Source organism: Camelus bactrianus, chromosome 5, assembly GCF_048773025.1.
Source record: "Camelus bactrianus isolate YW-2024 breed Bactrian camel chromosome 5, ASM4877302v1, whole genome shotgun sequence".
Taxonomy (NCBI): Eukaryota; Metazoa; Chordata; class Mammalia; order Artiodactyla; family Camelidae; genus Camelus; species Camelus bactrianus.
In genome coordinates this window covers 91,245,537-91,389,715 of record NC_133543.1, presented here as the reverse complement: position 1 = coordinate 91,389,715, position 144,179 = coordinate 91,245,537, and the positions used below count along the sequence as shown (strand labels likewise).

Below are 144,179 nucleotides of genomic sequence, written 5' to 3'. Positions count from 1 at the left end.
GGTCAAGAGAATTTTTGTTTTGAATCATTTTTATTTACCGATAAAGAAATAATAATTTCCTTAGAATGAGCATCTTTTGAATCACTGCAGTTTAGGCCTGTTTGGGTAGCTTCTTCTTCTTCTCCTTCTCCTTCTTCTTCTTCTTCTTTAACATTTTTATAGTACTTAGTATGCACCAGACACTGTTTGAAGCTTAACATACATTAACTCATTTTAACTCCACAATAACCACATGAAGTAGATACTATATTCCCATTTTACAGAGGAGAAAACTCAGGCACAGAAGAGTTAAGTAATTTGTTCAGGTTTGTATAGCTAGTAAGTGGCACAGGCAATCTGGCAGCAGAGTGCTTGTTCTTAACCATTAGACCGTACTGCCTCTGTGGGAGGAGAGAGAACTTACCACCATAAAGAGAGCCCATTCTTTTTTCCCCTTTGCTCTTTATTTTTTATTGAAGTGTAGTTGAAGTACAATATTACATAAATTCAGGTGTACAGTAAAGTGATTCACAATTTTTAAAGGTTATTCTCCATTTTTGAGGAGGGCTATGTGTGAACTCTCTGCATTTTCTGCTCAATTCTGCTGTGAACCCGAAACTGCTCTAAAAGAATAAAGTCTATTAAAAAAAGGTTATACTCCACTTACAGTTACTATAAAATATTGGCTATATTTCTTGTGTTGTACAACACACCCTTGTAGCTTATTTTATACATTATAGTTTGTATTTGTCAATCCCCTCCCTCTATCATGCCCCTCCCCCACTCCTCCTTCCCACTGGTAACCACTAGTTTTTCTCTATATCTGTGACTCTGCTTCTTTTTTGTTATATTCACTGGTTTGTTGTAATTTTTTAGATTTCACATGTAAGTGATATACGGTATTTGTCTTTGTCTGACTTTTTTCACTTAGCATAATGCCCTCCAAGTCCATCCCAGTTGTTGCAAATGGCAAAACTTTACTCTTTTTATGGCTGAGTAGTATTCCATTGTGTGCATATACACAAACATGCACACACATCCCTTCCTTATCCATTTATCTGTTGGTGGACACTAGATTGCTTCCATATCTTGGCAATTATAAATAATGCTGCTATGAACATTGGGGTGCATGCATCTTTTCGAATTAGTGATTTGGTTTTTTTCTGATATATACCCAGGAGTGGAATTGCTAGTCATATGGTAGTTCTATTGCATTAATTATTTTAAAGCTTTATCTTTGCAGTATATAGCAATAAGCTCTATCTCCTAAAGTAATTTCTTAATTGATATACTTTTCTTGATGAAGGCAATTTCAATTCCAGCCAACTCAATACTCCCATGGGCACTCCTGTCATGCACTGATGCAGAACACCCAGTTGTCTGCAGAATCAAGTCTAGCCCTGCTAGTATGGTCCTGAGCTTTGCTGGATAACAAGCCACTGTTGAAGCAGGCCACTCACCATGCCCTCAACACACTCTTTTTCCCTGTAGCTTCTTTAAATGTCTTTCTCTCTGCATCTGTCTCAATCCCCAATTTACTGACCATGAGTCTGGAAACTTCCCATATCCCACAGCAGAAATAACTTCTCTCTCCTCTTTATTCTCACCAGATCTTGTCCCTGGATCACAAACTTGCCTCATCCTGCCTCTCAGTTTTGCACATATGTTTAATATCCTCTATCAAATTGTTAGTTTCTGGAGGCCAAGTATCTTATCACATAGCAATAATACATTCCAGTGAAGGACCTCAATAAATGTCAAATTGAATCAACCCATCTTCTATTTTAAAATGTCAACTATTTGATCGGCTCATTTACTACTTGGTTCTGAGTGGCATTATCTGCCTATACATCTATTCTTCCAATATTACCAGTGAGATTTCGCCTTGTCCTCATATTTTATACAGTGCTTTATTTATTACAGCTGACAGATCAATAATGTGTGGTGAGATTCGTAGGTCGGGAGGAGATGCTACCTGTATCCCTATCTTTGACATAATGGAAGAGTTGGACCACTCTGTCACTACTGGCTGTGTCACTTTGGGCTGGTTACACGAACCCTCTGGGCCTCTCTCACAGGGTGTTTGAGAGGAATTTTGAGATCGGAAACTCCTGCTGTAAACAGTAATGAGTGTTAACAGGGGCTGGGGATGTGTCTGTATGTTATGTGTACAACATGTTCAGTCTGTGAGCCCTGGTCCTAAGATATAAAATAATCAGAGATGCTGGGATCCCCGCAAAATACTAGCCAAACACAGAGAGTAAATTCCAGCTTTGTTAACCAAATTCTGAGAATTGTTTATGAGCTCATCGACAGAATGCATTATCGACAAAATCAGTACCTGGACCCCTCAAAGAGGGTGCCGTGGTATCTAAGTTACCATGAGCTATGGAAGAAACGACCATAACCCCTAAATAATTACTCTGACCGGTAATGCTAACTTTGCTTGCAGTTATGAATTGGGTATGTTTCTGCTGTGGGTTTCAATTTAGCTAAATCTGAGGTGTAGATCCTCAACCAGGGGGAGGGACATTTTTGGTTATCACTGCTGGGGAGGGTCACTACTAACATCAAGTGCATGGAAGCCAGGGATGTTGTAAAGCGTCTGACAATGTACCCAACAGCACCCCCATGAAAGAATGATCCAGCTCAAAATGTCAACAGGGCTGAGGCTGAGAAGCCCTGGCATAGCCCCATGCTCCACATCTCGATTCTCCCATTCAATGGGAAGAATGCGTAATAGAATGAAATTCTGAAATCTCAAATGTTTTGCCCAAATGCATGCCACATGCAAACACATAGACCTTCAGATTTCTTTCAGTCCTCCTTGGCACAGAGGTTGCACAGGTCCTAGGAAGTGGGTGGGAGGGATAGGGACGAACATAAATGCACACAAGCCCCTCCTGTCTCTGAACTTCTCTTCTCCCCACGCCCTGTTTAAAACCTTTTCCCATATCATCATTATCTCTAATCAGGGCTTAAAGTACAAGGACCCAGTTTAAAATTGTGTCTAAAATGCACAGTACCAGGCTCTTCACAACCAAACAGTTAAAGGAGGAAAGAGAACAGGAAGAGAAGGACAGGAACGAGACTTCCTCTGCGATCATTAGGTTTGTGTAAGTTTGTAATATTCCAAGGCCAGACCAGAGTCTTCTTCTGAAGTCCCATCACCCTGCCCTCTGATCATCACAGCCTTTGTCACAAAATGATACACTTAAACAGTATCCCCCTAAATCACACTTACAAAGTTTGAAACTAAGAAATGGAAAGCTCATGGCTTTTAATGAGCTTCACGTAAAGTCCTCTCAAACCTAAGACATCAATCACACTCACTATTCACACAGATTAAAAAGGACATTTATTTTCAAATGTCACAGAAACTTAATAGTTATGACAGTTCCTCCTCTTGTCTACACATTGGTGGTTTATTGGTATCTTTCTTTCCTTCTTTCTCTTCCTTCAGCTTGATTCTTATTCGTTCATCCTCTCCACAAATACTCCCTGCGGGATCTTGCTGTCTTCTGCAGAGAATCCAGAGAGAAAGTGGGAACAGTCACATCTCCTGGGAACCCAGAGAGACATCCTCTTTCCCTTCCTTGTGGCGGCGGGAGAGGCTCTCTCTTCTCAGGGTGTGGACTAACTTGGAGAAACAAGGAAACAGGACTTTCTTATTAGGAATATCCAAACATCACTCCTCAGGTGGGCCCCAGCCCCCCCACACCTGAATCCTACTGAGCATTCCTTGAAGAAGTGCTACTTCTTGCTAACCTGCTCAGATGGGATTCTATTGGCTTTAATAAATTCAGGAAGATCCATCTCACATTATTTACAGAGTTTTCAGCTCTCTACATGTGTATGTTAAAAGTGGACCAAGGGGATGAGTGATGCCAGGGGCTAGGTTTAAGCTGGACCTTGAAATTCTGTGAACCTGTTTGACAATAACACTTCCCCCTCTCTGTCTCTGTGACCCCATGCAAAGGAGCTACCTCCATCCCCTGTGCTCAGCGTCAGGAAATCAGCAGGATCTGGCTATGAATCTGTCTTCATGCCTCCTTAAATCTCAGGAAACAATATTTCAAGGGGGACAAAGGTACTGTTCAGCTCCAAAATTTTCTCCAAATGGCGACAGGAAAATGTCATCCCTCGGCTTCCACCCCGAGAAGAATGTTGCAGGGCTACCTGGGCTTGCTAATAAAAGCGGAAAGTGTAAATGGACTGGTGATGACTGGCTTTCGCCCTTGGACGGAGAAATGAGATCACGATTTTCACGAAGGGCAAGAACCGCCGGTGCCGCCACTGCCGAGGCTGCTGCTGCTTCTCTCTGCGCGGGTCCCGCATTACATCACCGGTGAGCTCCTGCGGGGAGGGCGAGAGGAGGGTCTGCCGGAGACGCAGCCCCAGCCCAAGGAAGATAAACATAGAATAACAAGGATAGAGGGGGAGGGGGCGAGGGAAAGGGAGAAGGAAAAAGCAGGACCAGGTTTCCCACCACCACCCTGAGTGTGTGTATGAGGGAGAGCGTTGCACGGGCGCCAAGTTCTTAAGCAGCCGCACCCCAGATTCCGTCCGTTCCCGCATCGCCCCCCGCCCCCTAGCCGCCCTCAAGTCCCAATTCCAAGTCCAGCGAAAACCGATATCCAAATCGACCAGGGAAGCCGCCTTGAGAGGCCCAAGGGGGACGGCAGAGAGGCTCCCGGGGACTGGGAGGGACGGCGGTGCCCGCGCCTTCTTGGGGGAGTCGGGGGAAGGCGGTCGCTGCTGCGCCCCCGCCCGGCCCAGCCAGCGGTGCCTCCCTCGCCAGGCGACAGCCGCCAGAGGGGGGAGGCAGAAGCGCCTCCTCCCCGCCCGGAGCCGAAGCGGCGGCGCAGGGGGAGGAAGGCGCCTCACCTTGCCCCCGATGAGGGGCGGATCATGCCATGGCAGCGCCGGCGAGCGACAGCAGCAGCGGCGGCGGCAGCGGCGGCGGAGGCGAGCGGAGCCCAGCCAGCAGCCCAGGGAGCTCGACAGGAACCGGGGGCGCCGTGGCGGGAGCCCGGGGCAGCGGGGACGCGGAAGCCCGGAGCGCAGCGGTGATAGTGCCCGGCCTCCCTCCGCTCGAGGACTACGAGTGCAAAATCTGCTACAACTACTTCGACGCGGACCGGCGCGCGCCTAAGCTGCTGGCGTGTCTGCACACCTTCTGCCAGGAGTGCCTGAGCCAGCTGCAGCTCCGCGCCGCCGCCGCCGCCGCCGCCGCCGCCAACCCCGCCGCGCCTGAGCGCCCGCTGCGCCCGCCGCCCTGGCACGGCCCGCCCGGCGCCATCGCGTGCCCGGTGTGCCGCCACCGCACGCCACTGCCCGACAGCCGCGTCCACGGCCTGCCCAACAATACCAAGCTTGCCGAGGCCTTCCCGCTTGCCCGGCGCGCCTCTCAAGACCCGCTGCCCCAGGACCGCCTACCGCCGCTGCCCCCGCGCCGCCCAGTGCCCGCCGCGGCCCCGTCTCCCGCTGGGGCCCCGCCGCCGCCGCCCGCGGAGCACGCGGCCCGCGGACCACGCGCCTACGAGAGCTGCCAGAACTGCAAGCGCGCCGCGCTCACCGCCGGCTGCGTGTGCGTCGTCTTCTCCTTCCTCTCCATGGTGGTGCTGCTCTTCACCGGCCTCATCTTTGTCAACCACTACGGCGGCGGCGGGGCGCCCCCCGGAGGCGGGGCGCCCCCTGGCGCGGCCCCAGCAGCCGGTTCGCCCTCGCCTTCGCCCGTGGGTCCCATCTGTCTGTCGGTGGCCAGCATCCTGGCTCTCTTCTCGGTCGTCGTCACTTGGGTCATCTGCTGGCTCAAGTACCGGCCCGAGGGCGCGGCTGCAGGCTCGGCTGGGGGCGGCGGCGGCGGCAGTGGCCTGAGGGCGCGGGCAGCGGCGACAAGAGGCGCGCGGAGGAGCGACACGTAGCGAGGCGGCAGGCCTGGCCTCCCGCCTGCACCTCCAGCCCAGAGCGGCCTGAGAGGAGGGGCCCTCTGGCCCGATGCGCTGGAGCTTCTCCGCCCTCTTCTTGCGACCCCAGGACGCACACCCCCTCATCGCCCGGCCACTTCGTGGCTTCGGTTTTCCGACTCGGTGGCCTTCCACGCCCCCTACTCCGCGCTGGGCCAGAGGGAACCCGAGGAGGCGGGGATGCTGGTGAGGATCCCGGTCTCCACGGACTGTGCAAACTCAACTTCCGCTTCATGCACCACCCTCATTCTCTCCAGAGTGCACAGCTGTCCCTCCCTGGAGTCCGAGGATTTGCAAAGAGAGGAGGAAAGAGGAGTGGGAACCCCGCCGCCCCCCCGGAAGCTGGTTGTCTGGCTGCTGTGACTTGAGTTTCTTTTCAGGGTATAGGTGCGCGCGCGCACTTCTGCAGCAATTGTGGATGGGCGTGAATTGTCCAGAGGAAGAATTAATGAGATGTAAACATGAGAGAGAAGGTTTCTCTGCTTCTTAGAGGTCCTGGAGAGCGAGTGAGCTGGAACGCTGAGAATGATGTACATTCCGCGGGGGCACGGCGCCGGCGTGAGTGGGGCTGCTCAGACCAACCGCCCGCGTCTGTGCGAGATTGGGCAGGTGCGCAGCGCGCGTGCGCGCTGGGATCTGCCTCCCGACTCCTGGCAAAAGAGAGGTGGTGGCGCGCACAGGGCGGTGGGTCCTTTAGCTTGCGGCGGAGCAGAGTCCAAAGTCCCAGCTCCTGGAAATCTGTGGTGGCTTTATTTACATTATTGCTACCTGGAAGTCATTTCATCTTCTGTAACTGGACTCAGGGAGCTTTCAGAGCCCGTTCTCTCTTCTCCTTTCAAAACTGACTGACTGTTGCCCCCACCTGGAAGATATTGAAAACTATTCAAGCAGAATAGAAACTGTAGGCTTCCCTCCCACCCCGCCTTTTTTCTTAATTTCATTTTAAAAATTATTTATTTTCGAATATATAAATCTGGAAATCTTGTGAATTAAAATTTCCAGAAAAGTTGTTTGATAAGCAGTAATATTTCTCCGGTACCTCTAGTCCAAATACATTTCAAAATTAGGAGCAGAAAGTAAAGGCGTGTTGGTAATTGAATCAAGATTTTATGCTGTGAAGCAACTAATGACTTTCAGTTATCTGATAAAATAGAAAATAAGGCTCACAGACGAAACAAGTCAACTAACAAGTCTTTCTTCCCTTAATTACAAATACATATTACACTTATCAGAAGAATATTATTTTGAATTTAGCTGTTTAATACTGTTAGAAATCACTGAAATATTCACATCTGATCCAATTAGATGAAAAAGAATACATATCTATCCGATTTTGTTGTAACTAAAAAGATGAGCTGGGAGTGTATGTTCCATTGGGAGTGTTAGATGCTTTTTTTTAAAGAAAAAACCCTAAATATTCCAAATATATTTTATATGAAAACATTCCTTATTCCATCTTTTGAAGTTTGGAATAAGACAACGTTTTCATGCCTAAAAACCACAGAAGTTACTAAGGATATACTGTTATTCCTTGTCTATTTATGCAAGCCGTCTGCATGATATTCTGACACTGTTCTATTAACTGAACTTGAATGGAGCATTTGTATCTATCAGAGAGTGAAGTAATTTATTGGCCATTGATAAGTGGTATGGCTACAATTTAGTAATTGCAATATGGCGTGTTTTATGTTTGCACTGTCTTAATAAAAATAAGAAGCGTTTATAGAAAAATCATTTTCGTGAAACTTATGGGGAAATTGGTCAAAGTTATTTGTGTGACACTTTTCTTCCTGAAATACACATCTCCATCCAAATGTCTAATTTCACATTTTGAATGGGGCTGAGAGAGAAGTATCTCACATGTGCGAACATATTACTAGGGTGGGCATTTCATGGAATTACTTCTCTTTCAGATTAATGGGACTCCTGAAGGCCAAGTGAGATTCATTGTATTCTAAGACTTACCTATCCACTACTATAACATCCCCTACACTTAAACTCTCTTGTCAAATTTTGTTCTGAGTTTCTGTTTCTGCAAAATGTTTTCAGATTCCTAATACTAAGAATCACATTTCAGAGATTGTCTTTAATTTACTTTTACCTCCAACAAGAAACTTGTGTTATTTTTACTTCTGAATTCACTTTTATCTTTTATTCTTTGTTTACCTCCAGTGCTGAGATCCTGTTAGCATTCACAACTGTTTAGTTGTATAAGTGCATCTACACATGTGTATGTATTGTGTGTGTGTGTATATGTGCTAGTAACAGAACTTGGCTTTGTGGATGTATCCATGTGTACATGTGGGCACACACATGTGTTTATTATTTCAGTCCCTTAAATTGGCAACCTAGAAGTATGTGTAAATTTACTTGGAGGCCAGCTTGCTTCTGATAGAGTTTATGTTCCTCAGAGGAAGGTACACCAGTGACATAAACTGACTTATTGCTCATAAATGAGAAAGAGATCTTTGAATTGCCTGAGTCACAGTCCCAGCCACATTTTGCTTCTTTCGTAAGTTGCACATGTAAATTTCTTGTAACAAAAATTTTTAGTTAGAATGCTTTAAAATCAAATAGATACAATTAGTAGCTTAGTACCTGAACATGGAGCGTTTTTTTTTTTTTTCTTTCCCTCACTTTGCTTTATTGCTAATTTCTGACTTAACGTATCAGGAATTGAGTGGCAGGATGAGGTGATGGGAGACATTTGTCCCATTGCTAGTGGTTTTCTGGCATTCAGTTCTCCCTCCATTTTGCAGCTGTGATTTAATCATTCCTATATGTCTCAGAAAGTCCTAGTACACAAGAATCTAAGACAGAACATGAGTCTAGCAGAAATTGTTGAAAGATCAGTGAATTGTCTGGAGGGTTCCTGTAACGGTAGAGTATTTTTCCCCCTTCTTGTGGAAATTCTTATCTTTTTGGAAGAATGACTCAATCCTGGACACTCTCTAGCTCATGAGTATGAACAACCAGTAAAATCACTGCAAAAATCAGACCTGGTCTGGCATGCACAGCTGCTCAAGAACTCGTGGTTCCTACCGCCCAGGCTGTGCTTAGGTTCTGAGACTGCTGGTTAGAGTTAAATTTCACATGGAAGAAGCTCATCTTGTGGGTGATAGGTTAAATACTTAGCCAATGAAAGTAATATGTTTTGGTGAACAGTGTGTACATCCATAAAGAACATTGGTTTGGGTTCTAAAGACCAATAACCTCACCAACAGATGTGAGTCTGAAGACTGGCTCTCTCCTTTCTTGGAAAGACCTTGGCAAGTCTTTTAAATTCTTTGAGCCTCAGGCTCCTCATCTATAAAATGGAAACAAAAATAATCAGCCCAGCTTTCCTTTTGGGGTTGGCATAAGGATTTGTATACACAAGAGGTTATATGGATGAAAATGCTTTGGAAACAAGCCCTATATGGATCTATAGTTTTATTTTCATGAAGGTTTCCAAGGGTCTAATATCACCCCCCTAGAGAGGTTGGCCCTGACCACTCTATCCCCATCATCTATTGAAGTTTTATTTTCTTAACACTTACTACTATCTGCAGTGGTTTTATTTATTTGTTATATGCTTTATCTCAACCTCCTGAAATCAGAATGTAAAAACAAGAACAGAACCTTGTCTGGTCGCCCTCTCTATCCACAAAGCCTTAGCCAGTTCTCAACATATGGTAAGTGGCAGATAATCTGTTGAATTGGTTTAATGGGAAACTCTGGACTGAATATTAAGCGACTTGGCTCCCTTTACTCACACTGCTACTCAATAACTCCAGAAACTCTGGGGCACTTAGGTAAACAATTGCTCTCCCCAACTTCAGAAGGATTCATGAAGGGTGAAAATATATGCCAAATGCACCTTGCCAAAAAGCACCTTGAGTTTTGAGAAAATTAGTTCCATCAGAGGGAAACTGCACTATAGTCAGTGACAGGAAATACTGGAGAGACTAAAGGATATCTGGCTTCCATTTCCTGTCATTTTCTGCACTGTAAGATTTCAAGTTATGATTCCTTTTGGCTTCCTTCTTTATGAGCCCGTCTGTACTATCCCCTCCAAAGCTAGCAGCACCTACACAGGTGGGATAATTTTACATTGCAGTGGAGTTCCGCCACCACATTAAGATCAAGATCTATTAGATTTCTCATTGTTTGTTACTCCCTGTTTTATTAATTCTTCAATATTTGCCATTTGAAATAAATTGTCCTTCCTGGACTTGCTAAATTTATAATCTCAGTAGCTGAGTAATCCCCCATTATTCTGTGATCCAGATCATCCTCTTTAATTATTTAATTCTCATTAGCTAATATTTGTATTTTAAATTTATGTTATGATATAAAGGTGATTAAGTTCATGTCATGGGCATTGAACTGCATCCCTGTCAAGTATGTGATTTCCCTTTCTTTCTTTGAAATAATATGTTTTTATTGTATATGTTAGCATGTTTGTTTGAGGAATATCTAACATTCTTTATTTCTGAACTGTTTCTGAAATGAGTATTAGAAACAACTGTAGCCAGATCTTAGTTCCAAGTTAGGTGAATGAAGAAATTGTGAGAGAGTTTATCTGTCTTTTGCTAGATATCTTTTCACCATCCAGTTAAGGAAAGCTTTGTAATGTACACTATTAGTGTTGTCTATCCATAAGTGTATCCAAACTTGTGGCTTCTATTCTCTTATGCAAAACTAGAACATGCCAATGAAAGACAAGTTTGTTTCTGTGATAGATTCACTGTCATTCCTGATCATAAAAGACTTTCAGGGAAGTAAGAGTGTTCAATGTTCGATTTCCAAGAATATTCCTAGGAGCTCAGGAAGAATGTGCACACTTCCTTTAGAAAAGACCGTCTCTGCATGTAAAATTGGATTATCTTTGGTTTAGAAATACCACATCTCCATGGGGTGGAAGAGAGGAAATGCTGAAGAGGGATGAAAGAGACTAGAGAAGATGTGCAAGAAAGTTCTCCTAGCTCCTAATATCACAAACACACATCCCAAAATAAATGAGGGAGAAAGTGTTTAATCACTTACAGAATAGAACACTTTTATTTCAATATTTATTATTCCAAGAACCATGGTAATACTTGAGTGGCTCAGCTATCTCTCACCACCACGACAGAGTACCCTCCATCATATGGAAATGATTCATTGATAGGATTTATACGTCTACTGTGTGTGCATTTAAAAATAGTCTTTGGTCAAACATGAGAGGTAGGGAGCAATTGCATCTGACTTGCAGTTTTGGGAAAGGATTAACTCCAAGTGAGAAGTAGACAGTTTTTGCTTAGAAGAAAACTTGGGACTGAACTCTGCAAGTAAAAGATTTGGCTCTAGAGCCCACTTCTTATTAAATTCACACGCAGCAAACTATTTCCTGATTGGAGCCTTAGCTCAGCTCTGGCCCCAGGTTAGAATTACCTGGAGGACTTAAGGAAATAAGAAAAATGCGGAAGCACCTGTCCCACCCCCAGAGACAAGCATTTAATTGGTCTGGGAGTGGGGGTGGGGTGGGGAGGGGAGGCACACTAGTATTTTTTTAAAGGTGCCCCAGGTGATTCTACTGTGCAGCAAGATTTGAAAGCCATTATTATACTTCAGAACATTTTCATTGAAATGTGATGCTCTCCCTAGCCTCACTTTCATGAACTAAACACCGCCATGTTTCTTAGAAACTGGGAGATCGCGGAGCAGCGCTTGGATTTTTTAAGTGACCTTACTTTGGGTAACTAATCGTTGCTCTGGTCTCTGACTTTCTCTCTCTCTCTTAAACACGCACACGCGCGCGCCCACAGGAGTCACACTCCTGTTGACTTTGTATTCTAGGAGAGTTAAATAAATATTTACATCCCCGAGTGCTGTGATTTCCCCCAACGAGGCCAGGGTGGCGTCTGTACCTCCCCGCATTACCGGGCTTCTCCGTGGGCTCTCCTTCGCCCCTCAGAATAGGTGTGTACTTTCCAAATCCCGTGAGTCATCAAAATTCAGTGACAATGTGGGGATTTGAAGGCTGGTTGTGTGGATAATCAGGAAAGTCTCGAGGTTAAATGAACAAAACCTCGCCATTTGACAGCTGTGGGTGTCCTCGCCCGTGACAGCTGAGAGCGAAGCTGCTGACCGCCAGCAGGTGTGGACATGCGAGCGGATCCAGCGCAGAGTCGTGTTTAAAATATTCGCCGGGAGAGTTATTCAATTCCTTTAAAAGACCCTTCCGAGTAGCCGTTCTGCGTGCAAATCAATTCCTCACTCTCGGGTCCAGGTGTAAAGGGATTTGCCCAGAGACCCGGCGACCGGTGGGCGGCGGGAGGCGGGAGATGACCTCGGTTTCTCTCCATTTCGGAGCGGACGCCAGCGGCAGCTCCTGGCCGATCCCAAGGACTCTCCCGGAAAGAGCATGGGCGCGCGGGGCGTCGAGGCTGCCCCTGCCCACTTCGTGGGGACCTCTGGGGGCAGCCACCAAGGCAGGTTCTCCGGGCGGATCCCGGGCGGGTGCGGTGGAATCGGGGTCCTGGGGCCCGCCTGTGCCCGCATCCCCGCAGTCTCCTGGGTTGGAGAGAACTCGAGGCTGCCTGGAGCGACAGGCTGGTCCCCGCACAACTGGGCCAAGGACAACGACTCGAGCGTGTCCCCTTCGCAGCCCCCGGACCCAGGGCCCACCCCCGTCACCCCGTCACTTGCGATCCGGAAGGGCAGGAGCGGGCCGGGGAGAAATCGAAGGACGCTGTCACCAGCCCACTGGTCCTGCGCAGTGAGATCAGCTGGGAAGGCATCTTGTCAACTCAGCCACTCAGCATCCCCGCCTAGCTTGTTTTGTCTGTTTATTTGTTTTGTCTTTGTATAGAAACTGGCCTTTAGCCCTGACTGTCCGGATTTTGTGACGCCCCGATTGCAGTGTCTGAAAGGTAGTTACAATTCGACTGTGTAGCTACCATCTCTGGATGTCCGCGGGCCCCTCCCAGCGCCCGCCCCAGATCTCCGCTTTCGACATACGTTTTTAAAAATAGCAGAGCAGTCCCAAATACACAGGTTAAGAAGAAAGAAACACCGAGTGCTGTGGCTGCGGAGCGCGGAGCGGCTTGTTCGTCCTTCATTTGTCCGCTGCTTTCGGCCCCCAGCTCGAGTTCTCCGCGAATCTCAGCCTCGCGGGGCTCCGAAAACCCGCCCCCCTCGCCCGCTGGGTCCCCCCCTTTACCCCACATATTTCTAAGATGCAAAGGAGGTCCTGACAAACCCTCCCATTGTCCGGGGGCGGGTCAGCGAGACGTGGACAAGAAGGGATGGGCGCTTGGAAATACCTTGGGTGTCTTCGGGTTTCCTTTTGGAAATTCTTCGCAGTTCTCAGAGGCGGAGCTGGCATCCCTCTCCAGCCCCTCCACCACCAAGAGGTGGTCCTGAAGAAGGCTAGGTTCGCGACTCGCCTGGGCACCTAGAGGGACTTCGAGAAGCGACACGTTCCAAATACAGCGTTGATCCGCAGAAAGGCAAGATTTGGATTCTTCCTGCAAATATTCACCAGCTGCCTGCCACGTGTTCTGGCAGAATTAGAGGTGGAGGGATAAAGCTAACGTGCCTCAGGTTTTTCTGTGCGTAGAAATACAGGCCAACAAACTCCCCCTGGCAGAACGAAAAAGGGTTGTTTAATATAAGCAAAAAATTTAAAGTAGTTTTGTACCACTGGATGTGTTTTAAAGGGGAACTGAAATGGAATAAACTCCCCATTTATTTTCAATCGAGATAAGATAGTTCAGTGCCTTCCAGAGGCATTAAAAGTAAATTTCGTTGAAATTTATTTACAACCAGTACAAGGCAAACAATGAGAGGTAAAGTATGTAACCAGCTCTGAGGTGTCATTTCTTTGGGGTCTGATGCGAGTGTTGAGAAACCTGTAGGGCATTCTAACTGAACAGGCATAGCAGGCCCACATTGTCTGGGGTTTAAATCCTAGTTTTGCTGCTTCCTAGCTGTGTGACCTAGAGCAAGTTAAGTAATCTTCCTGGTCCTTTTTTTTTTTTTTTTTTTCATTTTAACTGGTAAAATCTAGTTGTTTTAAGCAGTAAGTAAATTAGTCTTTGCAAAGAGCTGAGAATTATGCCAGTACATATGAAGTCTTCAATAAATATATGCTATTATTCTTATATAATATATTACTATTATATAATTATAAATGATAATGCACCAGTATCATCATGTGCTGTCATCACCACATAGCCAATTTCCCCAGTTCTCCCCAAACAGCTTTTTCAAGATGGGGAAACCAAGCCGCTAGACCAAGGAGCACCAGGCCTTCTGAGCACTCATGCTGCCAAACCCAGGACATTGGGCATGTTTTCAGAGAAGTCTCCTGGACTGTGTAGTCTGACTCCTGGGAGGGAGGTTGGGACAGGTGATGGAGAGAGAGCTTAGCAGCCTGTGGTGGTGGGGAGAGAATGGTGGCATCAGGAAAACCTGGTCTCCCCACCTTAGCACTTAGACAACTGGTACCTTAAAAGAGTTTGTTCCAAGTGTTGATTTTATCCATCCCTTCTCCCATCACCCTGCACTTCTGTAATGCATAAGCTGACAAAGTCCAACTTCTATTTCACTTTATTTTTAACATAAATAAACGTTAAAATCTTGGGAGTAAGCTAAATGACTTATTCTTAAGTCAGTACTAAGTAAGGATGTATGGGATGTGTCTGGCACAGAGTAGAATCATAACAACTGTATTTTTCTTCCGAATGTCTTTTTCTTCCTTTCAACCCCCTGTATCCTGCTATCCCCAATCTACAAGTAGCTCCCTCATGACCACATCTTCTGGAACAATGAAATGGGGATTCAGATCACTTCTCCCAGGACAAACGTGTCCTGCAAATCAGAAAGAGTTATTCCTTGCTGTCTACTATGAACCCACCTTGACTAACATCAGTTAGGATGCTTTTTATCAGAAATGCTTAGTCATAGTGTTTTTTCAGTACTTTGCTCTTCTCTCTCCCCCTCCCTTTTTTAGTCTTAAAGCAATCCTTCTTCTAGGAGTTTTCACTTTCTTTTTTCTCTCTCTCTCTTTTTTCTGTCTCTGAAACCTTCAATATTTAAGACACTTTCCTGCTTTTTGAGTTCGGAAATCTTGTTTGATTTCTCCTGCCCAGAGTGACCTACCACTTCCATCACAGAGTTTCCAATGCCCTAGGACCTAGCTCCTGCCCTCCTGGTCCTCCTCCCCAGGGAGACCACACCATTTGCTCTTCTGAAGCTGGGGCTTCCTCTCCAATCGGAGAAATAGAGTACATGCCTCCTCCCCAGCTTGAAAAATGCGATCTTGTTCTGAGAGACCAGTGATTATTATCTCTATTACAGGAATGACTTAGAATCTCATTGTGACAGGACAGCAAGGGCTTTCTGAGAACCTCCTCAGATTGCTTTGGAGATAGAAAACTTAGGTCTGAGATGCTATAGGGATTCCCTTTCCACGAGGGCCTTCTTACCTCTGCTGCTGGTATACAATGTTTGTTTTTTTCTCCCCTGCTACGTAGCTCTAAAATCTAGTGGATTTTGCTTTATCCGTAGTTTTTCTGACAAGTAAGAGCTGCACCCTTTTGACTAAGCAGTATTTCTGCATATTATTCTGAGAAAGCCACGGCCTCCTTTCAAGCCCCCACTGCAGGGCTATGTGTTGTTGCCTCCACCTCATAGGTTGGGTCCCTTGATACCAAACCATCACAGGGAAAGATGTTTTCAAAGCCTTCATATTAATAATTTGTGAAGCCTTGTGAAGACCTTCTTTCCTGAATGGCCCTGCTGGTTTCTTTCCCATTTACCTCTCTGGGGAATGATGACTGGTTCTCTAGGGTCTTGGGTTTCTCTTAGAGGAGTCCTTCCTCTCCGCCTCCTCTCAGAGTGGTGGCAGCTGCTGGTAATCACTCACGAGGGACAAGCATACCTGCCCCCACTGCCCAGGTCATTTTTAGTCCGTTCAATACTTCCCTTGTCTGGAGGGAACTTTCTCCCATTTGGGGAATGGGAATGACAGGTCCAGATGACTGTGGGGCCTGGACACCAAGAAGTTGGACCTTCATTTTCTTTCCAATGAAAACGCAATTTGCAGGCAATGGCACTGAAGGGCAGATGCCCAAGCCCACGCTGGATTTTTGAGCCACAGACACAAGAAGGGAGGAGGCAGGGAAGTCTCAACCTCCTGACCTCCAACAGGGACATCTACCTTTCTTGTAGAGGTGGGAAGAGGGGTGACTTCAAGGAAGCCTCTCTGTTGGTGGGAAGATTCAGCCCCATTGCAACCCCTACAGTAGACTGAATAAAGTGTCTTCAGAAAGAGGACAATGGGAACATCTAGAGGAATTTTGAGCCCCAAGGGGATCCAACAGCTGCCTCTTTCCAGGTTTCCAGAGCACATCTGGAAGTTTGCCTGCCCAGGCCCTGCCCTGAGTTCACTCCATCAGCAGCAGTAACTCATTAAGATGATGTCCATCTATGCAGTTCCTTCACTCTCTCCCTTCACCCTCTTCCTTCCTTCAGCAGCCACACCCTCCTGCCCTCCCTTCTCTGCAGTAACTTACCTCTGCTGAGCCTGTCCAGACTCTCTCTGCTGAAACAGCAACACCCCCACCCTGCCCAGCGTTGCATATGCCCTTCCCCTCAAGCCCTTCGATCTTCTCCAGGGCTGTTTCATCCTTACAAGCAATCTCTTCACAGGCTGCATTTATATTCTTTTTGGTTATTTTCTGGAATGTCAGCTCTGCCAGAATGAGGACTTTATTTCCATCATTAGGGTAGACCTAGCCCTTGGAACCGCATATAGTAGAAGCTCAGTAAGTATGTGTGGAATGAATGTGGAGTTCTGTGTGCCAGCTCTGGGACTGGCTCTGAGGACACAGCGGGGAAGCAGGCCGACCATGCAGTGGGGGAGGCAGTGGTAGAGGAGGATAATCAAAATTGCCCCAGGGAAAGGCTTCAAAGACCAGGTTTGCAAGTTTTGCAGGCCCTGGGGGTAACCAATGAGTTAACCAATGAGTCTGAGCATTTAATGAGAATTTTCGGAGGGGAGAATGAATGTTGAGTGTTGGACACGGAGTGTGCCCAGCCTCTGCATGGAGGAAGCAGGAAAGAGGGCGATGCTCCAGGCGCTGTGAAAGCCAGGAGGATGGTGCTAGCTGGCCACTGCCTTCCACACCTCTTGACTCTGCCAGCGCGCCTCAGAGCAGGACAGCAGATCGGGCTTCTCTTCGGCCATCCGGTCCACAGTGCTGTAGCTCCAGGTACCGCGCTCAGGAGAGAAGCTCAGATGGCAGAGTGAGACTTTTCGCCTCCTGGGAAGGCTCGGAAAAGCCCGCCGGTCAAGAACGCTCAATGATGCAAGGGCGGGCAGACCAGTCCTTTGGGGCAGAATCGGCTGAAGCCAGGCTTGAGGTTGCAAAACCAAGGGAGACAACTAGAGGGGCATCTTGTGTCCCTCGGGGTCGGATCCTCGCCGTCCCAGCCCAGGAAGAGGGTTTGCCCAACACACACTTCAGCCGCTATGGCCTCGGAAATAATTGCCTTGTTAGGGCTTCTTCCCTGAATCGCCTTCCGCCTCCCCCACCCCCCACCCCCTTTTTTTAATCCTGCAGAATCTCTTTAAGGGGCTCAAGTGGAAGAATCTGAGACCCAATGATCCAGGTTCAAGGTGCAGAGAGGACAGAATCTGCTAGGATGGCGATAGAGAGGTGAGGTGTTAGAGGGGCTCAGGCCCAGACCAATCCTGGCCAGGATGAGAGGGGTGGTCGCACCGACACCCTGCCCCAGGACGCTTTACAGAGTGCACCCAGCGGACAGGGTGCAGCGGGGCTGCAGGGAAGGAACATGAATTGGGCGACCCCCATCTCCAGCCAGCTTTCCCTCACAGGACCTGGAGGCCTGGCGCTTTCCTGGATTTCTCTGCCAACAGCTGGAGCCCCTCAACCCCCACCCACTCCGGAGCGTTGCAAGCGTTCTCTAGCACCCTCCAGCGCCCGGGAGGAGCTGGCCTTCAGGACGGCTTCTAAGGTCTTCCCCGCCCCCCAGGGGAGCTTCTGGGAAGGGGGGAAGAGGTGCGGGGGGCCTGAGATTTCTGCTCTCCATTACTGTCGCCTAGCCCCAGAAGTAAACTGATCCTCACACCGCAGGACCGCAGCTCAGCCCGGAAATGGGATCAGCACAATTTTTGTGCGGCTTCTTCTGGGAGCATCTTAGGGAAGAGGAAGGTGGGGACCTGTGTGGGCCCGGCGGGGGACTGGAGGTGGGGAGGGCAAGGAAACAGGCCGTGAGGGGTGTTCACACGAGTCTGTGTGTGTTTGTGCGTGGGTGAACGGGCGGGTGCCCAGATGGGGGAGGTACGTGAGTAGGAAGGCATCCGGGCTCCGTTGGGTCTCCGGGAACCGTCGGGACAGCGCGCAGCAGGCTCTGGACTTGGGGAAAGGCCCGGCGTGGCTCCGAGGGCCGCGCATCCTCTGGCAGCCACTGCAGCACCAGCCCGGAAAGGTGGACGTGATGCGGGCAACGCCGGCCTCTCGGCTCCTTCTCCAACGGCGCTCTGCGAGGGGATTAGGCGCCTCCTGTACTTTCTCTTTGGGCCTGATTGATGCGAACCGCGCACCCAGGGCTGCGTAATTAATAAAGATTACGTCCGTTTTGTGGAAATGTCCCTCTTAACGCATGAAGAGGAGGGAGCAAGGGGTGATTTATTTGCATTTGGAAAATTCCCTCGGCGGCACGGGCTTTGCGGTGGAGGCGGCCCCTGGGACCCAGGGCTAATTGGCCACCACGAACTGAGTCATCCTCCTCTCGGATCCAAGTGTTCCCCATCGTCTTCCTCTGGCCTCGCTGTCTCGAGGGACTACTCTCTGGGACTGAACACCCTCCTCCCCCACCCCTGCAGTCAGTGTAGCTCTGGGTGGCTTCCCTTCCCTCAAAGCAAGTTGCAGGACCTGGCAGGCACTCCCCTCTCTTGCTCCTCCCTTGCCCCTCCCCGCTGCGTCTCCTTACCTCTCCCCCAGAGGGGACCTCCGGGAGCCGCGATCACCGACCTCTGGGCTCTGCCGGGGCTCCCATCGGTGCTTTCCGGGAGGGAGCTCCGAGAAGGAAAGACGCGCTAGCTCCGCGTTCCTAAGGCCAAGGGCGCGCTGGAAACGCTGGGAATCCATCCCCTGAGTGTGAATGTGCGTGTGTGATTGCGTGCGTGTGTCTCTGTGTGAATGCATCTAAGGACAGATGTTTGTGTATCTGCGTGGCTATGCATGGCTGCGTGTGTGGATTTCTATGTGTCTGCGTGTGTGCAAACAAGTGTGTGGAACATGTGTGACTATGTCCACTTGTGGTCTTGTGTCTGTGTCTCCAAGTATCTCAGTGGTGCGTTTTGCTAAAATACCACCCTCTCTCTAGCCTTACTGTCCACCTGCTACAGCCCAGGGAAAAAAGTGCCTTTTTGCTGAGCACTTAGAATTAAAACACTCCCGCTTTAGCCAGAGACATTTCCTCTGGGTGGAATGTTTCAAGTATTTCCTACCCAGCAGGGGCTGGGGCCGGCAGGTGGGGGACACCGAGTGGCCGCGTGGAGGGCCAGAGAGCCGGGAAATGGCTTCAAAGGTTTTGGTAACGACTCTTCGGCCTTTATTTATGCCCCTATTAATAAAATATCCATCATGTAGATATTGATCTTTATCCTTTAAACTGATACGCTAGAAATCAATTAGCCATGCAGATTACATTTCCTACATATCCAAATGTTAATCTTTCAGACTCTGGGCCAGTGACATATATTTTTGCAGCCAGATAGTATTGGATTTCGTTTATAAATGAAAAGAAGAAGAAAGGCTCTCTGAAGCTCATTCCTCTTGGGGCTACTTGTTTTAACTCTTGTCCGGGCTGGGCACTGAGGGTCTGGGGGCCAGGATGTCTCTCTTGGGGTTTTCCGGGGGAGGGAGGAGAAAGTCCAAGGTGGTGCCCGGCATGCGGGGCCACAGAGAGGATTAGGGACAGCTTTCTGTGACAGGGCTCCTGGCAGCCGGTTCAGCACTGGGTCTGCATTTCTGTCTGGCGCTGGCTCCAGCTCACACTTTGCCTGACCAGTTCCTTTCCATCACTTTCAGTGTTCGAGATGGTCAGTTTTCATCTTTTTAGAGTTTTCCCTCAGAGTTCTCCCATCTCTACACAACTGAATCAATTTTTTTCTTCCACTCCTTGCCCCCAAACCCAAGACTAGATCAAAGTTTCATCTCCAGAAAGGGAAACTTTCTCAGAAGAGAAAATAGGTGTTTTCCTGTGGAAAGGGAGATGGAGAGAAAGTTTAAGGTCTAGGAAGAAACTTAGTGCAATTCCTATCTAGAGATTGGAAGAGCTAAGACATCCTGTTTTGGTTGTGGTGAACTTCATTTCCTTCCTTCCTTCCTTCCTTCCTTCCTTCCTTCCTTCCTTCCTTCGTCCCTTCCTTCTTTCCTTCCTTCCTTTCTCCCTGCTCCTTCTCCTCTCCTTGTCTTCTCCCCCCGCCCCCCCACACATTTGAAAGGATGGAAGGGGTCAGGAGAGGATCTATTTCAAGGCAGGGGGCCCCCCTCCTCTCCTCCGTGCCAGGTAGGCTCCCAGGGGCTGCCCTGACAGGGACGGGGTTGGGGGAGGTGGCTTGCTGGGGGCAGGGTGTGTGCAATACTCTTCCTAATATGTGTCCCCGGACCCTGTCTGAGCTTCTCGGGGCTCTGGCCAAATCACACCCGATGCAGCTTGTGGTGACCCGGACTTCTCCAGCTTCTACGCCTGTTGCGTTTACCCCGCTGAGTTGGCCACTCAGTCTCCAGCTCTGGAAGCACTTTTAAAACCTGGGGACTCAGTGTCCGAGGGCTCACTCACAGTTCTGCTGCCATAGACTCCCAGGACCCCACTGTGGCTCAGCTAGAGCCCCTGGGTTTGAATATTCTCCCAGATCTTTCACCAGCCTCCCATGTCTCCCTCTGAACTCCACCTCGTAGAGAAATTTCCTGCGGGGATTTAAGGGATTCAGGCCGAAAGGTGATGGCATTTTGTGACTGTGGCTCAGGCACTGGGGCCTCGTGAAGTCAGAGAGAGACAGGGCCTGATCACAGTGAAAGGCCTGTTAGCACACCCCACTCCACCCCTTTCCCTCCACCCCACCCCCTCCACTTCTCTCCCTCCCCCACCAGCAGAACGCACAGTCCCAGCACTTCATGTCCTGATGCACCCCCAGATACCCTGGGGCAGGAGTTCCTGGAGTGGTCATTCGCCTTCTTTCTGCTCCAGGCTTCAAGGAAACCCAGCAGACCTCTTGTTTCCCTCAGCACTCACATTCACATTCGCAGCCCCGTGTCCACCCCTCTTCAGATCCCCCGCCTGGCCCGCTTACTTCCTCTCTTCCCCAAGGCCCAGGCTGCCCCCAGTGCCACTCAGTCTCCCTCTTCCCAAGACTCTTCAGTCCTTACCTCCCACCCGGGATCCCTTTACCCATGGCCCTGCGTGCTCCCACCGCATAAACACACACCAGCAGAGCAGTTACCCAATTTCTCTTCTAAACTTTAACACCTCCCTCCTCACTCTTACCGAGTTGGACAGAACATCTTTTGAAGATAAATCGACCCTGGCATTTTGCCTGCCTTATTTGCATAAAAATAATTTTTGCAGAACCAAATGAACGTTTGTAGGAGACAAGTTGCCATGAGATCCTTTCTCTCCCTCCCTCACTGTCTTTCAAAAAAATTTTTTTTACATCTCTTTTCTTTCTCTCCCTTGTTTCCTTTCCTCTTTTCCCTCCTTCTTTCTTTTCTCACAAACCATATGTCTTTATGGAGAACCCACTCACACATTCTGGAGTCACTGCCCCAGCTGCAGGGGCACCGAGGGGGCAGAACCACTGCGGCTGGCCCACACTACATTTCAGTGCGACGCCCAGATCCCCATCCAGTCCTTAAAACCTAAATCCAACCCCATTCCAACCGATTTTCCAATGGGAGAGAATTGCGGCGCCAAAGCTTTTGCGAACAACTGCAGGGGTGGGGCGGGGTGGGGTGGGAGAGGGGGCTGGTGACAGTCACTAAACCAGGTGCTACATGGGCCACAGGTTTAACCCAGCAATCACCAATTGGAATCCGTCCAAGAAACGCGAGGTCAGGACCTGGCGTTTTGATTTCGTCCTGGTGAACACAGGAAAGCCGTTCTGCAGAATTGAGGGTTTCGTCGAGTTTGCTGAATAATCAGACTGCACCCTGAGAGTGGTGCCTGGGACCCAGTGGGCAGCCAGGCACATCCCCGTGAAACGACGCCCTCCAGATAAGGCAAAAAAGATCTGGGTGGCAGGTGCCCCCACCCTCCCTCCAGTTCAGGGACAGAAAATAAGAAGAAATTACATTCCTCTTAAGGCCTGTGTCTGGCTCAATGAGGTCACCTCTCAGAGCACCAAGAAGTCCATGGACCATGAAACGCTTGTGCCTGGGGCCCACAAGTGCGTTGGAGGTTCACCTGGTCCAAGCAGACTCCACTCACTCCGGCTGGACTATGGACAAATGCATCCAAACCGGCCTAGAGGGAGAGCCCTCTAGGGAACCGGGCATCCTTCCCCCCAGGCTTGGAGGGGCAGCAGCTGTCCATTTCACCTGAAGTGTCTCTGACACTGGGGGCAGAGGGAGCAGCAGCAAGTTATTTTTTTTTTTTTTGTCTAATTATCCTGCTATTGTCCTCAAGGCTCCAGCTTTATTTTCCATGTGCACAGATAGTGCAGGTGGACACCACGTTCGTTCACAAAACTGTGGTGGAGACTCCCTTGGTTGCTTTCTAGGTAATTTGTCAGCCTGGGGAAATGACGCTGCCTTCCCAACTTGTGCTCATGGCTGCAGGCCCGGGCATCTGCCTTCCAAGCCACACTGAGAGGTCACTCTCTTGCCAGTTAGCGGAATGGGGACTCTGTGGCCCACAGGTTCCGGGCTGGGGAAGGGGCCTGCTCCGGGGAGTCTGGGACAGCGATATCTTTGGCTTCCGCAGAGACTTTGGAAAGAAGTAAAGGGGAGGCCCAAACTTCAGAGATAGGGAAAGAGTGGCTGGAGTTTAGAATCGAGGTGCGGTCTTTGAAACCAGTCTGGGAAACCGGGAACCACCCGCCCTCCGCGGACCTGTTGCTCGGGTAGTGCCTGCTCCAGGCTCTGGGCCTGCTCTGGGCTGGGCTGGCTGTGAGTGGGCGCCACCGGCCCAGGAGCCTTAGCCAACATCGCTGTCCTGCACTGCCCGTCCCTTACCCCGCCAACCCGGTCTCGGACTTCGGGGATGTCAAACTCAGGGAATTTGGACTCCAGGGAATTTGGAAGTAACCCCAGAGCCCTACAGGCCCAGCTGCCGGGAGCCTGAGGGTGCCCTCCCACCCTTCTCTGGGTCTCCAGGGTCCTCTGTCCGCTGCTAGGGTGGGGAAGGGACGGACTATTCTTCTGGCTACATTCAAATGTACTCAGAGCGCTCCCAAGGGGAGAGGCTGGGAAAGAAAGACCCCTGAGATGCAAGCTCCCACTCTCCACACCCTCTGGTCTCCGTTTGTACATTTTCATAGCAGGTGGCGATTGGCTTACAGATGCGAGTAATGGACTGGCACCCATGGGCACTCAAAATCAATTTCACCCGTTAGTACCTCCATTCAAAGGTCCTCCCGGCTCCACGATGGCCATGGACGCGCAACCCGGGAGAACGAGTCTGCCTGCCCCAAGCGCGTCCCTTCACGGATCCACAGGCTCTCGGGAGAGAGCACGCCCCGCGGGAGAGTGCCGGACCAGGGTGGGGGGGATGGCTTGGAGATGGAGCCCTCGGTTCCAAAACGAATGAGACTCAGCCTTGGACGTTCTCTAACCCCTCGCCGCCGCGGGTCCTGGGATTCCTTTTAATTGCGAGTTGAGTCTGCATTTGCCCTCTTGAAACACACTTTGAGTACCTCCCTCCTCCAACGAGGACCACTGAACTTAGTGCTCTGGCTGCTCCACTCAACCTTTGGAGACAGAAAATTTGGAAAAAGCCCAGCTCTCTGGAAAGTAGCTTAGGAAACAGAACACAGGCTTTGGTGGCCCCCAAGTGTGCAAAAAGGAAATGAGAAAGTTTTCCCTTTGACAAATTGAATCATTTAATGTCAAACCACGTTAAACAGGGCTGCATTCTAAGAAGCATCCTGCCTGTGTACTATGGATGCACATGCGGTGGGTGAGGGGATGTCCAAACTTTTTCAGGTGCTTCCAGAGGACTGTATCCATTGCTCAGAGGGTCAACCAAGCCTTTTAACTTTGGGTCCGGGCCGAAAGCTGCCTGCCTTTACCTCTTGCGAGTGAATTTTTAAAGAGCCAACTCGCAGACGGCTGAGCAGCTAGACTTCCCCCGTCCCCATTTTACTTTAGTTTTCCTTAATTAGGAGGTGGGGAGTTGGGGTTGGGGGCCTGAGTTCACGTAAAAACTGTCAGGAGTTAGTTAAGAGAAGTGGGGACAAGAAAGAGAGGTGGAGAACTCCAGCCCAGAAAAAAAAATATTCAAAAATTGTAAAAGGAAAAGGGGGAACTGGAAGCCCAGAAGTCATTGTTTCCTTTATTTCAAAGGGAAAAACCTGCCTGATTCTCATCCTTTTGATTGATTAAGGCCCTGAATACCTCGCAGCCCCGGAGTGACAGTCCCTGAATAGACCCGAGCGAATAAAGCGCAGTGCAGAGCGCGGGGCTGGCACTCGGGGGTGTAAAGGAGGCGAGTTCGCTGGCACTTACCAAGTTATAAATAAAAGGCTATGCACAATGGCACCTTCTCTAAGGACAGACAGTCTTTACAACACTCCTGGCGTCATATCCTGCTGGGGACACTTCAGCTCCTAGCCAAGACTTCGCTCCTTTTATTTTTCCAGCAGTTTAGTCTGAATACCATAATAAATTCCTGAGAACAAACGCTGCAGCGGGGCAAAACTTTAACATACAGACGCATTTCTGCCGATGCATTGGGGGGATCTATACCTCCAGATTTAGAGCTGGGGCTTCCTAGAGCGGGTTTTTTAATCAAGAAGAGGAAACCCTTTTCTTTTTCCTCCCCTCCCCAGCTTACAACTAGCCAGTCCCAGGGCCTCCAGCCATTACCTAAGCTTCACACTATTCCTGCCCCCAGACTGAGGAGACAAAAGAACTGATCAGCACACCCTGGGCTCCTCCTGGGAGGAACCCCACTGAGAAGACCCCCATAACAAGCCTAGGCCAGGGGGCATGGACCAGAGGAAGGAAGACTGAACATGTCTGGGGCTCCAGTGCCTTCTTATTGGAATTGCGCCCCCTTCAGTGGCAGTAAGCCAAGAAAAATGGGAACAGGGAAGAGCCACAGGTAGAAAAACAGAGACATAGAAACGCACAGAGAGATGGAATGAGAGGAAGAGTCGAAGACAGAAAAAGACACACGGAAATACACAGAGAGAGACAAGGAGACGGAGAAATAGAAAGTCAAGGAAAGAGACACACACGCAGAGTGACAGAGAGACTCGGACCCGTCTGCACTCCCAGGAGCTGCCATCACCCTCGGACTGTCTCTCCCAGTTTCCGTGGGTCTACCCTCCTCTCTACGGGGAAGGGGCGCCGCGCGGGTCCCTCTCTCGGGCCGGCAGAGGCCCCGGCACCGCCGGGGATGGGAAGAGAAAGTGGCCGCTGTCGCCCAATCAGCGCGTGTCTCCGCCACCCGGGACGGTCTCCCCGTCGGCCAATCGCAGCTCAGGGCTCCTGACCAAGCTTTGGGTGAAAGAACTAATAAATGCTCCCGAGCCCGGATCCCTGCACTCGGTGTCACGACGGGAGGAGACTCAGGCCGGCCGCCCTCCCGCTCCCACCCCCACTCCCCGGCTCGTCGCGGCGCTCGGAACCCCCTCCCCAGCGCCCCCAGCCGCGGGGCCGCTCACCCAGACTCGCACCAAACTTTTCCGCCTCGGGCTCAGGACCCTGGACTCTGGGCCTCCCTGCCCGCCCCTTTCCCCGGTTCCATCTCGAGCCTCTCTCTGGACTAGGAGCGAGTAGCCCCCCTCTCCTTGTCTCTCCCTCTCTCTCCAGCCTTTTTGGGGAGGGGCTCCCCAAGCTCGGGGGAGTTGCCGGGGGTCACCAGCGCAGAGCTCGTCTTTCTATTTCGCCTTCACCTGGAATATAATTTCCGAGCGAAGCTGCTCGAAGGATGACCACGTTGGCCGGAGCTGTGCCTAGGATGATGCGGCCGGGCCCGGGGCAGAACTACCCGCGCAGCGGGTTCCCGCTGGAAGGTAAGAAAAGGCCGTAGCGCCACCCGGCCCGGAGCCTCTGCAGCTTCCTCTGAGCGTCCAGGAGCCCATTCCCGGGGTACTTCCACCCAGGAGGGAGCAGTCGGGGGGAGATCCCCCAACTCGATTTTTCCTGGGCAAACGGGGCGCCGCTCTCTTTGTAACAGCTCGCAGCGCTTGGAGACCAGGCCTGCTCCGGGGCCGGTCCGCTCTCCCCTGTTGTTTTGGAAATGCCGTGGTGGGGAAGGGATCAATCGACTTCTGAGCACCAGAAAGGAACTTCTTCGCATTTTGTCCACCCAAAGGCACTTCAAAACTGTCCCAGCTGCTCCCATATTTGCCGAAGTCTTGTTAATTCCGGAAGGATTTTCCTGCCGGTGCAAAGTTGTGGTGGCACACGCCGCGCAGCATCGTGCTTGGAAATTTTAGTATTAATTGATTCATTAATTAGAGTTCCATTCATCTCCAGAGGCATCTCAAAGTTGTCATAACCCGTCGGGGGAACTGCTTTTCAGTCAACCTGAAGGTTCTGGAATCCCGGGGAGTCAGGAGGATTTGCAAGGAGACTTTCTAGATAGTTTACGAGGTTGGGGCGCCCGAGTCGGGATGCTGACGGGGAGGCTCCTGGCCTTGGCCCTCGGTCGGTCCAGAGTAGAACGTAAAACCCAGAGCACCATAGGAGGTGAGGACGCCTGCAAGCAGAGCTGACTGTCTTCTCTGTCCCCGAGGTGTAACAGGTGACACGTGCTGCCACCTGCGGCCTGCTTCCAGGAGCCTCTTTGACCTTTGGCTGGAACACTCTTAGCTCTTAGCTGGAAACCTGAAGGACTGTCAGCTCCTCCAAATCCCTTAGAAAGAAAGCCACCCCAATTAGACAGAGTTCAGTGTGAACTGGAGAAGGCCAGTGCCTCCTGGCCAGGAGGATGTTCCTTGAATTAGATATACTTTATACCAGCCTCAGGGTCTCCTTTCCCCGCAATTCTCCCCTTTCTTGGGCCCAAAGGGAGGGCAGTTTCACTGGGGAGAGTTATTTTGCCCCGGTTGCTCCCTTCACACAAGATTATGTGCCTCCAAGTTGCTTGATAATTTGAACAAAGTTGATTGGAATAGGGTCTGGCTCTGGGAGCCTGAATTGAGCAGTTTCAATGCTGAGGCTGTAACATGCCGATTGGCCAGAAGAGTATGAAATTAGTTGGGTTCATCTCCCCTCTCCCAAAATGACTTTCCGTTTGCTTCTCTTTTCGCCTTCTGCTCCCAGTGTCCACTCCCCTCGGCCAGGGCCGGGTCAACCAGCTCGGCGGTGTATTTATCAATGGCAGGCCACTACCCAACCACATCCGCCACAAGATTGTGGAGATGGCCCACCATGGCATCCGGCCCTGCGTCATCTCCCGCCAGTTGCGCGTGTCCCACGGCTGCGTCTCTAAGATCTTGTGCAGGTATCAGGAGACGGGCTCCATCCGTCCCGGTGCCATTGGTGGCAGCAAGCCCAAGGTGAGTGCACCGCCTGGCCCTGAGGCCTTTGATCTGTGGTGTCCAGAGTTAGGGAAGAGCAGCCCTGGGGCAAGGACTGCCATCTGGAGCTTTCTGAGGAGATTTTTCCTAGTCCGGGAAGGGGTGTGTGTGTGTGTGTGTGTGTGTGTGTGTGTGTGTGTGTGTGTGTGTGTGTTGGGAGGTGAAGGGAAGGGACTAGATTTCTCTCTGAGCTGGTGTTCCTTGATAAATGCTAAGGAAAAACTCCAGCCTTTTTGCAAAAGGGATAAAGCATTTGTTGTTCATGCCTTAGAATCCTGAAAGCCTCATCAAATTATTTTAACAGGCAAAAACCTAAAGCGTGCAAGCTGTGTGTGCCTACCTGTTGCTGAGTTCTTCCCCAAGGATCCTCCCAGCTCCCAGCACTGCCCTTTCCAATACTAATCCAAGGAGCCACTTTTGGTTCCCTAATGATTCCTCTGCCAACTCCTGTCCCCAGGCGCTTCCAGTCCAAAGTGTCTTCAAGCAGTCAAAAGCTAAAGTGATTTTTCTTTGTAATGAGCCACTTACTTTTTAAAAAGAAGTTTGATGCTATCCTCAAATTATTTTGCTTCTCTTTAAAAAAAGAAAGAGAGCCACACAGGCCAGAGCTGAGTGGGAGGGGGGTATATAGGGCCTGCCTTTTCTTCTGGATGTGGGGGAAATTCAGTATAATTTTCTGGTTGCCACAGGGCAAAACCAAAGGAGAGTTCTGGTAAACTGAAGACTTCCAAACACCCGCCTCTTCTCCTCCAATGCCACCCCCATTTGCAACCTCTCTAAGAATCTCTGGAAACTCCTTTTATTGGGGAAAAAAGGAGCCAGTCTTTTAAATTATCCGTATTTGTTGCCTGCTATAGTTTAAAAAAACCTAGATACTCACCTTTTGTATTTCATTTTGCTTTTCACTTTAGCTAAAATCTTGTGCTCCTTTGGAAAGGCACAAGTTGCAGACCTAACTTGATTTTTCAGCTCCTCTTTCAAGCATTTCTTTTTTAGTTTCGTTTTCTTGCTGATTTAGTGTAAGGAGTTGCCTTTCTTTATTTCCATGGATCAGATAGCACCCTCCCGCAATACGTTATGCTTCTTAATTTATCCTGATTATGAGAGCTCATTTGGGAAGGAGAGTGCCCAGTCTGCTGCGGGGTGGGATTGTTTCCTGTCTGCCCCTTTCTAAAGAAAACTGTCTCAGAGAGTTGAGGTCCTTTTGCTAACTAGAGGGACCTTCCCACGGGGCACAGGAAGGAGCGTCTGGCCAGGCCCGGAGGCGGCAAGGCTGCCACATCTGGTCCAGAGGACTGGGTACCAACGCCTGCCTGCCTGTTCTCTTAAAGCAGGTGACAACGCCTGACGTGGAGAAGAAAATTGAGGAATACAAAAGAGAGAACCCTGGCATGTTCAGCTGGGAAATTCGAGACAAATTACTCAAGGATGCAGTCTGTGATCGAAACACCGTACCCTCAGGTACTAGGCCCATTAAGGTCTTTTGAGGCTCAAGTGTTGGTCGCTATTACCCAGGCAAGTCGTTTGAGCCATAATCACCCCAGTGATCAATCTAGGCTATCTGGAGGCGACCGGCCCTTCCCAAGTCTCTTAAATATTTATGAACTAGACATTTTTGACGTTTTATGGAGGGGTGATGAGCTGCTTATCCTGGGGTTGAGAGACCGCCGCTGAGGGCTCCTCAAACAGGATTTCTGTCGAGAAGGCACGGCAGGAAACTCGAGGTGGAGGCCAAGCGTTTGTTAATATTGATGTTCCCTTTTAAAGAGAAACAAATGTTTTGGTAACCCCAACCGAAGGGAGAAGTGGGGCCGCACCAATCCAGACTTCGCCGTGTGCGCAGAAAAGGGGAGGCTTCGGCAACGGCCGGGATTCCCCCCACCCCGAGAGTCCCAGGGACCAGCCGGCGCCCCCGGCTGCCGGGGAGGGAGGCGGAGGGAAAAGAGGGGCGAGCGCAGAGCTAGTGCGAGGGCGCGCGGGTTTGTTTTTAATTAAAAGGAAACTCATTTTTTTCCCCTGCGAAAATAAGATATTTCAGAGCATGGATTTGTTTACTCCACTGGAATCTGGAAAAAATAAACTGGGGAGAGTGCATTTTCTTTTGATTTTCACAATAGGAAACGATTCTGCAGTTGAAATTTAAACCCTTTATAGCCTCAAAAAGAATAGAATGGAAGGGGACGGGTCCGCTCTGATTCTTCCTCCCTCAACGCGAACCGCGGGGCTCAATGCCCTCAGGTTGAGGGGATGTGGGCTGGCAGGAGAATTCTCTTAGTCTGGAGATCTAGAGAACCGTCTGTGGAGTCCAGAAGGGAAACGCTTCCTACCAGGGAGAGAGGACAGAGTCGGTGGTTCCTGGCCCTATCGGGGCGGTGCGAGCTTTCCAGGCTCCCGCCTCCCTGTTCCTACAAGCCGATTGTGTGATGAGGGGTGGAGGGTGTTGAGTGGGGAGGGGGTGGAAGGGCGAGGATGCCCAAAGATGCAGAAGGAGACAGAAGCCAGCTGTATAGGGCAGGCCTTCTAGGCCCCCTGCCCCCACCCCGATTCGGACTGGGGGCTCCCTCCAGCACAGTCCCGCAATCTCAGTCGTATGCGCTCCTTTCCTCCTCCCGCCCCCAGTGAGTTCCATCAGCCGCATCCTGAGGAGTAAATTCGGGAAAGGAGAAGAGGAGGAGACCGACCTGGAGAGGAAGGAGGCAGAGGAGAGCGAGAAGAAGGCGAAACACAGCATCGACGGCATCCTGAGCGAGCGAGGTAAGCTGCGGCGCGTGGGGCGGCGCCCCGGGGGGCCTGCACCCGGCGGACTACGGCGCTCGGACGCTGGGGGCCCTGAGGGCGGCGCGGCCCCGGCTCGTGTGAAGGTCTCTACCCGCTCACATCCACTGCACCCCGGTAAGAGCCTTCACGTGAAAGACCAGAGACTCACTTACAATGAACACAAAAATCTTTTCTGTTCGTTTTCTTTTTTCTATTTTATAAATCGTTGTTCCGCACCACTTGCAGCCTGTCGGACTCTAGAATTTCGAACTGCGCTCTAGGTGCGGGGCTGCCCTCTTGCCCTCAGGCATCCGGGACTGGGCGTCTCTGAGCGCTTGGGGGGCTGGGGACTGTCCGTTGAACCTCTAGAGGTTAAAGGAACTTTTGCGCCCTTAGGAAAGGCGCTGGTCTCCAAAGAGTTTCCTGCATCAGAAGAGTGAGGGGAGGGAGAGAAAAAGGGAGAGGGACGGGGGCTGGGACCCGGACCGGGAGATGGAGAGACTCAAAACTCTTTAAGGCAGTGGCGTTCCAAAGTTGCACCTCATTGATTGCCTTAGAAGTGTGTATGTGTTAAGTTGGCTGTTTTTTCCTTTGTTTTAAATTGGTTTTCAAATTCGGTAGGGTTTGAGCTGTGTGTGTCTGGGAAGTCAAACAAGTCTAAGTTCTGGGTTACAAACCGAAGGGATCTGGGTTCTAGGGCAGAACTAGCACCCTTTCTCCGCTCAGGGGTGCAGACCACTGGCTTCTTGTTGGCTTCGATCTGCCAGCCTCGAGAGAAAAATCTCTTCCGCGGAGCCGTAAGTGCAGCCTGCTTCCCTTTGACCAGATGTGGGTTATCTTCAGACTCTAGAGGTACCCCCCACTCCCACAAAAGAAAGTCAGCCTTGTGGGAGTTGAACTGGGAAAGGCTCAGGGCAGCAGGAGGGTCTCAGTAGTTTTGCGTCTCAGCACTTTTAGCCTTGGGGATGATTGCGCCCCTTTAAAGGCGCGGAGAGTCGCCGGGTGCCCCCGCCCACGCGCGGCCTTCCTGTGCCTGGACTCGGGACTTAGTTGGGCTGAGTTGACTTTAGAGTTGCTGTGGAAGGGCAGGTGGCTTTCCAGAGGGGATTGGAGCGGTCACCCACTTCAACCAGCTGGGTCTGAGCCCTCAGCCAGTGGCGTCCAAGGTAGGAGAGTGGGTCGGGAAGCTGGTCGCTTCTTTTCCCAACTCTTGGGCAGACCGCTGGTCCCCCGAGCCACAGCTTTACAAATCAATGCAAAATTTGCACACAACCTCGAAAGGACACTTAAATTTAGATGTGGCAAATCCAAACCACTGATTTTAGGTATGAACAGAAGCCTGGCCATTCTAGCACACACAGGCAATCAAGAAAAGACACCAAAACTCAAGGCAGGTTGAGCAGGGAGATACATATGCTGTTTTTTTTTTTTCTCCCTCCTTTTAAAGTAGGGGCTTCACAGGGACTCAGTTTAAGCCCCTCCTTTTGGAGAGGTGAGTTTCTGCCCTGGTCTCTGAGAAGACACCCCGGCTTTTATTCCAGGTCTAGATGCAACATGGAGGTATTGGGGAGGGATGAAGGCAAGAAACCAGCCAACCTGAAACCCAACAGGCCCCTGAAGGCAGCGGGGCAATGAGCCCAGTGGGTAAGAGAGGCTTGGGAGGGTAGGTGGAGGGGGCAAGGCTTTGCTACTTGTTGCTGGAGGCGCCTGCGCGGCAGACCGGCAGCTCCCTCGCAGCACCAGCATCCGAGGACCGGGAGACAAAACGCCCCAAATGAGCTGGTCAAACATTTGTACAACTTTTCCAGCTTTTACAAAGAAGGCCTTCTCTACACAATCTACACTTGGAGATGAACTTGGGAGACAAAGCCTGGAGAGTCCATTGAAACTCACACTTTAGCTCGGCCCAGACAAAGCTCCCGCTCCCAGCAGCTTGATGTGAACAAAGGAAGGCAACCTTTTTATAATTCAAGGAGAAAAGAAGAGAAAACAGCCCCACAAAGGGCCGAGAATAGACATTATGGGCTTGCAATGAGGGATGAATTATTCAATGAGACCCAATAGCTGCTGCGCCAGGAAGTTTTATGGACTCTCCAGCGTGGAAAAAGTGGCCATTTCACCTACAAAATGTTTCTAGTCTTTTGGGCCGTCTAGCTGGGCCCGCTGCCATTCAAGGGCAATTGCTACCATTTTTAAAATCAGAGTATTCTCCCCAGCGGGGGCTGAACCGTTGAAAACACACACTTATACACACCTCGGAGGCTGAAGTCTAATTTAATTTGGGGCTGTCAAGGAAGATGCAGCGTCAGTCTCTTCAGTGCCTCTAGCTCCATTTCCAGATGAGCCCCGGAGGGCAAGAGGGGCCCAGAGAAAGGACACAGTGGAGTGGAGTTTGAAGGGAAGTTTAGAAACCCTCTCAAAATTCCCTCTGCTGTTCGGGACTCAAACAGTCCCAGGCTGTCCCGTTTGGAAAATAGATTGAATGTCGATAAAAGGCTATGAGAGCCCAGGCGAGGTGGGAAGAGCCTGGCTGAGGAGGGACGTTTGGGTCCAGGGTCCGCCTGACCAGGGCGGCGTGCTCTCTCTCTGGAGGTTCCAAATTCCTTTCCGGCCTGCCGGATGTTGGAGAGACTGGCTTTCTCGGGTACATCTTTTTACTTGTCAGACACTAGGACACAGAGGTACCCTGAAGGAGATCGAACCGCCCTCGTTCTTGTCTCCAGCGTCTTGCCCTTTTTTCTAGATGGCCCCTTTCACCTTCCCAACTTTCCCTTGTCCCTTGCCCAATCCAAGAGCAGCGCTGCGGAGGGACCCGGCGCGCTCTGGGCCGTGCGCCCTGGCGCGCAATAGACGCTTTGCGCCCTTCTTGGGTCTGTCCTTCCAGCTCTTTTGCTCTGGTGGAAGGAGAGGGTTGGGCGGCCAGGAACCGCCCTCCCTTAACCTCCCCCCTACCCACCCTCTCTCGCCCCTAGTCAGCACCGAGAGCCGAACAGGCGCAGCCGGAGGAACTAAACCCCGGTCGCAGCATCGGGGGCTGTGGGCAAGGCCCACGCTGCGGCCACTCAATGGGCGCCTCTGTTCGTCCCCCGGCGCGGCGGAGCGGGCCCGCGGGCGCCGCCACAATGGGCCGGCCCCCACTCCTGCGCCCTGAGCCAAAGCGCCGCGCCGCCCCCTCCCCTGCGCTCCGGCCGGCTCGAAGCTTAGCTCGCCGGGCTGCAGCCGACTCAATTGCCTCCTTTATGTCCTTCTCACTTTCATCTAGACACAGCCCGCTTTCCCCCCCTTCTTCTCCTCTTTTTCCCCCCTTCCTTGCCCGAGGCTCACATTAGTGAAATTTCTGCAACCTCCCCCCATTTTTTTTTTCTTATTTTAAAGAAAGCCCTTAACACAAAAGCAGTGACTAATCAATAGAAACTGCTCCTTCATCAACTCCTCCTCCTCCTCCTCCTCCTCCTCCTCCTCCTCCTCCTCCTCCTCCTCCTCCTCCTCCACCACCACCACCACCAGCAGGGTGACGCTTTCCCTGTTTGTGAGTTTTGGAAAACATTTTTGCTTTGTGCCGTAATGGAATTAGAGGACAGATGAGGACTGTAAATGGACACGCGACTGCAAGACTCTCGCTTAAATATTTAGATGCAAAGTTACAATTACTGACTTGTTGCAGTGGCTTTGAAGTGGCAGCTCGGGAGTGCAGGGGGAGAGAGGCCAGATTGCCAAATTGATGTTTTGATTGGGGCTGGAGATACACTTTCATGGGACTCTACTCCTTTTAAGAATCACCAGTGAGCGTGGGAGGTTTGCAACAATTTCAAAGATTGAGCCAAGAGACCCCAGGCATAGGTCTGTTGGAGCTTACACTCCTTTCATATCGCTCCCTTTCTAGTTGACATTTATGGAAAACAGTACTTTTTTTTTTGTTTTGTTTTTTGGATGTGAGAAAGTAAAAGTGACAAAAGTTTTGCTCCAGTTTATAAACTTATGAGCGTTTCTAAAATTAACGAGGGCGAGATCAACTTTTCAGCAGGGCATAATTTAAAGCAATTAAAAACGCACAGACGTTTGAAAGATCCTGGAAGTATTTCATTTCCAGTGGAATCATGAAAAGAGCAGTTTATCCTTAACGGGAAGGCTACTGAAATCGAGGGGAACCGAAGGCCGTCTCTTCCCCCTCCCCCGAGTTTTGGCGCGAGGAATGGAGGAGGGGGAGAGGCAGGCGAGGGTGAGGGAGGAACTTTCACACAGATTAAAAATCATGAGCTGTAAGATCTTACGTTCGTGGCATTGGAACCTTTATTAAAGTGGACGGCCCACTCCCCAAATCCACTTGTCAGAATCACGAATTTAATTCCCAAGTCGTCTCTAGTCTTTTGGGTAAATTTCCTGTTTTCTGAAGCCCTTACAGTACTCAACAAGGAAATAGCACCCACTTTAAAATGTATTGGAAGTATCAGAACTTGGATTAAAACACAGCACTGCGTTTACAAGGATGCAGCGGCAACGATTTTCCTGATGGGAGGATTTAAAAAGAAACACCAGAGTTCGGAGCGTAGCTCTTTTCTTTTTCGCTGGCTTGTTTTGTTTGGTTGACTACTGCATGATTGCTTTCTAGCCTTATTGAAAACATGCAGATATTCTAATTAATGCTTGAAATTGTATGTTTATTTTGAAGTTTGATTTGATTGTTGATAGCACCGGAACGGAGACGTAGGGGCTTCAAGTGCGTAATAATTACTGAAGGGTCATTTAAGAGTCCCCAGGGCTGCGCAATAAAACCCATGGGGGCGGTGAGGCGGAACCAGCAAGTGCTCCTCGGTTCAGGGAGTGGAATATGTGGAAATCAATCAGGTGAACCCAGGTTCAACATTCATGAATAGATATATTTTAGGGACCAAAAAAAAAAAAAAATCCTTCCTAACCAGGAGGTTAAATGTTTAAGTTGTACATAAATAAATGGCCGATGAATATTAAAAGCCTCAACAAGAACATCATGCAAACGCTGGGAGAGTTTGGCCAGGGCTAGGGCAGAGACGATTCAGTTCGATTGGGTCCTACAACAGATAACTTATTTATGCGGGTAAATAAAGATTAAAGAACCATTAAGAATGTACATAGATAACTAACAAGACACTAAAAGGCAATTAAGCAGTCAGTTTAATGCCTTATCTCACTGGCTGCTCTGGGGTTGTTTTACAACTAGGAATTAAAATCTGAAAAGGAAGTTTTCAGCAGCTCTGGCCAAATATTGATTAAGTAGCTGTTTGTTGATACCATTGTTACGCATTAAAAGGCCAGGATCGAGGCCCCTCAGTGGCCATCTTCCATTGTGTGGGATTCTTAACCACTGAGATCAAAGCGGGATCATTTCAACTTATCTGTCTTGGAAAATCCTCCTTTTCCTCTGAAACCGCTAAGGAGGATTGACCAAATTCTCTTTAAGAAATAGGAACCGAAAGCAGTTACATGTCATAGGTTTGTAGAGGAGAGATTCATGGGGTGTTTTTAATTATCCTATGGTGATTTCTTGTTTAGAACTTAGGCGAAGTGGGTGAGTTTATCATCATATAGATCCTCATTTTGGGGAAGGTGGTGGGAGGCATGGAAGCTAAGATCGCATGTCACTAACTTTCTAAAAAATGGAAGTTTCACTGAAATTGCCTTCCAAACTAGAATGATGTAAAGGAAAGATGTCAGAGTTTTATGTAAAACTAGGTGGGGAATAATTAAATACACAGGAAACTGGGAGTTATATTGACTGCATTTCTCTACATGTGTTTCCACAATTTTTGTGTTTATAGATAGAGTCCCATGTATATTTTTAAACCTCCTATAATGTAGGACCAGATATGTGTTTGTTTGTGTGTATAGTTTGTGCATCGTTAAAGTTTATTTATAAGTCGGTCACTATAAATTATACTGGCAGTAAACTATACCCAGTTGCACACACAAAAAAGTTTATAGTTTATTCGTTCTATGGATTACACTTTCTAGAATCATCAGGATTTGAGGTAACAGCACGGTTTCCCAATTCACATTTAGCAGTGCTGTTGAATGCTAGGGAAAAAATTTCCCTGAATAATTTTATGATTTTTTGGCTGTTGATTTTTAGATGAACTATTTGACTTTTTTTTGGTTTAAGAATTCAATATATTTGGATTGATTTCTCTTTTATTATGAGAGCTGAAATTCCTGAAAAGGATCTTTGGAAATAGCATCTCTGTGCTTAATTTGCAAATTCCAACAAATCATTCTAACTGAGGTTGTGAAATTTATGCCAGATTCCGGTTTTGAATATTCAGCTGAGCATCATGGATCTGCCTGTGTGGGAGATTTTCTGAATCCCTTTCCCCAACTGTGTTTATTTCAATATTAAATAATTATGCATAGGGTTTTATTTTTATTTCACTTTGTTTTAATTATTTTTTTTTACTCTTCCTTGTTCACTATTGAACAAGATAAATCTTGACATACAGACTCAGAATCATTAGTGAGTATTTTCTAATATTTTCTATTATTGTCTCCCAATTAATTAATAATCTACCTGTGCTCAAATGTTCTTTGAAATAGTCCCAACCATTGCTATGTGGGACAGCTGCCTGAAATAGATTAAGCTGGAAGTGAATCAGCTCAGATCTATTATGGTTACTTTGTCCTTGGTCCAGATGCAGCCTTAGAGAGTTCTCTGTTGTATTTTCCATGTACATGTATATTTCATATACTTGCAGAGTTAAAGTGACTTTTTCCCCTTGGATATCAGGCTATGTGTTCATATACTGCCAGGGGGACAGCAGAGTCATGCTCCAAGTGGGGCCTGATCTCAATACCAAGGCAGAATTACTGACTCAACAACTGGCTTATGTCAATTATATTTCAATAAGGCTGGAAAACAGTAAATAAAAATGTGATATTATTAGTAAAAAAAAAAAAAAAACTAGCTGCCTTTAGCTAGGGGATTGTGGTCAGAGAAAGTGACAGGGAATTTCAGAAGTTGCTGTTCTCTTGGAAGATGCACAGCACAGTGGGAACAGAGGACAGTCCTCTGCTCTGTTGAGAAGGATTTTCTTGCCCATTCCTGCCAGTCTCAGGTAGAGAGTGTTACAGCTCAGTTTTCAGCTCTACTCTGCACTATTGGGCCAAACACTGATCTCCAATACCACTGAGGTTGTGCTCTCTAATGAACAGAATATATAGAATTTCCAGTTTGTAACTGGGACAGGTACAGTTATCAAAATGCTCATTAACATTTAAAAACCATTTATTTAAGAGAGATGAATTTGAAACGTTAGCATTGTCAAAGGGAGCTATGAAAACCATGGGAAGTAGTTGTTGAAGACACTTGAGGAATAATGGGCTTTATGAAGTCTCTTCTTTAATTATCTGTTTCCCTTCCTTCCTGATAAAAACTAAGAAGAGACTAACATAATTCCTGCCATGGAAACAGCCACTTTTCTTTAAATAAGTAATTGTATGTCAACAAAGGACAATGCGATCAAATTTAGAACTTGATTTGATGCACATATCTCCTAGAAAAAAAATCATCAGAAAGGATTTTACCTTGTACATCGAATACAGCAAAGTTTGTAGCATTTAAATTTTTGCTGCTGCATTTTAAGTTAAAAACAAACAAAGACAACAAAGAATCCCTTTTCTTTGGGTTGAAGCAGCTCGATCAAAGTAGTCTGAGTTTTTATGTCTTCCTTCTTACTGCAGTGACTAGAAAATGAATCTTCGCCAGTAAAACAAATTAGAAATCATGATAGGCCAACTAGCCATATATTTGTCTCCTTAACCTCATTTAGTGATTTTTTGACTCTTGTGGTTTTTTTTGGGGGGGGGGGGTGCAGATTTACTGCATCTACAACAGTAGATTAATATAAATTCTTGATTCTAGGAGCCAATTTCCCACTCATTGTGGATCTAATTCCATTGGATTCTATTTTAAAATAGCTGATCAAAATACTTTGTGACAAGGATGGGAGATTCTTCTTGGCTAACTAGTATAGTATTGAGGGAGAAGAAATATCACCAATTTTCAGCATTTAAAATTTTTCAGGATCATATTGAGAATTTGAATGGTATAGTTTTACGTAGATTAAATGTAAATTTTCAAAAATTTTACAATTGGATGGTAGGCATACTTGTGGAAACAACTGCAGAACTAAATGTACTTGGCTTTATGTCATTAGATGGAAACAATAAGTAAGTTAGGAGAGAATGGCTAAGAAAGGAAAGTTAATTGCTGTGTGTAACTTATCCTGCAACATGGAGTTGGTATAATTTCATAGTTAATGCTTATATGGTCACGTACAAACTTACATTTTTAACAAAAAGCCTACATTTGTAGGCTTGTGATTTTTAGAGGTACACAGATATGCTAAAAGGACAGCCACCATACCCTTATATCGTCTCCTCCTCCTCCTCCTCCTCCTCCTCCTCCTCCTTCTTCTTCTTCTTCGTATTCTTCTTCTTCTTCGTATTCTTCGTATTCTTCGTATTCTTCGTATTCTTCTTCTTATTCTTCGTATTCTTCGTATTCTTCGTATTATTATTATTTCGGCAAACCCTAATATAAGCATTACCTTACCCAGTTAGCATGCACTTAGGCATTGTCTGGGAATATTAACATCATTTTTGTTTCCTCTACAGGGTCTATTTTTTAAATCTTATTTTAAAACAATTATAGACTCATAGAGTCTACTTTCAAACATATATTTTAAAATTCTTCCAATATTTAAGTACAGTATCATGATTAGGAAAATCTTGGCCAGAGGGTGTGTATGTGTGTCTCCAAATTACCATGGTTGAGCTTAACCTGAACCAGAGAAAATTAATTGGTCCAATTCATTTTATTATTAAATAAAGCAACAGGTTCCTTCTTTCTGGATCCCTACTTGGCTAGTTTCCTGACTGAGGTTCCCTTAAGCAATTAAATGTTTCTTGCCTGACTTAAACACACCCCAAAGTCTTTTTTCATGTCTTTGCTTGCCTTATAAGAGCATTGTATCCAAGGTAAAAGTGGTCTCTTCTTGCATCCCTAATTTTGCTCTAACATTGAGACCAAGCATATTTCAGGTGTGACCCCTTGAACTTCAGTTTTGATGTCTGGTAAGATGGGGGCACCTCATACCAATTTCCCAGGGTGATATGAAAATAAAATGAGAAGAGGCAAGTTATACTTCTCTCATAGGAAAACTCAAAACCTTGGGGGAAAAAACCCTCTGAACATGCAGAAAGCGACTAGTCTCCTGGCAGATGGGCTCTGCCCAAGGGCAGATAAAAGCTTAACTCAGGCTTAGGAGCAACAATGAAGACCAACATACATACATGCACCCACGCACGCGCACATCGCCTCCCCCACCCCCTGACAAAGTACACTTTTACTGAGTCAAAAAAATTGAGTTGAGTTGATAAGAAACCCTTTAATACAATAGGCTTTATTGATTTAATAGATTTGAAAAAAATAGTAAAATTCGAAAACCATCCACTGAGATGTCAAAAGATAGTTCTTAGTCACTTTTTCTCCCAGTTCTATAAAGATTACTTTTCTCTCTTAGGCTAACTTGGTTACTTAAAACTCTTCCAAATCAAACTTTTCTTTGTTTTGTTTGTGCATTTGTTTGCACAGATTCCCTCCCTCACCCCCCGCTGGATGGACAAACAAGTTGCTTTTGGAAAACGGATCTCACACATACGTTCTTACTCCTGAAATCCTGTTGCAAGCCTTCATTTTGTAGAACTGTGTTTGTATAATGTCTCATTTCATCCCTTCTTCAGCCGGCTTCATTGTTCGTAAATGTCTTTATAGCTCCTCACGTGAGATTGTGTGCATTCTTTCTTTCTGCGTGATTCTTCTTAATCCCTCTCCTTTAAAATTTGCGTTCAGAAATATTAAGGAAACTTTGCAAAACAGCATTTGTTAAGCTGGAGGATACATTTCAGTGACCTCTCTATTCAGTTTCCCTCTATCCAGCCCCCAACGCTTGGGGCTTCTGTGTGATTGGGGTGTGATGCGAGGGAGAATAGAGTAGCCTGGCTTGTAAGACGTGTGGGGGCTGGCGGGCTCCTGCCCTGTGGTTCTCCCGCTGGAGCAGCTTGGCAGTGGAGCCGCTGGAGAGAAGGAAGGTTGTTTTCTTATCCCCGCATGCACTGGGCTGACCTGTCTCTGCAGTAGGTCAGGCTGGGGCACCGCCAGTTTACGCAGCTGTCACGGCTTAGGCGTCGCAGCAGGCAGCCCGGGTTCCTTGGCCGGCCGGCCGGCCCCCAGTGAACTGATAAAAATTTGCTGGCGAGCCCTGGGCCTTCCTTCTGGACTCTGCTGGACCCCCGAAGGCTTTGAGAGGCAAGGGGACTCCTGGATTATGGGGGCCAACTCTCAGCCTCAAAGGGGAAGTGTTCTTTTATCCCAAGGATTGCCCTCTTGTCCATCCAGACACTCAAGTGAAAAATATGTGCTTTGTCAGATTGTATTCTTAAATCATCATATTTATTTTTGGCTGGGTAAAACCTTGACTCTGTACATAATTCAAAAGATAGAAGAGAGGGAGGGTATAGCTCAGTGGCAGAGTGTGTGCCTAGCAAGCATGAGGTCCTGGGTTCAATCCCCAGTAACTCTGTTAAAAAAAAAAAATACATACAACCTAACCCCCTACCCTCACTGAAAAAAAGAGTATACGGTGCTGTATGTCAATTATATCTCAATAAAAGTGGAAGGAAAACAAAATTTTAAAGATAGAAAAGGATGTTTTCCTCCCACCCGGGTCCCTCAATATCTTGGCTATCTTTCCAGAGAGTTTGCATAAACAAGCAATTAAATTTCTCTCTCTCTCTCACTCTTAAAAATAGTCTCTCCTCCTTTGCACAAGTGGTAGTCCACTGTAGAAACTATTCTGCACCTCGCTTCCCCCACCCCCACCTTAGAATATACCTCTGCAGTCACTCCATGTCAGGATCTGAGGGTCTCCTCAGCCTGTTTGTGTAGCAGCATAGTACTCCAACCTACTGACAAATGATTGTTCATTCAACAGCATTTAGAGTGTTTCTGCCCTAACAGCACCATTTGGCACATGTGTGAGTTTATTTGTAAAATAATTCCACTGTGGGAGAGGCAAAGGGAATGGCATCTGTGATTTTGATAGCTTTGGTGGATTGGGTTCTGCATTGGGAACAAACGGTGGAGAAATGCTTAGCAAACATGGAGTGTGCGCATGTTTGCCTGTGGCCACCTGCACGAGAAAAACGAGACACTTCCTTCTACCACTGTACGTTGGTAGGGGCAAAGGTTTTGAAATTTCTGCTAAGGAAGCTCCTCTAATATTCTGGTATTTCTCTAAATGGGACATTCTCTAAATCCAAGGAGAGCTTTTTGCTTTGCCTTATTGGTTTCTCTTTTTGGTTTTTTTTTTATTTTTTTTCTTATCTACTGCTTATTTCACTTCACCTCCATCAAAAATGGTACATGAATTTAAGCATCTTTACTTATTTTTCTTTCTGTGCTGAAAAAGTGATGGCTAGCGTTAGAGCTATTCAGAGACAACTTATTCTGATTGTTTAGTTACAAAAGAGAAATTGTCTTTCAGGGTTACCAAGTTAGGTTTGAATGAGTAAGAGTGCAGATTATGAAAAATAAAACATAGTTTGTATTCCTAATTTTTGAAAAGTGCTGGCCTGATGCTCTAGGGGTTTCTTGAGTTCGGGAAAGACTAGTTTTTAATTTTATGAACTTTTAGGGGGATGTATGCATTCCCTTATAGGCACAAAAGACCTCTTATGTTTTGCACATACCTTGCCTCCCTCAAATCATTTCAACCTATTTTCCCTTAAATCTGATGCTCAGGAATTCAGTTGTTGATGCTGCTGAGTACCTGGCTTACCTAAGCTGGAAGTTCAAGTCTACAAAGTGAGCCAGAAAGAACTGTGCTCCAACTACTGAGAAAAACAACCCTCTCCAAACTCCCCTGAGAAACCTGGAGCTGTGAACAGCAACAAATATTATAAAATCAATGTTTCAAGTCATTCCTTCTTAGGACTGGGCCTTTCAGAAACAGGAGAACAAGTTTGGGGCTAAGGATTTACTTTTGAAAATCAAAATCTTCATTCAGTTTTTAAAAATAATGGAAAAACAGAAACAAGTCTTCTTTCTTGACTGTTCCCGCAGCCAGCCTCACAGCGTGTAGCGCTGTTCTACAGAGCACGAGGCAGGAAGGCGTGCTCTCCTAACGCCAGAACTTTTGTCTGTGCTTCAACAGAAACAGCTAGCTTGGTGCCTTGGGTTCTCCTTCTGCTTCTCCTCTGACTTATGGAAATCTAAAGGGATCAGTCAGGGATGTGAACAGGCTGGCATTTAGAGCATCTGCGAAGAGCTGAGAGGAATCAAAAGCGCCCCCCCCACTCACCACCTCCCAGCTCTGTGCATAATTTGGATTGAATCAGACCCATAATTTGTGACATTTGATTACTATCTGCAAAAGTATGCAGCACTCCATGTAGGAAGGAGGGGCTTGGGAGAGTTAATCCCAACGAGGAAAATTGAGATTTGTCAAGTTGCTGTGATGTCCTCAACAGAAAGCTAGACCATATAAAGCAGGTGGGTTTCAAGTCCACATCAGCAGAGCAACCAAACTTTCGATTCTCAACACACGCTCAGGCAGCCGTGCTGGTCTCCTCACACAGGTGCAGGGAGGGAGCAGGCAGAGCCATTCTCTGGGGAACTGGCTGAATATCAGGGAGCAGGGGTTTTGGTGGGAGAGCTGTCCCTTCTCTTCTGATTTTTAGACCTGCAACTTCTTAAAATAAAAAGAGACCCACGAATTCATTTGAGGGAAACACTTCAACTTTCCATTGCATGATTCCCAAGTGAATGGGATCTCAGGGTCTGGAATTGTTGGTTATATTTTGGAAATTTGGGGGAACTTCTAACATCCTCTCAGACCATTTCTAAAGGGGCCTGGGAGTTCGTTTCAGGAGGTCTCGGGAATAAATGAGGTCTCGTCACAGTGCCTCCGGGGAACCTACACTGCGCCAGGGCAGAATATGATTTAGGAAGCTATCCAGGGTGGAAACTTTCCAGGTGGTAGATTTGCTTGGCTTCTCCGCAGACGAGGCACATCCGGGGCTTGAATGCACGCAACACACATTTATCAGAGGGCAGTAGAAAGGCAGCTTCTATCGTTTCTTACTTGAAGCCAATGTCTGCTTGTGGTCACTGGCCCTGCCAAGCTCTGACTACTTGCTGAATTTTTGTCTCAAACAAGAAGGCAAACGGAGGGCTGAGGATTTAGCATCAGGTCAGAAATTGCAAAGAGCCTGACCTAAGAGTGCAGGCACGAGGGGGTGCCTGGGGTGTGGAAAGTGGCCCGCTCTACAGGGAATCAGCTCCATGTAGAAGGCCAGGGTGGAAACTCAAGGCCTGGCCCACTTTGAATTCAGCTTCTGGGCTCTTGTCAGTGAACTGTTTGGGCTTTGACTCCTGCCTGTCATCTTCCTGCCCGTGGAAAGTGTCAGCTGGGGTTTCTTGGGGGCACCCTGTGCACAAAGCCAGATGGGGACTAGGAAAGGCTACCTACCTCATCTTAGTGTCATCAGAGCCTCAAATAAGTGGTCAGAGAGTGTGGAAACACACAGAGCTTGTGTAGGTCAAGGTGCTCATTCCCTGGCACACCCTTGTGTCATGGGGTCTGCCCTTTTTAGAAAAACTGAAACTAAGCCACTAGACAGGCTTTTCTTCCTAGTGCAGTAACAGCACATAACTTGGACGCATAAGGAGAGGAACAATTTCCTTATTACAAAAGACAAATGACATAGAGAGCCAAATTTGGTCTGAATCTTTGCTGGCTGGCTAACTTTCATCGTTTTATTGAATTATTGTAATTTAATGTTACGAGTTTAGAGTAACGATTTTTCCCCCCTGAAATGAATCCTTTTTATTTATTTATTTTTAAAATTGGAAACCCAAATTAAATTTATTAGGAAAGACAATGAGTATCTTTCACAGTGACATTTCTGGGACTTGGAAAATCCTTTTGGAAAAATTTTAGGAGACGGTCACTCAGACTGTAGTTTATAGGAAGCAATGTTACCGGAACAAGTTGGGTTTTTTTGGACAGGGATGTTCGAAAATCTTCCTGCCTGCCATCCTCCTTTCCTAAACCCTTTGAAAATGTTTTCCTCACTTTCCTTTCACAAAGGGTTCTATGAGCTGACTTTAGGTAAAAAGAGGGAGGTCAGCCTTAGCTGCTTTCCTGTCTCCTTACCTATCTCCCCTCCCCATCCTGCTTCTGCCTGGCTTATCCTCCCCTTGTGCACCCCAACTCCACACGCACACATATACCATTGCTTCCACTGAGCCCTACCTCTCTCACATTGATCCTACCTCTTAAGGATATTTACAGTTTCCAAAAGGCACCTGGCATGAAGGAATGAATCCCTAATGGCAGAATTCCAGGTAGCCACATAGGAAAACTTTTGAGTGAGGGCAAGAGATAGATTCCTGATGCCCCTCAAATCACACCCCTGTGCATCCCAGCTTCACCATGAATGGGCAGAACCAGTTCCACACTGAGGAGGCTCCTTGCTGGTGAGCACACTCTGCCATGGCGTGGTACCCCACTGAGCTCTCCAGGATGAGGCAGGTGAGGCCAAGAGCGTTCTCCCCTGTAGGTAGATTTTCCGCACTTCCTGGATGCCAGGGAAGGGCCTCAGCTTGTGTCCTTTGGGCTTCCTGGCAACAAGCAAGGCCAGAAGAAAGACATACAGGATCTGTTCTGGCTTAGAGCCATGGACAGGGAGGGCGCTGTGGGGCCCATCTTGCCTCAGAGCTCAAAACCTTCCCAAGGAGCAGATATCTGATCTGAGTGTCCGTGCTTCTAGTGGCGGCTGGATCATTGTCAGAGGTCAGAAGAAGTGAGGCTCTCTTCCACAAAAGGAGTAGGGCCTGGGGCTGGGTGGCATTCATGATGGACCCTCTGGCTAGAAGAGCTTCTGGAAAGTGCTCTGAAGTCTGAAAGACTTCCAGGAGTCTTCTGGAAAGCCAGAGGCTCTTGGACTCTCAGTACTGGGGTTCTGGAGAGCTTTAGAAACACGTTGCTTTGGAGGATGTAAGCCATGAGGTTCCCATTCACCTGCAATTTATGGGGCTCAGAGACAGCCTGCTGTGTTTGTGGACTCTCATGATCTTGGATTCCTGCTAAGCCCCCAAAGTTGGCACTTAGAATTGATTGATGCTTTGTAAGTACTAGATAACAACCGGGGATACAAGCGTCTAGAAACAGCCCCATCTCCCCCAGGCCCTCTCAGGTGGAGAATGAAAGAGGAGCCCTTGGTAGAGGTGGGCTTACCACGAAGCTAAGGAACACTTAGTTCCAGGGCCCCTCACCTGTGTGCTTGCCTTTCAGAGGCACTCCTGAAATTATAAAAACCTTTAGGTCCCTCAAAACTGCATCTACCCTTGTCCCCATTCAGTTTAGGGTGGGAAAGGCAGAGTGAGGAGACATGGGCTCCCTGTGCATGGAGTATGGGTTTGGCACGGCCGTGTGTGACAGCAAAATTCTGCCATTACTGCTACTGATAATAATACTCAATTACCCTCCACTTGTGTCTTGGACTTTGGAGCTTCTAGCATGATGCTTCCTGATTTCTCGCGCCTTATCTTGTTTACTTACAGAGTCAAAGCCTGGGTCTGGCGATCCAGGGCTGCTGAGAATTTATCCATGCGGCCCTCATGATACACAACATGCTCAGTCCTTGCAAGGATCCCCTTAAAGGGATCATGGACCGAGTCCTCACAAGAAGATGAGGGACCTCTCGTCCAGTCCCTGGATGTGGCCAGATGGGTAAGGCCCTTAATTCTGGGGGCTTTTTCCCTCAGCTGTCAAGGCTGCATTAAGCAATTTTTAGGTGTTTCTTGTAGGTCTCTGAAACTATCTCTGTGACCAGGCTGCTTTCCTTCTCCGGACCTCATTCTCCTTTCCTCTGAAAAATGGGATTGTTGGTCAGGAAGGCTACCATCTCCCCTACATCTGGCAGTCTGTGGCATCTGCAGCCATGTCCTGCTCTCAGTGGACTTTTGAAAGCCCCAGACAGCTGTTTGAGCAAACAGTGGGGCCTCCAGGCAGTTGGGGAATCAGGGCAAGAATGGGGAAGCCTGTGGCCCCTCAATGCCTTAGAAGGTGAGCAGCTCCCACCGGTCTTGTCTCTGGGGAGAAGGATGCCCTTCGTGATGGAATAGTGAGGGTGGGGACTTGCTGTGCCATTGAGCAGGTGGACACATTGGCTCTTCCCCATCCAGGTGGGGAAATGCATGCTTTCTTGCACCCCATCATAGCTGTGGTTCCAGATGAGGCTGGAAAGGCCTGGGGGTTTTGGTTAGAGAACTTCTCCTTGAGTTAGAGTTGCTTAAGCAGGACGGTAACATCCTTCTTTCAAATCATCTGTGCCTAGACATTTCCCCCAGTGCCCAGAGAGGGACACACGAAATTTCTGGTAACTGATGAGGTCAAAGCTAGAAACTGTCTGGGCTTGAGGAGAGAATCAGACAATGGTGCATTCACTTCATCTGATTCTGCTGTCATAACCTAAACTTAAATTAGCTCCCTCACTAATATAGTTCTCAGAAACTGAATCAATCAGATAAACAAGATTTTTTTTTCTTGACTGTAATTTAAAATAAATGCATATACACTTACAAATAAAAAATTGTATTTGAATCATTGAAGAATTGCCACGTAAAACAGAGTTTGTGAGAAAACCTGTAAAGATTACATAAGGGATAATCCCAAGTCTGAAAACTTTAATTTTTTCCCTGAGGGCTTTGCTATGAAGTATTTTAGAAGCTTGGAGAGAACATAAGAAATATTTTTTTGTGTGTTACATTGAAAACAATTCAAGGCAAGATGTCACAGCCTAACAAGAGGAGATTTTAATAATTTTCCTCCTCACTTTTTTACTCTTATTTTTGTTGAGGAAAATTATTTCAAAAGCCAACATCTACTAGATATCAAGTTTTTAATATGTATTCTGAAAACAATGATTCATTCAAATGCTGCAGTCCTTAGTCACAAAGATCAAATGATAAAATTGCCAATGTAAAATGAATTGTGAAAAGTCATTTTTTTTGGTTTGAGGAATTCTTAGAGCATATAAACTAGCCAAACTAATATTTACATGCATAATTTTTCTTATTCATCTGATATCAGTGGCTCAAATTTTGTTGTAGTTTTTCAAAATCTTAAGCAAATAGATTTACGGAAACATACGTAAGCCAATACTGCTACACAATATCTACCCATCTTAAAAAGTAGAAGCTGAACATTATGAAATGAGAACATCAGGAAGAGAAAACCATACCCCTTTATACATTCCGAATAATAAGCACTACCATACGAAAGAGTTTGTTTCTGTTTTTCTTAGTGATTATTCAGTACTCAGATCAAATGTATTGCAGTTTTGAACTTTGAATCGCAAATTAAAAATTTTATTTGATAGGAATGTCACCACTTGACCTATAGATTAAAGAAGAAATCTGATCTCAGCTACTTTTAGTCAACATTAGAAGTTTAGTTGAGTAACTGCGTACAAACAAAACAATTCAGGTTACTGCCGCCCCTTTATCGTACACATAAGCAAACCTCTGACTTACACTGACGTATGAATTGGGTTCCAGCAGGTTTGAAGAAGTGAATTTGCGAGCATTATGGCAGTCATTTGTTTAACAGAGTTTGAATAGCAAGATAACCATATAACTTTTAAAACAGCAGGCATTTATAATGCTTTGCCAAGTTTGGGGTGGTGAGCGGTATTTGATCTGAATATTTTATTTCCTTTACTTATTTTTTTTGCATGTTTTCTTAGGGAAGTGCTAGTTGAGATTCGAAGAAGACTTGTTATTCTGTTTAACTATATAAAAACATTAAAATATTTTAGGGAATGCAAAAATACATATGCTTCAGGTTAAAATATTGAGACATCTTGGATATTTTAATAACATTTCCAATATGAAGTAGCAAAAGCAGACTTTCTTTTTTTTTTTAAATTCCTTTATACAAGAGGTTACATTTGCTGGTTAAAGTAATTTGAACACATTGGAAGGACACTTCAACTTTCTGGTGGTGAGACATTCACTGTTTTCCATGCTGCAATTAAAAGAAGTGTTTTTTTATTTATAGGTAGAGTACCATGATGATTATTTTTATAACTGTTCAGAGGGATAATTTTGAAAAGTCAATGTGAATGCAAATTTATACACATTGAAGAAAATGAAATCAACAAATGCTAAAACTAAACTGTAGAATGACATTCTGTAATATAAAGTAAACATACATTCCACTAAAAGTAGTTATATTAATAATACTTAAAGACTTTGTTCTATAATTCAATTTGGATGTTTGAGATTAAAAATATCCCTTTAGAATTTGGAGAAATTGAAACTTGCCGTTTGCAAGGAGAGGCAACAGCAGAGCAGAATTTATTCTAGACAGTACTTATTCCAAACATTCTTCAAACGCTAAGGATTTTGTATATTTTACTTCATAAGTCCTTTGTGAAGTTGATTTCTCACATTAAGATCAAAAAGGTAATTTCCCTAGAAACCAAAGGAAAAAAAACCAACCCAAACCCCCACCAAACACCAAATTCATTTGTAGGGAGGATTACAATTTAGATTTGCTTTTATTCAAATGATGAGAATTTTGTAATGAAGGAAGTGAACTGAGCAACAAATTCAAGGAATTATAGCACCTACTTTGTTATACTGTGGTTGAATTTTTATTCTATTATAGTCCCAAGAGCTGTCAAATTACCTAAAGGGGACAATGAGTTTCTCAACAGAAAAACAGAAAAAGAAAAAAGAAAATTACCCAGAGATGCTGCAACTTACAAAACAATTGTTCCTGCTAAGCTTCATGAAGCTTAAATACAATTGAATATTAATTCTATCAGACCTAGTTGACTTAAAAGCCAGGATGGATCAGGAGCTGATTTTTGGCATTCCTTCATTTTTCCACTCTTTTGTTCACTTGACACACAGCTTTTATACACTGGCTTTGCGGGAACCACGGGCGTGATCTCCAAACAATCTGTTGGAGGGGGAAAGGGCTCCTCCAACCAGCAGCCAGAGTTTTAATTAAATACTGTGCATCCTGTCCATCTCAAACAGCTGAAGAAATAGCTGTTGGCGTAAAGGTACCAATGAACTTATGTTCTTTGGTGCTAATAGGGCAAAGAACCTTCTTAGTGGTTTTAAAAAGAACCCTGAAATAACACCTTCCCCCAAATCATGTGATGATTATTTCTTAGCTTAAGAAGGATCACAGCGAAGCAACAGTCTGGTTCTGCCGCGCTCGACTCTGTGTCACGTTGTAAAGGCTATGCAGGTTGAAGAAATTATTTTGTTTATTAATTCAGGTTACATGTCCTGCCGGGCTGGCTGGAAGAGAAAGGAAAGAGAGGTGTAACTTTTAAGCACACACTGATTTGTTCTTATTACATAACAAAAGTCTATTTCTTTATCATGTTATCATTCAGTTAATAAAAATTAGCTACAATAACAGCGTCAACTTAAAAACCCCTCAAAGTCCAGGGGATTTTCTTTCACAATGAACATGAATACTGTTCAGAAATACAAACAGTCAAAGGATAACTTTAGGTCTGAAAGAGAAACCTGGCAAGGGTAATTGAATAAGCCTGGGTCCCTTGACTGTGTCATGGTGAGGGCAGTCAACATGTCATAATTAGGTTTATTGAGGGCCATTCCAACAATCTGCTTCTATTCTTCCTGCCTTATTGTCCACAGCTAGGCAAATAGCCAAGGGACAAAAGGAATCAAGTGCTGACAAAACATGAAAGAGGAAAAAGATTTAGCTGCTTTTATCAAAGAAACTGAGAAGGACTTTGTGTAAATAAAATAAGTGACTGGCCATCCTGCATTGAGGCAATGCCGTTTTCATTAGAATTAATTCTTGACATATTGGAAGAGTTCCAAGGGAAGGATTTCTACTTCTGACAAGTTTAATTTGTAAATTAAAAACAGTTGGTTAAACATGAGCCTCCATCAACAAAACTTAACCAAAGCCATACACGGCAAAGGGCTAAGCAGGTGAAAAAGAGAATTACTTTGAAAACAAAGTCTTCCCCAAAATTATGCAAATTCTTATTACTTCATAACAAATGTTTCCCATTGAAGCCTACAGCAGGATGTCTGCTCAGAGAGGTTTGTTTAGATCACATTTTCTTCCCCTCTAAGCCTCTTTAGTTGACATAACACTTACTCCAGGCTCGGGCACCGGGCTGGTTCTTGGGAGAAGTGACAGTACAGAACATTTTAAAAGAAGTCAAGCTAGTACCACTGTTATAAGTCTACGAATTTCAGGACAGCTCGCTCTGCTTTTTCTTCGTGGAAGGTGAGAGCTCCTTCCAAGTGTGCTTTTGGTTCCCAACCGGGATCAACAGCAGAGGCTACTATGTATACTGCGTTTCCTGAACTAATTAATCCTCATACCCCAGGTCCGTGTCGTCTGGGCGGAGGGCTGCATGCAACGCCGGCAGCGTTCTGGTTATGACTTGCTGATACAGAGAAAGTGAAAGCCTTCAGGAGAGAGATTCAGCCGGCCTCTGGACAAGGCTTTCTTTTAAGTCTAAACAGCCCTTAATAAAACAGCTATTTGTGAAGTTGGAGTACCTTTCCTTTTGCTTTTTTTTTTCCCCCCAGCTTGCAGGTTAAGCTTCAGAGAGGGGTCTTTTACATGGACCTGAATTTCGGAAGCTGCAAATAAGAAGGTGGCTGGAAAAGAGAAGGCTATCATGAACAATTTGTCTCTTGGGAATACAAATGTTACTTGGGTATCGAGTGCCCCTTAGTTTTATTGAGAGTTACATAAGAAATAAGAAACCTATTATTTGGGTCATATTAGTGACTAGGCTGTTCAGATTTAAAAACTTCACGTTGCTTTACTTCACCTGACATGAAGGCATGTTAGAGATTTATATTGCCTTATTATTCCTTGGTGCTTAAAATTAAAGTAAAAAAATTTTTTTATCTCAAAGAATCATATAATTCCATCAGACAGTGGGTATGAAAAATACTTTAGGAAGACCAAAGCCCCGGACAAATGCAGGATGTAGCCAGCATCATTAGCATTAGTACTGATATTATGGCTGCGTTTGAATGGAGCTTATCACCGGTTGTATTTAAATGACTGTAGCATCCTGGGGAAGCACTGAAATACATGCTCTGAACACTCTTCTTGCAGCTCATTAAGCTGGATCTGCAGCCTCTTAAAGTTTCTTCCACTTGTGGATTTTGGTAAAGAAACCACAGCACATTGGACTGCTGATCTAGTTCTGCACCAGATATAACTGTGGTTTTTGTGAAGGGTTTTGGAGTTAAAAGACTTTACTTTTTGGCCCCAGTTCAATCTCTAACTAGCTGTGTGATGAAGGGAAGCTCGCTAGCTGTTCTGAGCTGGATTCTTCCAAAGTGGGGGTGGTACTAACTTGCTCCATAACCTCAGAGGATGGTTGTGATGTTTTAGTCACCCTGAACACATTTGAAATTCCGAACAAATATTAAGTATTATTTCCTTATAATCTGCCCTTTGCTTTCATATTTGGTGAAACAAGATTTGGTAGCTGATTGATTTGTTTTAATGCTTTCCTAGAGTACAGTTTAACAAGAATAAAGTGGCTCTTCCTGTGGTCGGTCCAAAACACCCTGAAATAATTCCGTACCCAGGTCATACGACACCTAGTTGCTGGGATAACATTGCTTTATTATAAAGCAGCACACTGGTGCCCATCTAGTGGAAAAGTGGTATGGGAGAAACTGCATTTAAGGGCTTGGATTTGGGCAAAGTAAGTCTTTTGATTTCCACATTGTTCTGATGCCCATTGGCTCATGTCACAAGATTGGAAGTCCCAGCAGGGCAGGAAGGAGTTTCTCTGGACGGAGTTGGAGATTTATGCAGATTGGCTGCCTCTCTGACATTTATTTGCTGCCCTTTCTCACTCTTATTTTGGCAACTCTGAACCAGATAGACAAGCTCATGGAAAATAAGGCCAGTGAAGAGAAGATGCTTTTAACGTCTTCAAAGATAAGGGAGAACGCTTTCTTTCTCTCTTTCTTTTAACACAGCAATGGCAATTTTATGTGCATGAATTCAAAACTGGCAAGTAAGTCACTTTTGGAGACTAGATGAACATTTGAACAAGGACCTTCCTTGTTACGTCATTGAGAGTAACATAAACTCTGTTTACCAAGGCATTCGCTGAAGAGAAATGTCCAGGCGATGGTCCAAATGTTGTGTCTACCAGAGGCCAACCATCTACTTTGTAGCTGGGCACCAAGAATGTTGTCTGAGCTTTAGCTCAGATGATAATTCAGCAGGACTGAAATCCTTCCTTAATCACCAACCTCTCCGAAAGGAGAATGATGAAGAGGGAAAGCATGGCTTACTGTTTCACTCTGTAATCATTTATGATTTGAGCTGTATTTTACCTTACGATGACCTCTGGTGCTGTTAGTAGACTTGTTCTATGCTTGGCAGCTACCGTATTACAGGGGGACAAGGAAGACAGTGGCCACTCAATGGTGATTTCTCTGGCAGAAACAGAAAATATGGACCTTCGTGCATAAAAAGCTACTGAGATACGGCTTACTATTTTAGACCCAAATGAAATTCTCTGTAATGAAAGAGTTAGTGATGAATCAATAATTGAAGCACGAACGTCCGTATCGAAAGTAATTATGTCTTGTGCACTAGGACTTTTTTTTTTTGTGGAAAGTTACATTTCTTTCCTGTATTTTAAAATCATAACCTTGTCCCTCTGTTGCGTTACCCATGGTGCAAAATTTCAGACAGAAAATACTTAATCTCTGGCGTGTTGCTGAACCCTGTCCTTGGAATTTCAATGTTGAAATGTGGGATTAAAAATGGTGAATGGATTTGCTAATTAGGTGCAGCTTTCCTTTCTTTTTCTTTTCTTTTTTTTTTTAAGGGAAGTGTGATGGGGGGTGCGGCTCCCGATTTTCGTCTTATTATTTATCGTACGTTGTCGTTGTCTGTAGACGTTTTCTTTTATTTGTTTACTCTTGTTTGTTTGAACTAATCACTACTTAAGGAAAAGTCCTCTGGGGATGGCCTCCTCTTCCCGAAGCCTGGAGCTGCGGTGACCGCTCAGGCATAAAAACGTGCTTATCTGCAAATGAATGGTAGCTCTTTGCTTCATTAAAGCCCCTTTCTCTTTTGGCACTCGCATTGTGACCCTTTGATATTAATTCAAAGGGCAATTAAAGAATGCGGCCCATCTTTGAAGTAAGGCATTCAGGGCCAGGGTAGGGATGAACCTGGGCCTCTGATGGACTGTGTGTATTCAACAGGCCTTTTCAAGACAGTTTGAAGTGAGTCAAAGAAAATGGGCAGGAGAAGGTCAAAGAGAAAAAAAGGGCTAAAGAAACAGTCTGTATTTGTTCGGAGTATTAGCCAAGCAAACTGCAAATAGCAACAAAATGAAACAGTTAATAGAGCAGCCAGACAGAGCCATGTCAATCACTTAACTTGAACAGCATTAGGCCTACGCAGCTCTGTCCACTGTGTTACCTAATTATCTTGGGAAAGGCAGTAACTGGAAGTAATGGTATTGTATTTCTTTCTGCTTACTGCCCAGAAAAGGTGATAAATACTCACTGCTCCATAATTATGCAACATATATACATAAAGGAGGAGGAAGGGGTGGGAGGGGGCTGGAGTGGGGCGGGGGCCCACAGTGAAGTTGTGTTCCTAGTAAAAGGACCAAATATGGCACAAATATGGCATTTTCAAACATCAGCATGCTGGAGAATCACTTAACTCGTTTCATCTGGAGCTGGCTGAAATATGCATGATTTCCCCTTTAACAACCCTTAAAGACAAACACGTTTACCCATGCAAGAAAGTTCTTTTTCAGAAAAAAAAAAATTAGCCTGCAAAAGCTGTGCTCAAATAATATGAAGGATTGGGCTGCGTCCCCTGCCTCCGTGGAAACTGAGTGAAGCCGCACTCAGATCCTAGCTTTCCCCATCCCGCCAGGCTGTTGACACACCCTAGCAGGGTGGCGAGGTGGCCAGAAAGTCCTCCCCCGCAGGGCGAGGAGCACCCGACCGGATTCGTTTCTATTTGTGTGGTTTGGACGGATATTTTTGGATTCCACTTTTCTTGGTCATCATAAGACACAAAAGAACAGAATCAGCCATCCGCTTCTTTGACCGTGTGCGCAAACTGATTTTAAAAAGATTTCCAACTCCCTCGGGGGTATATAGGTAAGAGAGGGGAAAACCCCTAGCACCCTTAGGACTGTCTGCAGATAGGTTGAACTTGTCTCTGAATTGCAAAATGTGGCTGCCTGTTAAAGGGGCCCATGAGGACTCTATTCAGATCTTTTGCAACATAGCCTGTTGCAGATTGTTGTTTGATGTTGGGTTTATGCATAATGGGTTTTGTTTGGAGGGACAGTAATAGATCTGAAGGATCTGTTACGCAGCTTTTGGACATACTGTTCCAGAATGCATCTATTAATATAACAGTTTCTGCCTTTGTAAAAAGTCCATTATTGAACTAAGTACTCAATTCCTCTGCATTTTAACACACCCATCGTGCACTGGCACTTGAAAACTTTCTTCCTAAAAAAAAAAACTAAAACCAAAACCAAAATTCAGGGGGAATTGTATACAAAGCTAGGAAAACAAATTATATAGTTAATTTTTGAACATATTAATAACTTCAACTATTTAGTAGAACCAATGCATGAATACTCTCTCCTGCCCTGTTTAATACCTCATAGGTCAGAACAATGTTGGAGGGGCTGACAGGCATTTCTATGTGGAAACAAAGGTAGCAGAACAGTAGCTACTTAAGGACCTGAAATTTCAGTGAATCTGCAAATTTCCTTAGGTGTCCTGTCTTGGAGACAAGTACCACAAAATACCCTAAATAATAATAAAAACTTAGTTAAATAGTAATTGTCAAATAAAGGGAAACTCAGGCAATAGAATAATCTAGGACATTTTCCCCAGCAGTAACCATGGAAACTTTCCCACTTATAGAAAGAGGCCCTTTTTTTTCACACTAATTTGAAAAATTGTTTTATTTTAGTTTTAAAATTATGGAGCTCATTTTAATGTTCTTTTTAGGATGACTAAAAACCATAGTATCTGGAAATATTTAAGAAATGTTCATGATCTTGGGATACTGAAAATATTGACATCACTTTCAGGTCAAAATCAGCTCCAGGGAGGAAGAAAGACTGGGAGCATTTTTGTTTTTCTTTGTGTTCTTCCTAATCCTGGGTAATTTGCAAGTTTCCACCAACTTTTACCCTTCTAGCCTCTGTTTCCCACACAAACCCCAAATTTCTGTTGCAAGAAGTAAAGGCTGGGGAACAGTGGAGGGGAAGGACAATTTCGGTTCCCTTTGGTCTCCCATGTTAATGTTGCCCATCTTCCTGAACTCAGAATTGTGTGCGATCTCGAGGTGAGACTGTGTTTCTGAAGTCAAGATAAATTTTATCATTTGCTCTGCCTGTACCTTAGAGTATGTGTATTGAGATGGCTGAATCTAGCTTAGAGAGCAGTGTTACAGTTATTACACTTGTAGCCCCTGCTACATTCAGGTTCAATGCCATATTCTTTCATAGGTTTACAATGTAGCAAACCCCATTCTGTCATCCCCTAAGTTGCTTCTTAGAAGTCCACAAAGAATTCTTGGAATCTATCTGTATAATCTTCGGGTTCTCATGGTTTTTGGGATTCTTCCAAATCAGAATTTATCCTTGGATCAAAAATCAGTCCTTCAAAGGCCAGGCAGATAACAACAAAGCAACAATATAATGTACTTCCTCTTTTCTGACTGAGGATGCAGACGTTTGGAGAAGCTGAGTAACACAGCTTGTTAAGAGAGGTTGAGTAAGACAGTGGAGCTGGGCTGGAAATCCAGGTTTGCCAGACTCCAGACCGTGCACTCTTAATTGCCACACTATGTAACTGGCTTCTGGCTTCTGGGCGGACATACGGCATTAAGAAGTTATTGAAGAAGGGGTCTGATTTCAGGGAGTGTGCCTAGCACCTCTGCAGCTGGTAGGTCTATGAAATGATAATAGTACTTGCCTTATAAAATTGTGATAAATATTGTATGAGATAATACACAGGGGCACAAGTGCTCCTCAGGAAGCATCAGGTGTTTGTCCTTGTTAATCTTATTTGTGGGGTGTGGCTCAGAGGTGGGTTTCCCAGGAAGCTAATAAAGCTTCAACTTTAGGGTTCTTATGTGCATGAATCCCTGAGAGTGTTGAGTGTGCTGGGTGCTATAGGGTGTTCTCGGTGGGGAGAGGAAATCAGGCTGTGTTTCTATGTAAGCTTTCCTAACAAATCGCCTTGGATAAATACAAATGGTAACCTCCAGTAACTTATTGTGATCCCCCCCCACCCCTTTCTAAACAAATATTTACTTTGTACCTGGATTTTGTCATTGTAAATTTATATTCTTTTTAAGAGAGTCCCCTCAAACCTGGGTCAGCTACTGGCTGCTGCCACACCTTTGGGTTGGCCCTGCTTTAAAACCCGAGGAGAGATACCCTCTCCTGGCACTGGTGAGCCAGATTCTGGCATGAGGTAGGAGATGGTTACTGTACTGATTGGTTAGTTAAGGGTTTGATTCATTCATAGGCATTAACTGAGAATTCTACCTGTCCTGTCAGATTCTATGCATATGTGCATGAACTAGAGATGTCAAAAGTACCTTCCTATTCTGGAATTGTTTGAAGTCTGGCTTGCTAAATGTTCTAATTCCCAGGATCCTGAAAGGGTCAGAGGTAGAATCTTGCCCCAAGTATTAAGAATCCACAGGAGGCTAACTTAGAACAACTGGGAATGCATAGAACCTGGGGAATTGGAATTCATTTTAAAGCAAGGGTAACAGGTCCTATATGAATGAGGAGAGGCTACCAGTTGTTCAGAAACCATATCAGACTGTTTTATGGGAACCATACAGCAATCAGCGCAAATCAACCACACTTAACGAATGCCTACTATATGCTAAGTTACTGGAGAGAATAATGATTAGTAAGATACACCCCCTTCCTCTCCAGGAGCCTATAGCTTGGAAGGGAAGACAGCCACATGAGCAGATTATGGCAATTTAATGTGTGGAGATGCTTTTAAAGTCCAGGGCACTGAGGCAATGCAGGGGAAATTCATCTGGCCATCTCCAGGTTCAGAGATGTTTCCTGGAGGAGAAGATCTCAATGCTGAGTGTTAGAGGATGACCAGGAGCTGATCAGTGCAAGAAGGACTAGACGAAAGGCATCTTAGGCAGCAGGAAGAGCAAGGGCAAAGGCATGGAGCAGTCAAACACACAGTGTATGTGGGGACTGGCAAGCAGCTCAAGACGACAAGGGGTCCCATCATGGCACTGCTCAGTCTTAAAAGACAAAACAAGCCCTTCTTTGGTTTAGTCTTTTGTGTGTCAAAAATGAACAAGCAATGGACTCTAAAACACAACAACATTTTCAAAGGCTAGGGAGGTTGCCTCCCCTTTTCCAGCTTTACTGAGATATAATTCACATATAACATTGTGTGAGTGTATGGTTTTCAACGTGTTGATTTGATACACTTATGTATTGCAAAATGATTACCAGTTCAGAGTTAGTAAAAACACAGTTAGAATAATTATCCCGTCACATAATTAATATTTCCCTCTTTGTGGTGAGAACACTGAAGGTCAGCTTTCTTAGCAACTTTCAAGTCTATAATACAGTATAGTTACCTATAATCACTGTGCTGTGCATCAGATCTCCAGAACTTACTCATCTTCTAACTGGAAGAGTGGACCCTTTGACTAGCACCTCCCCTTCTCCCCCACCCTCCAGTCCTTGGTAAACAATTCAGAATACACATTGGTGGTTGCTAAGAGATAAAGGAATGGAGAGCAATTGCTTAATGGGCACAGGGTTTCCTTTTGGGGTGATGATCTCTATATTCGAGTTTGGCTTTTTTAGATTCCACATGTAAGTGAGATCATACTGTATTTGTCTTTCTCTGTCTGATTTTTTTTTTCACTTAGCATAATGCCCTCAAGGTCCATCCATGCTGTCAAAACAGATACTTCAACATTTGTTATCAAGTAAGGGCTGTTTAAAAAGAAATTGAATATCATATACTTGAGTTTGTTTTTTATGGGATTAAAAATTAAAAGTTATGCGGCCATTTTGCAGGGGCAGTTTTGGGGAGAACAGAGTCTGAGGTGCAGAAGTGGGAAGCCCTCTGGAACGTAACAAACTTAACTCTAACTCTTCTTTCATGCTTGTTCAAGGGGGTAATCTGAGAATGGAAATTTTACTGTTTTCCCCCCTAGTTTCCTTCTTTTTGTGACTTTTAACTTATTTAAAAAATTATCGTATAGTAAAATAGACTTAATTTTTTTTTATTGAGGTGAAGTTTATACAACATAGAATTTACCATTTTAAAGGGAACAATTCAGTGGCATTTAGTACATTTACAGTGGTAATGCAACCACCTGGTTCTAAATGATTTTCATCAACCCAAAAGGAAACCCTCTACCCATTAAGCAATTGCCCCCCATTTCTTTGTCTCCTAGCAACCACCAATCTGTATTCTGTCTCTATGGATTTAATAATTCTGATTATTTTATATAAATAGAATCATACCACATGTGACCTTTTGGTCTACATTCTGTCAATTAGCATAATGTTTTAGAGGTTCATTCACGTTGTAGCAAGTATCAGAACTTCATTCCTTTTTATGGCTGAATAATATTCCATTGTATGCGTATACCACCATTTGTTTATCCATTCATCCATTGATGGACATTTGGGCTATTTCCACCTTTGGGTTACCATGAATAGTGCTTCTGTGAACATGTGTGTACATATATTTGTTCTTTTGTTTTTGAATTTTGACACATGTATCAATTCATGTAATGACCATCACAATCAAGATATCGTTCCATCACCCCCAAGACCCCTTCGTGCTAACCCTTTGAAGTGACACTCTCCTCCCACTCCTAGCTCCTGACAACTACTGATTCATTATGAATAGAGCTGGCATAGGTGTTTGTGTAAAAGTTTTGTTCAAAAACAAAATTTGATTTCTCTAGAGTAAATGCCTGGGTGTGGGATTGCTGGGTCATATGTTAAGTATATGTTTAACTTTATAAGAAACTGCCAGACTTTTCCACAATGGCTGTACCATTCTGCATTCCACCAGCAATGGATGTGAGTTCCAGTTGCTCTGTATTGGTCCTAGCCCTTGGTAATATCAGTATTTTTAATTTTACCTGTTCTGATTAGACGTGTAGAGCTATCTAATCATGGCTTAGTTCACATTTCCCTGAAGACTAATGAGATTGAGAATCTCTTCACATGTCTATTTACTATCCGTATATCCTCTTGAATGAAGCATTTGTTCAATTCTTTTGCTCATTTTAAAATTATTAATTTATTTTTAATAGCTGAATTTTGAGAGTTCTTTTTTTATATTCTGGATATAGCTCCTTTGTCAAATATTATGATTTGAAAATATTTGCTCTCAGTCTTTAGCTTGTCTATTCATTCTTCTAACAGTGTCTTTTGAAGAACAAAATATTTTGATTTCAATGAAGTCCAATTTGCCAATTTTTCATTTTATGGTGGTGATTTTTAGTACTATGTCTAAGAAAATTTTGCTTAGCCCCTGCTCATGTAGGTTTTCTCCTATAAAACACTGATTTTACATTTAGGTTTGTGATCCATTTTCAGTTAATTTTTGTACATGGTTTTATGGTTAGGGGAAAATTTATTTATTTTTTCATATAGATGTCCAATTTTTCCAACAGCATTTGTTGAAAAGATTATCCTTTCTCCATTGAATTGCATTTGCACATCTGTCACATCAACTGGTGGCATTTGGGTGGGTCTGTTTCTGAACTCTCTATTCTGTTCCCTCGATTTATGTACCTATTCCTTTCCCAATACCACAATGTCTTGATCACTGTAGTTTTGTAGTAATTCTTAAAGTCCAGTAATGTGATTCTGCCAACCTTATTCTTCTTTTTCAAAATTGTTTTTAGCTATTCTAATGCTTTTCCACATACATTTTAGAATCAGCTTGCTATATCTACAGAAATTCCCACTGGGAACAATTTATTTTGTGAAAAGTGTTTTGGTTCTTAAGAGGTTTGGTAATCAGAGAGTGATAATAAAATGAATCTATTTTTATTACATGAAAAATGAGTGAAACTGTGTACCAAATTGGTGATGTCACTCTATTACGAACTCTTCCTCTATATAAAGTGTTCAGTTTTAGTGAAAAGATTGGCTGTACATCAGAAAGATTGAGCAAAATCATGTCTACACCAGAGATAAACTTTGAATCACCACACATGTTTAACCTGCTTTTCGAATTGGTCACGCAACACTCAAAATCAGTCTCAGAGAACAAGGAAGGCATACGTAAAACATTTAATGTATGTTCATGAAGAACAGGTCAACCTGCCCTTGGCTTTTGTATCATTTATTTAATTTACATAGTTTAAGCCTTTGGGTCCTTTCAAAAACATTTGCAAATGTGCAATATTATAGGGTTTCCAGGCCAGTGTTCTATCCCATGAATTAAAAACTAGATTAGGAACTAAGGAAGAAAGTAGAAGGTAGGACATTTTGCTTTCTTTTTCTGCTTTGAGTGAGAAAAGAAATTACCCCCTGCTCTGCTTCAGCAGGGGATACTTAGAAAGATGTTACAATCTTCTTGGCATTTTTTCCTTCTAGTCTAGAATTTCACTGCAAAGTTCCAGTGAACTTTGACTGCCATGTCCTAATGTTTTACACACATTGGCATGTATGCCAGGTATTTAGCATGTCTTACCTACCCATTTCTTAACATTTAGAATAGAATGAACATTTAACACTTACAGAGTCAGTATGAGCATTATGAAAATGAGCTTAAAATATAATCAGGGATTCAACAAGTGAGTCTCAAATTTGGCAGAGGTTGTCATGAAACTTTTGGTTTTTTCGAAGGAGGCTGTTAAAGTCAGTCATCTTGGACCAGTTGGCAGCTCATTATGTGCATATGAGATCTGCCAGAACAGTTCAGCTTGTTGATCTAATTTTGGAAACTTTGGGTTAGATAAAGTCTGCTTATTTTTGGTTACTCCTTAAAAACTCTATATGGAGATGAATATCCAAGGTTGAAGTTTATCAGTTAAGCAATCTTAGGAAATTTACATTGAGGCTGCACTGCATTGAAGGATGCAGTGCTGAACATTTGTGGCTACTTGAGTTCATTTTAATTATTTATACAAAGTCTAAGTGGCTCTAGATAATTCTTCTATTGTTACAAGGAGAGAATTATTTAAAAATTTTGTGCTTCCAGAAATCCTTTTTTTCATTCCTCAACCAAGACCTTACGGTGTTGAAACATAGCCACGTGTAAACAAAAGTTAGTTCTCTGATTTCTTAAAGAACAGAGGGAAATATGGTTCAGTAAAACGATCACAATTATCAGCAAATTATAATGTTTTATTTTTCTACAGTTCTTTTACACGTAGTTTTTATTTGCCTCTTCCGGTTGCGATGTGCTGCAGAAGGGCGTGGGTTTCCCCACCTCTGAGAGGCAAGTGAGACTCAGAAAAGTTCAGTGACTGATTCAAGGCCACTTAGCTGGTAGCAAGTGGCAGAATTAGCATGACAACACCATTCTCCTGAGGACATTCTACGTTTAGTTAAAACAAAAATCTGTGAGAAAAGGGAACAGATGATGCCAAAGTACTGAGGCAAAAGTTATTAGATTTATGGATTTTTTTCCATTAAAAAAATTTTAAAAAAGACAGAAATGCTGAACTCTGTAGCACCAGCTCTGGCTCTGAAATATTTCAAAAAACATAGGCACTTGCAATTTTCTCTCTCTAAACACAATCAATGTTATTTCGCAGTGTAATTTCTCTGTTTGGACTGGTAGTTATAAGCCCTTGTATTCTGATGTTCTTAATAGATATTGGTATAATGCTATGCCTAGTCTTTGTATTGGATACATCTTATAGTACCTGCAAAGTGCTTATTTGCTTTGTACAATCTTTCGTTCTTACCTTTTGATCTAGATATAAAACAGGCAGGAGCAATGAGAGTCCTGCCTTTAATGCAATATGATTCTGGGAATTAGGAATTTCCATCTCAGAATGTACCAGGAAGCGGGGAATGGGCTTATTCAACAATGATGTTCTGTTGGATGTATTGTGTTGGTTGCTCCTGTGTGTGTGTGTGTGTGAGTGTGTGTGTGTGTGTGTGTGTGCATGTGGGTGTTCATTTAGAAGCAGTAAGAGTAGGTTTTTCCTCTCTCAACAAACCACTCTTGGAAGGTAAATAGATCTCGGCAGCTGTAGATGAGTAAAATATAAAATAAATATCATTTAGAAAAATTTAAAATTTAAGGTTTTTAATTAAAAAAAAAAAAAAGGAAGCCGAGGAACAAATCTGCAGGAAGAAGTTTTCTTATTCCAGTTCCCTTATTGAGGCCAGTTTAGTGGCTCACTTCACAGTATGCCTCAGGGTGTGAGATTTTTTATAGTGTGTATAAAATCAGTGCCATGAAGTCAATTCGAGATTCAACCCAAGAGAATAAGACTCAGGGAAAAGAAATTTCAGCGTTACCAGTAAGAGAACTTCTTTTTCTTAAGAACCAAATTTCAGACCCACACTTCAGAAAGATACAGTCAGCACCCAATAAAACTCAGATTAAAAAGAATCCTCCATCTGCCCCAAATATTCTCTAATTGCAAACAATACGCAAGGTTTAGAAATCAAGTCCAAAGGTTAAAGGTTCTTGCTGGCAAGCAAAAGAGGGAGGAAAGAAGTATATTGATGCTTGTCAGCTTCCAGATTCTGAGGTCAAGCTGTCCTGCCTAAAAGAAACAAGGGGTCTTCAGAAAAAGTGTGATTATCAAACAACAGGTCAAAGTTTATCTCTAGGTCAATGCAAAGGGGGGAGAGGTGTCATCATTCAGGCTATGAATATAAGCTTTGTATTTAAGTAAATTTGTGGCAAGGTATTCAGTTAAAATACTATATTAGGTTTATTGAATATTTTTTATTAAATATTAGGTTTATTAAATATTATTTAGGTTTATTACATATTATTTAACAATCGAATCGGAAAATTGTTCTCATTTAAATTAATATGGAGTAATAATAATAATAATAATATAATAATAATAATAAAGCTTCACATCTATTATATGCTTTAATTCTCAAAACAATGCTGTGAAGTATATATGTTGTTATTCCCACTTCACAGATGAAATAATCAAGGCTTAGACACACGGACACTTCTTCTAAGGTCACAGTAAGGGGCAGATACATTTACTGTTCTTTTCACCACTATAGTTCTTTTAAAAAAATGGGTGGTGTGAAATGAATTAGTCCTAATTTGATTTAACATCAAATAAAAATGTTCTTGAGAGCCCAGCAGAAAATCACGTCGGGTTTAGGATGGAAGGATGTCTCTTGAATATTTCTCTTCCTTGAAGCGGTTCTTTTTTCCTTCCCTTTTCCCCAGAAGCGTTTGCCGTCCACGCGGTTACAAAGCCCCTTCTGTCCCTCCTCTGGACGTTCCCGGCCGTGGTGGTGCGGGGACTCCGAGCCGGGACAGGACCTGGACAGGGACAGCGGCGGCGGGGCGACGCGGGGAGGCCCCGGAGGACACAAAAGGGCCCCTTCCCTGCCCAGCCTCCAGCCTTCTCAGATGAGAACGGCCTTTCACTCTTCACTACTCCTCGCTGGTTTTTTTTTTTTTTTTTAAGGAAAATATTGCAGGAGGGCATTCGGATCAGTGTTTGTTTGCAGGCATTCTGGTCAGCATTCAAAAAGATGAACCAAGACAGGAAGTTAATATGATTACTTTTTCTACACAAAATAATATTTTTGAAACAATGTCTGGAAAATAGGTAGTTTCAAGTGGAAGTCATTCAGAACAGAACTCTCTACAATTAGGATGATAAAACCTCAAATAATTTTTAAAAAATTCACAAGCTATGGTGGTTTTAATTTTTTTGGTAGCTGTGGAGGCAGAAAAAATTGTTCTAGTGTATTACTATGCTTAAAACATAAACTCCTGTTGTTAATTGGCAGTTTGGCTGTGTGAGTTAAAAGCAAAAGAAAACAAAATACACCTTGAATTACTATGACGTCATAACCTCAATAGTTGGGCAAAGACTGTTAAGAATTAGACATTATCCGAAGGTCTAAAAATGCTGAGACCTTTAGTCAACAAATATTTATTGTGTCCTTGTTAAGAGAAGGCATCTGGAGACCTTTAAGCAAAGTGGAATCAGTTTAAAATGTGTATCTACGTGGAAGATTTTTTTTTCCATTTCGTAGTTTTTTCTCACCAAAAAAAAAAAAGAGCCCGTGGAATGGTGTGCCTGTGTGAGCCTATTACGTGAACATTCTCCCCGGCTTTACCAGCATGTTATACAGTATATTATAAATATTACTAGTTACATTTACTATCTCCAATTTGCCTTATTAAACGAAACTCTCTCACAATTGCAGGGTCCGCTTCCATGATGCAGGTCGAGCTGACGTTTAGTGCTGGGCGGACCCATCTGCACTTTGAGAGGCAGAGTCGTCTAGGGACAGTGTAAAATTTCAAAACGGACCAGAGGGCCAATTCATCAGATTCAACGCCTGCTTTCTGACATGGAGTCAGGTTACTCTCCCTAAAACAAGTCGTGCAGTTGAAGCAGAACATTAGGAATCCCGTATTCGTACTCACGTTCTGATTTTTAGGAAACGGAAATTTAAAAGATTATTAGTTTAAACATCGCCGTTACACACAGTGTTTAATTTTGTATTCCTGAGAAACGAGACTTCCAGGCTACTAGTAAAGAAAAGTTAATTCCTTGCAGTAGAGAAATCAAAGAGCAGCTTCCAAATCTCCCGGGCCAAGGGCCTGGAGGAGGTAAGGGAGTCTGTGCCTGGGGGATCGTCTCTGTGGGAGCGGAGAGGGAGAGGGGAAGATCAGGAAGTGCCGGCCTCGGCGTGAGCCCGAGGGATCAAGCAGGACCGCAGGGGGCCCTGAGAGGGAGGGAGGCGTCGGCGGACGCCAGGAGGTCCTGCCCGCATCCAGGCATCTTCCAGGCGGTGGTGAGCACAGTCCTCGGGGCTGGTAGGACGGGAAGAACGGTTTTCTGTGAACAGAGAAAGTCCTTCGTGGAAACTCTGAAAATGCTTACGAGGCTCTGCCTGCCAGCCCGTTTGCCCCCCTGGAATGTGACTGATGCCGGCACACTCCCGATTCCAGAAGAGTCCACCGGCTCTGAGGCTTCCAAGGACAGGGTCTGGCGCGAGCCACAGGGAAGGGATTGCTCATTCTCAAGGCAGGTTCTCACAACTGCGGCGAGGAAAGAACGTGACTGGGCTGGTCACTGCAGCGCAAGGGTGCACGGCTCCTTAAGGGCACTTGAGCGCCCCCTGTAAGACAGCACGCCTGGGCCAGTTCCCGGCGGAGTTCCAGCGCGCTTCTGCTGGGCGCGTTGTGTCTGTCAGGGACTCCATCATCACGCCCCCATGCAAAATAGGAAGTGTTATCCCTGCTTTACACCTGAGTTCCCTCGGGTCGGGGGAGTTAAATAACTGATGGGAAAATGGCAGATCCAGGATTTACCTGTAGGTGCACCTTAGCCCAGTGGTCCAGCTTCACAGAAGCTGAGTCATACATAGAGAACCTGAGTTAGTGTATGTATGTATATATATATATATATATAAATATATATATACACATAATGCTCATAACTTTGACTGACATGGTAAGTGCTAGGTAAGTGTTAGTATCATTGCATTTAATTTCTGGGTTTCTTGCTTAAGAGAACGTTTCTGGGATCATCTTCAAGTGATTTTGATTTTGCAGATCTGGGGTGGAAATCAGAAATCATAATCTTTTAAACAGACATCTCAGGTGATTCTGATGTAGATGCTGGTAGATGGTTTGCATGATATCCCCATGCTAAGACTTCATCACCGAACGAGGACTCTGCGGCTAGGCGGTCCTGAGACCCCCTCCTCCTGTCTCCTCGAGACCTTGACAGTATTTAGGCAGGGCAGACGTTTTCTACCACATAACCTCAAGAGTGGGACTGCCTCACTCATCCTCGGTACTAAAACCAAATCCCATGCCTCACGTTTTTGAAGATCATACGTTCCCTCTCTCCCCAGTGAAAATCTGTAAATGGATTTGGCTATTGAACAAAACAAAATCTCCGTGTCTCTTAGTGCTGCAACTTGCCCAACTAACTGAGCTGAGAATAGAAAGCTTAAAAGTAAACCTTACGCTTATGAGAGTTTATGATAAATACATGTTGATATTAACTGAGCTGTTTGACCTGCTTACACTGTAAGGTGGTATGAAAATAAGACCTCTGAGAGACGTCAAGTGGTCTCAGCCAGCCACAGTTCTTTCTTCCATCCTAAATAATCATGCCCTTGATGGAGACAAGTTTAGAGGCAGGGTCTGAGATGGGTCTCAGAGATGCCTTTGTGATAAAATAATACTCAGAGACTCTAGGAAACCCAGATTTCCAAAGGGCTTTCTTGGTATCGAAGAGACCCTGAATTTTAGACCTTCAGAGTAACCATGTGTGTCTGGAGTTTTGGGCAATATTTATTGTGGGAGGAAGCATGTCAGAACAGACAAGTGCATTTCAGCACAACAAAAACAATCTAAATGTAAGGTGAGAAAAGGCTGACAACATGTACAGTGAAAGAAGACTCTGACAGCTACTCACCCCCATCCCCAGGCAGAAGTATATCTACGGAACAGAAAATGGGATTAGAAGTACAACCATTATCTAGCAAACCATCTAACACGTCTGACTGAAAACTTAAAGTGAAACTCTCCATTTAAAAAAAAAATTGCAACTGGCATTTTCTGAAGATTGGATGTCAGGTTTTTTTTTGTTTTGTTTTGTTTTGTTTTGTTTTTTGATATTTGCTAAACTGTGAGCTCTGTTCTGTTCACCTTTTTGCATGTACTGCTTTGCACAGACCTGGACATATAGTGGCACCAAATAAACATTTGGTGAGTAAAGAAATGAGGAAATAGAGAACAATTTTGTGATGAGGTTATTAAAAACTTTGACCTCTATGTTTCCCCCCTGGGAAATAAACCTATGACTAAACCTATGTATGGTGTAGGTTATGTCCTGTTAGCTGGGCTCTGGTTAAATCTTTGACAACTTGTTTTCTTGCTGCTTCTGGTGGGGCATCATCTAGGGTTATTTGTATAAACAGGGTCTCGGTTAGCATGAAGTTTTGGATCGTGAATCACATCCCAGAATGTCTTTAGTGTTTGAGAAAGTTAGCATACTCATGTCAAACCTGCATATGTTTTTTATACTTCAAAATATAATCTACTTTTATTTTACATTTCTACAGTACTCTACATTTTTCAAAGTCTATTCATACCCCTGTAAATCTGTTCCTCATGATCACCCAAGGATTTTTATTACTTCTAACAGATGGTAAATCTGAGTAATACAGTTCAGTCAACTGTTTGTCCAACTGAGCAGAGGGCTGAGGAAAGAATCCTGGGAGTAGAATACTAGTTTTTTTTTTTTTTTTTGAGCTGCCTCTAGCTTCTTTTTTACCAAGCAGGTAAATTTGCTGCCCTGGCGTAGGCCACTTAGATAAAAAGGATGTGAGTGGTGTATGGGGCATCAGGGCAGAGGAGTGGGGAGTGAGGTGACAACTATAAGTCTAGCATTTCTGAGGGTGTAGCCAGTGGCTCGTGTCAGAGGTCACTGTGTTCATGGCTTGGAGATGCAAGACAATCCAAGAGTCTGAAGTCAAAGCAAAGGTCAACATTAAGGTAAAGTGACCATAGCAGCAAGACTTCAGACCACCTAGAAAACTGCTGTTCAATTAAAAGACTTGCCTGGTTTTTGATCTCCTTGTGAACCAAGCAATAAATCTGGTTCTTGGGTGTAATTAATTCATGAGTTAGTTTCGGCACCTGCTCTATAAAGTTGAATAACATCACAGGGACCTGGACCCTCATGGGAAAAAAAACCCCCAAAACTCTGGCTTCATTCATGCCAGGACATGGGGGAATGGCAGCAGCAGGAGACAGAAAGGCATCCCTCCATCCACACTGCAGACAGGAACTGGGACTTGCCTCATGCTATGGAAAAACGAGAGTTTGGGTTTTACATTCTGCCTAACCCTGGGTGAAGGTAGTGGTGGTGGGCTTTGGGGTGACAGAATGAGAGGATGAAATTTGTCACAGAATTCATAAACACAAGCATCTATGTGAGAAAGGTATATCAAATTGATACTAGTTATGTAACTCTCTCTGTGCCTCAGTTTTTCCCTCTGTAAAATGGGGAATAATAATAGTGTTAGTTTGAAGATTAGATAAACGAAAGCAAGTAAAGATGTTTGACATGGTGCTTGGTGCACAGTAAGTACCCACAACATGTTGGTTATTGTATAGACCAAGTACTGTTGCATCAACCTTTTTCTCTAAAGGGCTATGTAGTGAATATTTTTAGGTTTGTGGACTATTGGTATCTGTCACAACTACTCAGTTTGCCTTTGTAGCGTGTAGCCATAAAAAATACATAAATGAATGGGCATGGCTATGTTCCAACAAACTTTATTTATGGACACTAAGATTTGATTTCATTTTCATGTGCTGATGTCATTCTTCTTTTAGTTTTTTCCATCTATTTAAGAATGTAAAAACCGTCCTTAGATCACAGGACAATTCAAGTACAGGCAGTAGGTCGTGTGTGGCTGACCCCTGGTAAAGACCTTCACATCTTCAATTTGGAAGTGTTAATTTATTCCCTAGTGCCACATCTCTGTTTATGGTGATTCCCATTATTAGAGTTCTGCTGGCAACTTCTGGTTCTGCAGCAAAGCCTGTGATGGGTGTCGACAGCCCTTCTTCATTCACCTAAGATCGAGGTGGGACATGCCTAGGAGACAACTGAAGCGATGAAATAGATGGTCCTTTCCATGCAAATGTGCATGTTCAATTTTGTGGAGTGTTGGTAAAGTCAACTCAAAATTTCACGTTTAAGAAATCTTTCTCAAATGATAATGTGTTAGGAACTACTGAGATCAGTGAAAATTAGTGCTTGTCCTATTTAAAAGTATGAAGAAATCTAAAGAAATTTAGTCCCAAATGAGTCATTTGGTAAGTGAGAAGCTAAGGCAATTGTGCTTGAAATACCAACCAGTTTAAGCAAAAGTATTATTTTTCCTTATAAATTTGTAATCACTCCATTCCTTCTACTTCAATTTCTGGGGTATTATATCTGGCCTAAATCTAGAGCAAGTCCCTCTTTCTTTTTGTAATAATTTTTTCCAAGTTTCTGTGGTGCCAGTATTTCCTATACAAGTTGTTACAATGTTAATTAACGTGCATAGAATTTTTAGTTGTGCTTATAATTATTTTGATTTTTTCCAAGTTTAAGAGAGTGCTAGTAGTGTCATCTTTTAGGGACAAGGAAAGTTTCACATGCTGGCTAAAGTGTTGAATTGACTCAAGGTTGTTTGCAAATTCTCATAAAAATACCCAGGCTTTACAGGGGTTACCTCTCAATACTGGAACTACTTCCATTACTATAAAAGTAACACATGTTCATCGCAGAAACAATAATCTTTAAAGTAGAATTTCACAAGTTGTTTGAATTGCATTCCTTTTGAGGCTCATGAGTGTAAGGAACATGCACATGGAAGAACCAGACCCATGAGATCCCTACCTAGAACGTGTTCCAGGTTCCCAAGATGTCTCTTTAAGGTTAGAAAACAAAGCAAAATGGATTCCCGTACTTCTCATGAGGTTCTCTGCCTTATCCATGACCTGTATGTCTCTGTTATCACAGTTTCTAAAATGGGCTTTGCTCATAGGCTGAGGAAGTAGCTACCCCCGAGGGTTGGCTTCTGTGGAACTGAGGAAGAAATCCCATGTCCCCACTAAAGACGCCAGGTAGTTTACAGTCATAAGTACTGGTTGACTGGTCTGCCGCTGCTATTTGGGGGGTAGACTGGGCTGTCATTGCTGTTGTCTAGGGATGTTTACACTGTGTGCATGGCAGGAAAGGCGGATGTAGACAGGGTATCTTTCTCGTGTGCTTTCCATTTAGGGACTCTGTGGTTTTACCAGAGGTTCATGAAGAAAAGTGAATTTACAGTGAGCCCTTACTGACGAGGATTCCCTCCAAATCTTTGCAAAGGGCCCCCAGAATATATCACATTGTCAAGTGATTTTGTAAAATGTGCAAAAGTAAGCTAGTTTCTCCTCCTCCTCCCCCTCCCCCCCTTTCTCCTTCTTCTCCTGCTTCTTCTCCTCCTCCTCCTTCTAATTCTAATTCTTTCTTCTAATCCTTCTTCTTCTAATTCTTCTTCCTTCTTCTTCTAAAGGAACTCTGTTCCCTCAAAATATAAAAGCCTCAGACCCCACGAAATATGAATCTGCTTCTGGTTCTGTATTTTCAGGCTCAGGCTTATGTAAACCTTTTTGGAAGGGGAGAAGAAAAATATCCTTGTTGGTAGATATGTAGGATTCTGGAATTTGAGAGTGAATCTTCCCTAAGACCTAAGACTGAAGAAGACATTGTGGAAATTAAAGATTTTTCTCAGGGAAAGGAGCATGAAGCTTAGAGAGGAATGACCCTGTTGGTGTCTTCCTGTACGAAAAAAAAAAAAAAATCAGGAAGTTTGAAAAAAAGAGGGGCAATTATCTTTAGTTGATCAGAGAAGAACCTCATATACTCATTTTTATTTTCTGTATAAAGTGAAAGGCTTACTTTAATGCCTCTTGAATTTAATATTGGCTCATAAAGTTTGGTGCTGCATTATCTGCTATGATCATGATGACAATATGGTCATAATGATAAAGATAAAAACACCTATGTTACATGAATGTTACCATTTACAAAACACTTTCATGTATTTCCTCTCATTGGTAACTACTGAAGCCAAGAAAGAGTCGCTCTATTTATGGCCTCTGGATGCCTCCAAAATTGACTGGAATCCTGTGAAAGACTGAGGGAGAATGGTCTTTATGCTCCTCTTAATTATTCCTTCCTTATTTTGTAATAAAGCCATGACACCATCAGTCAGTTTCTCTTCTTTTGTGAATTCTTCAGCATCATGGCAGTCAAAATAACCATTGAAATTTCTGACACACAAAGCCATTTCTCTTCAAATGGCTTCTAATTTTTTGCTTGCAAAACTATTCAGCTGGCAAGCAAACAACCATATTCCCTCAAAACCTGTTCTTAGTAAGGCAGTGTTGGCATTTGTTAGATTTGTCTGTATAAACTTACTAGTTGCTTTGCTGACCTCTGACTGTTTGACCCTTTAAATGAAAACGCACCACCGGGACATACAACTAAATTTATCCACATTCAAGGAAGTGGTCAATCAGAGAAATGTGTGGTTGCAGAAAAGTTGACCTGAATGCTTAGTCAATTATTCCATTAAGAAGGAAATGTGCTGATGGGATGGAAAAGATGAAGTTCTCCTGCAGTACAGAGAAAGGTGGGATATTTAGGATTGGGAGGTTCAGGGAAGGATTTGTGGAACCGGGTTTTGAGAACTAACATTGTATAAAGATGGGCAGAAAGGGCATTCTAGGTGGAACAGACAGTGAATTAAGGTGGAAAAATCAGGATATGACCAATACTTGGTCCATTTGGCAAGTGCATGGGATACTGGGAAATTGGTTTGTTTCAGTTCAATGAAAACGCTAAACTCTACTCACTGAACTCTTAGCAGATATTTGTGTACATGTTCAACTTCATGTTAATGAATAGTTTCCTACATTTTAAAGTTGATTTACTCGGGAATATATTAATCATTATTTCCTGCAAAAGTTGTTTATTAGTGCTTGGTATTTGGAAATACATGTTATTTGAGCAATGAAATTTGTGAATAATACTAAAAAAAAAGATGATCTAGAAATCATTTTTATGCATGACTGGGGATTATCTTGCTAACTCTGACACCTAATTGGCTTGCTGAGACTTTGGGCAAGTCTTTTAAACACTCTGAGTGTCAACTTCCTTTTAAAAACAAGAATAATAATATCTAACTCACAGAACTGTTATAAAGGTATAATGAGGTATCCAACTTAAAAAATCGGAAATAAAAACAGCACCACATTACGTCAAATGTACATAAAATGGTTGAGATGCTACACGTTAATTTTTTTTCCTCTCCAAGGCCAATTTGAGCCCAAAGTGCTTCATCTCATTTCATTAAGTTTTGGATTCAGTGGGTCTGGGAGGAGGACTCTAGTTACATAGTTGATTGGAAAACAGAAGTCAGTTCACCCACAGATGCACAGAAAGTTATGAGTGTGATAAAGAGGAAAGAACCAGAATTTAGAATTTAGTTTTGAGATTTGACTCTGCCATTAACAAGCCAGGTGATGATAGAAGTACCACTTCATCCATTTGTTAGAATTATTATTATTTTTATCTGTAAGTTAAAGTGTGGTCTGATGATCTTTAAAGTGATTTCTAGCTTTTAAAATTCTATGCTAAGCAGCACATTTGTTTTTTACATTTTTTTATTGAGCTATAGTCATTGTACAATGTTGTGTCAAATTCCAGCGTAGAGCACAATTTTTCAGTTATACAGGAACATACATATATTCACTGTCACTTTCTTTTTTTTTTCCCTGTGAGCTTAAGCAGCACATTTAACATAAAACATGACCATCTCTAGCAAGTAGTGGAAAAATATTTTAAACAGTGATATATCCCTAATTCTGCCCCTGCAATGTACATTGCTAGTTACCTGGGACGTCGTCTTCCTGTGCTTCAGCGGGTTTTCTTCTCTAGCCACTGTCTCTCTTTATGCCCAGTCTTATGCTCAGATGTTCACACACTGATCCTGATCTGGCTTCTTCTACTAGGAAGAAGGAAGCGTTTTTAAGGGCCCCTTCTTACTTAATTGCATCACGGTGTGAGGATTTGGGAGGAATGGTCAGGAAGGCAACCACCTCTGATGCCTCAGGCCTTTGACAAGCTTTTGTTTTTTAAACTGTGGCTTATTTATTGTGGGAGTGGAGAGAGACATGTGGGAGAGTGGCTTCAGTGCTCGTTTGAATGAATTATATACCTGCCTAAAATGAATGCAATGTGAGTGCATGTCGTTTATCTTGGTCCTCATATATAGAGATGGACAAGTGCTTCTATCTGTACATTCAAATGTATCTACAAGGGGAGATGAGCAAATTGTCAGCACCCTACATAATCTCAGAACCCAAGTGAAATTTTCACATATCAAAAATACTACCAACCAAACAATTTTGTTCTTATTACCAAAACAACAAAGATAAATTCATTTGACTACTTGCTGGAGGAAAGAATTTTATTTACTTTTTAAAAGTGTATCTAATCAAGAAAGTTTTAAAAAACTTACGTTTTGTTAATAAACTATGCAGAACAAACAAATGGAAAGAAACCCAGTAAAGGAGTTTGGCAAATCTATCTGTCTCTCTTCATCCATGCATTCATCCACCCATCCATTTATATAATCTAGTCCCTAATTTAAAACCAACAGCGACTGTTCTGGATTCTGGGACTATCATTATTTTTTACTTTTAGACATTGCTCCAATTTTATTTTATAATGTAATATACTTTTATAATGTAAAGTCAAAAATGCAAAACAAAATAAGAAACTTATTTTGTCCAAGAAACTCTTCTTAGGAATAAATTTATGACTGGGTGGTGAAGACTAGGGCTTGACTTTGCATTAAATTGGCAGCATATTCTTTAGGTGTTGGCATTGTCCTGACATGTTGATGGGGTGATTTCCAGTCAAAATTACTGGCTGGTGTGAGAGGGAAGGATGAGTAGGACTGTCTTTGGTCTGCATCCAGGAGGGTCCTTAGTTTATTAAACGCTGCCAAGGATCAGGACATATTTTTGGACCCTCACCCCCGACCCTCCCCAGTCCCTCGGAGTAGGCTTTCCTAAGTCAAAAAGACTTGTCATCAGAGCCTTTTGGAGAAAGGAGTGCCTGGGATCAGCCCACTGACTCGGAAATCGCTTACTGCGTTATTACTCCTCTTTGCTAGGGAGGAACATTGAGCTGCTTCTCTTCTGTTCTCCTCTTTTCTCTTCCCCTCCCTTTTACTCTTTCCTACCTAGCACTTCCTTATTCATTTCCCTCCAGCTCTGCAAGATAGTTCCTGAAAAGGCAATGTGGAGAGGCAAGGCAACTGCCCAACAATTCATGGAGAAGCTTGCTTTTGAGGGAGTTCTTGATTTTTATTTATTTATATTTTGGAGTTGGGTGCCTGACCTATTCACATTGACTGTGGACGTTAATCAAAATGAGCAGACAGTAAATTGCTCAACACTATACTTCATTTTGCTGATATAGATTCATATCAGTAAACACAAGTGAAGATGAGAATTTGCCTCCAAGCACACATACTCCAAGTTCTTTCCCATGGAAACCAAAACGAATGTTGGCAAAACGGAGAGGCCAAGTATACTTAATTTCTTTTAGGCAGTTTGCCTGATTTTTGTTAAGCTCAGCCTTCTTATTTAAGCCCTGAGGTATCTGGGTGCACAGAATTTATTTACTTCATACCAACCTTAATCATTAATCCCACAGCAGAGACATGTGTCCTGGACCAGGAGGCGCAGAGTATCCAGGCCTATATTTTAGATTTTTAAGGGAATTGGAAATGGACCAATCCCCTTTAAGTGGATACATATATACTGGCTGATTACAGGCAGGATCTTCAGAGGAGGTAGCAGATGGGAGATTGGATAACGCTCGTATTTCACAATTTTGGGAAGTTCTACAAACATCTTCAAAGCTTTGGTGACCATTTTTCTCTCTCAGTCTTAGAACATGGAGAGCAGTTTTCTCACGTTATTTATTTATTTTTTAAAATGCTTGGTGAAGTTGGATACGATGAAGGCGGAAGGATGCAGAGGGCTACGTTTTTGGAGGACATATCATACACTGGGAGCTCTTGTTTGCTTTACAAACTCTTTTTTCCCTTAAAACCCGCCTTTGAAGCAGGTGTTTTAAACCACATTTTACTAATGGAAGAACTGGTTCAGTGTTAAGCGGCTTGCTCCAAATCAGAGAGGAGGGGCCAGGTGGGCATTTGAAACAGACTGGCTTGTCTCCGAGGTCTCCTTCTACCATGACTCACAGCCTTGTTTGCCCAGACCTTTGGTATCACTTCTTCTGAGTTCAGTGGTGACTGACTGTTGCTTAGAGGCAAAGAGAAGAAAAGAAAGTTTCAAAAAGCAGCTGTCCCTATCTAACTAAGGACAGTGACAAGTCACTCGTATCACCTGCTTAGTCACCTTGACTGGTTTGCCAATTCCTCCTGGAGTCCTCTGGTGGGAGAAGACACTATTCTGGAAACCAGCCTTCCAGACGTGAGCATCATACCTTTGCGGGGTGAAGGAGAGAAATCGTCCTCTCTCCTTCATTATTCCTTTCCTCCCAGCCTCTAGCAAAAAGCCCTCCTTGCACGGTAGGCATCCATGCGTGATTTCTGATGGCCTTGATGTTGCTCCTAATTCATTTGCCAGCGAGAATTCAGCTCAGACTTCTCTCTTGCCTCCAGGAAATGGTTCCTCTTTCATTTGTGCTCAGGTATTACCCCTCTCTATCTTCCAACAAGCAATAATTGACCCAGATAAGATTTGGATTTTCAAAACAAGCTTCTTGTGCAGCCCCTTTTCTTCCTTATGGAACCCAGTAGAAAACCAAAAGCAAAGAAACAACCTCGAAATGCCATATAGGCGGTGTCAGTTAAAGCATATTTGATCTCTGTATTAAGGATCACAGGCTCACAGAATCTATGGCTCTGTTGTTTACTAAATAATGTATCTAGGCTTTTCAGCCTTGAGAAACCATTTAATCTTTCTGTTCCTGCAGGGCAGGGTTGGATTTCCTTCTGTTACATACTTCAGCTTGACTCAGTGGAAAGAGCACTGGAGGGGAAGTTAGTTGATTAAGTTTTACTTTCTGAGTTTAAGCTCCAAACATTATTTATATTTGTATCCCTGGTGCCAAGGGCAGCGTCAGCCACACCTCAGGCGTTCGGTGAGTGTTTACCGAAAGATGTGTGATTGGGGGCAACCTCACTTGCTCTCTCTGAGCTTCAACTAGGGAGGGGCCTCGAGTTTCTTCTGATGATTCTGCAATTCTGTAAATGTTTTGCCCTATAATTCTAGTCTGTTTGTCATTTATCTTCTTACTTCCTTTGGTAGGTTTCTGGCACAAAAAGTGTAGTATTTAACTTCCTACTTAAAACTGCCTTTCTTCTCTTTTTCAAACATCTCCGGTCATGCTAATCCTGACAAAGTCTAGTTGTGGCTAAAGCTGTTTAGGTTTTGTGTGTCCTTGGGTTGTCTTGTCTTAATAAGGGTGGCAAAAGCATTCTTTTGTTTTCTACCCTCTGAAAGACTCTCTATGTAACTTGTCACCTTTTTTTATATATTCAGCCTTAGTTTATTTGTTGACTTTTAAATGACCGATGCACACAATAGCACAAATATTCAATAGGGGAAAATAAAGATTACGACAGGGTGGTTCTATGTCTTTGTCAATTGTTCACGAGTCTAATTGTGTCTTATTTAAAGCTCTGTAAATTTGGCTAAGGTTAGGTTTCATAGCCAGAATTCTTAGTAACTGTACATAACATAATTTCACATACACCAACTACTGTGGAAAATACCACTCATTCTTTATGGTCATGTTTTCACAACTGGTTTACAGGATTGACTGTGGCCAGGAATAAAAAAAAAATGTGACGATACTGGCCACAGGTTTTTTTCTTTTTTTTCAACTCCTATCAATGGTTGCAACAACCTACTCCTCAAATAACAATGCTAATAAAGCTGTGTATTTGAAATATATGATCTTATACTTGGGCAGCCTCTTTTAGTTCTCATGGTTCAGGTAGGTTACCTCACCCCTGAGACCTTATTTTTTTCTCATCTGTAAGATGGGGATGACAATATCAAAGCAGGGTTTTGGTATCGATGAAAGAAAATGCACATAAAGAAAGCAGGGCTTGGCAAGCTATCTTATATCATTATTACTGAGTTAATTTTGCCTAGAATGTTGAGGTAACTATCACAAGATGGGCTTTGAGAGGTCCATGTTCTGCCTCTAGTTAACCAGTTGACACAGAAATGATTTCAGAATTACGTTGCTCTACGTGGCAGTGGATGAACGACACTTGGACCAAAAAATGTGGTTTCAATTCAGATGCAGTAACAAAAAACTAAGCTAAATTTCCTCATAAAGTGGGTGTTTTGCAACATGGTTTTTCTTTCCCCATTTAAAGAAATATTTTTCCAAAGGAGGAAACGAAGGTGAAAATAAAGTGGCTTGACACAATAATTTCTTAAACTGATATCATTGGTGCTATTAATGGTAAGCAACCTAGAATGAGAGCATTTCTAATATTCTGCAATGCTGAATAGATAAGGTGTAAATGGAAGAAAGGCATAAATTACCATATGGAACGTGCTCTTATATTCTATTTCATTGGATTTATTCTTTTTTTCCCATTCACAGCATCTTAGAAATGCATATTTAATCCTGAGACATTAAAAATTCTTTTTCTTTAGAATTGTTTGCTGTGTTCTGATTTTCTTCCCCCTAACTCAATTCCATTGACTATCTATGAGTTGTCACATTTTTAGCAAGAAACAACTATGTCAAGCTGTGCTGACAAAATATCCCAACGTAACTGTTAATAAGCATTGTCATTTTAAGCATGAAATAGTTTAGCTAATGATTTATCTCTTATAATGCAGCACTCGGGGCAGCTGTGTGATTTGTCTCTTTAGCAAGTCAAGTAATTTCTTTAGCAAAATGTTAAGCACAGATGGGCCATAAGCTGTCAGTTAACATTATTGTGTCTGCATCTGCTTGCTTTCAATGCACTGTTTTATGTATTCAGTCAGTTACTTAGCTGCAGCTCTGTGAAAAGCTGAACCTACTCTGATTGGCAAATAAAATGTTCATTTGTCTCTTCTTCCTATTGTTTTGTTTTGGTAACACATGTCAGCAGCTCAATTACCCAGTTCATTAACAGCTCCCAAAGGACATGATGGCCAGCCCGTGATAAGAGGGCAATTGTGGCCCATATGGTCAATAATGGCCTCTCTCTTGGCAATTGTAAATAAAAGTCACTTGGCCCTTTTCCTTTCACGAGAACTACTGTTTTCCTGTTCCCCTTCAGTGTGCAAATTACCTTTCTTTGCTCCCTGCGATCCAATCCCAGGACACCAGAACCTAGCTTACTGCTTTTAGAAACATGGAGACTTAAGCACCGAGAGGGAGAGCTCTGGCTCTTAATTTTAATTATGACTGACTTTAAAGCTCTTGAGGGAGGAAAGTTCTTATCAGGGGAGACTATTCTTAGAACGCTGTTAGCTGATTAATTAGTTAACTAATCAGTTTTCCTAATTGAATAGCAACACATTTTTCTGGGGGCTTTCGGCTCTTTTTTTCTTTGAAATGCTCTGGCGGCAGTTACCAAGGAGTTTAAAAAACCATTTAAAACAAACAAACAAAAATTGCAAATAGAATCCCTTGCAGGGGTAGGTAGGGTGGGGAAGTGTGACTGGATCTTTGCTGGATGAGAGAGATTCATTGTGAAAAGGAATTCTTGTTACATACATTGAAGTGGCAAAGGGTTTAAGAAACCACTGGGTTAATCTGGGTGACTGGCAAGGTCCCCAGAACTAGCAGTGATTCCTTCTTCACTTTATGCTTTTGGAAGGAGGTGCCAGCTGAAACAGTAGTTTGGGATTTTGTTGGCTCCCTTGAGCAAAATATTATTTGTGTCAGAGGAAGAGAAGGGACACAGCATGTTTTTACTTAAACACATTAACATATACAGCTCCTAAAAATAATCACCAGCGGGGCTGAAATGAACGAAGGAGAAATAAGCCTTTCTTTCTAGCTGTGTTGTTACAAAGGGGGCCTTTTACATGACTAACAGTGAGGTAGTGGCTGTTGGGAGAGAACCCCACCCCAAGTAACTTTCCTCAAAGCAACGTGGATAGAAACCCAGCACACACATGAGATTCAAAGTTATTGGAACCTTAGGATCCAGGGTGTCTGTTGGCCCAGGCAGCTCAATGCCTTGGAGGCAGCTTGCTTGTCCTGCCAGCCTCTGCTCGTCAGCTCTTATCTTAAATAAACCCCCAATGGTCCACGTTGTGCATTTAAAGTCACTCCAGGGCCCTGGAGCACACGCGGGCCCTCCTGGACTGCCCCCGTGGCTGGCCATATTCATAACCAATCTGTACTCTCCTCCCAGGGCAGCAGGGACTCAGGGAGTTGTTGAGTGTCAGGGTTTATTTGTGCTATTTTGATTAGCACCAACCTGGCAGGAGCTTATTTTCCTTCTAATGACCCCGTGCTGTGAGAAGGCGGCTTCCGAGGGAAGGACTTGGGTCAGAGGGGAGGGGAATAGCGTTACATTTCTGCAGCCTCCAAATGGGGGGGACTGCTGGGCAGGAACAAGAGGAGGTGAATGGCTGGAGGGTCTTAATTAGATTTAGAGTTCTTAAAAGAGCCTTTCTGAGAGAAAACCCAGAATAGTCTTGCCATAAACGGTCCTGCTTTTTTTTTTTTTTTTTTTTTTTTTGCACTTTCTAAAGATTCTCGGGCTGGCATATTTGGGAGAGAAGTTGTAGAGGCAATAAAAACAAAACAAGACCCTCTCACCTTCCAGTAAGCCACCGATCAGGTTATAAAACGTCTCTCCTAGGATATCAATGAACACAGTCACAATCACTCAAATTCTCCCACTGAGTTATGAATGTTGGGAAGTTCAATTGATGGCTTGATCATTTGTTAAGTCAGACACGCTTTGTAGATATACCTTAGGATTCTGTTGTAAATTTTTGGTTTGTTCCTTTCAGTGGTGTCTCTCTCTCTCTCTCTTTCTTTTCTTCTCGACATATTCACAATTTAAAAACATTGAAAAAATAATGTCGCCGATTACTCCTTAGCTTGTGAGTTAATGTGGAAGAGAAGCTTCCAGGTGCTGAAGTCTCTCAACTGGCTTGGATTAACCCCTACTGTGCATCCATTTCAACCTCCCCCTCCTCCCTCCCCTGAAAAAAAAAAAAAAAACAGCCAACCTCCCCTTTCTCATCCACTCGGCTTCCTTTGTGTCTGCTGCTCCCCGCCAGGCAGGTGTCAGAGCCCTGAATGAGGGTAAACGCTCCGTTGATGGATTCCACAGATGGAGCGTGGAAATCGGTAGAATAGGCCTCGGCCACAGGCCATTTCTTGGGATCCAACAAAAGCCTCCAAATAAGTCAACAAAAATCCCAAAGATCACAAAGGGAAAATGTCATTTGTCATTTACTCGGGGTCTGTGAGGGACTATCAGACTCCTCCTTGCTTTCCCCCCAGTAAACACGGGAGAGGTCATTCGCATCTCTCTCAGCTTAAAAGGGCCACTTCAGATCAGAAACCAGTTAGTTGTCCCATTGTCCACTTCATGTTGAATGGCAAAACTCACAAACCCAGGAGACACTCTACAATTAGCCAAGTAAGGGCATCCAACTTCCCGCTGACCCTCTGAAGACCTCGTGGATATAATATACTTCTGAAATACCCTTCCGCTGTCAGACCCAGGGTGAAACCGCCTCGTGGGGCCCTCAGGAACGATTTCTATTTTTATCTTGTTCTTTTATCAGTGGAACACAGCTTTGAGTACCAACGCGGACAGGTTTAGCTCAGAAAGATCAGTACAGACGGAAGGACCATCTGATTGGGTCTGAGGTCATCTTAGAATAAATGACTGATGACCAAGGAAGTTCAGCCTCCAGGCCCGCAGGGAGGGACTCCCCCCACCTCCTCCCGCGCCTGTAAACCGCATTGTGCTGTATCTGGGGCAAACACAGACTTTAAATGGTTGTCATGTTTTGATTCTTTAATTATTCAAATGAAAAGGTCTTGCTGAGAAGAAAGACAGTGTGCCAAATGTGTGCTTGTGAATTTTTTCGTTTTTCCATTTTTTGCCTGTCTCCTGTCTCTGAATTATACTGGTCTGGAAACCAATAATTATAGAATTCCACGTGACTAAATCCCTATAAAATTGGGGTAAGATCGCATGTATAATAGAGTTAACTAGGATGAAATATTTCCCGAGGCTACAGAAGAGGTCACGAGGGGTTAACGGACAAAGACATACTCTCTAATTCTGTAATTCCTTCTTTAATTAAACTTCATGGTTGGTCCGCTGGTGGTAATATTTTTACCTTCTCCTCCCAGTTTGATTTGTTTCCGAAGGAAGACTTTGTAATCCTGTGGGTATGATTGTTGTCTATGCTTGATCTTTTTTTTTTTTTTTAAGCTGAAAAATGTCCATTTTCCAGAGGCTGATTTTGTGAGTTAACGTGAAATCATTGGGATAACTAAAAATTTTGCTCCTAAGACCTACAATTTACTTGAGCTAGAAAAAGAAGCAACAAACTTCTTTTTGAAATAAGAATAAAGCACAGACTTGAAACGCTCAGGCACTTGGTGAGAAGTGATATTTTCCTGTGATCACGTGGACATTTTTGCTGAAAACCTTGTGACTATTCCAACAGATTTCAAGTTATTTATTCCTGCATTTTAGTCTGAAAGGAATTTGAGGTTACTTTACAGCTTTTCATATCCTTTCACTAAGGCACCTTTAATACCAAAAACGACTTTAATAAAGATATAAACTGAGTGGTCAGTTAGATTGCTTGTGATCCGTAGTAATCTCCAGGTTCACCCTGGATCTTACAACCCAGCGTCTGTGATGGTTCTTAATGGAGACTGCAAATGGTCAGACTATTCTGATTTCTTAGACAAATCCATTCAGTGCTGCAGGAAAGTGATTCGTTTCTTAGTGCTTTCTTGTTGTTGAAAACTATACCTTGAATATATGAAGCGTTCATATTCAATCAATATTTGTTGAATTAAATTGAAATGGAAAATTGATTTGGTGTGTAATAGCGATTAAATTGTTGTACTTCTGTAAATTACATTTCATTCTAAGAAGTTTTGAAAATTTGGGACAAATGAGAATAGTACGTAAATGATTTACATTGGAATTCTTGTGTTGGTCTGTTTCTGGTATTCTTCTTCAAAAGGGCTCTGTGTGTGTGTGTGTGTGTGTGTGTGTGTGTGTGTGTGTGCGTGCGTGTGCGTAAGGAACTCAACACCTATTTAGGACACTCCAGGCTAGAAGAGAGTCCCCTGAAGTCCCACAGACTTGGGTCAAAACCTAGCTTCCCAGCTGTGTGACGTGAATAACCTCTCTGAGTCTGTTTCCTTTTTCTGTACAATGGGGTAAGTATTTATTTCACAGGTTTTTGTGTAGCTACATAAGGAAGGGAGAGAAATTCTCATCCTCTTACTAAGGTCTGCTCCAGGTTCATTGGCGACATTGAGTTATACTAACATGTAAGTCAGAGAATGCATTGTGAAGGGGTCTTGGTAAGAGAGTCAAAATTTTCAAAGTCGAATATGGATTGGGCTAAACTCTGAAAATTTTAATGACATTTAAAACAATACAATTTCCACTTAAAAGACCATGTATTATGTATTGATATGAATTTTCTTATGAGAACTATTCTGGAATTTCAAATTGGGGGAAATATCTCTATTTAATGAATAATAAAGCAAACTTTGCGAAGGCATATGTAGAAAGTGACTGAGCAACTTAAATGTATGAAAGTCTCCCTTTAGTATTAAGGCCAGACTAGAAATAGCCTGAAGAAATTACATTTCATCTAGTCACATACATATCCTGGCAATTTATTAACATTTAGATAACTGTCTTGCTCACACAGCTTGTAGTTTCCAAGTCATGGCTGAAATACTCTACACAGAAAAAATAACACAATTTCTTTCTGTCACACTATCTGAAAAAGGCCTTGTTTTCACTTGGTGTAATATTTAGCAAGATTAGATACTTGGTGTCTTGTATCTAACTTGTTCTGCTATCAAGTTAAATATGTGAAATAGAAGAACTTCAATGGAATGATTTAGGCTGTGCTATTAAACTGGGATTTAAGTTTTAAACCTGTTTTTGGTAAAAACTGAATGATTCAAATTCAGGACATTATTGAGAATCATGTTTTGTGTAAATAATAAAATTTAATTCTATTGAACGGTGTAAGAAATGGTGGTATTCCCATCTTTAGAAAGAGCTAGTATTTCCAACTGGTAGGTTAATCTTGAGTTGCTGACTTACTATATCTTAAAGCCCACATCCTTTTGGAGTTTACAGAGGCGGAAAAGTCAGGATTAACTTGTAAGATTGTGGCTTCATATTGCTAAAAATGATCAGTTGGTTCAGATAATTTTCCAGTAGAAAAATCAGGCAAATGGTTTCCTCAGTGTCATTTGAAATGATGCTATTTGGAGGTTTTTCTAGTTAGTGGCAAACTTTGGATTGCTTTTGAATAAACAGTCTAGAAATAAAAGTAGTGATTTGCTGGCTTGTTAAAGAAAATTTTATTTTTGGTGGTAAAAACTGTCCTATTGAACTCTTAGATATTCTGAGTCTTTTTTTTTTTTTTTTAATTATTGGCTGTTGATGGTTCATCTTTTTTTTTTAATCAAAATAGTCTTTGAAATAGTTGATAATTATTCCCTAGAAAAATGCAAGCATGAAAATACTTGCAATAATTTCCAAGTCATTTTTAAGGATTCACAGACCCTCTCACCTCCCGGGGGCCCAACCCCACTCAAAGATCATTTGAATGGATGCTGGGTGGCTCAAAAGAGCAGAATTTCCATTTAAAAGATGTAAAATGGTGGCAGGGAAGTCAGCGTTAGTTCAAAACTTAAAATTTACCCTGTTCTTCTCTTCAATCAACATGTATTTATAGAACACCTATTATGTTCCAGCAGTGGCTCCTGCAATGAACCAGGCAGAGGAAGGGTCTTGAGCTTATATTCTAGGGGATGCTAGTTGTTCAGGTGAAACATAGTTGTCTTGACCCTCAGAATCGATGCTGGCTGGTACTTGTACATCAAAGCAGCGCCTTTTCTCCAGAAACCAGAGATGATTTTGATTAATTGACCTGACAGTGCATGGCACATCATATTTACTTGGGAGGATTTAATAGCCCCAGAGACTCCCAAAGGAAACATGAAAATTTCCAATACTGTTCTCCTAATGGGATCATCGTAGGAGAAAATGCAAACAAATATTTAAGGTTCTCATAGGCAGAGGAAGCTTTTGGCTAGCTCTTAAATGCTGTTGAGTTTTTCACCTGAATTCAGATTAGATGGAAAAGTCAGGGCAATGGAAGCTGGAAGCACAGAAGGAAAACATTTTATGGAAATTAATTTTCTTCTTAGGGGAATGAGTAATTTGTTTCTTGGAGAGTATATTATTTATCATTGAAAAAATATAAAGGAGGAAGTTTTTTTTTTTTTTTAGATCAATTGTGGCAGGAAATATTTTATATACTTGGGAATTTTGAGGGGGAAATGAATAATTCATCTGGAATATTCTATAGAGATGGTTCTCAAAGTGTCTGTCTAGGGTCAGTAAAATCAGCATCAATCACCAGGGAGTGTGTTAGAAACACAAATTCTCAGAACCCACCCAAGACCTGTGGAATCAGAAGTGGGGACAGTCACCCGGGTTTTAACAAGCATTTTCAGTGATTCTGATGCTCCAGACATTTGAGAACCACTCCCCCACAATTATGCACAAATTATTGCTCTTTTAATTTGGTTCACATTTATTCAAGGTGTACACATGTAAATTGTATTGGCTGCTTTTGAAGTTTATAATGCCATGCATGACATATTTCTTAGCATGTTAATACTCCTGTAAAATATTCCTATACTTAAAGAAAGTCTATTTTACTTTCTTTAATATTAAAATATCCTAAAATAAGATTTATATTAAATTAGACCATTTTATATTAAATTAGATAACATAATTGAAAAACCAAGCATAATGGCTAACATAACAGTAGACGCATTATATATTACAGTTTCCTTTTGCTGTTATGCACAAATATTGGTTTTCTTTAATTTGTCATGTATATTACTAATGCACTCTCATGATTTCACAGTATTTGAATGTGAATAAAATGTAGAAGTATTAAAATATTAGAAAACTTAAATTATATTTATGGGCTATTTTGGATGTACACTGGAGCAGCTTATAACTTATACTGAAGTAGAAGGAAATTATATATTTCTATAAGGCAGAGTTAGGCTTGAGTTCAAGAGAAAAGAAAATTAGTAGAGCAGGTAATACTGCATTTTAACATTGCTTCTAGTGGCCCCTGCATTTCCCCAGGTCCTACCTGCCTGAGGGTGCAAATGAGTTACCTTGACATTGACATTAATAATCTACAATTTTCTGGCTTTCTTTCCTCACTTGTGGACAGCATACCTTGGCTTCTTCCCCAGAGGATTCCCCCAGTTATTTAGAGAGTTTTCTGAGAGCATCTGGAGGTGGTCAGGAGCAAGGCTGCTCAGGCCCCCGTGTTATGCTGAGTCTGTGGCTGATAGCCCGCCGTCGGCCCTCTGCTGCTGCCCCGAGGTCCAGGGCCTCTGCGAGAGGGCTGCTTTCCAACTGAGAGCCCTGTGTCTGGCTGCATCCTCAAACCGCAGAGTCCACTATTGGCCAATAAGTGCTCTGTTACAGTCACAACTCACAGACACCAAACTGCATCATTAAGTTTCCAGCTCCTCTTTCCCTTTTGCAGGCACTTCCGTACTAAATTTGGAAGGCTTCCTTCCCTGATGCTACATGCAAATGTAGGCAAATTTAAGCTTTGGTGGAGAGGGAGCTGCAGCCAGGCTGGCTTCAGGGACATGTGACCTGTGCAGTCGCCCAGGCCCTGTGCTTGCTTTTATGCTCTGTTGTTGCCATGTTGAAATTCGTAATAACTTTTGAACACAGTGCCTTTTCATTTTGCACTGAGTTCCTCAAATTAGGCAGCAGTCCTGGGCAGCTGCCCACCTGTTCAGCAGAGACCCAGACTCGGAACTTCTCTTTAGAAACAGTTTACTCAACTATGCCTGCTTCTTCTTGAGTCTGTTCTTGAGATTTGCATTAACAATATCTAAACTCTCCTTCACTCATTTCCTACTGTTTGGTAATGAGATAGTAGACGTAATGTGGATTTTCTTATAGGAGCTGTACAGTCTACAATTATATTATAAGAATATATACAAATACATTACAGGAAGTATTATAAGAATCCTGCGATGGCTTAGTATTATTGCCTTTTTAGATACTAAGTCAGTTTTGTAATATCTATTTAAAAAATCATTTTTAACGGATTTCCTCCTGGTGTAAAAGTTGGTGAAAATTTATCAGGAACCAAACTAAATATGATTCATTCATTAGACAAAAAAAGTGTACCCATCAAATGCTAAGGACAAGGGCCAGAGGAAGGGAGTAAGGTTTGCCCCTGTTTTCTAAGAGCCCATAATGGGCTTAGAATGACAGACGCAGAGAGCAAACACTTCTGCCTGGGGGGGCTTGGGGATGGGAGTCGAGGCAGAGATGAAATACCATTTAATAATGTTACAGTGCACGGAGGGGCTTGGTGTCCCTGGGAGGACTTTGGCAATTCACTTTAAATGAGGATTTGAGTCATTATAGTTTGGTCAGAGTTGTTTTTTGATTCCAATTAATCACTTTTTTTTTTTTCTCCTGTGCTTTTAGCCTCAGCACCCCAGTCCGATGAAGGCTCTGACATCGACTCTGAACCCGATTTGCCACTAAAGAGGAAACAGCGAAGGAGCCGAACCACCTTCACAGCAGAACAGCTTGAAGAGCTGGAACGGGCTTTTGAGAGAACTCACTATCCTGACATTTACACCAGGGAGGAGCTGGCCCAGAGGGCAAAGCTCACCGAGGCCCGAGTGCAGGTACAGACGTCCAGACACCCGTATTCTGCTTACATCCAGACAGGAAGCAAGAGTGTCTTCTCCTCGAAAGCATAATTCAAAATAAGAAAGTAAATATAGTAGGGATGGTCCTTCATTAAGAATTAGAGCCCCCTCACATTATAAAGTTCCTCCTTTCCCTCCAATTTCGTTCCTTTATATTTTGCCTTGTCATGATAACCATATCATGGCCTCTTTTTTCTTTTTATTTGCATTTGTGTGGTCCAACTGCCCCCACCTCTACCAACCTCTTTTGTTTTAGATACGTCTGTGGCATACAGCAACATTTTACTTTGCTAGCCAGTCAGAAAACCGTTCTCTTTCTCCTCTTAGTAGGTTGGTCAGTTGAATTAAATTTATTGACAGGATAGCTGGCTTCTTATCCGTTATGTCGTTTGATACAAGTATTCTATATGTATAGATTTAAAAATGTGATCTATTTAATTAGCTTCCTCTGTATTCCTAGTATTTTATGTGTGTGTGTGTGTGTTTATGAAAATGTACATTCTTATTTTAGACTTTGGTTATCATTACAAGGAGAATGTAATTATATTGGATATAACACAGAGAAGTGTGTCAATTCACATTTTTCATTCATCATTTCAGGGATTCTTGTTATATAGCAGGCACTAAATGGACTTTGGGGGTGGCATGCAGATTAAAGCAAACTTTTGATTGGTTACTTAGTGCCAGGCTCTGTTCTAAGTGCTGTTCATGAATCAACCCATTTACTCATCATTAAAACCCTAGGTTGGTATGATTAACACCTCCAATTTACAGATGAGGAAACTGAGACTCAGACTATTCAAGTAACTACCCAAAGTCACATAGCTAGTAAGTGATTGAGGCAATTGGGTGCCATAAATTTCCCCTCTATATATAGCCTTTCAGTTATGAAGATATGCAAAGTGGTACAAGGTAAAAATCCCTTCCTTTAATTCTGGAAGCGTTTCAGGTAACTGTATTATTTTATATTGTTTTATTTATTTATTTGTTTGTTTATTTAGAGATGGAGGTAATTGGGTTTATTATTTACTATTGGGGGAGGTATCGGGGATTGAACCCAGGACTGTGCACATGCTGAGCATGTGCTCTACCACTTGAGTTTTATCCTCCCCCTTCAGGTAACTGTATTATTTTAAAACATTGAAAATTATCTTTTCACTGTTACAAGTGCCCTGAACCCTCTAAAGAAGGGTGCTTTGGTGTCCTATGTTTGTATTGAGTGGTAGAAAAATGAACTTTCTCCTCAAGGTAGAAAAGCGCAGTTGGAGAGATTACACAAGCCTCAGGGTAAATTGGAACTCCTCACTGGCCCAGGAGAGAAGTTACCTTGTCTGGGAATGTCTGTTAGTCCCAGATACTGACTTCTGCAGGGTGAGGCTGGGAACTCAGCAATGAACTAGTCAGCTGATGTGGTCTCTAGACTGCTCAACACATTCTCATATGCATCTAATTACCCTTCCTGTCGCAGACTGTGTTGGAATATTCTCTTCCAGTCTGCAAAGCCAAGGCAGAGGGATTGTTTTATTCAATTTGACTTTGTATCAGATCATCACAGTGCTAGGAAAGCCAAGGAATGTGAGGATGAATTAAGGCAAGTTTCTCAAGGAGCTAGTGTCTAACTTGGGGAAGGGTGAGACCTTCTTGGAGTAAACAAGAGTGACTCATGAAGAAGGGCGAGTCAAGATGGACTGTTGAGTCCAGGCAGATAGATATTCATTGCACAGGGAGGGTGGGAGAGTTAGTAATACAGAATAATAAGCAAAAGCACAGAGTTGTCAGATGATCTTTCATTTTTGCTCAAGTCACATTGAGGAAACAGTGAACAGTTCAATTTGATCGGAGGACAGGGAGTGGTAGAGTGGCAGGAAGAAATACAATTGGAAATCTAGATTTTAACATGTGATCTATTTAATTTGCTTTCTTTGTATTTTGTGTGTGTGTGTGTGTGTGTGTTTGGTACTTATTTTAGACGTTGGTTATCATTATGAGGAGAACGTGACTCTATCAGATAGGCACATGGAAGTGTGCTGATCCATGTGATTCATTCCTTTTGGGAATACTTGTTACGTACCAGGCACTCTGTGGGCTTTAGGGATGGTGCATAGATAATAGCAAAACCTCGAGTGCTTATATACATTCTGTGGAGAGCCTGGGTTTCAGGCGAGGGGGCTAAACTTATGCAAAGGGCAGTGGAGGCTGTGGGCATGAAATAGGTTAGTGGCAGTGGGATAGAAAGGAGAGAGATGCCATGAAAGGTATTCAGAGGTGGGATGGAGGCAGCTAATTGTGTGAGCTAGAGAAGGGTGAAAGGGTGAGTGCAGAGTCACAGGTATGCCAGGGTTTCTTGTGGATGTTTTATAGCTGGAACCATTCAATCCCTCTATTATATTGGAGTATAGTGCTCCTTCCCAGAAATGACCACCACTAACCACAGATCATGATGCTATATATATATAAAAATATATTATTCTGTAAAAATATACAGAGTGTACATATTATAATACATATAACAATAATGCTACATAATGCTACAAATATAACATACATTGAATCTATTTGCCTTTATTGTAGTTCCGTGATCACCTGGTTTAAAAGTGAAGTGAGGTCCATTCATTCTTCCTTTCTTTCAGCAAACCTTTACTGAGTGCCCACTCTGTTCCAGGATTTGGTCTCTATGCTCCCTGGCTGGCCAAGCCCACATACTGTGTCTGTCCTTAAGACATAAACATTGGCTGTAAAGAAATCAAACAAAGAAAGTGGTGGAAAACTGAAAAGAGTGTCTAGTGTTGCTCTATCTCATTGTTGCTTTGGCCAAAGACGAGGACTGGCGGCGGGGGGTGGTGGGCATAATTAATCTCAACTGCATGCAGCTTGTACAGTGCCCGGCACTCGCATCTGGTTCAGTGAATGTCAAAGGGGAATAAGAATGGCCCATTAACTTCCAGAGGACATGGGATCAAACCAATAAACAGTGGTTCATATTTTTCTATACAGTGACCTCCTCTCTAAAGCAGGGCCCTCATTAACCTAGCAGCTGTCCTAATGTGGCTTTAACCCGGTGACTCTTTACATTCCTTATGGCTTCATTAGTTCCCTTGAGACACATCACATCTTGCACCACAGCTATGATCTACAGCCAAACAAATTCCCTACAACACCCGGCATATGGATCTTTTACTTAACCCAGCGGGAAAAAGAAGGGAGTAGTTAATCACTGATTAAAATGCCAGAACAAAATCCTTTAGTTTTTAGAAGGATCTGAGAAAGCAGTAGCTGAGTCAACTCAGTTTGAGTGATAGCCAGAGAGTGTGAGTTCGTTTAATTTGGGGCACCTGGGAAAACCCAACATGAAACCAAAAAAAAAAAAAAAACAAAAAAACCCCCAAAACGAAAAAACCAAAAAACCAAACATAGCTACATTTCTTTTTTTTTTCCCCTCTAAGGAAAAAATAAACTCTAAACACTTCTGGGTAGACTTGAGACTACAGCTTTAATAGCTTAGGCCTTTGTTGGTATTGGATACAAATTTGGACGGTAGCTATGTTAACGTTTATCAGAGCTAAATCTGAGCACACAATCTAAGAACTGTTGTACAGCAAAGGCTAATTTGCCTAATTCACCTCCTGAATAGCTGTTATTATGCAAATAATGGCAAGCACTAAAATTTTGTGGGGAAGAATGACTTGCAAACATTTATGATGTGTAAAAGTTTTAGTAAATATTCCAAGAACTCCATGAAGCAGGCGAGCATTGTTCTGTTTTACCATCAAGGCAGTGGAAGACAGGAGAGAGAGTTGCTTGTTGGAAAAACATTTAACTAGGAGTCAAAAGATGTGGGTTTTGGTCTCAGCTTTGCCAAAGGTGTTTTGCTGAACAAGTCACTTAATTCTGTTGTAATCCTGCTGAGCTTCAGGTTTTTTTTTTTTTAATTTTCATTTAAAATGTGGCATCTGGATCAGATGATCTCAGATGATCTCAGTCTGGGTCTGTGGACTACCAGGATAATCGTGGATGGACTTCAGGAGATCTGGGAAACTTGAGATGTGTAGACAAACATTGTGCCTTTGCCTCTGTGTGTGTGTGTGTGTGTGTGTGTGTGTGTGTGTTACCAAGTCTTAACTAGGAAGAGGGCCCCTAGTTCTCATCATATTTTCAAATATCACCTTCCCGTGTTCTTTCCTTCAGTTTAAAACACCTGGGGTGTATGATCTCTCAGCCGCCTTCTGGCATCAGTAATTTGGGATTCTCAGGGAAGCCCAATGGTGGTTTAAAGTCATCTAACAGATCTGTATAGTTCAGAAGTTAAGATAGGTATGGAATATTTGGCCCTGAACTCTATAACGAAGGAAAAATATGGTCACCCCTACAATTCTCTTTAGAACTTTGCTTTTGGGATGTATCGAAATGTAGTTGGTTATGCCTGCCTGCATGTAGGTCATGATCCTCTGACATTCACGGAAGCATGACATTTCTCCTCGTCAAACTGGCCTATCCTCTCCCCAACCTGCACTCCATACAGTGGTCAAGGCCCGTAGCAGGAAAGGCAGGAGGGCTGGGTGGGTGTGATATAGGAGAGAGGGGGTGGAGTGAGCAAGAAGGGCCCGGAAACAGGCAGCTTGTCCCGAATTTACCTACTTGGAAAGTACTGTAATTGGCGCTTTAGTATCAGCTCTAGTATTTAAGGAAACGTTTTTATAATCTTGTTGTGAATTCTCTTTCTAAGGATTAAGTATTACATTCTCTTCCTATTTTTCAAATCTCATTTGAAATAAACCATCTGGAATAATGTAGGTTAGATCGCCTTAGAGGACCACACCAAAAATGTGAACCAGTAATTTATTGATGGGCAAAATTAGGCTTACGCCCTGGGACACTTAGCACTAATCCAGGAAACTTGGAAGCAATTTGGACCTGAGCCTCCATTCAAGCCAAACTGCTTTCAATTATTCGAGGTGTTGTTTGGGCACTTTCCTGTTTGCTCATGGGCACAAAAGGCTTTGGCTGTGGACCACAGAGCCCAGAAAACAAAGCAAGGCTTTAATTCTTGGATTTCTCAGGCAGAGGTGTCAATGTGACATTTTTACTTAATAACTAACGTTTATTGAACACAATACCTCTTAGATATTCTTTTAAAAGCTTTGATTGTATTGTCTCATTTAATTGATCATACTGTCTCATTCAATCTTGTAAATAAATTTTTTATTTCTCCCATTTAGCAGATGAGAAAGCAGAGGCCCACTGATATTAAGCAAATTATTCAAGGTCACAGAGTTAATGAGGGACGGGGGGAAGGTGTGATTCAATTTTTGCCTGGTCTACATTGCTTCCATGTGAAAAGTACTACTGTTATCTTTTAAAATACTAAGTTTTTTCCAACGTGTATTGTTGAGAGTCTGGACAAATTGGTTACTTATTTTACTACCGAAGAGAAAAGTTATGAAAACCTATTCTTTTGTGATTCATTATCTTCCCCTCCTAGGTATCAGGATGTTTATGGGGGTCTTTCAATCAATTTCAATTTTGCATTAAAAAAAACAACAACTGGATATTGTGTTACTCCAGAATGGATCTAAAGATCGTTTCTGAAAGGCATGGATATGGCTTTGTGGAAGGGCTCTGAAGACAGATATACAAGCAGGGAAAGATCCGGGGAGCAGACGAAGATGAATCAGGCTGCAGTTCATCAGACGAGACAAGAACTTGCCGTGAGGGAAGGTTTTGATGTAGAGTGATATTATACAGGCAATTATAAGCAATTAACTGTCTAATAGTAGTTATTCACCAATGTATGTCCCCTGCCCCTACCTCCTTACCACGCCAAGTGTGATGTGGAGGGCCAGGTAATGCTGCACGAGGAGAGTGAAATCACACTGAATTAGAGGTTGGAAAATGACACTTAACAGGTATAGAGCAGACTTTGTACAGCTTGTTTGTTTACTGCCCTACTGGCTAGGAAATTGGTGGAACACATATTCTCCTCTAGATCAAAAGCCTGTTTGTCTCTGTTGCTATTGATACTTTTTTTCAAAGCTTCAAAGAGACGTTTCCAGTCATTGTAACAACCGAGTCATAAATGGCTTCCATCCATTTTAGATGAACTTTTCAGTGTTGTACATGTGCACGTGTCACTCAGTAGATTGCTGTCTGTTAGGAAATCGTGATGCAGTATTGGAAGGGTTAGGCAAGACTTCTGAGTGCCAAGGATTTGTCTTTCAGTCAAAGGTGGGGTGATAACCACATTCCAGGATCATTGTGCTTGGCCAGTTTGGGTTTTTAACATGAAGATTATTTCAAGGGCACTTTTCTCTGTTCAACGTAGAAGGTGTGTTGTGCTTTATGAGTTTCAAACACTTTCCAATTCGTGACTTCAGTGTGTTTTTCCTCTAGTGTTTCTTTTGGCAGTTTCAGCTGGTTCTGGGAAACCCAGAGACTGACAGCAGCAAGATGATAGAAGAAAGTGATTAAATGGCCAGAGACAGGCAGCCCAGTCTTCAGCAAACCCTGGTTTATAGCCCTCTGGATTTATTTAGCCTAAATTTAAACAACATTTATATTCTTTCCTTTGGGAAACTCTTGAACCTCCTGTTGAAGGTTTGTTTTCCAGTGAAGATTCGCTCCCCAATTATTTCTCTTCATCTCTTATTGTAGTTATAATACATATTGTATTACAAATAGAAGAACTTTTAAATCCAATGCCTGGTGGGTTTACTCAATGTCTTCAATATTTATTTGTATCATTTTGGAAAAATGAAAACAAAACGGAAAAACCTTTATCCCTCTAGCCTTTTGGATTTAATCTTTTGAAGGGATTTGTAGAAAGTTAACGATAGTTTTTTTCTAATTTATTATTTGAGCAAAGACATTTTTGATTTTCAAAACTGGGTTATGGAGGAATTAGCATGAATGTGAATCAACAGTAGGTTGAGACTGATGGAGCAACCAGGCAAAGCCCACCCACTGGATAAACCAAATTTGCTTTATTTATCTGAAGGCTACAGCAGGGAGCTGGCACAGAGAGACTGGCAACGTGCTCTGATAATTTCAGAAGTGCAAGCTTCTAAATTCTTCATAAAGAATCTCATCAGTAGATTTTGAGGACAGTAAGTCTGAATGAATGAAGTCACTTTAGCACTTTTGGAAATTCAACTCTCCTTCCAGCCTAGTACTTAAAGCAGAAGATGTACCGCACACAGGTTGGTTTAGATAAGTGTGGGGGACCCCTTCACCTGAGCCAGGTGTGCCTCATTAATCTCAAGGTTTTATACTATAAAATATGCTCACAGGGCATGGTATGGTCCAGTGTACTCAGGCATGAATTTACCCTAATTTCTCACCCTCAGCTCCTCAGGCTAACCAGCTTGTTCCAAGCACTTCTCTGAAAACAGTTTTCTTACCCTGGTGACTCTGGGAGTCATGCTAACAGACGCTTAGACTTCCAGTGAGAAAACACAATTGATGCAGACCTGAAATTGAGTGCTGTTCATGGTTCTATTATCCCAGGTGGCAATTTATTAAGTTAAGTAAAACTCTAATTCAATTAGGCATCAACATGGGAAAATATTGACTTACCTTCTTTTCCTGTTGGAAACTTAAGGAGTATTAAATGTTAGCATTCTGAGGAAGTTCACACAACTTCCCTCACCAGTTCTTGCAGCATAGCTAGAGAAGACCAAACTCCTTTTCAGACAAATGCTTGAATAAATAGCAAAACTTTAAGCAGATGCCCTGGCAAAGCATTTGTTGAACTGGGCTTTCTTGCTCCAGAAGAGAGATTTTCCTTCCCCCACTCTTTCTAAAGCATTGTGATTTTTAAAGTTACAGTTACGTTGTACAATTGCTAACCCTGTTCCATAAGGAAATCAAGTCTCATCTTTTCTTAGACATGCTGGTTTCTTGCATTATCACTTCCAACTGGAGGGACCCCTTTTCTAAGTCATATCCAAACTTTAAAGTTAGTTGAAGCTCTGTCTCCACTCTCCACTTTTCCTGATTCTCTGAATTTTCAAACACGGAGCTTCTACCTCTCGTGAGCCGTTGTTTTGGCTACCTTGACTACTCTGTGAACTCCTTGAGGACAAGACTGTAAGCTACAAGGGCACAGGGTGCTGTCTTATCCACCTCTTCATCCCTCTGATAAAAAGAAAGGTGCTAACAGCTGTTGTTAAAAGAAATAATTAACATTATTTAAGGGATCTTCATGGATAAAATACTTTCATTTCTTGAAATACTTACCTCTTCAGCATGTATTTCCACTGAGATCAGTACAAAGTCTCACACTTTGGAAGGGATGGTAAATGGCTCTGTTTATCCTCTGGGTCAATTTATATGACTCTCCAGGAGCGATGCCAATGATATCCCTAGAAATACAGGGACACTGACAAGACTATAACATACAAAGTTCAGTGTAACAGGCAAGGCTGAATTAGGACATATGTTACGTGGGGGCCTACAGAGCTCCTGGATCCTCCCCAGCATGCTGTAGTACAGGGAGGAGGGGGGGTACTGATGGTGATAACGCGGAGTTCCTGTTGTCCCCATTCCTGCTCAGCCATCCCTGCCCATGCTCTGCAGGGGCTCTGTAGGACCAAGGAAAGCCCCTGAAGTCCCTCTGCTGACCCCTGACATTTAACTCTCCTTTCTCCCCTGACAATGCAGCCCAGAAAGTGGCGGGCTCTTGCATCTATCTGCCCTGTCAGTAAGGGGCCTTTAATCTGTTTTAGCATGAAAAACTCATTAAGAATGTACTATTATTTCATCAATGAAATCCTCAAATTCTAAATTAAATCCATAGGTCTGGTTTAGCAACCGCCGTGCAAGATGGAGGAAGCAGGCTGGAGCCAATCAGCTGATGGCTTTCAACCATCTCATTCCGGGGGGATTCCCTCCCACGGCCATGCCTACCCTGCCAACATACCAGCTGTCGGAGACCTCTTACCAGCCCACAGCTATTCCACAAGGTATGGAGGAAGGGTGTCAGGGGTTAAAATGTAACTCCCAGTTGCTTTCCCTGCTGCTTCTTTTATGCAGTGACATCGGGATATCATTGTGTCTGTTTGTATGTTAATTGCATTACATCAGGTTGTCCTGAAAGTACCTGTCACATTTCAGAAACATAGTTTGTTCCATGACAAGCCTGAATCTCTCTAGGTAAACTGTGTTGTAATATAACACTGTTTCAATATTTTAAAATGAAACAAAACAATGAAATAAAACAAAACAACCTTCCTAAATAAATATGCAATTTGCTTTTTGTTTGTTAAAACTTCACCTCTACATTTGTGCTCCAGTCTGCAATTAACTGAAGCTCTATGATGGCTCCTAACTGCAGTAGAAATAGAGGGAAAGTAAGCTTTGATAAAGTCACTCTCTGTTATTGCATACAGGTGAATGGGATAAGTGATAAGACTAAATTATTTTGGATTATGAAAGATCGCATTCTAGGCATTCAAAACTATACTATGCTTTGGAAGTATATTTGCTAAGAAACTTGAGACTCGCAGTTATTGCACTGGTTAATTCTCGTGTTGATTAGTAACATTCATCACCAAAATAGGTTGGTTCACGCTATTAATGTGATTTTTGAATTCCTGTTCCAGGTGAGTGTGCCATGAAAGTATATAAATAAATTATGTACTTGCACATATGTGCAGAGATGTGGCTGTATTTGTTATGAATGGCTCTATACCCACATATCAAGAGATGCAGTTTGAAATTTACGTTTGGTTGACCAGTAGATACTGCTGATGGCTTGGTGGCTGTGAACTTTTGCACTGAACTTTCTCTGCTGGCCTCCAAAGGGACTTTATGGCTGACAATCTTCTTCCTTGCAGCCGTGTCTGATCCCAGCAGCACCGTTCACAGACCTCAACCGCTTCCTCCAAGCACCGTACACCAAAGCACTATTCCTTCCAACCCGGACAGCAGCTCTGCCTACTGCCTCCCCAGCACCAGGCATGGATTTTCCAGCTATACAGACAGCTTTGTGCCTCCTTCCGGGCCCTCCAACCCCATGAACCCCGCCATTGGCAATGGCCTTTCACCTCAGGTCAGTCCCGTGTTTTCAGACAGACGATTTGCTGTATACCAGAACCAAATAGTCAATTCCCTGAGGCGGTCATATAATGAATTGCCAAATTTAAACCATAATGTATTCTTTATACAAGCCACATGATTTCAGTTTTCTGGTTTCCTTTCTCTCCACCCTTCCCACAGGCTGTATCAAAAGTTGTAGCTTAGACTTAAAATCCCAGTGACTTTTTTAATGTAATCACGGAGATTTTATGTTTATACTTAGTCGTCAAGGCATTCATCATCTCCAGTCTTAGTTCTGGGCTTTGGGTGAGAAAGTCACACACTTTTTCTTTTTTTTTAAAGTGGTATTTGGTCAGCTGATAGGGTTGTGAGCAAGAACACCTAATAAGAAAACACCAAAGCTTTTATACAACATTCGGAGAGGAAGCTAACAAGCTGTGTGGAGAGAGACCTAGCTGATGCCTACAGAACTCTGGGATAAATGAGTGATAAATGCACAAATTAGGAGAATTACCACTCTTTGGGAATATATAGATATTTGAATGTTGTAATTGTTTTTCTAATTTGCATTGGACTATGAGCTTTTCTTGAGAGATTATATTAATAAATTGCCTTGATAATTGCATGTCAGAGGGTTGGTTAAATTTCCTACATGTGGCATCTGTCTGAGGTTGACATTATTAGCAGTTGTTTAAATACAGATCACTTGATTTTATTAGAGGGCACTTGGCCCAGGTGGTGAGGAGAGCTGCCCGCTAAATTTGGAGAAATGTCACGAAGGGTTGCAATCTATAATTGCAATCAAGAATCTCTTCAGGGCTGAGAGTGAGAGTTTTAACAGCTTTATCTTTTCTTAACCCCCTTTTTCCTCTTGGTGGTTAGAAAAACAGAGAGGAGCTCAGAATGACACAAATGAAAAGTGAAAAGACAATTATACTCAATTACACACTAATCACTGACTATCACCGCTGCCTGAGCACCAAGAGGGCATTCTAATAGGCAGAAAATGAGATTTTAATGGCACAAAGGGTGGCCAAAATAACGACTCATATATCTTTGCCTTCTTCGTTTTCTTCAACTTGTGGTTTGTGTCTTTGGAGTGGAGTTCCTGGGCTCTGCACAGCGGTGATAACTCTGAGCAGCTGAAAAGTTCAAAGCCATTGGAGTTGAAAAGAATGAATAGCAAAGGCAATGAAATAAACATTTCTGCCTAAAGGCAAAAGTTCATAAATCCTTTTTTTGTAACAGTAAATGTAATTAAGTTTCATAGATTCCTATGGCACATCCTGGGACTGAAAAAAAAAAAAAAGAGGTGGCTTTAAACCTCAACTGAAAAATAACAACATGAAAACAATGGACGTGCTTCCTGCAGGACTTTAGTACATTTAATTTCCAAGTGCTGGCATTTGTGAATGTGATTTTGCATGAAAATCATGGACTTTTATTAATAGATTCTTCTTTAAAATGCCTGGATTTGTAGTGTAGAAGCTTCTCCCACAGTTTAGAACTAACATCAGAACTGGTTATCTCTGCGGTTTTAAACATACGTGGTTTGGGGCCACAGAAAAGCTTTTTATGAACATGACTTGGTTGGAAGTTTTAATAAAAGTAAAATTCAGCTCTAACCACTTCTGCAAGGTAAGACAGACCCAGGATTCTCTTGGCGTTTCTGTGTTCAGTCATAATAAAAATAATGGCACGAATCTGTATTCTCTAAGTGAGGCTGCTAGTTTTTTGTATTAGAGGTGCCTGCTCTTGTATGTTATAATAAGTGTGTTATATCATTGTATATAAGTGGAAGTATGAGCACTTGACCTTGAAACTGTTATCCTTGATTTCAAGAAGCCTGGCTATGATTCCAGTGTTGGTGGTAGGGCGGGAATCATTCCAATATCAAGCAATGGAAAATTCCACAGGCAACTTCTGTATTTCTTTACTGTGCTCTGACATATTATGTTAACTCCTTACTTATTACTTTGCAAATATCCAGGACATTTTGTATTTCTACCGTATATTTCCTCTTCAAACTATTGCTAGGAACCCATGTTGGAACCCATGTTGTCTTAGTTCTTGCAGCACCCCCAGTTAGAAAGGAGACAGATAACATGAGGTTCCTCCTTATTTCCCTAGGCAAAGTTGGAGAACAAAATACTGAGTGAATCAGTATCTTGCCAAACATATTTACAAAACGACCAAGTGGGAAAATTAGGAGAACTGGGAATTAGAACTCAGATTTCTGTAGCCTTTAGGATTTACCGCCTCTTGGGAGCGCCTCTGTTTAAGCAGGGTTGGGGCAGCTGGGACTACTCTCTGCTTTTGATTGTTTGGCTTTGTTAAAAATATTGTGATGAAATTTGAAGAAGAGAGTCCACATCTAACAGCTAGTTTACCTGTTAACTAGGGAAGAGAGTAATGAAATGGTGGTGCCTTAGTCTTCTTGCTTATTATACAGAAGTGCTTATTAATATATCGGATCATGTGACATCAAAAATGGGATTAATCCTACAACTACGTCCTCCTCTCCTCTGACTCGCTCATGTCCTCTGCCTCCACCTGGAGGCCTAATGTGCAGACAATTGAGCTGAGTCTCAGAGAGCTGGCGGCCCACTGGAGGCCACCGCGCTGACAGCGAGAGAACTGGGACTAGACGGAGGATTCCCGGCTTCTAGTCTAGAACCTCATTTGTGACAGAACTCAGCTGGGTGAAGAGGAGACATGTTTCATGAAAAATAGAGACATGGGGCTTTAGTCGTATTTTAAAATCATTTTGTAGAGACTAAGTTTTCTAAACTTTCAGATTCAGGTTAATTAATTCTTTTTGCTAGTACACTCTTTACATGGTTTTTTTTTTGCTTTACAGAGTTTTCTTATCAATCTTTTAACTTTCCCCAGTAATACAAAGTACTTCATAGTTATTGTAGGAAATGGAAAAATAAAAAAACTTAAAAAGGTATCTCTAGAGTAGAAAAAAATTCCCCGGAGCAGCCACTGTTAATGTTTTTGCATATTGCCTTTAAACTCTCTTTGGGTCTGATGCTTTAAAAAAAAATATGTAATTGAGACACTAAGTATATGTAACTTTGCCTCTTGCCTTTTCCCTGCCTTTCCATTTCATCATAGATCTTTCCCTACATGTTTGTTTAAACTGACCTGGATCTAAAGGGTTTTGGGTTATGATAATCAATTCATTGTAGATCTCTTTAGTCGACGCTATTTGACATGTTGAAAACATCCGTGTATTTTATTTTATTTTATTTTATTTTATTTTATTTTATTTTATTTTATTTTATTTTATTTTATTTTATTTTATTTTATTTTATTTTATTTTATTTTATTTTATTTTATTTTATTTTATTTTATTTTTCCTAGTGTGGAGATTGATGTATCATTTGCCATTCAGACTTGGAAATCATGAGTCAGAATGTGTGTGGACTCTTGTCGAATTGGTTTCCTAGTTTCTTGTCAAGGAATTAATAGACACCATTATGATAAGCGAACTGTTTTCTTTGTTTGTGTGTGGGATTTAGTTGAATCTCCTTGGGTACTCTGACATATCCTTCGAGCAAAGATTCTTGTAAAGCTTGAAATCAGAGCTGTTAGTCAAACGGTGTTTCTTAGATGCCCTCCGGCCTTTTCTCAGAGAAGTTCTCTGCCTCGGAGGGATGGGTGTGAACCATTGGCTCAGGCAGGTTACACCTGTCCAGCTGGTCAAATTAGAGTTGCAGTAGACTGACATGCATTTGTGACAGTCTAAATTTCCGATACTGATGAAAAATTTTAGAAACTGTGGTCATATCTTTCCTCAAGTTGCTAAAACCATCTTCTTACTACTTAATCGTGTATCTTGTTCTCAGGGAATTAGCAACTGTATTCGGGGAATAGTTCCATTTTATTTATGGAACAGCTGAGGCCAATGTGACACAGAGTCCCTTGCAGAGTTAGAAGACAAGTCTATCTTTCTTTCAGTTGTTACTAGTTCTTTAATAAACCAAATTACACATTTCACTTGCTGAAGAAGCATAACGTCGAAGAAAGTTTTCCATGGCTCCAATATTGATATTCAACTTGATTTTCCTGCAGGAACAGTGGAAAGTCTTCACAAATGTAGGTCTCGGCTTCAACCCTCCCTCAAAGGCTGGATCTGTCAGGGAACTTAAGATTCTTTTTAGTGATGGGTGAGACGGGGATGGGCTAATTTCCTTGAAAATTTTCTAATTTTCTCAACATCTCTGAATTGCTAAGATTTTTGAATTATATAACCCTTTTAGGAGATGGGGCTTTTATAACGAATAACAAAACACCTTCTGAGAAGAAAACCATTCAACTGGCTCCACTCTGCAGCAGCAGCCGTCTTTTGAAAGGCTGTGTTTTCTTGGTGTGGGGGCACTACAGAAAGAACCCAGGGAAATAGAGATCATGTATTTTGCCTCCAAATCCAACTAGTATGTTCCCAGCACCTTCCTGCATGTGCAGGAGAGAAAAAGGAATGCCGCCTTGGAATACAGAGCGCCAAGGCAATACTAACATGTGCTTAAGACATGAGACTAATTAACATTCAGCCCATGTTCTTCTAATTAACCTTCTTTTGCAAGAAACATGACACTCGCTGCTCCTCCACCTCCAAAACACACAGAGCCAAACCCCCAAAACAAGGCCAATTAAATGAACAAACTTTTATCATTTCAACCCCCCATCCCCATTTCTACAAACTCCACAGTTTTGGGTGACAACTTCTAATGATTTCTTGAGTGAAATACAGTATCAGTGTGTTACATGGTTTCTAGGACAAAAATGGGCCAACTTGGCTGCATTTAGGGTTCATCAACCATTGCAAATGATTCTTCAAATGTTTTGGGTTTGGTAAAACCTAAAACACATTTTGCCAAGCACTTTTCCTCCTTAATTTTTCAACTGTGTATTTTAGGGAAAATTTGATCCATATGGTTTTGATTCATTTACTCTTATATCATTGACATTTTTTTCCTATGGAGACATTTGATATCCAAGAAGCTTTCTGAGCCTTTCCTACATTCATTTTAAGCATTTTTCTCCTTAAAAAGAGGAAGTCCTCTTTGCAACCTCAGAGGCTATAAATTTTGAGTACTCTCTCAATTCAGCAATACTTAAAAATACATTTGGTATAAATCTGGATTATTATGAACACATTTTATGTTTAGAGCAGATGGGCAGATTTTCATTTCTGGTTTACGAGTGAAACCAATGATAAAATAAGAAAATAGGCTTAAGTTACAAAAAAAGTTTTGTTTTAGACAACGTTTAACTGTTATTAATAAATCCCCATGGTAAGATCTATGCTCAGAGGCCTCATTTCCAATTTTGTCCAGGTCTTGGGTAAGATGTAATTGAATAACCAGTACACCTGTCTTGTTTCATGGATAATCTATTGAGGAAAGAAAAAATTCTCGTAAAGATTTGTGTACCAGGCTTAAACATGCTTGAGTGTTTGCTCAGCACTCAGCACCTTAGGAACAAAGAGTAGGTCTGCAGATCTCATCAAGTTTATTGACCATTCATCTGTTAAGTCTGGTTGAATCATCACAGCTTTGTGGGGATGAGATACTGTCTCTGAACTAGACCCAAGAAAGAGCAGATAGAGCTTCAGACTAATGAGATGGTGGTTAATGGTGGACGACACCAGGATCAACTTTTGTTCTTTTTCACATTTTACAAAAGAAAACCTCTAACTGTGCCACCCATCCAGTTGCTTTTAAAGAATAATATTGGAGTTGAGATTATTAGTGTGTAATGTATGTAAATTGCATATTTGGTGTCAGCTACGCTCATTAGGCTGCTTCTCCATTTCATGCATATATGTATTAGGCTGTTGTGGTTCCATTTCAAATTTGATTTCAATTGCTCAGCACAGTTTCTTTTGACAAACATTTGTTAATCCTGAAACTTATTAGGGAGAAGCATTTAAGTGTTAATATGTGTACACAGAACTCCAGACTGCTTTTGATTTTACTTGTCATGTTTTTGGACCACAGTGTTCACCATTATCTCAAATTCCTTAGCTGCAAGGCGCGATGAAGGATCTTTTGTCCATCGAAGGTGTAAGGGCTTACTGCAGATGAGTTTGTTATGTGGATGGGGTACAGTCATTAAGAATGGCTGTGATGGGTACTCTCTGTGTCACGTAGGGAGAACATCCTTTTCACTGTGGCACAGCAGTTCCTTCGCCTTCTCTTATTCTGTTGATACATGTGAAAGCAGTAAGATTGCCCCTGGTGGTAGGGCCAGTTCCTGTTTCAGGGCAGCTATTTTTCTGGAGATTTGGGGGACACATCCAGAAGCTCTTGATGCCAGGACCTTGGTTTGGTCCATTTGACACACAGGCTGCAGATCCGGAGCCCTCAGCCTACCTTTATTGCCATGAAGAACCAGACAAGCAGGTGGCCTGTCACCAACTCATTTCCCCACAGAGGCACTTCCTTCCTTTACACTTTCCAGAAATTCATCTGCGGAAGAAAAAGGAGTGCTTTTGATTAAAGATATTGGTTGGGTGTCAAACAAAGCTTAGACAGAGAGACATTCCATACAAAAGTGGCAGCCTCTCCACAAAGTTTCAGCCCCTTTCTGTTTCATTTCCAAAGCAGTTCATAAGCTCCAAACCAGGGCTGCAGAAGCGTCACATGTTTATGAAGGCTCAAGGATGTTTATGATCATAAATAAGCCCTTTTCAGCTATACCAGAATAGCCACTTGGCCCTTTGCGTGTTTCCATTCTGCCATATTAAGCTTTCAAGATGTTCTGCTCGGTGGTGAAAACACTGCTGCTAATCCATTTGTTGAATCAGTGCAGGCTGTAATTGACCTGGTGGCTTTGGTTTTTCTCCGAAGGCTGTGGTTGCCACCCTTACAGAGTCCAAGGAGAGCCCTGGTTTATGTCAACTCTAGCTGCAGCCTCTTGAGTCAGTTACAGATTTGGAGAATTGTGAGAGAAACAAGTTCTTGGCCAAACTGTCCTTTTTAAAGAAAGGGAGGGAGCAGCAGCCTCCAGTGACTGAATCTTACATCATGTCACTGAAATGAGCCACAAGAAAACCTTTCTCGGTGAATTGAATTTTATTGGTGTCTGATGAATTGATTTGAATAGAAATTCCACCAGCTACTTTCTTCTGTACATTGGACACATCAAATGTAATAACCCCATGGTTTTGGGGCCCATTTGAATTTCTTTAGTCACTGAGGAGAAAAAAAAATTGAGCGTGATTGCTTAGTCTATAACTAAGCTACTAGAATAAAAAGTTTTTCTTTGTAGTCAGTAAAACACAGGAAAGCCATGCTGGGGTCTAGTGTGAGGCCAATGGTCTGAATCAACCTTTTACATGTGGTCGGGATGCACTGTAAAGTTTTTAATTTATTACTGCATTTGCAAGATGGCAGTATCTACAGAAATCTGAATACTTGCATATTTATTCAATTAGAAGCTGAATGTGTGCTTTGTACTGCAGACACAGAAGACTGGATTCGGCCATTAGTTGTGTACTATTTTTTGTGTTATTTTTTTTTAAAGACTCTGTCTCTGTAAAACAGTCTGGGTTTCATCAGAGGTGTATATTTTTCAATGTGTAGTATAATATTTAAAAATTTATTCTTGACATTTAGCTAGCGTTCAGTCAACTAGAGTTTCTGAGATTAGTGGTTGCATTTTCTCCAGTGATCAATGGAAAAGATAAATTGGGAGACCCTTTGAGACTTTGCATTTTGTTGAATCAGAGGGTTGTATTTCTACCTCGTAGGGAATATTTCTTAGCTGTGAGATAACTGGGTAGGCAGTCCTCAGCAATGAACTAATGAAGGGCACAGGTATTATTTAAAGAAATAACCATCTTCCCCCCTCCCCCAATACTGATGTCTCATTTTGGGGCAGCTGGCATTAAAAAAAATCTAATTAAACAATTGCAGATTAACAAACTCTCTATTAAGCTGATCCTCTATTTGTATGATTCTGTGGGAAAATTTCTAGTTAATTGTCAACCCTTCCATGATGTTTCTAGGCAGAATTTGTTTTAGTCTCTGTTGATGCCACATTAGAGTGTTTATACCTTGTTAAACACATACTACACTGTATTATGTTACAACACACCCATTCCCCCCTTGACTGTGAGCATCTACAGGCATGATACTAGGTCATAAGCATCTTCAAACACGCAGAAACCAAACAGTGTCTCCTAATAAAGGCTTGTTCCCCAATGTGGGCTCTTTGCAATAGCGGTTTGGGGGAAAAAAGGATTTTGAATCAACAATTCGGTAAACGCTACAAATTATATTCCTTTATCTTTCAGAATCTCAGTGCACACTAACCTACTAAAGGCTCTGACAAGTCTTGCAGTATAGAAACATGTTTGCTTAATTCAATGTCCTCTGATTTAACCATGGATCCCTTTTGTTGAGGATCAGACTACCAAGTTTTGAGGAACATTTCCTAGAAAGTACTGAATGAAAAAATGAGCAGAGTCCCAACTCATGATTTGTCCATTTCTAGAATGGTTCTTTTGATTTTCTTTTTCACTGGTGAATATTCCTTCTATTTAGTGTCTGATGTTACCTTCTGCTTCAGTACATTGTCAACCCTCCGTATTCAACCTTAGCAAGAAAAAGAGTAATTTTACAGAAGCTATAAACGTTTAATAATGTGTAGATAAGGCAGAAAAAGGGAATTAAAAAAAGAGGGCATTCCTGTTTAGTGAACTGACTGCAGTTTAGATTTAACTTACTGATCCGAGAAGGAGCCCCAGAGTCAAAAGCACTAGACCCCGATACTTAACAGCCGCTCACCAACTGTAAGTCTTCAGGTAAGTTGCTTAAACTGTCTCAGCTTCTGTTTCATCCTCTTGTTAAACTTGGAAGCTATTCCAAAGTAATCGTCCTATAGAGCTGTGCTGAGAAACAGTGCTCAAAAAAATTAAATGCTTTTTGATAAAGTAATAATTCTGTTGTATCAGGGCTTTTATTATTGTTTACTTTAAAATTTTGCATGGGCCTCTGACAAAAAAGCGCCATACTTCTGTTTGTCCCTGACAAAGATGGCAAATGTGGAAACTGAATAATATCAAGGGAAAGGCAGTTTCTTGGTGGACTGAAGTATTTCCAGGTATTCTACTTAGACATTTTAAAGACCTAGGGACTCGTATTTGTGCCCATTCAGACTGCAGTAATTGTAACGCACCTGGGATATGACAGTCCCCAGAAAGAAATGTACAAAAACTGGTTTTGCTTGACTAATTCAGACAACAGGCACATGAGACCCCACTACAATGAAAACAAGAGGCAACTGTTCTTCATTCCATGGGGCTAAGCGTGGGGAGGGGACGAGGTTGTCCTGTTGTTTCCTATTCTTACTCTTGTTTTGATTTATTGAAATACAATATTGACACAAACACATTAGAAAGGTCGACAGCCCCGCTTCTATGATATTAGATCCTTTCCTCAAAGGCAGGAGAATCTAATAGGCTGTGCTCCTCTCTTACCAGCAAAAGACAGAAGTAGCCAAAACAACAGGGGCACTAGAAAGGTTTTAGAAAATGAGGGGAAATCTAACTAAGTAATTTTGAATTAACTGATTGGGGAGTATTCTTTTTATCAGTAAATTATGAAGACTTTGTTTTGTCAAGATCTGTAGGAGCAGATTTAATTTCTGTAGCTTAAAGAACTATATACATGACCTCACTGTGGGCTCTGTAGATTGCCAGCCTACTTCGGGCTCCTTATGCATTAGGAGACAGAGCCACTGCCCCCAGATAAGTACATGTTTAGGTGGAAAAGCAACAGAGCATCTTTATTGGTCCAATGTCCTTGGAATCGGGAAGGGTGGGGGAATAAAGTAGGCAGGATTTTTGCTTAGCAGAATAGTGGCTTCTGGTTCTTGGGAGACGATTCTCAGATGTTGTCCCATATCCGTGGAGCTGTTACAAGTTTCCATGCACCTTAAACGAGGGCTTACTGTGCCCTAACACGAAACCTGTGAGACCAGCCAGAAAACATTTCCTGAAGGGGAAGTTCATTCTCAGACTTTTGTAAGGCTGTGCTCTGCTTTCCTGTGGTTAATAGGAACAGTTTTCCTGTATCTACTCATTAAATCAGTATCACTTGATCTTTTCAGTTGGCTCTTGTCTCTGTCCTGAGAACATACCTTCCTTCCCATGAAGAGAAGGCTAGGGAAGTTTCTCTTCCAAAATCTTCAGGTGTTTGGTCGATGGAGTCTTATGACATGGACTTTGGGGAGCCACAGGAATATTATCCTATATCACACATGGTCTGGAAGAAAGAAGAAATTTCATTGTTGAGCTGGGCAACTTTTTCCTCCCTTAGTGAGCTGGAATGTCTGCCCTCCACATGGTTAGAGTATTAGGTTGGAAGGGAAAGCTTTAGGGGAATGAAGACGCAGTGTAGCCCAGCATCCCCCTGCTTCAGAGGGGCAGCAGGCCCTTTTATTGAGGCATTATGGACAGCTAGGCTATTGTAAGGTTCTTTGTGAATCTCAGATAGAGGTAGGCAGTTAAGATTCAGCAAGGTTTGCCTTTGCCAAATCGTAATTAGGGTGAATTAGGTCTGCATTTCCTTGAATACAGGCTTAGCTTATGGGCAATTAGGGATAAAGTTTTAAATCTCATCTCATTGAAGTACAATGGGATGCCCAAGTGTAGAGCTTTTCCTTTTTTATATTTGGAATCCTAGGCCCCAAATTGTCAATTAATATTTAGCAAACATGAAGTCATCATGAAATTAAACCAAGATATACATTTAATTTTCCACAGTCGTGTTTTTAGACAGGTTTTTGAAACGATGGTAGGTTTGAGTGCTTACACTTTAGAGGGCTACTGTGGCTGTGAGAAATTTCCTGAAATGAGAAGAGTTAACAGCAGGTAATGTCATTCCTTCCAGAAGGAGTTGGAGACTCTCTGTGTTAAGTGATGAATGAGGGTATCTGACCCACATCTGTTTTACATTAGAATGGAACATTGCCCTGACATCGTTAGGAGCATTTGTCAAGATTCCCTGGACAGAGCTTCTGTAAATTACATGCTGCAAATGTGTCAGGGTCAGATAAGAGGATATCATTAACTCCCCCAAGTTTACTCAGGGCTCTGTCAGTCCGTCTTAATATGCTAACGGCCAACAATTTTCCTTGAGCTGTTTTGCTGTATTTTTCATTCATAGAAGAAAAAAATACGTATGCTACACCCTCCCCCCCAGTATCGCACATGTTCTTTTCTCATAAATCATATTAATTGTAGACATGGTCACAAAGCATATTAAATGCAGGCATGCGTAAATGAATTAAAACATATGAGAATTTTATTACAGCCCATGGTGGGTCTAACATAGTCATATGCCAACTGTATTAACTGGCGTACTTTTTCATTTAGGTGAAATGAGCTTTTTCATAATGGGCTTTGTTTTATTGATAATAGGTGGACACAATGTGATTGTTCATCGTTGTTTAGAAGGAAGCGCTATATGTATGTATATACGTATATATGCCTCTTACAAGCCATTTCTATGCTAATTTTTTGCCTCAATTTATATTTCAGTCATCAGTCTCTAAAGAATATTGCTCTCCATTTAACAGCTTAGATCTATTGATAAATAGTTATTCTAAAGAATTGACAGAGTAAAAGTCACTCTCTAACTGTCACAGAGCTGGAGATGAAAGCACACGTCACACTTAGAGTTTAGCTGAGACAGAACCCACTGTGCTCTTTAAAAACAGAACTTGAAAATACATGCACCATATGAACCACACTTGTCTGGCACTCATACTTTTTCATCATGTGTGGAACTTAGGTACTTGTAAAACGTTAGCAAAGGATTAAAATAAAAAATAAGGATATATTTAGCCAGACATTGTACATGCACTGGTTTTCTGTCTGGTTAGGTAAGGGTCCCCTATGCCTTTCCCATAACTCAGCAGCCATGAGCGTGGGTGAGAAGTTCACCATTCTTACCTTAAGAGAAACTTCTGCCTTCAGGCAACTTCCCTCTTACAGCTTTCAAACAGGCAGGGCAAAAATCTAATTATTTAGATGCTAATCAACTGCAGGATAATTCCTAAGGCACTTGAATCTGAAGACGACATTTTCAGGAAAGTCTCCACTGTTCAATTTTAGGCATTTTAGCCTCAAAGACACAGTTGCTGAAATTTAACCATTAGATGACTCCAGTACCACCTATGTTGGCAAAAAACATTTGGATAAATATTTGAATATTTTTGTTTGGTTCTGGAAATAAGCTATATCCAAATTTTAAGTTTATAATCATTAGACTTTTGGAGAAAAGGGTAGAAGCAAAAACAACAAAAAAACCCAAAAACCAAAAACCAAAACCCAAAATAAAAAAAAAAAAACCCAAAACCCTTCTGTATCATACAAAGCTATAATTCACAATGGTTTTCTAAAATACAACTCAATGTGCATTATTGCTAAGTCAGAAGAAGAGCATTCAGTTACTTAAAAGCAAAAAAGAAAGTAAAGACACAAACCAGGATTTCTGCTAAGGAGAAAAAAGAAGCACCTAGACATACAGCATAATCTGCTAAATTATTTTAGATTTCTGATCAGCTCTGAGCACTTTTCGACTGACGGCAAAACCATAACACTTACGCCAAGGCAAATATTTTCCAGACACATTGTTTTAAATGTAAATCTTAATTTGGCTCATAGTTTTTTTCTTTTATCTTTTATATTTAATCTTATAATAGGAAAAATTAATTCAAGAGAAATATGGCATGAAGCAATTGTAGTCAGTTTTTCCTGAACCATATAATCTTCCAATCAAGATATAAACAACCTATTTGGAATTCTGAAACTTGAGAATGAGCTTCAGAAGACCTTCAAAAAACATCTCTAATAATGGGAATGATGGGGGAACCGGCTGAAGTCCCAGCTGATGATTCTAAGGGTTGAATTTGTTTTTAAAACAGTTTAGAAATGATGTCTGGGAAATGTTTTTGGAGGTAACAATTTAGCGATATACTTAATATATATATTTTTTCAGATGCCTCATCTAAGAGTTGTACTCAACTAAAAGTAAAAAGAAAATCTCCCACTTCCCTTCCCAAGGGGACAGAACAGAGATCTTTATAAAAGGGAAACGTTTCCTGTTCATTGCAGCTCCTGGACTTATCTGACATTTAATAAGAATGTGGTTGGTGTTCAGTAGACAGATCTAAGTAGCCCTGAGTTTCTTTCTTTTCCTTTGAAATTGTGAAAACCAGGCAATTATGTTTCCTCCTACCTCAAATTTAAAAAAATAAAATAAAATAAAATCAGGCAAAAACATTAACCCTGTAATAGAAATAGATTACTAATGGTTTATGAGGAAAAAGACCCTACTTTGCAACCAATGAGGATTTTATTTTAGGCTTTGAATTACAATTGCTGTAGGAATAGCATGTATGAAAGAAATCCCGACAATATTCTTAAAAAGAAAATATGACTGGAAGACATTCCATGACCATATTGGGGGAGTTCTAAGAAGTTTTGTTTAGCAACTTCTTTGTGCAGCAAAAAGAAATTTCCATAGCTCATCTTGAACCACATGAAATAGCAAAATAGCTTTTAAAGAAACATACAGAGAAGTGTAATGGGACCCTCCCATAGAGAGTTGAGGTTTTAAATTGTTAGGGGAAAATAATGCCTGTTGTATTGATAGTTATTTTTCTTTTTCAACACAGTTTTACTTTTTAATTTTTAAATTACAAGTTGTTAAAATGTTGTACATTTCTCAGATTTTTATCAGTGTGAATCATTGAAATAAACTGAGTTTCTTTTTTGCATGAACAATAAGTTTTTATTTCTATGAGACAAATCCCCAGGAGTACGTTGCTGAATGGAATAACAATAGCATGGCTGTTTTTTAAGAAACCATTAAACTGTTATCCAAAGTGACTGTATGATGGTACATTCCTACTAGTAATGTATGAGTTATTCAGTTTCTCTGCATCCTTATCAGCACTTGGTGTTAGTTATCACTATTTATTAATTTTCATTTCAGACCAAATGTAGGAAAGTATTAGTGCCTCTTTCCCCATCCTTACACAATTCTTGAGAAAGAAGTCACGATTACTGTCTCTTGGGCTCTGTATGGGAAGTCAAAGGGACCGAGGCTAGTGGGTCTCTGGTCCTCTTGATTTCCTGACCTTAGCCTCTGCAAGTATCGGGCTGCTGAGTCAAGGGCTACTGCTAAAGCAGGAGCTGTCACTAACTTCTGGTGTGTGACAGTATTAATGGTGACAGGAAGATCCAACAGGCATCCTTGTTCCATTCACACAGCAGCCATCCTTCCTAACCGGGTCTTCAGGACACTGTGCCCTGGCTCCTTTAAGGAGTCATCTTTCTCTTGCCCTAGAATATGACCTTGGCGGATAATACTATGTCTTTTCCATCCTCCAGTAGATATATTTCAAGGTCTTTCTGTCCTAAGGTATTTTCTAATTCAGCAACTGCAAAAAGTTGCTACATAAACATGATAAACTGAATTTTGCTTCAAGGAAGGACTCACTTTTTCTGTTTTAGGATCTTCAAGTTCTCTCCCTTCCACGGACAAAGTCATTGCTGCCTTCAGAGTCATGCAAACAAGAAGTGTCTGACAGAGGGTTAGAATGAGTTTATCACAAAAATGTACCTATAGCTCATGGGAGAGTGTGCACGTTTTAAATAAGATTCTGCTTTGATTCTACAACTGTAACTTTATATGGAGTGTTCCATTGCTCCCTTAAAGTGACATAGCATTAACAGAGTTTCAGGTAAGTATCTTCATGAAGGACACATTAATTAAAAATATATTTCCTTTCTATCCAGGACACTGGATATTTTTCTTCTCTGAATTGATACAGTTACAGAGCTGCTTTTCCTAAGTGCTAATTTTTCGCTTAGTACAGATTATTTACACAGTACAATATTTGTGCCCTGTGTCTTAATTCCCCTTTCATTAAAAAAAAAATCACATTTTTATTATTTTTATTTTCCTTATCCATTCTTGCTCATCAGGCCAGTACACAGAGAGGTACCCCTGACTTGAAAGGAGTGTATTTGGCACTGAACAACATCTTTTTTAAAGAGTTAGATATTAGTAATTTGGGCTGAAATAAAATATTTAATAAATTAGTATATCTATTGAAGTTTATGAATTTTCCAAATATGTACTGTAAAATCATCTATATGAACTCAAAGAATGGCAAAAAAATATATATATAGATGGAAGAACATTCAGAAAAAAATTTAAATCCATTTTGGGTTCAGATTTTTAAAATGAGAAAATAAAGTGATTAACTTACTGTAAGCAGCAACATGTGAGAGCCCCATGTTCCAGTGACTTTCCATCCTCCTGGAGCTGTGACTATCGATTCTTACCTTATTCTATGGCTTTCATTTTCCCCAAATCCCCAATAAAACAAAACTATGCTCTGAAACATAGTGGTTTTTTTGGAATATGAGTAATTTTTAGAGATTTAAAAAAAAAAACTCAAGCTCAAGAAAATTTAGATCCCTTGAAATACCTTTAAAAATTTGAATATGACTGTGTTGCTTTCTGCACCCTGGCCCCCTTCCCATGTGCTCACACATGCAGGACTTCAAGTGAAAGGGAGGCAAGGAAATGGGAACAGGGACTGGGGAAAGGTGAGGGAGTCCGTGGCTTGTTAAAATGGACCAAGAAAGGGTAATTCATAGAAGGTGGTGAACAGCTTCTCTTTTGTCCCCTCCCCTGCTTTTTTTTTGTTTTTTGGGGCTAATTGAAGATGGATCAGTTTAAAGTTTATTTCAAGAAGATTTTGTTTAGCTATGAGGATTATGCATACCTTTCCCAAAGGAGATTGTGGCCTCATTGGTTTTGGAATCTAATTTCTGGAATGCAAGATTCACCCCTCCCTCTTGCCTTGCTGGTACCCCTCCACCCAGGATTCTGTGGTCTGAGTTACCTTGGTGGGTGACACAAGGCCTACAGTCAGGGTTGAGTTTCATTCCTGCCCTCTCCGCTTGTTATTTGTACCCTTTAATCTCCATATGCCTCAGACTTCCTAAAATACAGCAGGATAAGGATGGACATGTGCAATGGTGGCCCCTGCACTGAAATAATTTGTAAGCAGGTGACATTTTCTGGAGGCTCTTCACCCACCTCTTCAGTTTCTCCTGCAGTTGCTTTTTGAGCCCTGCCACTGACTTGGATAAAGTTGAGAAAAATCACTTCCTCTCTTGGGTGGCAGTTTTCCAGCTGCAAAATTAATTATCCACTTGCTTCCATCACAAGGTGTTGTAAGGGTCAGCGAGCTGGAGTTTGTTAAACTCGTCACCGTGCTAATCGGAAAGTTGTTCTGTTAGTACAGCTTTGTTTTTTTTTTTTTTTTTTTTTTAAAGTTCTCTTACTCTCCAGAGCTATTTAAAAAACCGAGTGGACTATTTTAGAACATGTTTGCATTTCAGGCTCTTTAAAAAAACACTTCTTATCTATGGAAATGTTAGTTTAGAGAAGTGAAAGGATTAAGTCATGGAGGCAGTTCCTCGGAGACTCGTTTACCATCCATCCATTCATTCAGTACCTACTATGTGCCAAGCACTCTGTCAGGTGTGGGAGATTTAAAGGTCTGTAAGATACTCCCCTCCGAAGTCTCACAATTCAAAGTAGGTGACCAAGCACTGATTACATGATGGGAGGGGTGAGGAAAAAGCAAGGGAATATCAGGGAAGGAGTACTTACTTCTAATTACTGAAGGATGGCCAAGACAGGGAGAGGAATTTTCTTGAGAGGGAGCTCTATGAAAAAAGGCAGAGATCTCAAAACACACAAAAAGAATTTGATTTGGCCTCATTCAACTTGAAAAAAAAAAAAACAACCAAATGCCTGTTTAAAATGACGTGTGTAGTGTCTATAATGAAAAAGAACATGAAAAGGAAGATATATACGTATAACTGAATCACCAGAAATTAACACATCCTGAAACGGCAGTCAGATGTTATCATTGGGTGTGGTGTAATATCTCTGCCAATTTGGATTGATGTCACCATCTCTGGGACAGCTCTTTAACAGACTTCCAAAGAAATGAAACTTGGCCTTTTCCATTTATCCTGTTGGCTGCAGGCTAGGGTCTGGTCCTCCTTGCATTTCTCACTTCTTCCCAATCTGCCTGTTTGTTTTAGGTAATGGGACTCCTGACCAACCACGGCGGGGTACCCCATCAGCCCCAGACCGACTATGCGCTCTCACCTCTCACTGGGGGTCTGGAACCTACCACCACGGTGTCGGCCAGCTGCAGTCAGAGACTAGACCATATGAAGAGCTTGGACAGTCTCCCGACATCTCAGTCTTATTGTCCACCCACCTACAGCACCACGGGCTACAGCATGGACCCAGTTACAGGCTACCAATATGGCCAGTATGGACAAAGTAAGCCTTGGACTTTCTAGGGGGTAGTTTGTCCTGGAAGGGTGAAGGCTTTGAACTCTTCCTTGAGAATGGGGAGGTGGCAGCAAGATTAAGCCTTCCATCCCGGTATCAGTTGTGCAGCAGAGCCAGCTGGTTGCTCCAGCAAGGGCTTCCTTGTATAATTATTTTCTTAACTGATGTCAACAACATCTTGCGGTTATTAATTGCTGAGACATGAAAGCTGATTGCCACTAGGTAAAACACAAGGGTTGGCCCAAATGAAATAACCCCTGGCATTAGAAACACATGTTCTTAATGAGGTCAGCTCAAGGATCATATGGGGTATAATCCCAAAGACACAGAGTTCTGTCAAACTTGTCTCAGGAATAAAAATATTAGTCTCGATCCTTTGATACCCCGGTATTAAATATGACATTGTCAGCCTGTAGCTGATTTTGCCCCTTGCTGGGAATTGTCCCAGCCTGACCTGAAAAGCTGCCTGTGTTTTCTTACAGGTGCCTTTCATTATCTCAAGCCAGATATCGCGTAAGTGAACCGTCCAGTTGGAGCTAAAACTGGCCCTATTTCCAGTCTCCACAGACTAGACATGAAGAATTTGCTCAGAAAAAAAAAAAAATCACCCTCTTGGGGGGCAGTCTCATCAGGAGACAAAGGAGAGTGATTGATTTTCTTTCTCCAGTAGTTGGTTTCAAATTCTTTTGAACGTGTTGGACAAAAGCAGTGGAGAAAAGGAAGACCCGGAACAATAAAAGACAAATGCAACATTTTAAGGCAATGATTTAACATGGCTACATATCAAATATCCCAACTCTTTAGTACTGATGATCAAGGAGCTAAAACATTCCATTTGTGTGTGTGTGTGTGTGTGTGTGTGTGTGTGTGTGTGCGCGTACACGTGTGATTTATCTCGACTGGTTTGGGCAAGCAGACTGTTCTGAAATACAGTCAGAGGAAATTCGAAAGTAAAATGTGTTTGATGTCCAACGCTGACACGTCCACAACTTTAAAACTGCTCACTCCGTGAAGCAGGATCGGAGGAATCCTTGACTTCTACACACTGGAAATGGATATAAAAATAAATGCCACCGTTTTTAGGAAGTTAGACTAGATGTAAAGGACCTCCCCAATAAATTATTTGTTATCTTATCCTCATTTGTAATTCACTTGTCAATTACAGGTCCTGGGTGGACACGTCTTGTTAACAGGATGTGGGGGAACGGGAAGAAAAGCTTGTTTCCTTTCTCAGTGTGGGAGAGGTGTGTGACATTTGCCCAATTTATTTTCATTTGGAAGCCAACCTGGGCAGGGGGTAGGGTGTGGTGAAGAAGTGATTTGCATTCCCACAGCTGCTTATCAGTGTGCAATACTGTGTACCTCACGGAGCTTTGGCAATGGCCAGGGCTATGGAAACAGAATCAGAACTTATTTTTGCAGGTGCTTTATTTTCGCAGCCCATGATTCACTGTGGGAGAATGAGTGAATGAAGAACAGTGATCTTTGCCATTTGCTGGACAACCAACACCCGGCTTGCTCCTTTTGATTAGAGACCATGTTCTAGAAAAATGCTTTTAAAATGACTACGTTTACATTCTTCTCTTTTCTATGAAAGGCAGGGCAACCACAGAAATGTCCACGTGGCTCTCATGCAGTTTTAAATTATACAATAATATCCGACATTAAAAGATTATAGGAACTGAGGTTTACATACGTTTGTGTGGTGACATTTTAGAATGTCAATAAATTTTTTTGAGATGTTAAGAGGAACAAGAAGGTGAAAGGCAGTGTTATTTATTTCTTTCTATTCTTGGAATCATGAACGAGGTAGACACAAATACATTCCTTTTAGAGCTAAGAACTATGATGTAGTGAGTTAGTGAGACTAGACATAGTCCTGAGTTGAGTTCCTGCGTTGGTCTTAGAGGGTGATGGATCAAGAGAAGAGCTATCTGTGCTGCAGCCTCAACCAACAACAATGTGTTGTAAAAATGTCATTCATGTAAAAAGTGCAGTAAATATTTACTATTTATAATGAATAAACAGTTATGAAAACTTGCGCAACACTGCTTTTTTGGGGGAACTGGTGAATGCAGTATTAATAAAAACTTGGAAATGGGGAACCAACAAACTATCTGCTTCACTTCTAGTGCCTTTTCGATCAGACTGTCACATGGACGAATAAGGTTACACGACCCACAACTGTGTTCTCTCGAAGCAGCTTGGGTGGACATACTTGAAGGACTGAAGTTTGTATTTTCACGGATGTGGAGTCTAGAAAAGCCCCTCAAGCTCACCTTCCTCTCTCCTTGGTTCTCTTAGAGCTATCAGCGCCCTTCACTGGCACGTGGAAGTGTGTTTTCCCACAGAGTACTTAATTCCATCTTCATTGCCAACAGTCATATCCACTGAGATTTTTACTGAAAGTTCTTATGTTTTATTTTGTTTTAGAAACTTTCTTGAATCGTCATTGAAAAAAACATTGCTGCCTATTTTATCCATTTTTCCTCCCTCCCTCCTTTCTTCTCTTCCATCTTTTCCCCTCCCCTCTTCTTTCCCCTCCCTCCTTTCCTTTAACACTTATTTATTTTATTTGATTTATTTTAAAATTCTTTAAAACATTTTATTTATTAATTTTTTTGAAGGGGGAGGTAATTAGGTTTATTTATTTATTTTTAGAGGAGGTACTGGGGATTGAACCCAGGACCTTGTGCACGCTAAGCATGCATTCTAGAGCTTGAGCTGTACCCTCGCCCTCTAAACACTTAGTTAATGAGAATCTAAATGCACAGGGTGTGGTGCTTGGCTCTGGTGTTATAGCAGTACTTACAACCTAGTAGGCAAGGCAGAGAAGTAAATATATGGCTACAAGAAAGAATGAGGGCTCTTTTTATTGGGGAAATGATCATAATACTCTTTGAAGCTCTTATTTGTATTAACTTATTTATTCCTCCCAACATCTTACATGAGGCAGGTGATGCCATGAGTATTCTATGTGAGATCGCCCAATGGCAGACCTGGGATTTGGGACACCCAGGCTGTCCAAGTTCAGAGCCTATGAGCTTAAAATCACACTCTCTGCTTCCCCAAGGCCAGACTGGTATGAGAGAAACTTATAATCAGAAAGATCTAAAGGGGTGCTGCCCAGCTGTATGGCTATTTAAATTAAAAGTAATTAAAAGTAAATAAGTAAATAAAAGTAAAACAAATAAAATTAAAAAGTCAGTTGAACTAGTCACATCCCCAGTATGCAATAACCACATGTGGCCAGAAGCTACCATACTGGGCAGTGATTAAGAACATTCCCATTGTTGCAGAAAGTTCTGTTGGTTGGTGCTGATCTGAACCATGTGAGTTCATCTTTTAAAAATGACAAGGAGTAGACATGCAGTAGATAAAAATGTCCAAATTCTTTAAATGCTTTAAGGTCTTTTTAGCACGCACATTCATCCTTCCAAATATATCGCCCCTTTTCTGACAATTATCTATCCCAAAAACAACACAAGAGGAAAGGAAGGTAATCCTTACTGAACACTTACTTTTGTTATCTCGCTTAATCTTCACAAAATCCTTGTGAGGGGGGCATTATTAGCCCCAATTTACAGAAAAATGGACTGAGGTCCAGAGTTGTTCATTGGTTTGGCCAAAGTCACACATGGTCAGAAACAGCAGAAGCAGGCTCTGACTTCTGCCCAACCTGAGGGCAGAACTCATTATGATTTCACTGTTTGCAGTACTTCATTATGTCAGTCTATTCTCATGCCAAACTCAGGTTGAAAACAGGCATTTAGAAGAAAAAAAATCATTCACTCCCGATACACGAGAGACATGCTATCAGGATGCAGGATTATTCAATAGAAAATGATCTTACGTATCACTTTCCCTTCCCTCCTGATCTCAGAGCTTGCCGTGTGTGGCTCATCTCTCTTTTTGATGTACTTTATACCCTTCTCTCATTTCTGCATGTCTCTGAAATCTGTTGCTCTGCTCATATTTCTTACGTTGACAGTCTCTGTAGATCACTTTTTCTTTGACTTTTTTTTTTGGTCTAATCCATCTCCAGGGAAATGGGGATCTGACATCCCCCAGTCCTAACCCCAGCAGTCGGGATCCCTGCTCTCGCCCACTGGGACAGGCAGCCCTCAGGACTTTGACATCTTGGCATTCAACTGAGTTCAAACCTGACTGTGTGCGAAGGGCTTCCCCTCTGTCCATGTAGTTACAGAATTTAATTCGAAAGCTTTAAATATAAAAACTGAAATTTAGAGTTTAAAATTATTAAATCGTGGATATACTGATGCCAGCGGACAGGTCATTCCTTGGCAGCAATTTCCCAGAGATAGATATATTTTACATCTGTGATGGAAACAAACATATTGCTTTAGGCTTTTAATTAGCCCAATTTTGAAATGCACTTTCACACACACTTGGATATTTAGGGAACGTCCTTACATTAGACGAGATGTTCATTAATGTTGGCATATGGAACCAGCGACATGGACCAGGTCACTGGCTCACGGTTGTGAGTTTAGAAAGAGACTGAAATGGGGGAGGGAGACGGATTAATTCATGCCCTTTTTGTGGACATGCTGTGGAAGAATCAATCCTGAAACTGCATAATTGTTGCATGGAACCAGAACCAAGATCTCTGTAGAAGGACATCCATTTTGAGGATGGGGACTTGGACCTCAACCATTCTGAGTAAATGATTTTTGGTGTTTAATCATTTATGGATAAGGAGAGCTGGCGTCAGACCTCAAGGAGCAGAACAAAGGCAAGTGACATTTATACAAAGAGATCCACAGGCCAGCCTCAGCCCTGGACAAGCACTCATGGATCCAAAATCACTGTTAGGTGATACATGAGAGGATAGGAGGAAAGAGGGCTTGGTTTAGGCTTCTTGCCGAATGCCAGTGATGTAGGCTAGTTCTATCTTCTTCATAGATCCACTCTTTGACACTGCTGACCCCTGTAGCCCCAGGGCCTAGTGCCATGCCTGACCTGTAATGAGGACTCGGCACCTGCTAGTTAAACACATGAACAAATAAGTGAATGGCCCTCTTATACCATCCTAACACGATCTTCTGAAGAAGGGTCTCAACCTCAAGGGTGTGTGAATAGGGGTGCATAGGTTTGATATTATTATAGCCCCTGAGGTATAGGGGCCAGGCCTTTTGGCCCACGTAAAAGCAAAGGCACATGGCATTGGTGCAGAGTCTTAGGACAAGAGTGTGCGGGCTAACAGAGGGCCTCGCAAATCCCTGAGAAGCTGTATTTCTGATGTTTCCGACTGATGCAGGTGCCCATGGTGGTGATTTTTTTAGATTCGAAGAGGATTAGAATGGAAAAGGGAAATAATCAGTTGGTTTATTGCTTAGAGCGCTGGTTCTTAGCCCTGGCTGTGTAGTAATCTGAGGAATTATATAAATAAAAGGCTAGTGCCTGGGCCTTGACCACTGGACTCAGAATCCACAGGGATGTGTGCAAGGAAGATTTATGAGGCAAGAACTCAGAAAGAAGACTTTGGCTGCCTTGAAACCTCGGTCCCTCTTGACCAGGAAACTAACGGATGAGTTATCGGAGACCTGAAGCAGTGGTCAGAGTCATACACAACAGCACGGCTGAGAGGAGAAAGCCATTTTGGCATATGGAGACACAATGGCCTCATCTTGAGCCAGAGGGGGTAGTGTGGAGAGGCAGGAGGCCAGTGGTGCCACGTGAGGCTGAGCTGTGCAATTACTCTTTGGCTGGCACTGTGCTATGAGCCCATCATGCCTGCAGCTGGAGGTCTGTAAAACCCCACCACAAAGTCAGTAACGCTCGGGCTTTTCCCCAAGAAGTGTGTTGACATCTGGTTCCCTAAGGCTCTTGTAATTCTAGGCCATTCAGGAGAGTTTTAATCATGGCATTGAAAACCTTTTGATCCTGCTAAGATGGCTCACCCAGCTCCATGAAGCTGAACACTCATACAGTTTCTGAATCTTGAAAATAACCCACACAAATGTCAGCTTCTTTCTCTACTTGTAGAGTGAGGGGTAGAGACAGTGTTTTTTATTTCCTAATTAATGAATGTGTTGGATACTTATTGAGGTCCTACTGTGTGCTGGGTGGTGGGACTATAATGGGGAATGAGACAGTTCTGGGTGTCAAAAGACCACCAGCTCTGAATCATTAAACAAAGACTTGGAACACAAAGTAATGTGTAAGGAAAAGTTAGTATGGGAACCCAAGGAAAGCATACATTACTCCACCTGCATTAGAACACTTTTCAGGGGAGAGACTCTGGAGCTGAATCTCTAAGGATAAAGAGAAAGTTACAGGGCAGAGGCAGCAGCAAAGGACGTGTCAGCTCCATTTTCATATGATGTCGGCTGTGGGGTTGCCAGACAAAAGAAGCCAGGGAGGTCAGATAGGGCTGGAATCTGAATCTCCAGTAAGACTGAACCACAGCTAGAACCTTCTGGAAATCTCTAGCTTATAGGGCCTAGAGAATCTGAGATTAGGCAAAATAGGGCAATTCTTTTTTCCATAAAAATGGATTGAGAGACTTTCAACATTAGGGGCCTGTTAAGAATCTAGTGGGAGAAGGAACATTTACCTGCCATGATAATCACCTGCCTAAGCTGGCCCCCAAAAACTTGGTAAGGGTGTGATGCCGATTCTTACTGGCCCAGCTGCATTTTCATCAGTGGAGAGCTCTTTGCTGGAAGCCTGGTAGTTGCAGTGCCTTCATTACAGGCTGGCAGGAATGATCCATTCTTGCTAATTATCCAAATGTGTGTAATTGGAAGCTTGGCTGAGGATGGATCTCAAGATATCTTTGCCTAACCTTGATAGGCAATAGTGGGAAAAAGAGCCTTTCTTTCTCTTTTCTTAAGCTCCAAGTTTAAATTCTTCTTTGGAGCAAACAGAACCCCTACTCCTTCTTTCCCAAACACACTCCAATGGGTCTCTTCATTTTATAAAGGGAAAGCAAATACCCTACTCTGAGATCAAGAGTAAAGACTTTATAGATGTATGTACATGTGATGGAAGCTGAGCTGTTTTCAGAAGGATGTCAAAGTCTACCTTTGTAGGTGGAGTTTTATGTTTGCCTATTTTATTTACTTGTAAGAAGTCAATTACTTCTTTCTGGGCTTGGAAGAATAGGGACCTGCTCAAGGGAAGTAAACTCTTCCCCAGAGCACAGTGGCAGGCTGAGAGCCCTGGTGGAAGCACTTGGGTCCGTGGTTGCTGTCCTCTCAGACAAGCATGGTCTGTATCAGTCAGGGTCAACAGAAAGCAGATACCACACTTGACTTTGGAAATTTAGAGAATGGTTGTTAATAAAGAGACTATTTACAAAGTTGGGGGTGTAGGGGAATCCCAATGGATCATGCAGAAACCTGGGGAGAGTAGCAGAGCTGCTATGCAGTGGAGAGGGAGAGCTCACTGGAACCTGGAGGGAGAGACTCACAGAGAGCAGTTGGCTCTGATGAAGGGATGTCCAGACGTCCAGAAGCAACTGCAAGGGAGGGAGCCAAGGGAAAAGTGTTCTGGCTTCACGTTCCTCTCCTCTCCCAACTTCCTCCTGGGGCTTCTGTTGGCTGCCCCCCCCCCCCCGGAAGCCAGAGGGCACAGAAAGTCAAGCATGTGGGTCCACATAGCATCTCCCTACATCGAGAGTAGGTTGGAAAAGGGTGGGGAGGGGCTTGGGAGGGTCCACAAATTGTACCTTAGGGTTAAGTTTTCTGTTTTGCATTCTCTTCCTCCTATCTCCCACCCTTTAGAAAAGACAGGCCTTAGCGATCATCTTTGGGAAATAAGAGGAGGATCCATGCCCAAGTTGGGGAGAAGTGATGCAACGTGAGCAGATGCTACTTGAGGAAGGCTGAGGTGGGGAGGCTCGAGGTGCCATGCACAGCAGTCACCCAAGGTCAGGGGGTTGACTGAGGTGGCAAAGTGAGACTTACACGAGATACAATCATTTACCAAGAATCCTCAGGGTAGTTTGGATGAGAGGACTCTAGTCGAAGGCTGGACTTCTTGGGGTGAAGCAGGATGGGTATTTGCATTCTAAGAAGCCGGGCATAAAAAAGTACGTGAGAATGTTCTTTTATAGTTTCCATAGCAAGAGATCTGGAGCATCGAACTTGCCCCCATAAACAGTTTCACAACTGTTTTAAACTTGTCTATCTCCTCCATAGTTTAAGTTTCGGGAAAATGAGGGCAGTGTCTTGGTTATTCTTATATTTCTGACTTTATTTTGCTAATTGTCAACCTACTTGATCTGTTTATTGAATGGAATCAAATTTTTGCTTACCGTTTATACTTGGCCATTATGCAGTACATGAATAGTCCTTCATACCTTAAATATAATAGATTAACTTATTTTCAGTTATTAATTTAAATATTAAATTCTGTAATTGTGTGTTTTAGTCTTTATAGTTTGCAGATAATGTAATATAGGTGGTGCCTCACAAGTGGAAGAAATAGGGAGGGTATCTAGGGCTTCAGTGAGTTCATTGCATCTGCTCTATTTCCCATGGTTGGGGGGGGTGATTAAAAAGACAAAATAAATCACAATTTATACTTTAAGAAGCCCCTAATCTATGGATGAATTTATAATATAGTTTGTAAGTCCAGTTGATGATAGCTAAATTTCAGTATACTTTTGTATTAAAAGTAAAGAAAGGATTTTCTAAGAAAATTATGGTGTAAATGTGATTATGTTAATATAACAAGCCTACTTAATAAAATCAGGTCTTTGAGATCACAAAAGGAATCATTTGAAAATGAACAAAGTTGTATGGCAATTGTAATTCAGAGGAACATGAATTTTTTTTTTTAAAAAGAACTCCTAGAAATTTATACTTGGCAACATTTCATTTGTTGGTAAAGTTACTATACATATTTGATAATAAAGCTAAATTTCTTAAGAAATTGTCTGTCAATTCAATTTTGCTTCAGTTAGAAAAATTAAAGACGATAGTCCAACTCTAGAGAGAGTGTGACAGACACGTTGTTCTGACAACATCAGGGACGTTTTTTCAGCCTTACGTATTCTTTTCCAGTCTTTAGTCAAGTAAACCAATGTATTTTCATGATCATTCAATTACCTTTATCTCAGTCAGTTCAAGCTGCTATAACAGAATGTCATAGACTGGGTGGCTTATAAACAACAGAAATTTATTTCTTACGTTTCTGAAGGCTGGTAAGTCCAAGATCAAGACACTGGCAGATTCCGTGTCAGGCAAGAGCCTGCTTCTTGGTTCACAGGTGGTTATCTTCTCACTGTGTCCTCACATGATGGCAGGAGGAAGGCAGCTCTCAGGGCTCTCTTTTATGAGGGCAGGAATCCCACTCACGAGGGCTCCACCCTCACGACCTAATCATCTCCCGAAAGCTCCCACCTCCAAATACCATCACATCGACAACTGGATTCTGGCGGGACACATTCAGTCTAGAGCGACATTTAAAACAACATTTTTTAGACAGTAAAATGGAATTTTAGAAAGGAAAAAAGATCACTGTGTATGCCAGCTCTTACTTAGTTGTCTCATTTCTCCATGTATCCACTGTAATTTTCACAACTTTTGGTTGTTGGCATGATTGAGACTGAGTCACAGAGATTTCTATGTGTTCTATTTCTCTTTTGTGCTCAGACTTCTGCTCTGCCTATAGTGTACAATAAAGAAAATGCTAATAAGTAAATTCCTTAAATCTGTTTGTTTTTTTGCAAGATTTAAGCACTTTGTTTATTTGTTTTGGCTTCTTATCTGACGTTACCTCTTTCCCTTTTTTTTTTGTTCTTACAGTCAAATTTAACATTGGAAATAAGACACCATCTTAAGAATTGTTTGTAGGAAAATGTCACCGTACATATTTCTATATTTGTAGTCGTTCTCTTTAATTGTGGCTATCAAAGAGTTTGAGGAGTGGGAGTTACATATCTGCGATGGTCTGTATAACACTTTAGAGTTTCAAGGAATATTCATATATATATATATATTATATTGATCTTCCCAATATCTTCAAGAAGAAGGCAGACCAGGAATACAGTCCTCATTTTACAACAGGGATGTTAAGCAACAGAAAGGTCAAGTGATTGTCCGAAGTTTCACATTCAGCTGCTAAAGGTAGAGTCAGGAATGCAACTCAGGTTTCCTGGTTCTACTTAGTTATGTCTCCACAATACCATGCTTCAGTTAGAATATGTCCTCAGTGGGTACTTAAATACCCACAAAATGCTTAGCATCGTTGTCTGTTAGACCTCTGCTCATATTATTTAAACTTGTAAGAGCTACTGGCTTTCTAGGTTTTATTTACAAGGCATTGTGAATCACTGGCTATTCCTCTAGTATAATACAGAACTGGTTTTTAAGATATTGCCAGCTGGCTGGTGGAAAGTATAATGAACATAGTCATTCAAGTCATACAGTATTTGCAGTTCCAGAATTATTATGCAGATGTAGACGCTGGAGAGTAGAGGGGAGCAATGAGAATGGAAGAAAGGGAGGTCTAAGCTGCATCTGAAGCTTATTGATAAACATAATGTCAATTGTCCATATGATGAAATAATGAGCTTGAGAGGGAGCCAGGGCTCAGTCCAAGTGCCTTGCATAATATCATGTTAATGCCTCTGTATTTTATTCTAAAGGCGAAGGGATACCACTGATTAGTAACTTAGGAAATCATAAGTGTACTAGTAATTTTTTTGAGCTTTGGCAAAAATGTAATGTTTAAAAATCCTTACAGCAACTCAAAAATGTGGTAACACTGTCTGATACTCAGAAAGTTTAAGCACCATGCCTACAGCCACATGGCAAAACTTTTGCCCAGTGAGATGCTGAAGATGTAGAAGAAAGAGGTCAGGTATGGATGATGATGGAAGAAAGCAAGTCCTTGCAAAGTAGGAAGGCAATGAATAAGATGCAGTGTGCATTGAGAGGGACTGGCTTATCCAGGAAACAAGAGAAGCTTTTAAAACATTTTTCTATTTAAATCAGGGAAGTAAGGGAGAACATGGACATATTGGCAGTGGATGAGGAGTCCACAAAGTTGCAGGAGTTCACCTCTGCTGCCTCTGTTTTCTCTGAAGCTGAGCACAGCGGGAGGAGGTAAACATTTAAAACGGCATCAGTGGAGCAGTGAGGGATCAATCTTGGGACGCAGAGAGGACGTGGAGCAGCCTTGAGCATCTAGGAGACGGCGGGATGATTTTTTTTAGCCGTGCTTCATGGCTCAGGCATAGGGACTGAGTGTACTGGAGATTGGATCGATTCTTTTAGGGGGATTTGCAGCATCACCAGCTAAGAGAGAGTGGTGAAAAGTTCACTGGAGAGGATGGAAGGGGCTGAATCTTGCAGAGCTTTGAAGGTCATTGTAAGAGTTTCCTCCTAAATACATATGAAGCTGCTAGACTAGGGTTTTAAAGCAGAGAGAAACACAACCTGATACACATTGGTGGAAAGATCATTTTGGAGAGCTGCTTTTTGGTGTTTGGGACAAGAACCGAGATGGGATCCACTGTACACCAGAGAACAGATGACCTCATCTCTGCCTGGGGATTCCACAGATACAATGAAAATGAACCCCAAGCTACTGTGCTTGTCAGGGTTACAAAGTATAGGGGACATTCCTCTGAGACAACCCTCCTCCTACTCCTTTGCATCTTTGTGTCCTTAAAAATGACATGTCACTCAAAGTAGTCTTTTGAAGGCAGTGGAGCCTAATGCTATAGATTTTAAGGACTCCAAACCTAGGTTTTAAATTCTCAGTGGGCAAACTAAATTTTTTCATGAGCTGATCTAATTTCTCTAAAATAATTTCAAACTCTGCAAAGAAAGAGAAATGGTGATAGCTTCTTTGCTGGACCCTATTGAGGTCCAATTAAATGTTAGATAAATTAAATGTTATCTCGCATATGCCTGGCTGATGGTAAACAGTCACTAAATGTTAGCAATTGATATTATTATTTAATCACATTAATTATAATATACAGATTATAAAATATGCTCCTGGTTTTTAAACTTGCACATTAACCCATCCAGTCATTAAAATAATGGAGGGATAATTTTGAATGACCATAAAAGGAGAAGCCACAAATAACCCTTTTATGTGAACTTAATTTATTGAGCAGATGTATTCATAGTTTCTTTTTTATTGCCATATATGGTCATAGTTTTCAAATGACTCTCTCTTACCACTGAGAGTTCTCAAAATAATGAAACTGAAGCTGCAAACAGGAAAATGATAAGCTGACTTCTGCTCCAAAGAATCCTTACTGTTGATGGCTTATTTATTAGGGTGATGTTTCATTCTAAAGTATGTTTCTAAGATGCAAAGGAAGCACCAGTAAGGGTCAGTCTGAGACTGTGGTCTCCAATGCCCCCACCTCCTGCGCTTATACACAGAGGCATGTCTCACTGCGAGACTGATTCCTACAGCGTGTGATGGCACTGGGGGAGCAGTTACTGGGGATATCAGGAAGGTCCTGGATAGGACCATTTCTAGTTATTTTTGGTTTGGATTTTATAGGGGTGTGTATACGTAGGGAGGAAATTGTGAGAAGAGTTTTGCAGGCACAAGTCTGTGGGCTTTTAACCTCATGATCCAGGGCAGGAGGTGGTCTACTGTTTGATGATGCAAATGGTGATTCCCACCTGTCTTCTTTGCTGGAAAAGCCCCAACTTTGTTCACTTGTGTCACAGTCATGTACCCGGGCCAGATGAACCCACTGAAATCCAGGACATAGTGGGGAGACAAGGAAGAATTGCTTTCCACTAATACCACCGACACACCCTTGAAGATGAGAGTGAGGCAAATACTCAAAATAATGTTAACAATTAGAATGTGACCTGGGAGTCATTGAGACCTGGGCTCTAACTGTTTTATTCACTCATTTGGAAAATGCTTTTTGAGAATCTTCTGCTAGCCAAGAATTGTTTTAGTGTCTTTGATGTTTTGTTCAACAAACAGACTTGGTTCCTGGCTTCTGAAGCTCATGCAGGGAAGATAGATATAAATGAGTAAAGATGTAAACATATAATTAGAAATTATGCTGAGTGTTGGGCAGGAAAAGAATAAGATGAAAAGAGAGATTAATGAGACCTACTTAGTCTTCAGGGAAGGCCTGGCATGGAATGAAAAGAAATGAGCCTTGGGAGGTGAGTGGAGAAGTTTTCTAAGCAGAGGGACTAGCATGTGTGATGGCCTGGATCTGAGAAAGAGCTTTGCTTGTTTGAGGTACTGAAGGTAGGTCCTTGCATCTGGTATGCAGAGGTGGACTGTGGCAAAAGATGAGGCTGGCCTGGGCTGGGTCATGCTTGGTCCCCTGGAGGCCACAGTGAGGAAGGTGGATTTGATGCTGTATATGCAATGGGAAGAGACTCAGGACTTTCCATTTTGGAGGAGGGACATTATCTAATTTCCATCCTCCGTGGAGGATGTGTTGGAGGGAGGCAAAACAGGAAACGTTGGGAGCTAACATAATGAGACTTGACCTGCATGGGTTGTACTGGAGAGAGTCTGGCTATGAAATCACTCAGATGTGGATTTGGATCCTGATTCGATCTCCTCTTATTGTTTACTTATGCCCTCCAGGCAGTAGCTCCTTTGAGCCACCATTTTCAAAACTGAGTAATAGCTCATAAGATGGTGAGACTAACTAAGTTCATTTTATGTGTCAGAACACAAGTCTGGTGCATATTGTGAACTCTCAAGAAAGGTTAATTTTCTTTCCTTCCCTACTGGGTGTAAAAGACCCAGTACTCTACTTCTCAATGGAGAAATGTGTGTGGCATGGAGGCCCATAGTTTGGTGAAAATAAGGCAGAACAAAGATATTAATCCTTGCTTTATGGGGTAGCAATGTCTGTTAGTATTTACTTCAGAACATTAAAAATTCTGTTTTCATTGTAAAAATACTAAAGGCCCATTAAGGAAAAATTAGAAACAAAAGAAAAGCCTAAAATTAAAAAAAAAAAAAAAAAACATTTAAAGAGCCACAACCCAAACCTAACCACTGGTAATGGTTTGGTTTTCTTAACCTCTTCTGAGGATGATAATGCCAGGCAATGCCTGCCTACTTGTTAGGGATGCTGAAAGAAAAATGAGATATTTGTAAAAAGTTTAAAAAATTTTTGGATAAAAGTTATCACATAAATATAATGCTCTGCTATTTCCTTTTCACTTTCAAAATGATCGTTAAAGATTTAAATATTGTGGTCCTCTTTTGGACTGGTCAGCCTTTCAGAGCCTGAAGGATTGCCCCAATATTTAGGAAAAGAAGACATCTTGAGGAAGAGAATTTTGCTGTCTCATAAATTATTATCCTAGCAGTTAATTGGATTTTATGCCTTTTAAATAATTTATTTCATTTAAGAAAAAGTACCGACCACAGCAACCTGAGCTTATGATGCCCTATTGCCGCAGAGATGGATTGGAACTAATTTCTTTTTCTAGTGATAAGCAGTTACATTGCATTTCTGACAGCTGGTAACTGGAAAATCTTCATGCACGAAAAAGGAACTGGCTGAGTTACTACACACTTATAGCATTGTATAAAACTCCATTGTCCAAGTGACTAATATCACACCACAGGAAATCAGCACTTGGGCGCAAATGTCTTCCAGTCTTTGGAAATGCAGTGTATATTATCCAGTTACTCAGTCTGTGTCATGAAATATGAAAATAGTCTAGGAAAGTCACATCCCGCTTGACCTTTGCAGAATGATTTAATAAAGTTGGCTTGATACAAAAATATGAAAGAGTAATTGCTGATGAAAGCGGAATTGTGGCTTCCTTCTTTCAGATCCTCCTTTCTTTGGAAACACTTCACAGGCTTTATTAACTCTTTAATGTTTTAGTAATTGGTGGCATTTGTCCCCGAGGCCATGTGGCCAGCTCTGGACTTGGGTTCCATTACAGCAGAGATTCTGTGTCTCCTAGGTTTTCATCCCCTTTCAGCACTCATCTTGATATCTTTGTCTATATAATTAGGCAAATATGTTTTCAATTGTTTTTACGTGTGTACACATTTCACCCCTTTTACTGCTATCTGGATTGATGTTTAATGGGATACATTTTTCAATGGGTGGCCTCCTCTGCTTAGAGAGGTGCCAACGTTTGCTTCTGCATCCACTTAGGACTCGATCGGTTCCATCTGCAGGTGTAACTGAATATGGTCCCTCACTTTCCCAACGAAGCCTTGATTTCCTGGGTTTTCTAACTGAGGGCTCTATTACCCCATCGTTTTATTCACTGTTACATTATTTATTAACTGTTTTTATTATTTATTTATTTCAACTGTTATTCTGCTTCAATATGAAATATAGAGAAAATTTGGAGACTACAAGGAAGTTTAGAAAAAAAGCTTCCTTGTGGTTTTAGAACTATTATCATAATGCAATCATCGGCTGAAGTGATTTCTTCCCAGATGCCTCTTTGACGTCCCAAACTAGTCACCCTCCCAATACATTATATGGCTTTATTTTCATCAGAGGGTGCGTCATTACCTGATATCTCCTTGCTCACTTATTTGTGTTAATTGTGACAGTGGGGAGCTTGTCTTTCTTACTCAATGGTACTTCTGTGACTATAATGGCCTGGGATATATTTGGTCCTCAATAAATACTTGCCTAATTTAATGAGTGAACTGATTTATATTCTATTTTGCTTTTCTTTTCTTTTCTTTCTGGGAGGAGGAGGAAGGAATTAGGTTTATTTATTTTTAATGGAGATCCTGGGGATTGAACCCAGGACCTCATGCATGCTATGCACACACTCTACCACTGAGCTATACCCTCCCCTCTTGATTTATATTTTAAAACACATCTTTTTTTTTCTCTTAAACATCTAAAATACTAAAAAGTTATCAAGTAATTACCAGGTTTATGTTTTTCTTTAGATTAGCATTTCTTTTCGATGTTGTATCAGCCAGGGCAGGCTGGGCAATGCTGCCATAACAAACAAGCTCAAATCTTAGTGTCTTAGGACAATGAAGATTTATTTCTCACTCTCTCTGCATGTCCAGTGAGCTCTGCTCATCAGGGTCACTCAGAGACTCTGGCTGATGGAGGTTTTATCTTTGCACATGCTTTCAGCAAGGCTGGGACAGAAGAAAGGAATGGATGAATTGGGCATTGGCTCTTAAAACGTCTGCCCACCCAGACAAGACATATTTTATATCTGTTAATAAGAACCAGCCTGGCCTGGCTTCAGAAAGATCTGATTGGCAATCCCGAATCCCAATAGGTACTCATCAGACCTCATGAGTCTTGGTTTTCTCAGCTATGAAATGAAGATATTAACACATTCCTTACAGTGCTGACATGAGCAATACATGGGATGATTTTCCTGCAACCTAATGGCTGTTCAATAAAAATTTGTGGGTGAGTGTTTCAAGTCGCTGAACTTGAGTTTAAGGGATTATTCATATTGACTCTTACTATAATAGTGGGTAACAGTTAGGGAGCACTCAAATGTGCAGATGCCATGGAGATTCATTCTTTTTTTCTTTTCTGTTGTGTAAAACTCGAATTTTTAAGAACAGAAAGGAAACTGGAGTTTGTTAATTTTATGATCTTAAATTTCCAAGGCACACAAGTATGAATAAAGGCTTGGACATAAAGACAGAAAATGACACCATCGTTAAGATCCTTGAGTACACACAAAAATAACCGTGGAAGGGGTGGTCATGACTGAGACTTTCAGTCCTTTTAATATTATATACCTCATGTAAGTTATAAACTGTCATAAAGAAAGAGATATGACGGTCTAGCGCTAGGTTTAGACCTCAGGGTTTTCCCTGTCAGCTTCCTATGTCCTAACTGAAAATACGTGCAATGTTGAGTATCCTGTTATGGCAAATCATCACCTACTGGAACATTAAATAAGATGCAGTTGAGCAAAGGATGAAGTATTACTCGCTGATCCATGCATTCACTACATTTTTTCTTGCAAACTGTCTGTCTTACACTGCTCGTCACAATGGCCATCATTGTTTGCCAAGTGTGCATGTGGTGTCCTTGGATCTATTCGATTCTATTCTACTCTATTCTATACGATGTGATTTAATTCAAGTCTATCTTGTTTTATCCTATCCTGTTCTATTCTATTAATTTCATTAAAAGAGTTCTGGTTCTGACCCCTACATTAATTTCATGGCCAAAATTCACAATTTGCAAAATCCTGCCCTCAAAGATTTCATTTTGTTTCATGGCATTACTAGCTAGCCATCTAGATAGTGATGACACCCAAATTTACATATTTACCAGAGTGACACATTTCACTTCCGCTCATATTTCATTAGCCAAAACAAGCCACGTGGTCATTCACTGCAAACTTAATGTATCTGAAGTAGAATTCTTTACTCCCCTTCAGTCCCAGTCTGATTCCATCATACTACTCCTCATTTAAGTAAATGGCTTTCCTATTCAGCCAGTTGATTGTGCCCCTAAACTGGGGGTCATTTTGACTCTTCTTTTTCTCTCATGCTGCACATCCAAATTAACAGTACATTACAGTAGCTTTAAAGTATGTATCTTAAATCCAGTCATCTCATAATACTTCTGTTTCAAATATTCTAGCATAGTCATTGCTCTCTCTTACCTGGATCACTACCTCAGTACCCTCCAAATGCAATCTTCACTTCCACTCTTGCCACCCTACCCAAGTCTGTTTTCCACACAGCAGCCACAGTGATTCTTTTAAATGTATGTAAAATCTTCTAATGACGTTTTCTCACATTGGAATAAAATTCAGTCAGTGTTTTTTCAAACTGTAGTTTATGATCTGTGTGTGTGTGTGTACATGTATGTAGGCATGTGTTGGTTTGTGATGATAAAGTGTTTTCCTCACTTTGAATTTCAGTAAAAAAAAAATTGAAAATCCTATTTTATAATCTGACTCCTAGATCCCTTTACAATGTCTTTGTTCTGATCCTCTGGTTTACTCAACCTTAATCACCAGGGCTTCCTTGCCATTTCTTAGCATTCTAAACACCCACTACCTCAGGGCCTTTGTACTTGGTGTTGACGCTTCCTGAAACATCGATCATCCAGATATTGTAGCACTTCAGTTTCCTTTATCTACTTAGAAACCCTCCCCCAATTTTTCTTTGTCATCTTCAGAGGCCTAAAGGTTGGTTCAAAAAATTAGACTCTAGCACAAAGGATCAAAAAAAATGGGTATGGGGTAAAACTCATCTATTTTTCTCCTTATGGCCCTTTATTAGTATATGTATATAAAATTGTATACTTCTTATAATCAATCTAGAAAGAGGCACATAAATAAAAAGTTAAGAATCTGCATCTCTTGCTCCAGACTCCCAATACTAACAGTAGCTGTCTACTTATTCCTTTTGCTTATACAAATGCATAAATCCGTATTTGCACATGTGGAGTTGTTTTTGTTTTTTTGCACATTACTGTGTTTTATTTTTTATGTTTCTACATAATACTGCAGAGGATCTGTCATAATTCATTATACCATTTTCTGATGGAAGGACCAACATTCAGGTTTCTTTCTGCGAGCAGATATACTGCAGTAAACGTATGTATATATCTTTACCATCTCTAGCTCCAAATTCTATTTATATCTCCTTCCATGTTTGCTTCTATAGAGTGGGTTTCCGGAAGTGAGATTTTTGTGGTAAGCTACTTTATGTCCAGTTAACGTCCCACCCCTGCAGTAACCTAGCACCCTCCTGGCCCTAGTTTGATCATGACTCCCACCCCCAACCGTCCCACCAAAGTGCACACAAGACGATGACAGCATGGGGTGAAGTAGCTGTTGTGGCTCCTGACCTAAGTTGTTTGTGCATAGTGACCCCGCCTCAGAAGTAGCCTGCTCCTTTGACCACTGACAAAAGGGGCAATTAATATAAAATTCATGTGCTTTTTTAGATTGTATTCTGTACTACTTACCTTTCAGAGGACTTTGAATAAAACTAAACACGTAAGGGACTTAGGAAAAATTTTATATGGTTCATAACAGAGGAGAGGAAAAGTGTGGCTACTAAATGCTCTTCAAAGTCCCATTCAGTTGTGTTGCTGGTGTATGTACCCCTGAGTGTGTGAGAAAGAATACAGTAAATATATCATTAGAGTACCAACATACCATAAACATTTTTTAAAGATAATTCCACCATATAATATGGAATTTAAATCTGTATTTTTATTAGAATTCGTTTGACATTAGTATAATGGAACAACTTTTTTTTTCTCTTCATCTTAGCTTTTCTTTCACGATTTGCTATTTCTTGGCTTGGTCTTTTAGAGCTTCTAAGTTATTTAATTTTCTTAATTTCAAGTTTCAAGCAATTAATATTGGCAATTAAACAAATTTGTGGTTTAAAAAATCCTTAGTTTTAGGTTTAACTGAAATAAAGGCAAAAACAACTAAAAAAACCAAACTCAAAGTAAATGTGTGGACCAGAAAAAACATAATGAAAAAAATGGCTATAAATTCACCAGGAATGAAATAAGTTAAACAGTCTGACACATACACATAGTCAACAATAAAGTGAATATTCTATTTTAGGATGTTCAAATTAATTTTATCAAACTGATTAACATATACAACCTGAAACAATCTCTCTATTTTAAAGCAAATTCCAAATGATCAATTCCAAAATGATATAATAAAAAAGCCAAAAGGCAATAATATATAAAGACCATTATTAAATGACTCTACATGGCAGTGTTGGCTACCTGGCTTCACTGTATCAGAGATCTCAACTCAGAACCTAGGACACTGATCAAATAAAAATCAATAAATGAAAGGGGATTTCATGACTTCATTATTGTTGGCTATATTCTCTTAGCCAGAGGGTTTTTTTTTTTTTTTCTTTTTTTCCCTCCATGAGAAAATGAAGAATTTAATTCTGGAGAGCGGTGGGGGTGTGCACACAACATGCAACTACAGTGCTATCGCTTCTATTCTGATCTTGCTCAAGTTCATCAGGGAAAATTAACCTTGGCAGCTTATTCAGTGACTAAATCTTGATATTTTTCTGGCTTAATTCATAACATAACTGTAAGCTATTGCTCCATGTTTATATTTCCCATTCATTTCTCACATTTCCAAAGCATGCTGATATGTGATCCGGGCAGTTTAGCTACCATAATTGGCATTTTTCTTGGGCCAAAAGGAAACAAATTCCTTATCCTCCATACTTTTTTAATTTCTGAAAAACAACAAGTAACATGGTTAATCCTCTTTTTGATCTTTTTTTCCTTTTGAATTTTCCTTATATTCTTTCTCTCTTTTAATCTTTTACTTTCTTTTTAATCTTCTCATTTTGCCCCACCCCTTTTATTTGACTTCTCGTTATGTATTTCTTTAAAAGAATTGGTCCAGTCTATGGAAATGGGCCTTTAGAGTCTGTTCAAAGAGCCATTATCCACAGTTAGAGGCCCTACTCTTTCTTTAAAGAATTTCATTGCAGCATTTGCCAAGTTGTCCCAAAAGACTATCTTTCACAGTATTATCAAAACATAAATCTTGTGGGAAAGTGATGTTCAATGAAATTATTATTTTTTGTGATGAAAAGTTAAATTAAAATACATTAGATTTTTCATTTTCTGCATATACATGGTAAGACAAAAGGTTATCTTAACAAATCAGAAAAATTGGTAATTGATTTAACAGGCTACTTAGCTTTTTCAGTCAGAAGCATCCAAATACATCCTTTTCTTTAATTCCTGTTAGACTACTTTGGTGACGATGATGGCAGCAGAAGGGCAGTTTAGTTTCAGATGCAGACACTTTTGAATTAATCTTTACTTTCTTACACTGTTTTGAAACTCACATAGCAGTGATATTGTTCATGCATAAAGTACACTTTTAAGAGTAGCCAAAATTTTGGAAAGGAATGAATGTTAGGGAAGTTAAAAATAAAAATATGTAGGCCTTCTACCTAACTTGAAAAGACTCATTTAAAATGAGTTGCCTATTTCTCTTATAAGTTACATTTTCAAAACACACTCATAAGATGTTTGGCTGCTGGTCTAATGTTACACCTTTCTCTTTCATCTTTCTTTTTACTACAAACCCCTAATGACAAATGCAGGCCGGCCAGTGATACTGATATACCACAAGCTTAGCATGTGAATTAGTCATCAGACAATCAGTTCAGGGGTCAGGCTTAGAGAAACAGTGCAAAATTTGCAAAATGCAGGTCGGCAGAAGTGCTCTCCACTTCAAAGGGGGCGTGCTTGGCCGCGAGAGTTCGGATCCCAGGCAGAAACAGCTGGGATTGTCGTTTGTTCAGAGATGGAAGGTTTGTGTGTGTTTGAGCATGTTTGTAGCTGAGATAGGGTTTCACGACTTTGTAAAACAACAATTTACTTTAGGTGGCTGTGCTGGTAAAACACAATAGGAAGTTAGTGTCCACAGAAGTCCAGGTCACTCCTATCAACCAAGGGGACAGACTCCACCAAAAAGACATCTGAAATGTCCCCATGCAGTTTCCTTGCTCAGGACTGCTAATGATTTCATTTCTTGAGAAATTTATGAAAGCATTTCCTTTTCTGGGGAGTGAAGTTAGAATATGGTCTTGTTTGTTTGGGAATCGAAGTGAAAAGATTAAATTTTGAGTGTATTCTGAAGATTTTGGAATCTGCTTTTTCTATTTCTTTCTTTTTCCCCAAGGACACATAAATGAAATGAAAGGTATGTTCAGATTTTTGTTTGAAAATACTATGTAGAAAACCAATGTGTCCTTTTCCACTTCAATTTATTTTTCCTGGAACAACAACAAAAAGGGGGGGGGGGCGGTAGTCAAGTCTGCATGTTACTTTAATGTTAAAACTTGTTTTAATTAAACTTGCAATGAATTCACATTTGTATTCAGTCTGTAAGTGCATTTTAGTTTCAGTTTTAAAAATGAGATTTTTCTGTGTGTGCTTAGGGCTTTAGGGCAAACCATCCATGATCAAGTAGCCAGAATTCAGCAGGTAGGGAAGTTGCTGCCTTACAAAGGAGGAAATAAACAGGATACTAGCTTGATCTCAAGCTGAAGTCCTTTTTCCATCCTTCAAAAAGTTTACAGTGTGAATCAAGAGAAATGGATTCTTGCATCTCTCAGTGTTTTTTCAACTACTGGAAAGAAAACTGGAAAGCAAAGTAAAAAATGCTACAGAAGAGAAAAAAAAAATCCAAAATCCAAACCATATGACAATGCCTATTTCTTCATTTTCTTTGTCATGTTGTTTTACTCTTTCCTGGCATTAACTGTCTTTTTGGGTTATAGTCCTTCCAAGAAAGCCATTTCAAAGAAAGATCTTTACCAGGAGTTCAATGAGAATGAGCACTGAAACAAAAATGTGACCCTTCCATGGCGGAGAAGTATTACTTTGAAGACGAAAGTATTCTTTGAACACTGAAACAAGGATACTGTGCTAAATACTTGTAGAAGGTTCCTATCTCAGGGAGGATGTAGACACCTTATTCAGCTAATTCCAGCCTGATAAGCCAAATTATTGCCTAAACGCAGATGATATATCTGAAGCAAAAGAAAAAAGACCGACTTTCTAAAAAGCTGATTTATTTGCCAAAGAACTTTTAAGAAGCAGCATAACTTACAATGGCTTTTTTTTTTCTTTTTATAAGTCAGTATGAACATGCCACTAATTTATCTGAGAACATCAGTAATGGATCTTTTTTTTGGATTGTGTTCTTTCAAGTTATGGGAAGAAAAAGAAGCAAAAACTGTTCAAATCAAGTCTGGTGAATAGTTTGAAGGAATTTGTCACTTATGATATTATCTGGCTATAAAGATCGTGGGTTTTTGCTTTCACTGGGAATTAACTCCGGGAGTACATGCAGTAGAGCAGAACACGTTTTACCCTTCTTTATGAACTAACACTACTGAATATGGGAATATGTCAATTCCCTCCTCGCCACCCACACCCACCTCCCAGTTGAGTTCATATGCAATGGGAAAATTATTAGCACAACATCTGCAGAACATAATTACACTGCTGTTTTATATCCTTTACTGGAAAGCTAGGAGTTGAAAGCTGACATTTTTCCCCATAACTTGAAAACATTCATAAACTTATAACATGAATGTTTCTCTGATTTCCATTGATGGCCGTTAATGATTATTTATTTCCACAGGCTATACCCATGAATGTGAAACAGGTAAATTTTAAAATACTTAACAAGTTAATGCAAAAGCACAGTATATTTAATGTGTATTTATTTACAATGTATCAGATTGTCTAACTCTTTCTGTCAATAATTTCTTTGACGTTGTAGATTGATTTAGAGACCCCTCGTGTTTGTTTTGAGCATCAGAAATTTCAGTGGCACTCTTAAAAGTGTTATAAGAATAACAACATCACCTGTATTAACAAACATTACATTGCAAACATTATTAGTAAATAAGGATGGTTCCCACTGTCTACAAATGATTGTGTTGTGGCCAAATTTCACCAGTATATAAATTCATTAATTGAGTGCCCACTATGTGACAGGCACACATCTAGGAGCTGGGGATCTTCATGGAGATTACCTCCTAGGGGAGGAGACAGACAATAAATAAATGCCAGGTCAAGTTATAATGGTAAGGAGAAAAATAAAGCAGCACAAGAGATTAGGGTCAGGGATGCTGTTTTAGGTAGGAAGTTAGACCCAGTGTGTCTGGGCAGGTGATATTTGGGCAGACTTGAATGACAAGAAAGAGTTAGTTATGTGATGACCTGGGGGAAGAAGATTCTAAGTGAAGGGCTCAGAAAGCGTGAAAGCAATGTAAAGGGGGAAGAGCTGGGCATATTGGAAGACAACTTCAACTGGAGAAAAGTGAAAAGGGAGAGAGTCAGGGATGTGCGTATGGGAGAGGGAGAAATGCAAGCCCTTGCTGGTTATGGTAGGAACATCGAATTCCATTCTAAGCATGAGGGGAAGATGTTGGAGGGTTTTAATGATTGTTTTAAAAGGATTACTCTGGCTGTTGTGTGAATAGACTCTAGGAAGGCAAGAGTGGAGCCAGGAAGCTGCTGAAATGGTCCAGGAGAGAAATGATGTATCTTGGACACATGGCTGCCCACATAGCTGTGCAGGTTGTGCACAGGCTATAATTCTAAATGCAGCTCTGCTCCATCACTCCTCCATGGATCAGTTCTCTTCTTGATTCGAAATTCAGTTTTGTTTAATCTTAGTGCGAACTTCAGCCATAGACAATTAAGATGTGAAATCATCCTCACTAATAAGCATCATTTTAGATCATGAAATTGTTGTTCATTCTTTTATTGCAATAAACTATAATGTATTGCACCTTTGGCATATTATAATTTAAATTTTCATTTTTTTGGATGTGATAAACTCATTTAGGGGAGAAAGAAATAAAATAGATGGATAAAATTAAGATGAGGAGTGATGGATAAATAGCCAAGTACTAATTTAGGAGAAACATTCCCAATAAATTTATTAAGTCATTACTATTGCACTAAAAAAAAAAAAATCCCCAAAACTTTAGCTAGTGATGCATGAAGGGGTGGTTATACTTTGAAAAAGCAGCATGATGATTTTATTAGCACAAATTAAATTCTTAGAAGAACTGATAAAGAAACCTAACTTTTATCAAATGCTTCCTTTGTGGCAGGCATTTTGGTAAATACACCACTTGCTTTATTTTATTTAATCATCAAAACAATTCCAGGAGGTAGATACTATCATCTCCAATCTTAAGACATTTTTCCAGTGTCATATTAAATACAAAAAAAAAAAAAAAAAAAAAAAACCCTAAAGACACTACCAAAAAACTATTAGAATTAATAAATGAATTTAGTAAAGTTGCAGGATAAGAACTAGTATACAGAAATCTGTTACATTTCTCTACACTAATAACAAACTATTAGAAAGAGAAATGAAAAAAATTTCCATTTACAATTGTGTAAAAAATACCTAGGAATAAATTTAACCAAGGAGATTAAAGACGTGCACACTGGAAACTATAAGATACTGATAAAATAAATTGCAGATGACACAAATAAATGGAAAGGTACGCAGTGCTCTTGGATAAGAAGAATTAATATTGTTAAAATGCCCATAATATACAAAGCAATCTGTAGATTCTTGAGAAAGAAGAACAAAGCAGGATGTATCATGCTCCTCGAGACAAACTATATTACAAAGCTACAGCAATCAAAACAGGCTGGTACTGGCACAAAAACAGACCCATAGATCAATGCAACAGAATAGAGAGACCAAAAGCAAACCCATGCTGTTATGGTCAATTAATCTAACAAAAAGTGCAAGAATATGCAATAAGGGAAAGACGGCCTCTTCAACAAATGGTGTTGGGAAAACTGGATAGTTACATGCAAAAGGATGAAACTGAACCACTTTCTTATACCGTATACAAAAATGAATTGAAGACTTAAATGTAAGACTTGAAACCATGAAACTCCTACACAGACAGCAAGCTCTTTGACATCAGTCTTAGCAATATTTTTTTTGGATATGTCCTTTGAGGCAAATGAAACAAAAGCAGATAAGCAAATGGGGCTACATCAAATTGAAAAGCTTTGCACAGCAAAGAAAACTGTCTATATAATGAAAAGCAACCTACTGAATGAGAGAAGTTATTTGCAAATGATATATTTGACAGGAGGTTGATATCCGAAATATATAAAGAACTCATATAACTCAATATCAAAAACAAACAAACAAAAAAAACATTTAAAAATGAGCAGAGGACTTGAATAGACATTTTTCTAAAGAAGACATACAGATGGCCAATAGGCACATAAAAAGATACTCAACATCGCTAATCATCAGGAAAATTCAAATTAAAATCACAATAAGATATCACTTCATGCTTGTAAGAATGGCTATCAACAAAAAGATAAGAAATAATGAGTGTTGGCAAGAACGTGGGAAAAAGGAAACCCTTGTGCTCTGTTGGTAAAAACTCAAATTGGTTACAGCCACTACGGAAAAGAATATGGAGGTTCCTCAAAAAATTAAAAATGGAACTACCATATTATTGGCAATCCCACTTCTGGCTATTTATCTGAAGAAAATGAAAACACCAATTCAAAAAGATACATGTATGCCTATGTTCACTGTAACATTATTTACAATAGCCAAGATATGGAAGCAACCTAAGTCAGTCTCTATCTATCATCTATCTAAAATAGTAATATTATACATATATTATATGTATTATAATATTATACGTATATAATATTAATATTATATGTATATAATATTGCTCAGCCATAAGAAAGAATCAAATCTTGCCATTTGCAACAACATGGATGGATCTGAAGGATAATTATGCTAACTAAAATAAGTCAGACAGAAAAAGACAAATACTGCATGATTTCACTAAAAACCAAAACAAACAAAACAAACAAAACAGGACAGACACAGACTCATCAACAACAAACTGGTGGTTGTGGGGGGATGGAAGAAATAGGGGACAGGGATTAAGATGTGCCAGGTTCCAGTTAAAATAAGTCACGGAGCTGTAGCTTGTGAAAAGGGAATATAGTCAGTAAAGTTGCAGTGACTTTGTGTGATGACAGATGGCAATTAGACTTATCATGTTGCTCATTTCATAATGTATAAAAACATCAAATCACTATGTTGTACACCTGAAACTAATATAACATCTATGGTAATTATAATTCAATGAAAAAGAAAGTTGTGCAATGTTACACCCATGGTAAGTAAAGCTGACCTAGATTTTGAACCCATACTTGTTTACCTCCAAAGCTTGTATTTTTTTTTTTTTTTTAACTATTAGTTACAGGGTCTTATGCCTGGCTCATTAGGACTTGTGGAGAAAGGAAGCTTGTGTGGTTTCAGAGAATGGCAGATGAATGATAAGGCTGACTAAACTTGGGCTTTGCAATATAGTCCTTAAATTCTCCTTGATTTCTGGACGAGACATCCCAGGGGCCAAGGAATGGACATATGGGAGGAGATGGGAGTGATTGGGGTGGGAGATCTGCTGAACCAGTTGTGGATGAAGGAAACTTGTACGGACAGGGACCTAACAGGGAGTGAGTAAAACGTTTTTTTCCTCACATGTCTCCTAAGTGTCTGTGGTCAATAACTGAGTCTTTTAAGAAACAAAGTTCACAGATGGAGGATTTATCTATGTGGTGCACTTGTCGGTTGCTAGCTAGTTACACTGCTAATGGCCTCCCCAGCATCTATTTCCACTTTCCTTCCTAATGGAACTTGGATATTACTTGGGTATTTAGTCAATCCTGTACAGCTGTGTGTCTCAGAGGAGGCTGACCCCACCCTCGCTGGTATAACCTCTTCCTACTATGGTGCCAAGAAAATTTTGACACGGCCTAATTCCATCACCTCCATGGCTGCTTGGGTAATATTAGGAAATATCTACATGTTTTTTGACTTGTGTTACTCTAACCAAACAGAGCTTCTAAGCTGGAAGTGCTACCACTGGACATCACTTTCTCCGTCTTCCCTCTACCGGAAATAGAATGTTTGGAGACGTAAGAGGTCCTGCTCGTTCAAGATGATTTTTCCCCTTTATTTCTAACTCTTCCTTTGAATTCTGTAACATAACTTTTGAGTTTTTCTAATGCTGATTTATGTCTTGGTTGTTTTTGTAATATCTTCCAACTCATTTTGAAACAGTCCATTACAGTGTTGATCTGGTTTTTGAGCACGTCTTTCTGTCAAGCTGCATGTTACCGCCCTTGTGGCACTTTTGTATGAGATTTGACCTTAATCTTTTCAGTTACTCATTTTTACATGAGTTTAGTTTTCCTGATAAAAACTGAGTTCAGAGAGCTTTCCGTCTTTGCAAAACTCTCCCTTTGTTTTTCACATGATAAATAACCTGGCGGCTTGTTTTCTGAGATTTCCTGGCTGTTCTTCCTCTTGGCCCCGCTTTATCTGAACCACCTCTTTCCTTCATCTCTGTTTCCCCTGTTCTGCTCAGTTCTGATTTTCTTCTGGTAGTTTCTCTTCAGGCTGGACCTCTGTCCCAGATGGTAACCTGGGGGCCAGTTGTGAGAGTTCACAGGAGCTACGCTGCCTCTGCCTCTTCAGGACTCCTCGGACAGCTCCTTGTTTTCATGACCCCTTCCAGCCGTGGATTTCAAACGGACTCTCCACATTTCCCGGAGAATATCTGTCTCTACTCTTGTGGTATTTTCTTCATCTCACGTTTGCCAGATGCCCTATTGCTTCCCCCTTGCTTTCATCCATTCAGACAACAGTAACACACAGACCTAGAGGCTGTTGGCAGTTTGGCCCCACCCACTTATATTTTGGGGTGTAGGACTGTTTTGTTACTTAGTTTCATTTTGCTTTTAATTGAGGTGAGATTCATATAACATAAAGTTAACCATTTAGAAGTGTACAGTGTCACTTACTACACTCACCATGTTGGGCGACCATCACCACCAGCTACTTCCAAGACATTTGCACCACTCCAGAAGAAAACCCCACAGCCACTAAGCAATCATTCCCTATTCCCCTTGGGTGCTAGCCTCTGGCAACCACACTCTGCTTTCTCTCTATAAACTGACCTATTTTGGACATTTCATGTGAATGGAATCATACAGTATGTGACCTTTTTTGCCTGGCTTCTTTCAGCTAGCATCGTGTTTTCAAGGTCCATCTACTTTGTAGCCTGTATCTGTCCCTCATCACTTTTTATGGGTGAGTGATATTCCATTGTATATACATATCATGATTTGCCTATTCATTCATTCTTGTCACTGGGTTTTATTGCAAATATCCGTGGGCTTTTGATTTTGCTTTCTAGTTGCTCTCTTAGTTTTTGTGTAGGGATTCAGGAAGATCCAAAAACTGCTACTGCCACTTAAGCCATCTTCCCAGAATGCTGTGAGGTTTTAAAGTCTCAGAATCCTGGGACGTTAAGTGCCTGAGTCAGATATTACTAAAAGCAAGAGGACCAGCATCTGGTGTTACATGAAAAGAAAGGTTCACAAAATCCTGCTGAGGTCCTGGTGCTTGCCTTTCCTTTATTCTCTTTGAGGCTGACTGTCAAGCTTTTCTTTGGATTCCGTAAGTCCGTGTTTTTATTTCCACCACCACCACTTGCATTAATTTTAGCCAGCTCGGGTGGGTTTCTGTCCTTTGCAACCCAGCATGCCATGACACCACCCCTCACCCCAACCTAGCACTTGTGTTTCCTCTGTAATTCCACCCTAAGTCCAATTCCCTCTTGGGAACAGCAGCAGGAATACCCTTCAGCATGTGAGTCTTCTCCAGTTGCCATGTTCTTTAACAAGCTCCCAAAGTAACAGAGGACTCTGGAAGTATGAACTCATATCCTCTCTTCTCATTTTATATTTGGTCATTGCCTCTGCTGCTCCCTGGCTTTGATTGGATTC

At 42.1% G+C, this 144,179-nt stretch overlaps 2 protein-coding genes across 2 annotated transcripts; both read left to right on the top strand.

Annotated features, from left to right (window-relative positions):
* Window positions 1-4,214: 4,214 nt before the first annotated feature.
* RNF228 (ring finger protein 228) lies at window positions 4,215-6,460 on the top strand. The gene has a single exon (XM_074364384.1). The coding sequence runs from the start codon at window positions 4,896-4,898 to the stop codon at window positions 5,904-5,906; it is 1,011 nt and encodes a 336-aa protein (XP_074220485.1). The 5' UTR covers window positions 4,215-4,895; the 3' UTR covers window positions 5,907-6,460.
* A 19,290-nt stretch (window positions 6,461-25,750) lies between these two features.
* PAX3 (paired box 3) lies at window positions 25,751-115,613 on the top strand. The gene is made up of 10 exons (XM_010948848.3): window positions 25,751-26,187; window positions 27,443-27,678; window positions 29,031-29,160; window positions 30,319-30,453; window positions 87,181-87,386; window positions 96,202-96,367; window positions 97,241-97,455; window positions 114,601-114,847; window positions 115,342-115,372; window positions 115,530-115,613. Exons 1-10 carry the CDS (start codon window positions 26,103-26,105, stop codon window positions 115,594-115,596), a joined length of 1,518 nt encoding a protein of 505 aa, XP_010947150.2. The 5' UTR covers window positions 25,751-26,102; the 3' UTR covers window positions 115,597-115,613.
* The last annotated feature ends 28,566 nt before the right edge of the window (window positions 115,614-144,179 follow it).

Excerpts from the sequence above, each read along its gene's own strand:
- PAX3 (XM_010948848.3), top strand. The coding sequence starts at position 26,103 with ATGACCACGTTGGCCGGAGCTGTGCCTAGGATGATGCGGCCGGGCCCG. Across the intron at positions 87,387-96,201 it reads TCACCGAGGCCCGAGTGCAG|GTCTGGTTTAGCAACCGCCG; the intron begins GTACAGACGTCC and ends TTAAATCCATAG. Across the intron at positions 96,368-97,240 it reads GCCCACAGCTATTCCACAAG|CCGTGTCTGATCCCAGCAGC; the intron begins GTATGGAGGAAG and ends TCTTCCTTGCAG.
- RNF228 (XM_074364384.1), top strand. The coding sequence starts at position 4,896 with ATGGCAGCGCCGGCGAGCGACAGCAGCAGCGGCGGCGGCAGCGGCGGC.